A 115,113-nucleotide genomic window follows, 5' to 3' on the forward strand; every position below is an offset into this window, starting at 1 on the left:
TTAGACGAAACTCCGTCGTTTTCGAGGCTTGGCAATAATGCATTATAAAGAAGCTCAAGGAAAGCATTTCAGTTAGACAAACATAGGTAATGCGGCTTTGCTTAGTTGGTACGAAAAAAATCGCTCGATCTACTGTCGCTGTCCTGGTGATGTCAAGTAGTTTTCGGTACAAACACGACACTGTTTATTGAACGGCCTCGTCTAACGCGAGAAAAGCCCGTGGCCCGTTTAAACGTGATAAATCACTAATGACATTTCATTTTATAGAGCAACGCCGTGTAAGTTTTGTAATATTGTTTTAAACGTTAATATAACACCTTTTTTTTAATTTTCGCTGCTAAAATATACAGTAACGTGCCATTAATGGGTCGGCTACATCGCTATAACACTTGTTTATGATGCAAAATGCCACCAGAGAAGGCGAGGCTCCCACAGGGCGCAGAGACATCACCCATTTTCTGTTTGTCTAGCTATAATACAATAAGTTCCCTTTTGGTTTGCATGAAGCTGTTTCGATCTCTGCTAGACAAATCTCAACAAATAAATATGTAAAGATTTCTTAACTGTCGTTAATCAACTTATATATGCAAAGATTTTCCAACTCTAGTTAACCAACTTATATAAATATTCCCAAACAGTAGTTAACCCAACAAATAAAACTAATTCGGGTTTCTAAAGTTATTAACATTATAATTTTATAAATTTCTGGTAGTAATAAAACTATTCCTAACGGTTTTAGAGAATCTGCAATGTATCGATCGTATTTTCGAACAAACCATCAAATTTAATCATGCGTATTTTTAAAAACATAAGAAAATTTAAAGCGTTATTTCTCATATAAAGCGATTTCGGAACAGGAACAAAGCAACCCAGAAAAGTCTAACCATATCTTAACAACAACAAACCGCATTGATTATATTAGATATAGTAAGAAGTAAGTGTTTTTGTGAGGGTTTTTTCCCTTTATTGGTTATTTTAAAATATCGACATCCAGTGACAAACATTAGGCGTTGCATACTGCCGCTAGATCAAACTCAATAAACTCTCGTGACTGATGAATAAGCCTAGAAGGGTTGCGTGGCAGCAGCGATAGTTTAAAAATGCATAGATCACGTTAGTGAAACATCTTTTGTCTTTGGATGCTTCCGTTGGTTTACGCGAACTTTACCCAGCGCAAATACTAATGTTGTTTATGGCAGTCAATGGGCCACAACTTCCAATATAATAACAAGCTGTATAGCCTTTTGTTTACACTCTGTGGGCATTTGTCATTGCTGCGTTCACAGCGCCACACAGATAAGTAAACGTTTTGTTTGTGAAAGTACAGTCACATCAGCTCTTTGAAAAGCAAGCCCCGAATTAGTATGTAACAATTTATAGCAACTCTTTAATTTATGTTGTTGACACAGGTAACGTGTTAAAATGCCTCTCTTATTAAAATTAACGTGTTAAAATGACCCTCTAGTTAAATTCCCTTATTGTTTTACGAGTACCTATAAATACATTGCGACTGCATTAAAGAAGTGAAGCTGTTATTTTAGGGTTTAAAGCGGCTTATAATTTCCTTGAATAATTTGTATGCCCTGAGGCAAAAATTAACAAAGGGTTGCAAAAAGAGACTCCACATTCAATTTCTGAATCTATTTCTTCCAGTAAGTTTCCAAAAATCTATTTTGCAGTAAGTGAAGTGTACTGATGTAAATTTATTCCGTGAAAAAGTTGCATTGGAAACTAAATAAAAATAGTTTCTAGTCTTGTGATAGTTTAGTTGCTTGATCATGGGGTATTTTAATCTTTTTTATTGTTAACTGTTAAGCGAACATTGTTTATTGGGGCGAATCTAAAATATAAACAAGTTTTGCTAATGGCGGGAACCAATTTAGTTGTAGCTATTAAAAGGCGATATGTTACGATCATGTTATTTGCAACCACCGGTATATTCGTCTTTTCAAGACTTGCTGTCGATGATATCACACTAAACAACACTAAAAGGTAATATCTTATAAGCTTTGTAAATGTTTGTTCTAAAAATATACTTATATGCTGCCATATTACTTCCAGTATTGTTTTACCATCTTAAGCCTATAACTAGCCTAATTTGTTGTTTGATTTTCTTCGTCTTATTTTAATTTAATAGTTACCAATTTATTTTTTTGCTTTTGGCATACGAAAAATTGATGTATTCCAAATCCTGTAAAATAAGTTTAAATATTTGCTTGGAGACTTGTTACACAACCAAAATGGAAAGCCGCGAATAAAAATAGAATTATTTTGACTTTCGTAATTTTTTATTTATTTATAAAAAGTTCATTAATAGTAAATTAAATTATAGCCTGTTAAGTGCCTGGATATTTTACATTCATAGCAACATTGTTGATTTTACAATCTTTGCACAGTGTCGCAAAGGGGTAGACTCGTTTCAAGTCGCTAGGATTCTTAATCTCCTATATACTTACGTTAAATCCTGAATTTTTTAAACTAAATCGTTATACGTAACTTTATTATAGGTTGTCTTATAATAATATATAAATAAAACAAAAACATAAAGTTTTAAACCAAACTTACCAATGTATAATGTACAGCTTCTTCATTTTGTAACGGCAATTTGTTAACCATAAAATTTCTACAATAAAAATAACTATACCTTACATGGGTGCACAACATGTCACAGTTAACGCAATAAATTTAGAAATAAACGACAACAAACGGTGTTAACCCTATGCAAGTCTGGGAAAGTTTAACAGGAATAAATATTATGACAAACGGGACGTTTAACTGCTTTATATCCAGGCATAATTTTGCTTCCAGATATCGTGTCTGCCACCGAGCGAAATGGCATCGCAAAATCCAACTATCTGTTGTAAATGGACTTTGGTTGGCCGACCGCCAGACAGACTACAACGACGTAACGCTTGTTACACAAACTGACATTTACAAGTTAAGAAATATTGCAGCAATTGCTAACTCGTGGCAGGGACCAATCAATGTTGCGGTGTACCTGAATCACGTAAGTCCCAATAAACCTTTGTTTCAAACAAAGTGTTTTACCGCTGAAGTTTTTACTAAACATTGACTTAATTTATCGATTAAGACAATGGCAAACTCAGCGGCTTGGGGAACTTTATTTTTAACAGAATGTCGCACTATCCTTAAATCTATAATATTTTTCTATAGCAACATGCCTTTGCAATCATGGAAAAATGAGTTTTAAAATATGAGTTGGGCTATTTCAACAATTTTATATATAGTTTGGTTAATTAATTTTCAAAGAAATTGCTACCGGTACAGTACTTTTCTTACAAACAATACAATTTCATAAGGTATTTTGCAAATACAATCTAAACACATAATGATTTGTAGGAAAATTTTGCCAGTGAATTGCTGCAGCTCGTTAAAGATTTTCGGACCTGTTTTAAACCGGTCAAACAACACGTAGCGTGGAGTTTTGCCTTTCCATCGACTGGGTTCAACGAAAACGAAGTCTGCTTCACACTTAGTGATTCAACTGCTCCAGCGGACTGTGAACATGTTGCGGAAACCCTTCATCTTGCACAAAAAAAGACAATAGAGCGGAATAACCATAAAGCGTTCCCTATAAACTTTATGAGGAACGTTGCGCGAAACAACACAACCACCGCCTACCATTTTACAGTCGACGTTGACTTAATGGTTTCGAAACATTTGCGTCAAAGTTTTCTCGCGTTTGCACACCGAAATCGTCTCCTTGAAACGCTCGCAAAAGTGGACAGAGCCCCTCTGGCCAGGACAGTGTTCGCGATTCCAGTCTTTGAACATCAACGACCACAAACAGCTCACCCACAGGTTAATATTGCAAAAACGACAGCAGTTACACTAGATAAAAGGGCTAAGAAGCAGCAAACTAACAAGCTGACATCCTTCCTCAATTCTAAAAATCAATCTCTAGTCCAAATCCAACACTTTTATAATCAGTCGTTAGTTGAACGCATGACGTTCGGAATGAAAACAATATTGCTCGCAAGCTATGGTGAAAAGGACCACACCGAAGAATCAGTTGTTCAAAATCTTCCTTTGACCGCAACTGCTCTTTTCCACGAGTATTTCGTGTCCTGCAACGCTCGTGTTTTCCATGCCTGGTGCGATACTTGCTACCACTTCACGGACTACATGAGGTTTGGGAATGATAGTTAAGGCAGCTCTATATAAGGAATACCCCCACGTCGTTTGTTTTGTTTAGTTAAAATGTTATATTTATAAGCCTTAGGAAAATAGCATATTACCTATTTTCAGTTGTAATTTTCAATAGATATGAATAAACATATTATGAAAAAAGGATAGTGTTCGATAGCGGAGATATTATATTGTTTTATTATTTTTTGATTAGATGGTTCGACTCATCATCAAAATTGCATCGTTTAAACAGGAGCAATGAACTGGAAATATCCCATTACGTCGCATGGAAATTTCCGTTTGAACCTTATGTAATATCCCCAAGCAATGTACCGCTTTACAACCAAGAGTTTCGTGGCTACGGATTCAACAAAGTTAGTCAGGTATTTTGCTCAAAGACAAATTTGTAATGCCAAATCAACACCATTGATTTACAATTGAAATAAGCAGACTGGTATGAAACTATTAAAATCGGAATAACAGGAGTCCAAACCTAAAATAAAAACCTTTTTTTTGTTTACTCTTTATAACATTATCTTGTTTTGCTTGTAATTTCTGCAGTCATTCGAAACGGCAATGGCTGGGTTCCGGTTTGCTGTCATGGCCAACGCTTTTCTGGTACACGCCGGTTGGAAGTCGCCTACAAGAGGTTTGCAAAAGGAGGAACAGAAAGCAAATCAATTGCGTTGGCAAAAGTTCAAGTGGAAGTTACAAAAGAAATATGGAAGAAAAGAGCCTTGAAAGATATCTGGTGCGCTTAACCAATTTCCTTGGGAATAGGTGTGGATTTGCAAAACCAGTTAAATCGAACTTAGTCAGTCGTTGTATAACGCCTTGTCCAAGCACAGTTTTGTGAATATTCCTGAAACGCCAAAACAGTTAGAAGGATTTCGTATATAACGGCTCAAAATCTATATAACATTATTAATGGACAACGGAAACACATGACCTGAAGAGCAGAAACAGCTATAAAACCATAGTATTAAAACCAACGACATAATAAAGCCAAATACGACGTAATATCCACGACATAATAATAACTCAATTGTCTGAATAAGACATAAACCTGTCCAAATAATTTCAAAATTTATCGGAATGCCTAATAGGGTAAAATAACTCCTAAAACTGTAGGAAAAGGGTGTGGAGCAATCGGGGGTCATTGATCTGGCATCGGCCGTTGTGGTGTCGATATTTGGGCGCCCTAGTTTAAATGGCGTGCTTGAGGGCGCAGCTGTTTTGGCACCAGATTTTTTGTGCTGTTTGGGGTTATTGGTGGGTAATGGCTGGGGTTAAAAAATCGGTTGGGGTTGAAATTATTAGGGGAGTTGGTGATATACATGGGGGTGGGATTTGGGGCTAACTAAATTCTTTTATAGGTCTGATTCTGGTCATTTGGTGTTATTTCGACGGGTTTAGGTTTTAGGCCGCTTTTTTGTATTACAACTATTAGATATAGGAGTCTTATTAACTCCTATTCCGAACTGAGTTTTATTCCGACGTTGTTGTTGTTCTTATTTTGGTCTTATGGCTGGAGTCCGGTACAACATCATAGCGTTTTATTTTTTTGTTGAAACTTGGCTTGAATTATTCTTATTTTTTTGTGTAAATTTTAATAAAAGTTATAAACGTCATTTACTGGGCATGCTTTGATCTCACAGTGTAAAATAAGTTTGATAAATTGGTCTCATGTGCTGCCGAACAAAAGGCACGAGATCAAGTTGCTAAATATGTTGATGTCTCACTTGGTAATAGCTTTACAAAACCGAAGAAAAACACAATTTTTAGTTAGCTTCAAATTTTATTCAGTCACACTGTTGCGATTAGGTAACAGTTTATTCATTTTATGTATTGATTAATCCAAGTGATATAGTGGCTGACACGAGTGTAAACCCCCGGGTAATTCGGGAGAGCACATCCGTTGCCCCAAGATACGATTCCATGCACTTCATCGCCACACTGAAGAGGTCCACCAGAATCCCCCTGCAACAAGTTTGTTTGCCAATGTATCACCTAGTAATCTATAGTTGATGGCTATTTTTCCTAACAGCGGAGGTTACGAAAATCCAAGCTGAAAACCTCTAATTATTATCCACCTGAATAAATGCACGTATAAGTTTGCTGAGATTTGATTAAAAAAAATATCTATGTCATATTTAAAACAAGGCCGGACGAAGTCATAGCGCGTTCGGTAGGCGACAGAATGCAAGGCAAGGTGAGCCTCAGAACCACAAGAAATCGCGCAGCGTATGATGCGAAATCGGTCTATTCTAAATCTAACACTCTTGTTTACCTAATTAAACCTAATTACCACAAACAACCTGTATGGCACGCAAAAAAAACTCGTTGATTTGATCACTCATTATTATTTTCGGGGACATTACAAGGTAAAAATCCTGCCTTTTGCCAGAATTAGAATTTGCCACGGTTATTTTGTTGAATGCAAGTATATTTAGACCTTGTGTAGTGTTTTGCCTGATAAATCAAAATTTATTTAACTGTACAATTGAAATTTGAATCTTCATCGATGTATTAGCAAGAGCTATTGCAATTAAAAAAACTATTGCAATCTAGGGTTTAGCTTAACCCTTAATAGTTATTCTGACATTTAAGTTGAGTGTTTTCTGTTCTTGTTCCCTAATATTTTTGCTATTTTTATTCCTCTGTTTGTCGTATTTTACGTAGGTGTGGTTTTGTGAATATTACAAAAAACTTAACATCTTAAACTATTGTTCGACGCAACCATGGTTATGTAATTGATAACAAACGGTCTTACCTGACAAGCATCTTGTCCACCAGTCCCAATATATCCCAAGCATACCATACTGTCTTTAATCGCGGAAATATAGGCCTTCTTACATTGTTCGTTAGTAATAACGGGCACGGTAGCCCCCTGGAGAGTTGCTGGGTAATTTGTACCTGTTTTACGAATTTTAGAGTTGAAAATGTAAAAAATTGACATATTTTTGTGGTAATTAGGCAAGATTTAAATAACACAAAACGTTTTTTCTATATTCCTGTACTTAAAACTTAAAACCCTGTACTCTATGTCCTGCTTTTGCTAAATTTTACCTTTGAGGCACAGTAACATGATAAAATTTAAATAATCAAACACGCAGATAATTTGCAGGATGATATCAATGAGTAAAAATATAGTTTTAAAGAACAAATTTCACGACGCCGTTTACCAAATAAATTGACAATGGAGCTTCTACATCTCAGCAAAAAAGCGTAACAGATGTTAATTTTAAAACTTTTGCTTCATTGACAATTTTTTAGTTATATTTTTATATTTGTGGCTTTGATAAATTTACAAACTAGAATGCACTTACCAACCGATTGCGTGTTGCCCCATCCGTATACCTGGCAAAGCGAACCGGCAGATGGACTTATATTGCTCACGTCTTGCATTGGAAGTTTGGCATATCTGACATATTCACTCTCGTAGATGGCTGACTGCGAAAACAAATCAGCACAGTATTTATGTCTAATTTATACCAAAACATAAACTCTAAACGTCTTTTGTGAAATAGGGTAGCGGTATACAGTTTAGGGCAGAGGTTCCCAACATGGGCGGTACCGCCCCCTTGTGGGCGTTGGTGAGTTACAAGGGGGCGTTTTGGGTCTTTTTCTCATTTGGGGGGGGGGGGGGCGCTGAAAGCACATAAGGGGGCGTTACATAAAACTACTTTTCGCAAAATTTTATAAAAAGTTCATATAAAAATAGTAATAAACAGCACTGTGGTAACATTTAAGCTGAAATGGCAACTTCGTATTGCTAACTTGTGGTAGTTTTTCGCCAATTGTTAACTTCTGGGCTAACAATTGGCTTTCTGATGTAACGTTATTGGTTGTTGTTGCGTTTTAAAGTTTTATACGCGGCAAAATGTTGCATATTTAAAACAGGGGTCGCCAACCTACGGCCCACGCCGGATTTGGCCCTCCGCCTCTTAGCAACTAGACACGAGTCCATTTCAAATACTTTTAACTATTTTAACTACGTACGTGCAAAAAAATTTCGCGTTTCGCGCGAATCATCTTTCTTCGTCCGGTTTGTTTACGTTTTAAGGTCTTTTGACCTATATCAGCGCTTATTTAGCGTTGTGCCGTGGAAGGCTGCTAAGTAAGTCGAGGACAAACGGAAAACGTATTAAAAAATATTGGACATATATTTTTTAACATTTTTCAATTTTTTTCTACAATGTAATAAAAATTAATCCCGCTCGCTTCCCTCGCCATGTGCGCCCGGACTTAACAAACACTGAACTAGATTAACTATTAAGATTATCGCGTTTTCTCAAAGTAGTTTTATTACACTTTTAATTAGCCGTAAGGATGACAACGTGTGGACTCGAATTTTAAAACAAACAAACGTTTTTATTTCGCGCTTCACGCGAACACTTTGTTACTGCCTCCTTAAATGTAATTAAACACGGTTTTAACTGAAAAAAAATCCAATGCCCGCCTGATTCACAGTTGTGACATTTTGATAACACAGTTCTTATAGTTCAAATTGTGTGCGGCCCGCAGAGACCTTTCTCAATTTGGTAGGTCCCCGCGACTAGAAAAGGTTGCCGACGCCTGATGTAAAATCTCGGTGCAGAAAGTTAAATTTTTCCTAGTAATGATCATAGCCTTCTGAAATAATGTACGTATATAACGAATTAATCTTTATGTTGAATGACAAAAATGGATTTCATTATGAAACCGTGTTGATATGTTGATTCGTCAGATATTTTAATAGCAAAGTAGTTTGAACAAGTGTGTTTAAACCTTAACGCAATTATTCTTGTATGTAAATTATATGTTCTGTTACCCACATGCTTTAGTTGTTTAATAGGCACCTACGTCATTAATTTAGCTCAATTTGTACACATGTTCATGTAAATTCCTATAATGAATGTATGTTAGACAACCTAAAATATCATTGAAACAAAAGTGCAGACAATATGATGTTACGATTAATATAATACTTTGCTGTAAAGCAAGATGAGGGGGAGATATGAAATAATACGGAGCCTAAGGGGGCACTAGTGTAGAAAAGGTTGGGAAACACTGGTTTAGGGCAAATTCAATACAAAAAAGTTATTCTTCATTAAGTAGTTTAACACCTGTTATTCATTTCTCTCACATGAAATGTTTCCCAATCTATTTGAAAAATCAGTAAACGATATGCTGATCAGTCGCTTAGAAAACTAACGATCCCCCGTTTTACATTCATAAATAATACCCTAGCCTGAGGTGAGCATGCACAGTACCAAATTCGATATCAATAAGACCATAAATTGCAAATTGTAAAGGTGTAATAGCACATGGTGGAATATTTTTAAACCACGTATAGTCGTACATTTTCACTATTGATCGACATATTCGGTGATTCTGCAACGGCTTCCGGTTTACAAAGGATACGTAAGCCGTAATCGTTAGTCAGAAAGCAGCTTCAGGAGGTCTAGAGTTGTTGAGCACATATGTGTGTGTATCTTTCATTGAATGATAATATGGTACTGTAGATCAGCTCAATGTAAAAGTTGCTTGCACTAACAGAATGTAGCAAGCTTTGACGTATGGTTATTTCTCGACTCACTCCTCTCTAAGCCTATGTATATCTCAGTTGGTAAAGCGGCGGAGGTGATTTCGAGCCCCACGTTAGGCTTTTTCTAGCTTACTTTGCTTGCATCATAAAGACAGATCGGTAAGTCTCCGATGGCTTTCGGTGTACCGTGTTTTGGGTAGATGAGGTATATGACATGGATTGCTGTAAATCCACACTGTTTTAGTTACGATATATGTGTGAAATACAAACTGTAATATCGGGCCACGACCCGGGAATCTAGGAGATCGGTAAATTTGACCGGAAACGAAATCGGGACTCGGAAATCGTACTCGACTCTATTTTGACGTCCACAGCCGGGCTCGGGAGTTGGACTCTTTTATTAACCGGTTTCACAGCCCTTTTTCACGGTAAAGCGCAGGGGTCTATGGCCCGCCGATGTAATTCATCCGGCCCGCCGCCTCTTTGACAAACTTAGACAAGTCCATTTAACATGCTTTTTGAATATTTTTACTACGTAATTGCGAAAATTTTTTCCGCTTCGCGCGAATGTTCATTCTACCCATCCGTCCGTTGCGTTTAGTTTTGATGCTGCCGTTTCAACGAGATCAGCGCTTCTTTGCCGTTGCGCCGTGGAAGGCTGCCAAGTGCGTCGCGAAAAAACGGAAAACGTATTCAAAAATATTAGACCAGTATTTTTTAACATGTTTTTTTATTTTCGGCAATAATAAAAACTTGCAAGAAATTTAAAAAAAACGCGCTCGCTTCGATCGCCAGGTGCGCCTTGACTTAAAACGATTAACAAACTCAGAGCTATAGATTAACTTTAAATGTCATCGCGTTCCCTCAAAGTAGTTCTGTAAATGTAATTAAACACGGTGCACCCATTTTCTCCTACATTGAAATAATCTTCCCGTTTGTGGATGCCACCAGTTTTAATCCTAATTTCACAATTAAAAAAATCCTAATTTCAACAATTAAAATACAATACACGGGTGTAAATAAAATTTATAATATGACACTTAATTTTGCACTTATGGTACGTGAGTTATTGCAAAAAAAATTAAAAATATTTTTCGTTTTTATGACGTATGCTGTTTTATGTTCTTGTTATGGATACTAATTACACTTTTACAAAGCTGCCTAAACCATTTTTTACCAATGATAATCTTTATTCCGCTGTCAAACCAACCTAGTTTTACTTACGGCCAACTCGATCAGCATGATGTCATTTTCCAAAGTATTGCTGTTGTATTGTGGGTGGACCGCAGTTCTTTTGCCTTCGACAGTTTGTTCTTTCCCTTCGTCAGTGTAGATGTAGGTGTCTCCCGCAGTAATTTTCAAGTTGCTGGCGCTGCGAAGATCGGCAAGATTTAAACAGATGTTGAGAACTAAACCCTTACCAAACGGCATGCAAGTTATAGTTGCTTACATAGAATCGCAGTGGGCAGCTGACATGACGTAGTTCGAGCTGATTAGTGTTCCGCCGCACATCACGGGAGGCACCGACCCTCTTGATGTTGACAATATACTTAACGGAGTTATCTATGACTGGAGTTCCTCCCACAACCTTTTCGGAGGCGGCCGCTGTGTCAAATAAACCAAACTAGATTAACATTACCTTTGTCTTCGCCGAAAGGCTAACACGTGATTGTATATTTTTGTAAAATACCTGCCAAATAAAGTGAACGAACATTTCAAATATGATCTTTGTCAATTTTGCAAGTTAAAGTTGTGAAATGAACGATATATTTTTCAAAGATACAATGTGGATTTATTCGGCCTCTGAAGAAAATTGTTTAGACCAGGGCTCCGTAATCCGTACTATAGCCAGCAGAACCAAACGTATATGTAAGATCGGCCAGACAGATTTTGTCATGACCAAAATAATGTTTTGTATATATCAGTCACAAACCAAATAATGTATTTAATGTTGATTGGTATTCAAAGTTTGATTAAATCGTGCTCTCCATATATCTAACTTGCCAGCTGTTAGCCTACTCCATCAAAAACGTTGCGAACCGCGTGACCTTTATTGACAAGTTAGATCCTGTGCGCTGCCGATTCAAACACGAGAGCCATGGTGGAACGTATTATGTGATGTTTTTAAATAACAAATGTGTCACATAAATGTATCGTATTCTGTGTGCCTCATCACACCAATGCACCTAAAGAGATTCCAAAAAGTGTCGAAACTTTTTCTAATTTGGAAATATAAATCTGTATTTTTCACTGAAAACGCACAACAATACATAAAGCAGAAAAATCTATAAAACCATAGCATTAAGACCAACGACATAACAAAGTCAAATGCGCAGTAATATCCAGTACAGAATAAGAACGAAATCTGCCGGAATACGCCCTAAATTCATCGAAACAAGGCCTAAATAGCCCAAATAACGCCTGAAACTGTAGGTAGAGGGTGTGACGATCGGGGGCCATGTGTCTGGCATCGGCCGTTGTGGTGTCGACGTTTGGATGCCCTAGTTTGACAGGCGCCGCTGTTTTGGTTACGGATTTTTGAACCTGTTTGGGGTTATTGGTGGGTAATGGATGGGGTTAGAAAATGGGTTAAGGATGAAATTATAAGGGGAGTTCGTGAAGTACTTAGGGGTGGGGTTTGAGGTTAGGTAGAGTTGTTTAGGCATTATTCTGAACATTTAGGTCTTATTCCGACTTGTTTACGACTTAATTCCGATTTAGACGGTACTACGACTATAATGTATTAGTTGTATTTTAGTCTTATTCTGAACAGTGTTGATTGCGACCTGAATGTTGTTCTTATCTTGGTTCTATGGCTGGAGTCCATTCAGATTCAGAGGCATCCAACCAAGCATGTGAGCATTGAATGCGTGCTATCACTCGGAAGACTGATAAAATACAATGGTATTGTCGTGTCGTTTATTAAGGGTCGTTTGTCAAGACTAGTTATTATTGTTTTGTAGAAAGTGTGCCACGAACATTTTCGGCTTCCTTGGTGCACACACGCTGAAAAAGTTAAAAAGGACTGTTCATGCGGTAGGATGTGTTTTTATTTTTTTCCGTATAATCCGATTTTGTGGACACAGAACATTTCGAGTGTAGCTTAGAATTAGATCTGATCCCGTTTCTATACGTGAGATTTATCCTTATTTTTAAGGTCTACATCGTAGACAATTGTGGTTCTTATATCTAAGAAATGTGTCTTATGTTTAGTCTAAGTAACAGTTGTAAGTTTAAACAGATTTAGTATCATCAGTTTCGTGGAATTGCTTGCTGCAAAAATATTTTTTTCCAGCCTTTCTTTTCTTTGCTTTTGAAGCAATGGTAATCCCGCTAGTAATAAATTTATTATTAACGCTTTAACATATTGTTTTATGTGCTTAAGAAAGAGGTTATTTCGACTAATATATAACTATAAGCACTGCAAAATCTGTTTCGTATACTTACCAGCATAATGTACCAAGACGGCGAGTATGAACAACTTCATCTTTGTTAAAACCTTAATTCCGTTGTTAAAAATGTAAACCTGTCGTCCTTACGGCCCTAAGCAATAAACCTATATTTTTTTCGTGTTAGGCACTTGTTGGCCGTTTCCTGGCCGCTTGCTAGCCACTTGTGGTAAACAGATGTCAGTTTTCCCTACATCGACGTTTTTCTCACGATAAAAAAATGGTAACACAAAATGTGTTGACCCATCCGACACGAAATGTAAGACACAAATGTAATGCAAATTTTTCATATTTTCATTTCATAATTTCTAAACTTTGTGCCGAAGTCTCAATAAGTCAGCCAAAATATTGCGATTTTTGAGTCAGCCAACATTTCTGTTATACACTATACACACAGATATTAGCTTTTTGTAAATTAAAACGATATTTTAGCAAAGTTGAACAATAGTGATACCTAATGTTCATTTTTATTTCCTTTTGTTAAATTTGAATGTAAATGTTAAGCCACTTAAGCAGGGGTGTTCAAAGGATTTCTGCCATGATCCACCACAGCCAAACCTATAACAACATGATGATCCACCAAATACGAATAGTAAAAATATTGGACACGCTTTAATTTTTATGTTGCTTTATTTATGTAAATGTACCCTACAACATATTGATAACTTTGTAAAACTCAAAAGTGAAGTGTGCTACAGCACCAAGATTTTTTCGGTGTGAAATATGATGAGTTGGTTAAGACCAGGGGTCGGCAACCTTTTTCTAGTCGCGGGCCAACACCAAACTCAGAAAGGTCTTTGTGGGCCGCACAAAATGTTAACTCAGAGTTGTGTTATTAAAATATTAGAACAACTTTTAATTAGGCGGACCTCGGATCTTTTTTTTTAATTTAAAAGGATAATTACATTTAAGGAAGCAGTAAAGTGTTGGCGCAAAGCGAGAGAAAAGGCGTTGTTTGGTTTAAAATTCGATCCCAAACTTCGTCATCCACACTACTGATGAAGAGTGTAATAAAACTTCTTCGAAGAAACGCGGTAACTTCAATAGTTAATCTTTGTTTAGTGTTTGTTAACCTTGAAGTCAGGGCGCACGTATCGAGCAAAGCTATAGCGCGAATCTTTTTTTAGGAATACCGGCATTTCTTTTAAATTTCGTGCAAGTTTTTATTACATTGCCGAAAATATAAAATGTCAAAAAATATATGTCCAATATTTTTTAATGCGTTTTCTATAATGATAACGAAGCGCTGATCTGATTCAAAAGACCGCATCAAAACGTAAACAAGCCAGACGTAGAAAGATGATTCGCGCGAAGCGGGGAAATTTTTTAAACTTACGTAGTTAAAATAGTCAAAAAGTATTTGAAATGGATTTGTATCTAGTTTGTCAAAGAGGCGGCGGACCGAATGAATTACATTAGCGGGGCGCATCCGGCCGGAGGGCTGTAGGTTGCCGACCCATGTTTTAAACTTTAGGTCTTACAATAGCATTGAATTGGGGCTTTCTGTCGCTGACTGATATCCTCAAACGCTCACATAGATTAGCATTTGGGAGTCTCGTGCTATGCTTGTTTTTTTTACAAAATTCATCAACACTGGCAATTGGTATTCACATGAAAACACTGTGGAAAGTTCATTTTTTCAAGACTACATTAGAAGATCCGCACAAAACGCTGAAAAGATCCGGAACGGATCGCGATCCGCCATTTGAACATGACCGCACTAAAGCTTACAAATGGACCGTTAGTTCGGCGCATTTATATCCATTAACAATTGTCCTGTACTGTAATAGTATGTTTGTATTAGGGTTTCCTGCTGTAACGTTTTTTAAACTTAAAATTAAACAAAGGCTTTTTGAGGAAAGTAGCCTATTATTTTGATTATTGAACAAACGTTAAAAAATAAAATATTTAAAGAGGGAAAAAAAGTAAGATTATTTAAGACAGAAAGTTTTTTTGTTAATTTTACGCCTAATATTTTTAATTTTTCGCTTTAAATCGGAACATCAACTTAGATTTTATGCACTGCGAAACATGTCAATGGTAAAGAACAAATGTGACACATTGCCATGCCATTGTTCATGATCATAAATAAATAATTGGATAAGGTGTGTACGGAGTATACCGATTGTTTACTATACCAGTTAAAACCACATGTAGATCGATAGGTTGGTCGCGTTAATTGCCTGGAAGTTGAGTTTTTTCGGAAAGTAGTGATAACTTCCTTTATGCAACCCAGAGCATCACATATAGGGTTTAGAAGAAATCTGTATTTCTAGAAGTTAATAAATTTCACCTAATAAAAAATAAAATATATCTAACTAAACGTTAAACTTTTTAAATATTCGGTTTAAACAATCAAAGTTTTGACCGATTTTTATTTATCTCTATAATAAATTGAAACTTTATCTATATAATAATTTGAACTCCACGCAAAACAAAACGACACTAAAAAGCAGATAAAAATGCGCTAACTGACGTTTAAAATAAAAAGCGAAGAGCGTCGACGCACTAACAATTGAGTTACATTCTCTGATAAAGGCATCCTGGACTAAAAGTCGGATAAAACAAATAAGTACCGGAAAAACTCCTTTCCAGTATATACTATTGCTGGTAGCAAAAGCATGAGTATTCTTGTTTCTAATGCTACACACCGGTTGCTGTGGAAAAAAAGTTTTGGTGCTTTTTTCATTTTAGTGTTTTATTGCTTTTGCTTTCACTTGAGTTTACTGACGATATCATGAGATTTTGCCAAAAAGTTTGTGAACAACGATATTTCTATTTAACGAGTATTATGGTTTGGGTATTTTTTATTTTTAAATTACTGAGAAAACCCGTGTACGGTATTCCAAACTTACAAGCTGATGTCGAATTCAAAACGTGAATATATTTCAACAAAACCACGAATTTTCCAGGTAATGTCCTGTCGGTTAGGTCTCCGCAGAAAATTGTGTCATTTGCACAGGCGTGTGTGTAAAACGCGAATGACGCTGTGGACAGATACAACAACTTCCTTTATAAACCACAACACGCGTGTCGTACGCCGCCAACCCTCCCGTTATATCACGACCCAATTTTACGTTTTCACTTCCACGGAATTGTAAACAACGTCGGTGTGTAGCCAGACAGAATGGCCTGTGTGGCGATTATAGAAAGATAAGACCAGGAGAGACGCTGGTTTTTCGTTTATACTTGCGACTCATTTTCTACCAAAGTAAGTGATGCTTTTTAGACAGTAGGATTGAGATCCTTTAAACAAAGAAATAACAACTTATACATTGTCCCGTTTTTTCGAATTAGTGATTTTGTAATAATTAGTGGTTTTGTAAAGTTCAATAGGTTGTACGCGAAAATTTACCTTTTTGTTAAAGTACAGCATTAGAGCACAATAACCACACTTTACCTTACAAAGTTTTCTAATAATCAAGATCAGCTTCCAATATGCCGAAAAGCAAAATATGTTTGTTGCGACTAGGATATTTTTCCTATTCCGCACATTTAACGAGTATTTAACTAACATTTTTAAGGCGAACTTTTACGGTATTAAACATGATGAACCGATGCATAGCGTTGCTTAAAATCTATAAAAAGTTTGCAAATAACATTTTTTGAGAAAATTGTTACGTTACTAAATAGTAGCAATGGGTATAAAACAGTGTTAACGAAAAACGGGATTGTTATACTGAAACGAATTCTAGGCAGAGAAAGTAAATTTTACTGATTGTTTTGAAGGGTAGCAAGATATCAGATAAGTTACGATTATTAAGTCCTATAACCATTTGTATAAGACAAATTTTTTTACAAGAAAATAACATCGGTTTGAGCATTTATTTTTCGCGTTGTGAATTATAGCTGTTTTCATGGCTAATATACCTTTTGTAAAGCTAAAATTGCGATATATATACCTCTTAAAATTACAGCCCAAACTAGATACAGAACATAATAATTAGAGCGAATATTTTTTTACCCAAAAAATTTGAAATTTTGACCTGAAAAATTAAAATTTTGACAAATTTTTACCTAAATATAATTTATTATGACAAAATTTTGACCTTTTAGAAATACATTGATTTAAATGAGCTAGGCGACATTAATCACGCGTTTTTTATACCGTATATTGATCTAATAAAGATATAATACGGTTAAAATGACTTTGAACACAAATCAAAATTAATTTTTTTTTGATAAAATAGAACGATAAATTTCAAAACAACTGAACGACGAATTTCAAAAAGCTGACTATATATTTTTTTTAATTTTGTAAACGATTTATGTGCATTTTTATTTGATTTTGACTTTACAAATTTTTGACAAATTTTGACCTAACGTGGAAATTTTGACAAAATTTTGACTTTTTAATATTCGCCCTAATAATAATATATTAGGTATTAGCTAACATCATGGCTGATAAACGCTCGCTGTTCAGTTTGGCGTTGAATAACCGCGTCCCTTCAAAGCTTGTCGCATACGTCTAGATTTATTGTTTTTAATCTACATAGTAGTTTTATTTTAGAATGGTAAGTTTATAGAACGGCTAACGCATTCTTGTTTTATTTATTAAATCTGAAGAGGTTAACTGATATCTTCTGTCCAAACTTAGGTTTAAAACTTTATTTACACCAGTGGTTCTCAAGCTTTTTAGCATACGGACCTGTTAAATTTCAAAACAAATTTTGCGGAAAAATGTAGTTACGACAAAAGTATGCAACTTAAAAGCAAATAATGGAAATTTCAATTTAATGACCAATTTATCGCTGTCTGTTTAATATCATACGTGTCATACGTGGTTCTATTGAAGTTTTTTACATACAACTGGTCTTAAAGTTTAACGAGTTGTAGCCTACTTTTAAACAGATGGGCACAACACTTGCAGGGCAGCATTGTGACGTACGATATTCTACATTACGTCACAATCCTGCAAATTACGGAACTGGCGAAGTTTTAAATTGATGGGCAAGCCTTCAACATGTTGCATTTTGTAATTGAGATACAAAATTGTAATATATTTGGCGGACCGGCAGAAAAGTTGACGCGGACCGGCGGTTGAGAACCACTGGTTTACACCAAAATAGATGTTTATGCCCTGTTTGTCCTATTAGGTGTGCATATGATGTTATTTTGTGTTATTTTAGCGATATGTTCTGAATTTCGAGACCCACAGACCAAACGCCTTTCACAAAATTGCCTCCCGATGGTTTGTTTAATGGGATATTTTTTGTCCGAAATGAAATATTTTTGTCCGATACCGTATCTCATTTCTGATAAAACTTGTTATCCTACCCTAAGCAATGCTATAGTAACAAACATAACCTTATAAAATGATTACAAAAGTTGTGCTGTAGGATGAATTTAATTGTGCTGTGTTATGAATCGTATTTTGACACCCAACACCTAAAGCGGCTATCTAGTTTCAATTACATTCGGCAAAACTGCTGAAAACTTGTTCAGAAACAATCAAGTCTTGGCCGCAGGCGCATACAATGTGTCAAACATTCTTTTTGCTTACGCCTGTGACGATTGGCAAACGAAGGCGCAAGATTTACGCCACGTACATAATACAGTAAAGGAAGCGTAGGCGTTGCTATGTGTGGATAAGCCATTATAGAAAATCGCTCAGTACAGATTTTTGCTTTAGGCATAAATAAATCCGTTCGAACTAATCACGTTCTCAGGGCAATTTTTTTTTTTAATTTCTAAAATGTGAAAATGAAAAGAATATATTATCAGATTTAATTAAGGCAAAACGATTTCGTGATTTCAAGATTTGGATATTTTAGCTTGACTGGTTGGTTATAGTTTGTTTGTATATGACAATAAGTTGCAAACCATTTCACTGAAAAAATGCAGTCATGTTTATGGAGTTTCTGTTTGACCGTAGTCTGTATTGCATTACAGGAAATGTGGCTATAACTTACTACGAGTATTTTGACTTTATAAGATCTATAAAATTGCATTTTTGACGACCTATAGTTTGACCAGCGCCGTTAGGGCGTCGCTGTTGTGCCCTTGAATTGTTTTCCACTGTTAGGGGTTGGTAGGGGGTAATGGTAGGAGTTAGAAATTGGGTAAGGGTTAAAATTAGTAGTGGAGTTAGTGATGTACTTAGGGTGTGGTTTAGGATTAGGTAAAGGCCTGAATATGGCCATAATAACGGATTAAGCTTTATTCCGATTTAGACGTTATTACGACTAGTAAGTAGGGAATAAACAATAAGACCTAAAGCAGAAAAATTCATAAAACCACAGTATTAAAATCAACGACATTATAAGGCCAAATATGCCGTAATATCCACAATAGAATAAGAACATAATCGTCTAAATAAGACATAAACCTGTCGGAATAAGTTCGGAATTAGGCCTAATAGGCCAAAATAACGCCTAAAACTGTAGGGAGAGGGTATGGGACGATCGGGGGGCATAAGTCGGGCATCGGCCGTTATGGTTTTGACGTTTGGGCGCCCTAGCCTGAATGGAGCCGTTAGGGCGCCGCTGTTTTGGCATCAGATTTTTGGGCTGTTTGGGGTTATTGGTGGGTAATGGGTGGGGTTATAAAATGGGCCGGGGTTGATATTTTTGGGGGAGTTAGTGATGTACTTGGAGTGGGGTTTGGGGCTAGCTAAAATGTTGTATATGCCTGATTCTGGCCATTTAGGTGTTATTCCGACGGATTTAGGCCTTAATCTGTTTTTTTTTTGTATTACGACTATTAGGTATTAGTGCTATTTTGGCCTTATTTCGAATTGTGTTTTGCATCAAGTCCTAATAAATTGTGTTACTGATTTATTAACACTGTTTGGTGATTTTCCAATCGTCGATTTACGTAAATTGCGAAGGGTCAATAGTCTGACATATGATTTTTATTTTTCGGTTAACCGGTTAGACAAATATCCAGATATCCGTTATCCGGCTACTAAAATATACTAATATGCGAACCAACCCTAGGAACGACCCATTCGAATGATTCAGAAAAATGTTGAGTCTGCTGGTTGAGCTCGCGCTCTGTTTGTCTATTAGCTGGCGGCGTCAAAGCTTTGGACGTCAGCTGTATACATAGCGCAAACTTGAATAACGTTAATCGAAGACCCTTGCGCCAGCAGTTAAGTCAGTTGATATTTAAGTTTATCAGTAATGACTATAGTTGTGCTAGGACCAGAAAACGTGGTAATATTTCTATGCGTTTTTGTATGGAAATATAGGTATATAGTATTACTAGAAACGTCCTTTGAATTGTAATTAGTTTTGCCTATATTGTTTAAAACCTAAAATTGAAACTAGTGATTGAACTTGATAATGCATGACATTTAGAGGCATATTTTGACAATTTTGCTTCAAACACTCATCCAAATTTCGCAAAGAGTTTATGTGATCCAAATAAAGGCATCCGCTTTCAGGCCAAAAAAATAAGTCTAAGTCAGATAAGGCAACAAAAATATAACAGTTCCAGATTATTGACCATTTCGTTTGATATGTGTATATGTTTATTTTATTCTCTTTTGGCAATGTTATCACTGTTAGCCTAACGTTAACAGCATTTATTCAAAACTAAAGACTCGACTAAAAAGTAGTAAAATTGTTTTTTACCTGAACGACGTAACACAAATTTACCACGAATTAAAGAATGTGGCTAATTTAAATAATTATTTAGTGAGGGCACAAAATAGAAAGAATACGGAAAAATTATGCGGTTTTTGGCTTTTTTATTTTACCAAATTATTTGCTTTTATTAACAGCTGGTAACTCTTTATTGTTGATTAATATTGATCACGAGATTTTAACATATTAAGTCTGATTAATTAGGCATTACGTTTTAAAACATCGGACTTCCGTCAATTCATTTGAAAGACGTCACAGGTCACAGCAGTGTGTGTTTATTGATGTATCGGCTTTAAGGTACATTGTTTTACGGCTTATTTTCAACCTTATTTATTACACCCCGTCCTATTTGTCTGACGACAACCCCATAAACCAACCCCTGAAACATTAACATTCCTAAAACATTTAGGTCTTATTTAATTAGGCATCGGTTTCTAAATGATTTATTTAGGCATCGGTTTCTGTTGAGTCACGTACCTAACACTCAAATTAGTGACTATAATTTATAAAGGCATTGTTCTAACTACCTGCTGTGCGTCATAGAAATTTTTGTCAGAGCTAAAAAAATCCGTTGCAAAATATGTAGCATAAATCCCATGGACAATCGTGGAATAAACTCTACTTTGATCGTTTCAGGTCAGAAACAAACAAGGCTATATTTAGAAAGCGAAATAATGGCAAGTAAAATTGTAGGAAGATAGATTACAGTGGCAGCTATAAAAAACGTGTATTTCGCAAATGTATTGTATTACCGAGTAGGGATATAGGAATTTTTAATTGCTAAATACTTATTGTGCAACCAACTTACTGCCATCGACTTGGAATGGAGTTGGGTGCGTTGTTTGCTGATTATCAAACTGCCGTGCTTGTTGGAGCCTTGGGGATTTTAGTGGCCTTCATCCTTTACAACCGTCGAAGACCGAAAAATTTTCCACCTGGACCGAATGGATTTCCATTGGTTGGAGTGGCTCCCTTTCTCGGAAAAAGACCTGACAAAAAGATAAACGTGAGATAATTAACTTACAATGAAATACAGATAAAAACTTATAAGAGATTAGCATTAGCAAAGAGTTTGTCAAAAATATTTCCGCATTTTTGTTACGATTGTGACTGGCCTATAGCTGAAAATATTTCATGTTACTATTTTTATCAGTTGTAAGACAGCGTTAAAATGATATGCCCATGCCGAAGTTAAGAACGGTATTGTGAACCACTTTATTCTCCACATTAGGACATTTTCACAGAAATATACTTTTAGGAATACGCCCGGAAATATGGCGACGTTATGGGGGTTGACTTCGGAACTCATCACGTGCTGGTTCTCAGCTCGTACGAAGTTTTGAGCGAAGCTTTTGGCAGGCAAGGCGACTCTTATTCTGCACGGCCTTGGGCCTACTTACATGACGTAATTTGGGGAAAACACGGTAAGAGTGATTAACCCTTTACACTATTTTTCATTATGACATTATGAAGCAAGTGACGTAACGAAGTAGGTCTATAGCTAAATTATATATATTATTGTTGTTAATATTTTGTTGGACTCGCATTACAGAGATTGGCCATCCAGTCTATCTGATTACGGGCGAGACAAAGATTCAAACTTACATTTTTTATATTGAAAAGCCAACGCCTTTAAAACGAGTCTATACTATAGTTAACTTAGGGTTTAACCAAAGGCGTAGCCAGAGTAAATTGTCCACGGCGGCAAACTATAAAAGTAGCGCCCCTTCCTCATGTTTAATCACATTTTCCACTACACTAACATAATATAGGCCTACTTTACTTTATACGACAAAAACAATTACAATTTTAATAGAACTTGCTATTTAAAGAAGAAGCAGCCTCATTTTGGCGCCCTGTACCTTGGCGCCCGGGGACATATGTACCCCAACCCCTTAGCTACGCCTCTGGGTTTAACTGTGTAGGGTGTTGGTGCTGCCGGGTAAGGCAATACGGAATTTAGCTTGAACTGAATGTGTGATGTTACGCGAGGTTCTACACTTTTATTCTATACTTATGTCGATATCGCAGCGATCGCAATGAACGATGTCAACGACGATTGGAAAGAGCAGAAAAAGTTCGTGATGCAATCCCTTCGCAAGTACGGTGTTGGCAAAGCAACTCTTGAAGGCCCGATCTTAGTGAGTTGACCGACCTTATATTAAATCATACAAAGAAATGTAACTGATTCAAAGTGATATACCAAACAAAAAACTCTTCATTTTTAGTGATCTGCTTTTTAATGGTACAGAAAATAAACAGTACTAAATATGAAAATAAAAGTTAATCTATATAGTAACATCCTCACGTTTTTCAGTAACAATGAAATCCTTTATATATAGGTCCGTTGTACTTGTATTTTTGTCGTATTCATTTAAATTTTATTTTAACGCTTTTCAAGGTTTTACTGTAATTTAACGAAAATAGATTTTAATGATTTGCAGTTTCTTATGTAGCCTATATTAAATAACCATACATTTAAAAATTTGTGTCGTATACTTTATTTTTTGCGGTACAATGTCACACACTTTGTGTTGCAGGATGAAGCTCGTTTTCTCTGTGAAGCTTTACGAAGTTGTGAGGGTGATTACAAACAAAGCTCGGTAATTACAGTTGGTTTTATTATTTTCGTGGTGCAATTTTTTCTAATCTTTCCCAGGGGTGTGTAACACTGATTTTTAGGGGGGGTGGAAAATTCGACTAAAAATGTTGTCGCATGTCACTTTAATTTGATAATAATACAAATTTCGTTGCATATGTTTACCATTTATAAGTAGCGCAAAATCAGTTGCTGTATACTAAAAGCATCGAAACAATTGCAAAAGGCATGTGCTAAAAACCCTTACCAGTGCTGATCAAACATGCAAACTATAAATAAAGTGCGGTAGGATGTCAGTATTTTTTAAGTATAGGGTGAGCTCAAGTAAGTAATAACGTATTACTTACCGGATTGATTTTCCTATAGATTAGGATTAAATGCGGGAAACGGGTGGGGTTAGAAATTGGGTTAGGGTTAAAATGATTGGAAGAATTAGTGATAAAGTTAGGGTTGGGTTTGGGTTTCGGCAAAATGTGGTATAGGCCTTATTCTGGACATTTAGGTATTATTGCGACGCGTTTATAAGACTAATTTAAGATGTTGACTATTAAGTATTTGTTTATTTCGGACGTTAATGTTATTCTAATTTTAGATATGCACTACTATCTTAATAAATTCTTCGGCTCGTGTAAACCGTATATTCCTCTTAATGAAGATATTATACAGTTAAAATGTTGTTGGATGTAATTCAAAAACTCTGATAAAATAATGTGGCTATTAGCTATTAGCCACATTCTCCCCATTGGATCCGCCCTTGACAAGTAGTTGTGTAATTTGCATTGCGATGCAATCAATGCACTACACAAGTGATTAGGAACTTAACTACAGACAAAACTCTTGTAGCAAACTGTCAGTTAACTTAATTTTGTGTTTTTTTTTTACTGTAAACCTTTTTTGTAACGTTTTGTAACACATTTATGTGATACCTGCTTTGACTAGTCAGTAGGGATGTTTAAAGTAGAATATTGAAAAAGTAGAATATTGATGCCAATCTTTTTATTCTGCCTAATACGCCACTTTTGAAATCTAAAGTTTTTCCAGTCAATAAACTGACTTTTTCGCACAACTGCAAATTTACGCACGAGTTCGCTTGACAACAACAGGTGTTTTCAAGACTAATTATTTTCTGACTAAAAAATTTCTTGCCCGCCCTATATATTTGACGTTATTATATTTTCCAAAGGATTACATTATTGACGCTGTTGCGAACGTGCTTTGCAAAATCACCTTCGGTTCAAGGTTTAGTTACGATGACGACAAAAGTTTCATGCAATACGCTCACAACCTCACAAAAAGATTTTCTGAAACCAGTTTTTCGCTGCAGGTATCGTTGCTAAATTCCTATATGCAATATTATAGTAACATCGATTGCTTTTAGTTGAAATGTTAAATTAACATTAAAGACGTGTTTCTTCAGTATATAGCGGCCGCATTTGTTACTATTATGTCTTTAAAATTTGTAAAATAACTTAAGTTCATGTAAAGTCTTTTTGAATAATTAAAAAGTGAAGTCCCAGTCCAGGTCATCAGTTGCACAAGCCAAGTCTCAATCTATGTAAGAGCAAGTAAACATCAAGGCACGTCCTATTTTTTTTTTTTTTTGTAAACATCAAGGCACGTCCTAACACATAGCAAGCAAATTGTTTTATGTGTAACAAATTTATTTAATGGCTTATAAAAAAATACTTGAAGAAAGTTCTGCATTTCAACTCAAGCCAATTGTCCAAAAGGCTTAAGTCAAGTGAACTCATTTTGCCCGAATGACTTAAGTCAAATCAAGTCCTTTGAAACAATTGACAAGTATTAAGTCATTGCAATACTGCTCGCCTGTAATTGACTTTCGCTTATAGGACTAAGTTTAGTTTTAAACCACTTAACACAAAAAGCTCCAATTTATATGCCATTCCAAAACAAAAGGCATGTAGGCCAGAAAGTACTAATTAGTTTCCCGTCGATACGTTTGATATAATCGTTTAAATTGTTGAACATACAATAAATATATTATGTAGACTATTTAGGGGTATGCTTGAAAAACATTTATATTATTTTGGTGTTAAATTTTATTAAAGTAAGTTTAATCATAAAAATAAGGTAATAACTGTCGTGAAATTTAAAGAAAAAAAAAAATTCATGATTTTTGTATATTCCAGGCATGCATTCTTCTTCCATGGTGTTATCTTGTTCCACCATTTCGACCTCAGCTTTTAAAGATGAAAAATCTTTTTGGTTTGGTATGAATTATTAAATATCGTATTACGATTATTGTGGTAATTGGCAATCTAGTAGTTAGTTTATCAATCAATAAATTAAATTATTTTGAATGTAGGCTTAAAAAATAAGATGTCGCATGCGACGTTTTACACATTTACATTCCATTACGTCCAATCGAGTGTACGCTACTTCGAATCTTGAACCATTTGTTTTGTTTCAGTTGCACGAGACTATTCACGGATTTATTCAAACCCATATTAAGGAGCTAGACCCCAGCAATCCACGCGACTTCGTTGATGAATATCTTATTGAAGTAACCAAAAGAAATGCGGAACAAAATGTAGGAGCATTTTCAGGTAATTACATTCTTGTAACAGTTTTGAAAAACTATTATGTTACCTTGCTATTTAGCCTATACCCCTGGAAGTAGCTTTTAATACACAGTGTTGTGAACAATGTTTTTCAAAATAACCAAATTCCCGGTCTTTCGTTTACTAATTTAAGTCCAAGTCAAGTCATTTGTAAAATAACTTAAGTCCAAGTCAAGTCTTTTTTAATAAATCACAAGTCAAGTCCCAGTCAAGTCATAATTATACCAAGTCAATCTCAAGTCGAGTCCTTGTCATAAAAAGAAAACGTTAAACTACTAAAGTTGGTAAATTAGCTTGATTAAGAGCAAGAAAACAACTAAAATATAACAAAAAACGCAACATATAAATTGTTTTCTGTAGAATAATGAAGACATTTATAAAACAAAATTATATAAAAAAAATGCTCATTTTAACCCAAGCCAGTTGTCCGAAAGACGTAAGTCAAGTCAAGTCTTTTTTTCCAAATGACTTAAGTCAAGTCAAGTCATTTGAAAACAGTGACTTAAGTAAAGTCATTGACTCAAGTCATTACAACACTGTCAATACATAGTATGGGACTTTTGCTTTTAATTTTATGTCACATTTTGTTGTAAATATAGCAATTTATTATTTTTATTTTAAGGCAAATGACTTGACTTGATTTGCTTTGACATTGACTTTACTGAGACATAACTTAAATTAAGTGATTGTGAAAATAACTGTACATATTTACCAGCCAAAACATGCAAATATGTCGTGAGAGATCTGTTCGTTGGCGGGATGGAAACAATCAGCAGCAGTATATCCTGGTGCTTGTTACTGCTCGCTAATCGTCCTGCTGTACAAAAGAGGGTAATGCTGGTCAAATAACTAATTAATGCTTTACTTCTTAGCTTTGTTAAGCAAAACTTTCTCGGGAAAGGAAGGTGTAGATTATTTTCTACACACTACCGCCATTTTCTGCTCTTCTGTATAAGCAAAATCAAGATGTTTTCGATACGTATATTCTATTTAGAAAGAAGACTTACGTTACATATCCTAGACGTTACATTTACAGTATTTATATAAATAACATTTGTATATTTTTTTATCTCCAGTTAACTTCATAATCAAAATGCAATCTTTAATATTGCTCATATTTCTTAGAAATATATTAGTTTTACCGTTTCCAAGGACAACGATTAGCTTTCTGTTCAACACGCAATTTCTGATATTGCTTATATTCATCTAAATTCTAAAATGTTGTTTGATGGTATGACAGTAGTATAGTTGCGTACAAATGGACTTGACAACGCACTCAGTAATTATGCAGTAAACTAAATCTCATAATTTAATTCAGGTTTTTGCAGAGATTGAGGAAGTAATAGGAAAAGATGGTATTCCAACGATGCGACATAAAGCCGAAATGCATTACTTATCAGCAGTGATGCTGGAAGCTCACCGATACAGAACTCCGCTTGCCTTTGGCCTGGCTCGAATGACCACCAAAGATACACGGCTGTGCGGCTACGATATCCCAAAGGTCTGTTTGCCTTTTTTAGAAAAAAAACCCCTAAAAAATCTCCCAAAATCTTTAGCAGGGAACATATATACTAAGACTAATAAAGCAACGCCATCCAAATCGATGTTATCTATAATATCATAGTATTAAGACCAACCACATAATAAAGCCAATACGCAGTAATATATCTACTACGCAATAAACCTTAAAATCGTCGGAAAAAGGCAGCACCTAAATAACCTAACCAAACCACTAAAGCCGTAGGTAGAGGGTGTGGGACGATCGGGGACGTCGGTTTGGTTGCCAAACTTGAACGGCCCCGTTGCATTTGCCTCTGTTTGTCGGAACCGTAATGTTGGCCTCTGTTTGAGGTCAGGGGTAAGGTTAGTGATGAAATTAGGGATGGAAAAGGTTCGTCCTACCTTATTGTAACTCAGGGGTGGGAAATTATTTTTGACGGCGAGCCGCATGAGAAACAGAAAATGTCTTAGCGGGCCGTTTTTTTAAGGGGATCTCAAACACACACATTACAAAGTGTAATTTATTTTAAAAGAATCTTTAAAATATCCTTGTTTTAGCAAGCTGGTAAGAGTAGGAATAGGTTTACATGACCTACAAGAGTAACTAATTTAATAAAGATTCCAAAATCAAAAAAAAAATGTTAAGGATTATTTTTACCCCAAAAGTTTCATGGAAAATAAGCCGCGGGCTGGACTGTTTTGCTTGGCGGGCCGGATAAGGCCCGTGGGCCGTAGTTTGCCTAGGTCTGTTCTAGCTGTATCGGTGTTCTACCTAGCGTGGTTCCATTTAGCGGAAATCTAACTAGCGTGGTTACATTTAGCGGAAATCTAACTAGCGTGGTTCCATTTAGCGGAAATCTACCTATAGCGCGGTTCCATTCTGCTATGGTAGTTATTGAAATTGAATAATCGGTGATATCAGAAGTTGTCTGTTAATGAGTAATTCTGACGGATTAAGGTGTTATTCCAAATTATACCCGAATTTGACTAATAGGTATTATTCTTATTTAGATCTTATACCTTACTGTATTTCATTCTCGCCTTAATGTTGTTTTAATTTCGGTCTTATTGCTTAAATCCCTGCAGCAGGTATACATGATGAAAATCACTGTATAAATTGCTTCTAAGTAGCTTTGTCAATTTATGTATTTGTATAAATATGCTATTTATATTAAACATGTACAATTGCATATAGCCTACTTAAAACAATTAACCGTCGGGATTGTCGTATACGGCTGGAAATAAGGTTTAGTTACACCTGAAATGTCTTTTCGGTTTATCTCGTTTAAATTTACGCCATAATTTTATATATTCAAGCCATTTCTCGCCTTACTAAATTTATTCACAATTGTTTGTGTGTGGCAATGTTAATTGATGTTAATATATAGACGGTCTCCCGCCATAAGACTAAGATTAGAATAACATCAACGTCGGAATAAAACACAGTTCGGAATAAGACCAAAATACGACTAATACCTAATAGTCGCAGTACCGTCTAAATCGGAATACGTTCTAAGCAAGTCGGAATAAGACCTTGTTCAGAATCAGGCCTAAACAACACTTCACCTAACCCCAAACCCCACGTCTAAGTGCATCGTTAACTCCCCTAATAATTTCAACACTAACCCATTTTATAACCCCACTCATAACGGCGCCGGGCAAACTAGGGCGTCCAAAAGTCGACACCAAAACGGTCGACGCCAGACCCATGGCCACCGAATATCCCATACTCTCTACCTACACATTCAGGATTAATTTTGGCCATTCAGGCCTTGTTCCGATGAATTTAGAACGTATTCCGGAAGATTTAGGTTTTATATTCAGTCGATTTCTATCTTATTCTGTAGTGAATAATATTGCGTATTTGGCTTTATAATATCGTTGGTCCTAATATTGTGGTTTTATAGATTTTTCTGCTTTTTTTTAAGTAATATTGTATGTCATATAAACGACCTCTATTTGCGTCCCAGGGAACAACGGTTCTTGCAAATATCTACAGTGTTCACAACGACACCAGACTTTGGAAAGACCCACTTGAATTTAACGTCGACCGACATCTGGATGAAAATGGAAAGTTCATTAAGAGCAATCACATTATTCCATTCGGCGTGGGTAAGGATTCCTGTTGTAGTATTAAGTAAATTCGTTTTTTGTAGATAATAATTAGCCTACGTGTCTATCGCACTTGCAGTATGGTTTTATTCTTCTAATGAACAACCAATAATTTGGTTCATATTCTTACTTGAAAGATTGCCCTAGAGTAAACTTTACTGCGATTAAAAACTGTTTTCGATGATTACTATCAAGTGACATCGCTGATTTTTGCTGAATAATGCATTTGCTAGGTCAACGGCTTTGTATCGGAAAACAACTTGGAGAAATGGAATTCTTTATGTTTCTTGTTTGCATTTTGCAAAATTTTGAAGTAATGCCAGCAGTGCCCGGGGAATATCAGTATGAAGATCTACTAGAAAGTGGAATCATAGCGACCCCTCCACAAAGCAGCAATCTGAAGCTGGTTGAGAGAAAGTAAACAAGTTTAAAAACAAGTGTATCGTTTCGCTTAACTCCAGTAAAAAGTAAAGCGTATAATGCAAGAACTGATTTCGCTCAAAAATAAACGTTTGACTTTTATTGCATTAATCGTCTAAATATTTTTTTCAACACCTGCTCGACACACCGCAAACTGCAAAATGAATATTTAAAGTAAAGACAGCAAGATCTTATTTTTTACTCTATACATGTATTTCTATTATCATGTTCTAAATTTTTCTATTAGTATATTATAACATTCGCAATAATATTTAGTATATCTATGTATGTTCTCAAATGTATTTAGCTTTGTTTTATGCTACAAATTTTGCGGTATTTGTTATATTATTATTCGGGTGTTTTTAAAAAAAAAAAAAGAATTAAGTTATGTTGGCGCCTGTCCATCGGTAAACTATTTATAAGAATGCAACGCCACACTTTGTTTCGATTCTTCCCAAATTATTATAATGTTTTGAACGAAATGACCCGAAGGACAAAGTGACTTCACATTATTTCAATACAACTTCAGTTCGCGTAGTGCAAATCGTTTTTCCGCTTCGTGAACGATTAAAAAGACAACGCAGCCTTTGTAAATTGTCGCCGTAAGTCCGGTTCGGTTTCACCTACTGTAAATGCGAAAATATTTTTTCACCTAATGAACTATATAAAAAAAACGATTCACACATACTCGTGCAGAGCGTATCTGATGTCTGCTGGTGAAAAAATTGTTTTTTAAAAGCACGTGTTGCGCTTCAAACTCATGTTTCACATGCCTGAATTGTATGTTATTACGAAAATTTGTTCGCTGTTTTTCAAGTTAAAATGAATATCGTTATTCCAGTGCAGCACATGAGGCACAAGTTATATTTTTCTGAATGGAATTTGTAGCGAAATTATCAGATGATAAGTAGGCAGCATTAGGTCATTAGGTGTATTTACATAATGTGCAGACAATCCGTGGACGCGACACACGCTATCAAAAAGCTTTAGAAAGCTTGATCCAATTTTGAAACTTTTATATGTCGGGCGTGTAATGGTATAACATCAAACATCTTTTTATTAATAGTCGTAATACCCACACGATTACCTGCTATTTGCTTCTAGGACAATATAAATCGCCCTTAGTCGTGCAGCATTTTCTAAACGCATTTACTGAAGTTATTACAGTATGTAACAGGTCTATCTTTTAAGTAAAGATGTTTGCCATCGAAATTTCAAATGCGGGTCAAACCAAGTCAAAGGCTGAACAAGGTCGCCTACGCAACTGCCCTATGTGACCTATGTGCCATGTGGTTATTTGCAATAGATTGTGCTTCTATTACATCCAAATATACGATTCTAAAGGAATTTAACCGAACTGGTCGTGTTTCGGTGCAACTTGTTTTGTTATGTGCCAGTGTCAGTCTTTATGTGGCCTATAACCATATGGTATAACTATGAATGAAAGTTTGCCATAAATCATTGCTTGAATAGATTACAGTTAGATTAGTTCAACCTGGTGCAGCTGGAGGGTTGTATCGGTCCAGCGGAAATCTACCTTACGTGGTTCAATTCAGCATATGGTAGTTATAGAAATTGCATGATGACGAAGTGGTCTAATCTCTGCGGCAATTCAGTTTTGCACTACACAGAGTAAAGCTACATATCAGCCAAAACCAGAGATAAAATCATGGGTTTGGCTGATGTAGCTTTACTTTTCAAAGGTGCATCAGTAGATTCCCGTGAATTGGGCAAAAGAGTTTGTCTAAAAAGTGTGTTGTTTTGCTTTGATCGCTGTACTAAATTTAAACAAAATATTTAGTTGAGCATAAGCTGGTAAAGGTAATATTTGTATGTAACCATGTTAAATAATACTGGTGTTGAAAACGTGTCACAACTAGGGCGATTATTTTTTTAAAAACAGCAAACACTGTTCGAAACATTTGCCCAAATCAGAGATAAACAACTATAATGCAAAAAACGAAGTTTTAGATGAGCCTAATGCGATAAACTATTATGCAAGCTCGCGTATACCGTATACTGCTCTAATGAAAACACAATACAGTTAAAATGTCAGTAAATATAAATCAAAACTGAATTTTCTTGCTAATATTTTAACTGAACAATAGTTTACAAAGCTGACTAGAGTTTTTTCAATTTTGTGAACGATTTATGTGCGTTTTTAATCGATTTTGACTTGAAATAATTTTGACAAATATTGACTTTTTTGACATGTCAAAAAATAATCGCCCTTTTCATAACCATTATTTTGTACCAGTAGCGATTCCGATTTTCTATTGTCGACTACAGCAAATTTATGTCAGATCTAAAGAAATCAGAAAAGGCAACGTACTAAAAATTGTTAGATAATTTCTGGAATGTCGCAACCAATTTACGTCTAATGTGACGTCAGAAAACAAATAACCTTAATAAGTCTGTTTCCTGAATAAATTCTAAGAGGTTTAAAGTTTATTTATATGATTTTGGCAAAATTGCCACCCTTACACAATTAAAAATTGCCACCCTTATACAATTAAAAAAAATTTAAAGCATACGGTGCATTAATCGTGTTAAAGATTAAATAGGCAAATTTCTTACGGTGCATTAATTGTATTAAAGTTTAAATAGGGAAATTTCTTACGGTGCATTAATTGTATTAAAGTTTAAATAGGCAAATTTCTTACGGTGCATTAAGCGTGTTAAAGTTTAAATAGATTCTTACTATAAATGCCATACTTTATCACATAGCAAAGATGCTGTAGTATCGGCAAAAGCGAAAAAATAATGTACTTTCTATATTTAATTGGCAGAACTTTAAGTTTTTAAAATGTATATGATTACAAACATACATACATACAGAAAACGTTTCAAAAATACTTACTTATCTTATTACTGTTTTCTATATTTCGCTTACCTAGTATAAATTGGCAAAAAATGGGTATTTTCAACAATGTCCTCTGTAGTCAAATTGTAAATACGTTTTCGCAAACATAACAATAGTTTTCTTTCATATTTATGAAACTGTTGCATTTTGATTTCTTTTACAGTCAAATATTTGCATTGGTGTTTCTCGTATTATTTTGCGCATTTTTTCTCTATACAAGTGGTATAAAAAACAAACTTTCGAATACTCCGCGGGCAGACACAATATAGTGGGCCAAAAGTAGGCTTACAGTTAAAAAAAGTAGGGTTTGGGTCTAAAAGTAAATTTATTGTTTTGGGGTTCTTTTCATACACCTTGTTCTTTACAACACCCCCAAAAAAGAAATCCATTGGTGTCAGGTCAGGTGAGCGTGATGGCCATTCAATGCTTCCTCTTCTTCCAAGCCAACGCTGTGGAATAACTGTAAGCCTACTTTTGGCCCACCCTTGTGTTGTATCACACGTTTTCCCTACTCGATTGTAATACAGTGCGAATGTTATAAAAAAAAGGCTTGTAAATTGTTAATCAAAAACGAATTATTCTTCCGTGGTACAATTTACGATTTGAAAGTGTTTTTTTTTTATGCAGTTATAATCGAACATGGTAACACAACAGTTTTGTCCGGTAAACCTTTCGAGGTACAATGCGTGTAGCAGCAAGGGAAATTGTTCTTTTGAGTCAACAGACATTTAAATTGCGAATAAAGCGCTCGCGTTATAGGCAGAACGATTCAGACAAAGTTGATATATTTTTATCACAAAAGCTTTCCGTGCATTTGGTGACTATCATGCGTTCCTACTGAGAGCGTAGCTGTTTAAATCGAGGAGAGTGTAAATCTATTGTGCGGGACTGGAATAAGTTTGAGTCACTTACCGCGCTCAGTCAGGCAAACACAATTTAGCCGGAATTGCTTTATTGCAATGTGTGTCGGCATTTTTGGAATTAGAATAGCGCACAAAGGCGTTCGAGGAATTACAGACCTAATGAGTCCTAAGAAATATTCAAGTGTCTTGACTTCTGATAAAATATCAAAAGTAGTTTAAACAAGAGAAAAGCAGTGAAAAATCCGCCAAAAAAGCAAAAAAAATGTAGCCTAGTCGTAACAACTTTTAACCCCATCTGAAAAAGTTTTAAACCATCCAATGAACCATACATACAACCTCTTTTTGCCGCTGGGTGTGGGTTAGGAGAAGTTTTACTTACAGGCCTGAGGCTTTGTTAGTCATAAAAATGTATATACTGTTTGTCAAAGTCAAATTGGAGTAGTGATGTTTATTTTGAATTCGGTATAGTTCGTTTTAGGTTTTGTTTCAATTTGTGTGAAATTTCGGTGTAAATGGAAGCGAATGCGTTTGTTTTTCAGGTATGCGTAGGCACAAATATGGGAGCAGCGCATAAATGCACCTGCACTGGCTTATGTTGACGCACAGAGCATAAAAAATGCCCTATAGTGACACTGCTGTCTGACAGGATATGCTGCATGACAGAGCTGAACAATGTTAGTGGGATAGCTGATAGTTTGAGGTAAACATCCGCCAAAATACCTCGATGAGTCGTTTTAAGCACACGGAAAATATCCAGTCGGATAGATTAACAGTTTTACCAGTCTAACAAAAAGTTCGAGGGAAAATATAGTGTTTCATAACACTCCTAAAGGAACTAAGAAAGGACATGTGAGTGAAATATTACAACATAACCAGGTAATGTTTTGTTTTCCATGACACAGATTTACTGCAATTGATTTTAAATGGAGTTAAGTGTGTTATTATCTGAACACCTGACTGCCGTGCTTTTGGGCGCGGTGGGAATGATGGTGGCCTTCGTATTTTTCAATCATCGCCGACCAAAGAATTTTCCTCCCGGACCAAACGGATTTCCTTTAATTGGAATTGCGCCGTTTCTCGGGACGAGACCCGACAAAAAAATAACCGTGAGTGTATTCGATTTTTATAACTTTGTAGCTATATACGGCAGTGTAATGCGTATTTAAGATACGACGAATACATTCGATCTGCATAGGAGTTGTACTGATTTTAAACAAAGAGTAATTTGTAACTTGGGTTATAAAGACAGGCTAAGCAAAAATACGGGACGTGGTGGATTTGTTTAACTTTAAATTTTACTTAAGACAATGCTGTTTCGCAGGAGTATGCACAAAAGTATGGTGACGTTATGGGTGTCGACATGGGAACGCATTACGTGTTGGTTCTGAGCTCGGTTGAAGTTATGAACGAAGCTCTCGCCAAGCAGGGAGATGTTTACTCCGCGAGGCCTTGGACATACCTACATGACGTGATCTGGTGCAAAAACGGTGAGTGTATTTGAAAAGCCGAACCCTTGAGCATTTTCACCTGTGGTACAGTATTGTAGTTTTACTAAATTTGGAGTAAACTATCGTTTTTCACTAAACTAAAATCCTGATTTCCATCGCTAACGTGTCGTCTTTCTATCGTCCAAGGTATCTTTTTTTTCATAAAAAACTATACGCTTTCGTTTTTACCATTAGTGCCTATGCTCCTTAACGGACTGCCTGGCACTATCGCAACTGAACCCCAAAATCTCCCCTATATATATATATAATACGTTAACGTGTTTATTGTTTCCAGAAACTCAATATATAAGTAGTAATTAGTTTTTCAAATATATTAAACCGACAAATTCGGAAGGTAATTAAAGATCAAATAACAAAGAAAGTTATACATAAAACGCACAAATGCGACGGAAAAAGACCCACCAGAGACCCACCGTAGAAAACTTTTGTAAAACACATTTTTTCAAACCCCATCAGGCAGAATTAAAACGGCAAGTCGTTCAAAGCTGTTAAATGAAATTAAATTCACCAAACTAAATTCTGTATAGGTCGCTCGGAAAGTTTCTGCCGCTCATATATGGCTATTCGTAAAACCACCTGAACAGAATAACTCAGTCATCCAACCATTATTATTATGAGTTAACGAGTAATATTAGGAGATGTAAGCATTTTATAGTATAATGCCCCAATTTATGATGGCCTGTCTAATGTGAAACTGGAATTTGTTTTTACCGCTAGCGTTTAAAACAAACTAACATTTTTTCAAAAATATATATTTTTATAAAAGGTATTTTTTTACCTTTCGTAAATTTTAAACTGAAAAAACGCATTAATAGCCAGAAGTAAATCGTGAATGCTTTGCACAATCGGAATGCCAAGTACTAACACCCACTGGAGTTGTGAGATTTAATCTTTAGGAATAATGTTGCAGGATTATCAATGACTGACTACAGCGAGGCTTGGAAGGAACAGCGCAAGTTCGTCCTCCAATCTCTTCGCAAGTTCGGATTTGGCAAAACTGTGCTGGAAGGACCAATTGCTGTGAGTTCCGCTGAAATTATTACTGATGAAGGGCAGCAGTTTAAACTTTGCCAAGTCTTCGCATTGTTTACCGCTTGTTAAAAAATTACAATCATTTTAATTTTAACAGGACGAAACAAGACATTTGTCGGAAGCACTTCGGCAGTTAGGAGGAGATTATGCATCAGGAAAGGTTACATAATTACCAAGTTTTAGAAATATTGCAATCTATATAGTATGTCAGTCACATCATACTTCCGAAAAACAAAAGCATGTCGCTATATATACCCCATTAAGGTTTTCGGGTCCCCTATACCTACATAAAATTAACTCAAGATAATTGTATTTGGTTACATATGTTTAAGAATTACATCATGGACGCTGTGGCCAACGTCATGTGTAAGTTAACTTTGGGAACAAGGTTCAACTACGACGATGATCAGAATTTTATGCGTTATGCTCACAATGTGACCAAAAAGTTTCAGGAAGCGAGTTTTCCCATACAGGTAAGACCCATTCGTGTTTGCAGCGACTTTTTTTTAGAGATATTCGACCGTCCCCGCAGTTAATACTTTAACCTATATAACCTATATTCAGGTTTACCCAAATGAAACACTAGGCCAAACGTAATTATCTAGTACCCAACTTGTGCGTAACAAATGGGAAAAGATTTAATCTCTTTTTAGTTACATGAATTTTTCTTGTCGCGAAATACATGCGAATATTCAAACCTTTTTTGAAATACTGATAAAATCATAACACTAAGAACGTAAAAAAGGAAAACAATAAAATACCGTTGTCAACAAATATTACAGGCCTGCACATTACTGCCGTGGTGTTACCTCATACCCCCTTTCAGAGGACCACTCAGGAGAATGAAACTGCTGTTCAAAGACGTAAGATTAAATGGCTTAAGGGCTGCTATTTAATTTAGTAGTATTTTTGTAGAAAGGTCGTAATTTATATAACATATCGGGTATCGCGTGTGTCGAAGTAAAACATAAAATATCAGACATTCTTAGTTTACTGTAGGCTTATGTGTTTTGTAGTAGAATTTGAGAAAAATTTAATTTCTTTTACCTCAAGTTCTTACAAGAGCTACCTCAAGTCTTATATTTAAAACCGTCGTACAAAAAGGTTGGAGAAATATTAATTGAATAAAAAGAAGTCTTAACGCTTTTTACAGTTGCACAACACTATACACGACTACATAGAAGACCACAAGAAGACCCTTGACCCAGACGATCCGCGTGATTTTCTCGACGACTACCTCGTAGAAATATCAAAGAAAACCGGCCCAAGCAAGGGATACTTTAATGGTATTGAAAGAAATTACAATTTTTTAAATCCAAATTAGAAAAAGTAACACCGAGCGAAAAGCATACTTTGCTATCGCTCAGGGATTCTTAAACAGAGCTCCATGGACCCCTTGGGTGTCAGTGAACTAGTTTTCGGGGGTCCATGAAAGCCCAATTGAAATATTAGTGTATACTACCATTTAGAAAGTACTAAATTTATCGAAGAAAACAGTTTAATTAAAAATAAAACGGTTTTGCACTTAATGCATTAGTACTCCATTTCACTTTCATATTTTTGGACCGAAATTAGCTGATTTGTACTGTGGCGTAAATTTATGACGTCATTTTGAATTGTTTTTGCCTGCCATGGTCCACGCGAGGCAAGAAAAAAAGTTAGGGGTCATGGGTGAAAAAAGTTTAAGAACCCCTGATATAGCTACAAGTATACGCTTTGACGTGATTGATTCTGTCATTATCTGGTTTAGGAAGGTTGGGAGATTTAGAAAACACGCACGTTTTACTTGGTATTATGAGTAGGCTAAGAGGTTTAGCAGGAATTAATTGGTGTCTTCCTGTCGTCCTACGTTGGTGGACGACCGTGCTTGCTTCAACTTCCTAGGTGTTACGTGTTTTTTTACCTTCTATGTATTAGTATGTGGTTGTACCACTTTTAAATTTTGCACTTCTAGTTTTTTTACTGGTTGCCTTATAGCCTACATTTTTTTAAAATATTTATATCCCACCTTACCATAATATGCATACAGTGTTCGGGGTAGGGTATTTTAGTTATGCAATATCCATTCTTTCTTTAACGCCTATAAACTAATCCCAAAGAAATCAATTTAGCACAGATAAATTAGTGTTTTGTTAGTTTCGCCTAATATTTCTATGTGTAATTTTATAAACTTTCCATGTTGACTGCTGGGATTGTTGTGTCATGACATTCGGTTGTATATTGTTATGCATTTGAGTTGGTTTCTAACGAAATACAAATTTTGTAATAAAATGAATTTATATGTTGTACCGGTAATCCAAATATTTCTGCAAACTCCTGTTTCCCAATAATGACGTCTCAATTCCGTCTCGTTGTACACTATAGTTACTTTTATAACAAGTTCGAGATGACAACTGCCACTAGTTGGAAAATTGTAACTTTAAAAATGATGTTATAATTGGGGCATATTAATTATTCAAGAACTTTCCAGTAATAGGAAAAGTAACTAAACATTTAATTTTATTACACGTTTTAGTAATTGCTTTACACCGGTGTTCTTATTTTAGAAACAATGCTGAAGTTCATTTTGAGAGACTTATTTCTTGGGGGAACTGAAACCATTTTCAGCAACCTTAGTTGGTCGATGCTTATATTGGCCAACCGCCCTGATGTCCAAAAAAAGGTAACAAATAAGATAGTGGTGGTAGACCGATCTGTTTTTAAACATCACATGATTTTTATTGGGGTTCAGGTTATCATTTTTTATCGGATGGTGTGAGGCATTATTAGGCTAGTATTAATAAACGAAATTATTTAAGTTAGCATTTTAATTATGATTCATGCCCTTGTTGTGTGATGGTGTTACATTTCTATGATCGCGTCCCGGTATAACAGATGCTATCCACTGCTCGGTATAATAGACCGCTAAACGAAGATTTTAATCTGACTATAGAAGTCATCCAAATTTGTCGGATCGGCTGTGGCGAAATACATAATTTTACAGACGCCTTTGCATTTAGATCCACGACGAAATTGACGAGATTTTCGAAGACGGCGCCCTACCGACCATTCAGCAAAAGGAGGAGATGCATTACACCATGGCTTTCATGCAGGAGATGTTTCGCTACAGGACACTACTCCCCTTTGGGGTGGCTCGAATGACAACCAGAGACACGAAACTTGCGGGTTATGATATACCTAAGGTGGCTATAAAATGAGAGCTTTATAAACAGTTTTCGAAAATCACTTTTACACAAAATGTTAAACCGTCGATTACTGTTTGGTGATTTCCATATAACGCCCAAAGCTGTTATATAGACCATATTTTCGTTTAAAAATTGTGTGAACTAGGTTAGCTATTTGCAGGCTTTCCCCTATTTTACAGAATGCACTAGGATGTATGGTACAAATGCTAACAACCTCAAAGGTGAAGAACCTATAGGCAACAAAAATGAAGTTGTCGACCATATTTCCTTAGCACGAACAACAAATTTCCTGTACTGCGAGAAATTTTTCGTGGACAGCACAATTATTCATAAACCTCACGTGATTTATATCATAACCTGTAAGCAAGCTTCCCGGTTGCTTTAAGAGGAAATGACACATCTTCAGCGTTCGTGCTCCATGTAACACTTCCTAAAAACAGGGGCTACACAGAAGCTGTAGTTGAGGGATGTCGAACTTTTCAGTCTGGTAAATTTATTCAAACTTTGCCACCATTAAGAACTTTTTTGTTTAGATTTTCCAATTGTATGAAGTGCCGCATCGAATACAAATAAATATGCTAGCAGACTGTTTTGAGCAGCAACTGACGAGTTTTAACGCAATACTCAAAAACCATTTAAAGAGCAAAGACAAAATGCCTAACTGAAGAGTATAGTAAAACTACATTAATAAGTATTAAAGATAACTACATCGTTTAAGTAACGTGTGATCAACTGTTGTGGTACTGCTCATAAATGCTGCAAAACAAGTTATTAGAAGTACAATATTTGTGATTTTTTTTTTAGGGGGGGGGGGGGTATGACATTTTTCAAAACGCTCTGCAGTGGCCTCTAAAATAAGCTTTTGTTGTATATTCGCTTTCTCCTTTATACTAGGCCTACCATATATCCTCTTTTAGGAGGATTTGTCCTTTTTTCTCAAGAAAAGTGAATGGTATGGTCCTAAGAGGACGCTCAAAAATGCCCAAATGTTTTCTTTTGTTGCATTGCTAGTTACAGTTGCTTATACTGTCAACAAGACTTTTAAGCGAGACGTTGTATTTATTTCCAAAACAGTACTGTAGCCATGGAACATGTCGAATTGCTGGTTTAAAAAAGTTTTTTCAACAAATTAAAAATTAATCTCGTTAAAAAATGATCATTCCAAAGGTTAAGGGAGCCGCAAAGTAATCATGGGCTGAATCTAAAAAATAAATTTGACTTGTTGTTTTTGTGTCTGTTTTTTGTAACTAAAAGATCATCAAACTCAAACGTAACAATTCTACTTTCGTTTTTGGGTGCTGAAAAAAAAAACACTTTTTGGGTGCTGAAAATATGGTTGCCCTACTTTATACCATACGTACAACATTATATGTACCATACATTTACAAGATCTATTTTTATGGTAAAGAAAAAATGTAAGTATGGACTAACTAACAATAAATTAATTAAAAATCAAGTTTATCTGTTTAAAGATGATTGTGGACTCAGATTTTTCTTATGCCGTAAAATTTTGAAACCTCAATAACCTTCTAAAGGAAACAATAGCAAAAAAATCACACATTTACAAATGTCTTGTGTTCTTTATGCAGGGCACAACTGTTCTTCCAAACATTTACGGAGTTCACAATGATCCCAATGTTTGGAAAGACCCGCTGGAATTTAAGGTTGAGCGGCACCTCGATCAAACCGGAAAGTTTGTCAAGAGTCATCATGTTATCCCGTTTGGCGTTGGTAAGCAACTATAACATCAATAATATAATTTTTGTACAGACTTCGCCTGGTGAGTATACTTCAGGACAAAAACCGCAAGTAGAGGTCTATAAATGACCTGACCTTTAGCGCGTTTGAACTTCTAGTTAATTTTATCTTGAAATGGACAACATAAAATTTTGAATTACCGTAACAACCACAATAAACTGAAAAGTTTAGTAAACTTTTAGACATCTAAGAAGTAACATTCATAAATTCCACTATTGCGTATTCCATGAAAAATAAAAAAGCCATGGCCTAGCTGCAGTAATCGCGATTAACCTGTAGTAGAATAAATTTAAAGATTTGTACAATTTTCACGGCTAGTTTTGAGTTTGAAGGTGGGTGCAATAAGGTGCAGTCATGTCGTTTGTTCTTGAATAAAAACGTGAAATCAAACCTCTGTTTGATCAACGCTACCTATATATTTATGACAAGCACGTAAATTAAAATATTATTAACAAATATACAGTGGTGGGATTCAATTTTTTTGTCAGCCGGTTCTATCACAAAAGTCACATTTTTCAATCGGTTCTGTTACAAAATATCATACTTTCCGGGAAATAATTAAAATAGTTGCAAGAACAGGATGCAACCCCAGTTTCCAGCGAATGTTGCGAACTGCGAACCGCCGGAATCTCATTACTGCTAAAAGCCAGTAGGCCTACTGAAAAGCAGCAGTCGTCTACTCATGACTATAACTATTTAACTTTTTAGAATTATCACAATGGATGACTGTTACGTAAAAACTTGACCATTGCACATTTTAAAGAAAAAAACACGTGAGAAATCGGTGTACGAGATAAGATAAGGGGCGGGAAATTATTTTTAACCGCGGGGAGAAACTTAAAATGCTGTGGCCGGCCAGGTCAAAAATAAGATTTAAAATCTACGTAATATGACGTCATACTCTGACGGGATAAAACAAATAAGCTAACGAACTTGTTATTACGTTTGTAGTTGTGCTAAAATTTGTAATTTAAGTCTAATTTGAAGAAGATGTCGCGCGAAGCGCGAAATAATTGTGACTATATGTTTGTTTAAGCATGCCAACTTTAATTTAGATTTATAGGTGGACGAGACGCATTAAGCACAGATAAAAAATAAAGACTACAAATCTTGTTGATTTGGCATTTATCGAGTTGTGGGGCGCATTGACCCAAAAGTTAAGATTAACATACGTAAACATTTCTCACAAAAAACTTACAATGTTTTTTTTTCTTTTCGAGGCTTTACTAAATTATGTAAATCGGTATGTTTCAGAGTTCAGAAAACGGCTGGTATTTAGTTCATAATTTAAAGACGGTATACATTCGACCAAAGCGAAAAACATATATAAATATTAGGATAAGTTAGTTAAACTTTCGTTGAGGAGAGCACCATAATGCGGAGGACGCTTTTTGTCTGTAAAGATGTCAGAAAATCGCATGGCACTTACGAGAAAGACAGAGGAGATTCGCGCGAAGCGCTAAAATAATTTCCATTTGGGTATTTTAAACGGGCTAAAAATAGAGTTTTGCGTAAAAGAGTCTGGAAAGAGTGTTTAAGGTACCGTACAACCAAACGTGTGAAACTCGCCCTTGTTTTTGCTTATATGCATTTTAAAAATCTAATAAGCCGCGGGCCGGATTAAATCGCTTGGCGGGCCGGATGTTGCCCAGGTCTGGATAAGATGCAAAAATCCATTGACAGTAACCAGCTGAGATGCTGCATAACCGGTTCGTTGATCCTATAAAATTTCGTGGGACGGTTCAATAGAACCGGTGCGAACCGGCTGAATCCCACCACTGCAAATATGTCAATATGGATTTCTAAGTACTTTTATTACAAATAAGAAAAAATAAGTTATTGTTTGAAAAGACGTACGTTTATTGTTTATAAAATTAAAAAAAATTTAGAAATAAAGTGTCATCTGGTATATTGTCCTCCAAAAAATTAGGAAATTCGACTAAAAGTCACCGTATACAAAGGTCCAATGCAGGGGTGAAAACAAAATCACTCTTTCGAAAACAATAAATATTATTTTCCTGAACGCATAAAATTGACGCCCAAAAATTTCGTCATAATGGGACTTCGTAGAACATGCAAAAAATCCAGGTTTATTGTTCGATGTCGTGCACAAATATGCAACTAAAATAGACAAACAAACATAGAATTGGGACATGGCCTGTTGAAGCAGGCATACTTTTACCGGTACGGTAGGGCTATATTTCTGTTACAGGACGCCGTTCTTGACTTTCCAGGCTTCTTTTCACAACTTGTCCTATAAAATTTGTCGCAACAAACTTAGCAAAAAAACTCAATTTACGTATAATTGAGCTTTTTATCGTGCGTACAAGTTGATATTAGCAAGTAAACAGACTTTAAAAGTCACACAGTAAAATTAAATTATTGTCAACGCAAAGTATTTGAAGTGCATTTTTATAGAGGTCGCTAACAATGCACAAAATACCTGATTATTTTAAAAATCGTAGAAGTTGACTGCCTGTTTTATTCGTGAATAATCAACCACATGTTACGAGCGTGTAATCAGCTTTGAATTGGAGTTATTTTCAGGCTACCGCTTCTGCATTGGCAAACAACTCGCCGAAATTGAGTTCTTCCTCGTTTTGATGGCGATCCTGCAAAATTTCGACGTGGAGTCTGGTTCGGGCAAGTGGCAATTTGAGGACCTTATCGAGTGTGGATTCGTGTCCACGCCTCCGCCTTCTACAAGCCTTAAGCTTAAGGAGCGAGTCAATTAGGCGCTTGAAGGCGCGCAGTTACATTACGAAAGCAAGTTGTGTTTGGCTTTCCATTCAACTTTTAAATGACTTTTATAGAAAAGTTGGTTGCTGTCTGCGACACGTTCAGAAATTGTATTTTTTATTCAAGTTGCCTACGCCCTATACACGATTCGAAAATGTGTTGTTATCAAAAATTAAACGTTTCAAAACTTGTCCAATTTAAAAATCGAAATTATGTAAAATTTCGGTAAAAGTGTGTTTGGTTTTATAGCGTAACTATACATGGCATTAACGCCTTTGCGGTTTAAATGTTGTGAATTCCAAATAGGATATGCATTTAAAATGTTTTGTTTCTGTAAGTATTCCTTATTTAACAATATAGACTGAAAATAAAGCACTTATAACTTTTCGTGTATTACGTAGTTTGGCTAATATTAAAGTTAAGGCATGGGTCGGCAATCTTTTTTGCACTACGGACAGGTTTAAAACTGAAAATTTATCGCAGACCGGCCTTAAAATACAAGAAATTTCAGTAAAGAACATTACTACCACTTTTTTCAATGACTTATTAAAATGCATACGTTAATTTAGAAAACTTTCCTGCCCGAGCATCAAAATAATCAATCATTTTATTATGGGACATTGTTTATAAATTGTTTCCATGATTTTATTCTATTGCACTTTAAGGTAAGCACGCTTGAACATCAAAGAAATAAGATATTTTAGCCAATTTTTCGATATATTGTACATACGAGGTGTTAAATTTGACAATAAAAATGCATTTTTGGATGTTGTTAACTTTCTATTGTATGTAACTCATATGGCCACACAGCACACTATTGTTTCGAACCTCACGTCAGCTTGATACTAAATGTGATTTTTTATCATACAAAATCAACCATGGACTATATCTTTAGATTTAAACCAAACTTTAAACTTAATTGTTTTTGACTTTTTTCGATTTTTTACGTACAGTTTAGTTTAGGTTCAAATAAAAAAATAATTTAGAAACCCTGCTACGGACCGGTAACGAACTCCTCGCGGACCGGCACCGGTTCGCGGATTCATTGTTTCTTGAAATTAACCACTGAAGGCATAATCAAAAGATTCATTATTGTTGAAATTAATCTCCTATATAACTGTATCGCTACATCACTATGAAGCAAATATGCGGATTTTGTCTAGGCTACTTTTCAGGTTAAATATGTGCTAATTTAGGCTTGCCATAACGTCCCGGTTTAGCCGGGACAGTCCCGGTTTTAAGGACTTGTCCCGGTGTCCCGGCCGGTTAACCAATTTGTCCATGATTTTTCAATTTGAGATAAACAAAAAAAATTAAAGACATTTAGCAATTCTTTCTCAAAACTAAGTAATACTTTTTACTTTTACTTTTTGGTTGGTCAGGCTGTCAAGCAAATTTTTTAACATAAATTAATTATTTTTCTGGTGGGTATTAAGAAATACATTTCTGGAGGTGAGGTTGCTGGGGCTAGTTTCTTTTTTGTGTGTGGTGAGTAAAAAAATTAAATGAATATTATCCGGCGGGTGCTATGGGAGATATCTTTTTGACGAAGATGATCGAGCGCCGTCGCAAACCGTTCACCGTTAAGCATTTTTTTTCAATTTCAAGGATTTTTTTCACGTATGACGCAGTTTGGTGCCGGTATTATTTGCTGGAATATTACGCAAGTCTAAATTATTGCTGTTACAACCTAAAGTTTAACTTTAGTTAGTAATTCTGGATAGATAAATGTCGCGGGTTACAGCATTACAAATCAAAATAAAGTCATAACATACTGATTGCCTTAATAGAAATAAGTTTTCATGTTTTCAACTTAAGACTTATATGTTTAAAAACTTTTTGATGTCTTATACCGCACAAAATTTAGGTAATATAGTTCGCAAAATTTTGCATTTAATGCGGCGGTTTTAATAGTAACCAATTTTCAGTTTCAAACGAGATTTTACTTACGTTGACGCAGTATGGTACCAGGATTATGTATTTTCTGAATATGTCGCAATGCGAACCATGGCTGCTATACAACTTAAGGTTTTACGTTAGTGAGTGGTTCCCTATTGATATATGTGACTGGTTGTCGTTACGTAAAAGATGTTTGACGTAATTATAGCCGTTGGGTATTTAGTCGTTTGATTTCAAATAAGTACACATTATTTGCAATTTTGTTTCAACCAAATGTAAAAGTTTATCTTGTGAAGACGAATATTTGGACGCTTCACAGTCACGCAGATAAATGCGATAATTTGTAACACGCCATCCTTTTAAATGCTGCTCACAGGCTCCACACAGGCTAAAGAATGTGACTCCATTTGTGAGGAATCATTTAGTTCACCCATTTCAGGAACAATAAGCAAAAAAAATAGTCAATGGACGACTAACATATATGCTGTATAACAATAAACGATTAGAGAAATTAAATTGTTTTTTTTTGAGGAAAATAAAAATGTTTACCACTTTACGCACTATTTAGCATTCAAGCCAAATAGTGCGTAAAGTGGTAAACATTTTAATTTTTAGTACGGTAACACGGTAAATTATCTTTTTAAATCTTCGGCAATGACACGCGGCTCAAGCAAATAATGCAAAGTACAACATAATATGTAATAGTTTTAAGAGGCCAGCTTGATGGAATCTTACGTTTTGCTTCACCTGCTTGGGAATGATTTGGTCCGGGAAATACGAATTTGTTATGGACACAGCGCCTTTGCTGACATGTACGGCCTAATATTGTTGCTGCTTTCACGAGGGCCACATCCTACTTTAATTGTGGAAAAGCGTTTACCCGACTCATTTTTTCACAATACAGAAAATTACTTTCGGTTACAATTTAAATTACTTAGACAAACTATCCTTAAAAATAGGGCCCTGAAAATACCCTCGACAAAATATAAAACAACCGCAACCCTGTTAAGTTAATTATTAGCATTAAATTATTTTGTATTAGGTCTACATTAAGTGCAGTTTTCAATATGCGTTTTTGCAGTTTTCAATATACGTCGCGGATTTACGTTTCTAAAAATGGCAAGCCTATGCTTATTACAATTATATTGCAAAGTCATACTATATATGATTCGCTAGGAGCGCGAAAAATCATTTTTAAAATAAAATCATTTTTAGAGATATCCTAAGTTGATACTGCCCTAGCTTATTGGGGAAGGCGGGTCAAAACGGATCCCTGGAGGGACCAAACGGACTCCACCAATAAAAGATAATTAAATTGCTTATTGTGTGAAAATGGCGGATCAAGGATTTTTGTTTAATAGGCGTATGCGAATTGTCAGAGATATTTTTACAAGTTGCCTAACAACGTGACGTCATAATACAAGTAACATGGTGCTTCTAAGAATATAAATAAAAAAATATTTTACAAAGGTAGGACAAAACCAGAAACCTCAAGGGCTTTGCGCAAGTACATTGCATCAATATATAAATGGAGGTATAAATGGTTATGAATAGGTCGTACATAAACTGCCTTATATTTATTTTATTATGCCAGACCAACTCATAAATATTAAAACAATTATCAATCCACCTTTTCTACACCAGATCTAGATCTTAAAGTTTGTGATTTTTGCCTTCCTGCAAAACTGATCTAAACATATAATAATGATTGAGTAGGCTAACACTAATAATATAGGACTACCTTGTGGGGGACCCTTTTGCCCCAACACTATATGCATCGCATAAAAAACGGATTTATTTTAAATCTCTTAACCTAAAAAGTCCAACTGTCTCGGTTTAATAAACATTCCACATTGTACTTATCACAAACAAATAAACTTGATTTTGTTCGTTACAATACCGTTTTTCACAATCGATGTTGACCGTCTATTCTGCTGCAATGTGGTATACTTGATTTAAATGCTACGTAATTATTTTTTGGAGATCAAAAGACTTATTACTTTATTCATCTTTTCGTATAATTTTGGAACTTAAGATTGCAACGATTAACTTATAATCCAAGGGTTAATTGGTAAAACGTTGTCACAGTGCCAACGTCCAAAAGTGTAATTGTAGGCTATTTTATCTAAAATCGAGTCTATTACTTAGTAGCACCTGTTTTTAAAATACCTTGAATTATCCAGTATTTACATTTATTTGCTGAAGTATAACACGGTTTGCGAAAATATATTCCAAAATCATTAAATTCTATTGTGGTGTAACACAAATGTTTACTGGATTCCCATTAGAAAAGGAAAAGCACTTGTATTACATACTGTAAAGAATTTGTCCTATACCAATGCTAGTTAATTACCATAGGACACAGAACTACGAGTAACAAAGATAAACAGGGCATGTAAATTTGCCAAGACAAATTTTATAATAAAAAACATTACAACGCTAAGCATATCCTGAGCATTGCAAAACTAGAATAAAGTGTAGCGTATTTTGCATGTAAGCACGGTTTCAAACAAAATAAGTACAACCAGAAACATTGCAGTTAACACAAACATATAAAGAATATAGAATGAAAAGGGTGCTTCAGTAGAAAATTAAAGGCAAACTAGCTTTATTAGGCTATGTAGTATTTTCTAGAAGTTTTTTTGATAGAAATAATATTTTTTTTTCACAAATGCCACTAACGAACATATAGTAAGATAACATTTATAAAATTAAATTGCTTTTTGGGGTTAAAGAACTACATCGAGGATTTCTCTTAAATGGTTTATGAAAAACATGGTCAAATTCCAGTTGGTTAACATGTTTTAGTGGCTGCTATCTAGACAGTAATAGCGATCAAAAATGGGGGGTAGCATTTCGTTCTGTTTATACTTGGTATGATGCAGTACAAGAGGTCTTGAATTAAAGCAAAATTACGATACAAAGTTTTAAAACTAGCGCAGGATTTACGATTTTTACGGAGGTTAATCGACGTAGTGGAGTACTTTATTCCAGGCCAATTGCGTACAGTCATGAAAATTGAAATAAATAGTGTTATGTTATACATAAATGCCCTTTTGAATTGTTGTATAGCCAGATCACAGTCAACAAAGTATATTTATTTTTCCGCTACCAAGGGGTATTATAATTTAAACACACTTAAATAACAAAAAAGTGTGTTTAGGGGGTGGCTATGTTTTTCTGTAGTACTAAAAAGTGCAGACACAGTTATATAAAGTATACACACCTATATATATATGTACATGTCATCACCACAATATATTTATTTTTTCAGCAGTGGTAAATAATTTAAACCAAATATTAATGAAAAAATACAGTAAAAGCGAAGAATGACAAACTTATCACAAATGTACCATCCTGATTAGAAAAACATAACAGCATATATAGTATACCATTGTATACAAATTCAACTCTCGTAGTTGCATGCTTACAACATGAAAACAACTTTACCTGGTGTGTTTCTGTAATTACTGGTTTCCTAGAACAAATCTTAAGAGATCCAAAATTGTTCCAACAAATTTTCAACATTCAAATTTATTTTTGGCAGTACTTGCTTTCAAATTGGTAAATACTTATATGGGGGGTGACCTACAAATATATATGTACAATATGGACCATGTTCAACAAAATATGGGTGGTAGAAATAATATATATAATCTGGGTAAAAATTGGCGAAAAATGTCAAAAAAATATGTACAAACATCGCTTGGTTTGGAAGACATTGCGATTTTGCTGTTTTGAACAAACGAAAGAAAAATAAAACACTTTCAAAACAGGCTTTTTGTTACTAAATAGTCAACTTTTTACACAATACACAAGCAAATATTCATAAAGTCATTACATATCGTTGTATATTAGGCTCCAAAAAAATATATGTTTTTTTAACACTAAGGCAACATAATTACAAAAGTACAACCGGAGACATTTGTTTTATGACTGAAACAAATTTAAGTAAACAATAATATATGTTGAAAATATATTATCACCGAGAAACATGCTGTGTAATTTATAATTTTTTAAATAAAATATACTCAAATTGATATATTAATATAACAAAAAAGTAATTACAACTTTACACAAAACCTTGTGCAACATTATATTACAACATAGTTGATCGGAATGTGTAACACAACCAACGACTTGATATTTATATTGCATAATTTGTTCATGGTTGGAAGACAATATTATTAATTATTAATAATGTTTAATATTTGTACAACAGATAAACAATGACAATTGACTAAAGCATATTTTTGTTGGCAAAAATTCAAAAGTGTTTTCATAATACACAGATTGCACTTGCCGCTAAAAGATCTGATGTGTTTGTGCTTTAGGTTTGCTTCCACTATAAATTTAACTTTATTAGCATTTTGAATTGGATCCAAGAAGGATGTATAGCTAACATTACAACAAAATGTTCATTATCTACCCAAGTTACTTTGGTGGATTGGTAACACAGGATTGGGCCTTTGGTGGACAGTTGACATATTCTTTTAGCGAAGGGTTCGTCAAATCAGCAGAGTTGATGCATGCGCAACGGGATTCTTTGGCACCAGGGGAATGATAAAGGCGTGGTACCCCAACCCAATCTCTTTCAATTCCACCACTAGAAAAAAAACAGCAAATCTGCATTATTATGTAAATATTTTATGTTTTTGTTAAAAAAGTGTAGATTTATGTCAAGACAAGTGTGCAAAAAAATAATAACAGTGCAGTACTATAGAGCAGTTCTGTGCAAAACACAATATAAGACACATTGCATGAATTGTTGGTATGGTATATATTCTGGAACAACAGATAAATATATATTACTAAGCAGTACTCAATGCTTAGACACAATAAAGTGAAACACGTTGTTTTGTATTTCGCTTAGTTTATATTTTTTTTGTCAGTAGATGTTTAAATTTGAGAAGTTTTTTTAGAAGCAAACCATTGGTTTAGCTCATTGGTGGGCAACTTTGTCTAGCCGCAGGCCAAAACCAAACTAAAAAAGGTTTTCGCTGGCCGTTATATGTTAACTGTGTAGACTTTACGCATCTTATTATAACCGCAACGTCAGTTAATCAAGGATAAAACTAGGGTGTTTTGCAGTTTACACTCAATGGAGGAACAAGACTAAAGCAAAGCGCAAAAAAATATTTGCTTTTTCGTGGTTGAATCAGACAAAAAAATAAGAAGAATGGCCTAGTGCCCAGTTTGTAAAATAGGTGGCGGCTCGCAGGCCGGATGATTTGAGTTGTAAGTTGCCCACCCCTGGTTTACCTATTTGTAATGCAAGTTGCAACCTATATATGTTTTCTTAATACTAGCGGTTCACAGATGACTGTTTGTTGTAAATCATGTATATGTTATTAGTACATAACATTATTTTGTCTCAAAATTGATGTGGCTCTAAAATTAGCCTAACAGTTGCAAAAAATACTTACATGTATTTTTTAACAATAAGGATTAACACCTTTTATAAAAAAGCACAAAACTGTGAAATGAACTGGCAGCCCCGGGTGTATAAAAGTATAAAAGTTGTAAAATAAGATACTGCTAAAAGTACTTTGCTGATTTGCTTAATTTATATAAAGTGTTTTAAGTATATTTTTCTGAAAACATTTTTTATTCGTCTTAAAGAAATAACACAATGATAACTACATTAATTTTGCATAATATTTTTTGAAACTCTGTGGGAAATCATAATTTTAGCAATTAAAAAAAATGACAAAAACAAAAACTTACCTTCGGTTTGAACACCAAACTCTTGAACCTTTTGCAGCTGAATGCTCAGAATTGCAAGGAGGAAACATCTTTTTTTCATCATCCATCTTTTTCTTGCCATCTTTAGCAAGCTCAATTGTTTTATGAGCTTCATGAAGAGCTGCAGTTGGAGTGCCATTTTCATCATAGAAGTTTCCGATTACAGTACCTAAATGTGTTAAAATTTAAAAATGTGTTTTAGGGCTTTAGGCATATAGAGTAGCTTTATCTAAAAGTGATAGCCAGAGTCTTTTGGCACTGCAGGGAGGAAGGTAAAAAAAGCTTACAAAATGTCCTGTCAAAGCCAAGTAAAATTGTAATAATAATAAGGTTTAATGAAAAAAATTCAAAATGGAAATGGAAATAAAGTAAGGCTGCCAATGCAGAAACAGACTTATTCTTGATCACACAACCTTGCCAGTAAAAAATGCTGCATGTCCATATTTTTAGATGACTATATTTCTTGTTATTTGCCTTAATAAATATTTTAATACTAGCTGACTACTCACTGATTAGTCTCTTATTTATTGTCAAAACATGGCAAAGTTAATAGAAACACAACGATTAATATAAAACTACAGAAAAAAACAAAGAATTTGGCCAAAAATTGCTTATCACCAGAAGGATGGTAAGAATCTGGCAACCTGATGTATAGTCTGACTATAGTTTCTGCTTTTATATGTATGGATAAGTTTAAAAATTGGTTTTACTTATTTGCTATCGGTTATAATTATATGCACGTAAGTTTATAAACATAAACTGTTATATTTTGTTTTGCTGTTCATCAGAGGTGGGACATTTAGGGGGTTTAGCAACTTCATTCTTTGCCTCTATGATATACAAGCTTTTTATGGCAAAAAAAAAAAAAAAATTTAACATAGCACAATAAACTAGGATTTAAGTGAAATGAAATGTTATGGCATGTCAAACAAAACTTTATCATAAAAGGCAATTGATAAGCTTGCCAAATTGCATCAGGTTGTTGTACTATACATAAGATGTAGTGTTATACCAAACAAATATGTTAAGTTATAATTTGATGCATGATTTTCACAGCAGTAATAGTACTTGTAGGACATAAAGTAGGCAAAGTTTTACCTAGGTTATGTTTATATATATACTAAAGTAACTTTTATATGTACAATACAGAAATTGTTTTTTAAACTAATATGTACTATGCTGGTATACAAAATACTGACCAACATATTTGTATGTGGTTTCATAAAATCCAGCCCATTCTTCAAAGCCGAGAAATGTGCTTGGGTCCAAACCATCAAGTTTGTCAGTCAAACCTTCATCAGTGAATTCCCCAGTGACAAAACCTCTTGTTCCATCTCTACCTACAAAATACACATGTTTACTTAAAATAAATACTAGCTAAACTTAACAAAAAACAATATTTTTGTGACCCTGTGCGTCCTGCTTATGCAAAAAGAATCACATGTGCATGATAATCTTTTATATATATCATGAGAATGCAAGATAAGCTGGCTTAAGTTGCATTACTTAAAAACTTGCATTTCAATCAGTGATTTTACCCAATATGAAAGGCTATTTGTATTTATATGTCGCTCAATCAGTACAATATCTAAATCTCAGTAAAATCTCTTATTTCCTTCCAACATTCCTAATTTAAACACACCTATTATTAAACTTTTTTACTTTTTTACCTGCAAAAAAAGAATAACCTCCACCAGGGCCATAGTGGTCTTTGCCAGCACTCACATCATACACTTTGCCGAAGAATGCAATGTAGAGGCCTTTGCTACCTTCGCCGCCCCGATAATGTTCCCATAGGTCAGCTTTGGTGAACACTTTACCAGTCTTCTGAATTGACTCTTTAGTATCTGAAGAATCACCTGGTAGTTTATCTGAAATAAATCAGCATGCAATATAAACCAGAAAGACAAGACTACAGTGATGTCCAAATTGGGTCCTTAGTAATGTTTGCAATTCAAGCATAAATTTTTTTTAAACACATAGTAATGAAAATTATGTGTATATGTATTTCAAAATGAGTTGTCAAAGTTCAAATTGCACGGAAAGGCATATTTATGTTAGAATTGATATAATAATATTACTTGACTCACCTGAACCTAAACGTTAACCCTCACCAAAATATTGTTAGCAACATAAACCCCCGGACGATAATGTGGTAGAATTTTAGACAAGCGCCAATGATTTATGATTACAATTTAAAGAAATAATAATATTCTGCATTTAAATTTAAAATACATGTTGTAAATATTAATTCAAGGTGCTTTGCTTAATTTAAAAGGTAATTTAACCGGTCAAAAGTGTTTTACACCAACATAGCTTAAGCATTAAGTATTAACTTTTGTTCTAAAAAGTATCAAACTATAAGTTCCTCAACTTACCTTTCTCAGTTGTAGACTGTCTGTGCATCCATTGCATTACTTGTTTTGGAAGGTACTTTTCTACCGTTTGTAGAGATTTATGAGGAATTAGAAGGTGAATTTGCGGTCCATAATAATAACCGATGCCGATTGAAATTAACAACACAATTACGGAAACCTTTAAACACGACATGGTAGTTGGCAGTGACACTCCTGGGTTAAATTCGGGCCACAGCTCAACAATTGACTTAAATCTCTACAGGGCGACGTCTGGCGGAAATAAAAGGGTCAACGCAATTGATGGAACGTACTAAAGTTAAAATAAATATACCGCACTGACAACTAGTCAAGCCTATTCAAACCACAACTTTTTGTCTCTTTAAATGTCATTACAACTTTGATTTGGGGACTATTATATAGGCTTACCATACGTCCCATTTTTGCCGGAAAATTCCCGATTTTTGTTGTCAACCAACATGTCCCGGTTTTATAGTCTGCCAACATTTTCGTTGTAAATTACATGGATATATGTTTGTATACAGACTTCTTGAAGAAAGTATCCTGAGGCGATTATGTTTATTCACAAATACTTCAATGTTGTTTTGGTTTCCATAAAATACATTATATTAGTTTTATATTGGTGTCTTGATACTTTAGTTGTCCGTACTCTATGATGACGTCACAAAGTTACGCCAAAATGTGACGTGTAGGTAACATCTCAACGTAAATTAATAAAAAGTAACCTGAAGAAAACCACTCAGTTTGTTAATTTTGTTAAAGTTTTAGGTAGATTTTGTTACTTTTAATACAAAAGATACATTACGAAGATGTTACTGATTCTCGTAAAGCGAAAAATCGCCTTAAAATGTTCAAGTTGCCAAAACTTTTTTTTATTTTAGATAGTGCGATGAGACGCACGACCGTTTTGGATTTAAACTATTTGATCAATAAGGGCTAGCGGCTAGGACACTTTGCGTAGTTAACATAGGCAAATGCAGTTCGGGAGGCTATGGCCACGTGTTGCCACCCCAAACCCATTTTTGCAAACAATCGCAATACATTTAGACCGATTTTTACTTAGACATTTCAAGTATTTGACTGCCAACAACAGCACAACAGGCATTTTTAATTACATGGTGTACAACGTCACGTTATGACACATATCTGTGACGTCATAAATCAGTAATTAAAAACCACAGTCCACAGTTCGTGTTTTGATAAAGTTTTTAGTTGGAGGGGTGTTACCTACTTTCAATACAAATTAAAGCTGTATTACAGAAATGCTATCGATTCGCAAAACATAATTTGCAGGGTTTTTTAAAGCCCTTTTTTGCACTATGTGTGCAATGTGGATTTTTAGTCTGAAAACAATTCCGATCACTTTGGCAAGAACCCCTGGTTTAAAGTTTCGTGTGTCCTTCCGCCGACGCATATACCATTCCCTTCGCGCCGAAGATCTTTGGGGTGAATTACTTATCCAAAATCCCGCCAGTGACGTCAATTGGCGCGACGTATCGTCTAGCGCAGTGGTTCACTTTTTTTCTTTCGTGACCCATTTTAGTTTCACAAAATTCTGGGCCCAATAAATTTTTATGAAAGAACAAACTATAAAAAAGGTGTAGAACAAAAAATAGAAAAAAAGGTACTTGCTTCTGAACAATAAATTTACATTAATTTTCATTCCCTCTCAATCCTCCCCAATCCATAATTCCTGTAAAATAATGGCCCACTTGTTGAGAACCGCTGAGCTAGCGATTTAAGTCATGAAATGCAGTCGGGCATGTGGCGACTTGCGGCGTCTTATGAACCAAGTTGCAAAATAACATGCACCCAGACAAACAGTGTCCCGTCAGCAGCAACAACCCTCGAAATCTTAGGAATAGCTTTTTCAAACCCCGTATGTTGCTTAAAACCGTCATGGCAGGCGTGCAAACCTTACGACCCGCGGGCTACGTGCGGCTTCAGCAGTTTTTTTAATAAGGTTGACGATCAGGGGCGAGGAGAGGACCACCACTAGGCCATGCCCAACACAAACCAATTGTTTTGCCTGGTTTATCTGTACGACTCTATGTAGGACACGTAAAAAACAGTAGGCCTATCGTAGGCTATAACCAGATTAGGGCGCCGTGCCTAACATGGCATTCGTTTTTTCCTTCCTAATTTTTTTCACTTTGCGTGATTATTTAACGTTTTTTAACGATTATTTAACGTTTTAAAAGCATAACACCAAGAGTTAAAGTAATTCAAATCACGTCACCAGACCATGCCTAAACCGACCTATAATTATTTGCCAAAAATGTGACGTCATCCCTGAAAAAATGATGACCACGCTAAAACATAATTTCTCGGTCATTTGATCCTGATGCACATATGTTGTTTGTCGGTATAAAAAGTTTTACATACCGTACAAATTAACATTTTCTGAAGTTACCCTCTTGACTAAAAAAACAGGAAGTACTGGAAACTTCATGAACCGGATTTGGGCTAAATTTTTTAGAACCGTAACCGAACCTGAACCAATTTTTGTAAGATTTTAAGGAGCCCAACCGGAATTAATCCGAATATTTTGAAAGGACCTGAAACTTAACCGAACCTGTCAAGAAAAGCGGTTCACTCCAGCATTAGGTACGTCACAACTTGCATTTTGCGAAGTTATGCCATGCTTGAAATGTTATAAAAAAATGAATAATGATTAAATAAAACGTCGATTTTTATTTTTCACATATTTTAATAATCAGCTGCTTGTTTTTAATACGTCACGTAACTTTAATTTAATAGAGCTGCAATTCAATATTATTCTTTACATTTATTGACCCACATTTTTAGATTTAAGGCAACCAATATTGTATCCCAACGGAAACTTTATAAACCAGTTTTGAAAATAAATTTAGTCGAACCAGAGCTGAACCGGAACTTTTAAATTGTTCGAAACCGAACCGGATTCCAAAAAAATTCTTGAAGCCGAACCGAACCTGAACCGTAAAATTCAAACGGTTCGACTCCCTGCTAAAAAACGGTACCATATTCTTTGTCCAAAATTTGTTTTGTTTCAAAATAATTGAGTCAGGGATTATTTAATTTAAAAGAATATGCGTCTTTCGGCTGGTGCTAATTTCTGCGAGATTTTTCACATCTTGGTTAGTTTCCATTTATGTAAATAGCCTGTGAAAACATTAACCGTATTTTCGAAAGTTATTTTATAGTGTCAAGTAGGCACATGGGAAAGGCTAACATAACGGAAATTTTTGTACACAGCAATACACCTAACATAACCTATAAAACATTATATTCAAGTATTTTGAGATGTTGGTAAAGGCAGTTTACATGAAAATGCAACACTTTGTTGGGAGTTAAACCAAATGGTGTTATCCATTAACAGCATTAATTATTTTTTTTATTTTAGTTTTTATCAATCATCAAGTGAATAAGGTAAGCGAGAAAAGCTGTTGTAGATAACGTTAGCGACTACAAAATAAACCACAAAGCTAAAGCTTAATTCCATTAATGCTAAGAGTAGTAAACTTATTAATGGTCGCAGCGTAGCAATTGGTACAGAATTTTACAGAAAACTCGGAAAAGGTAAAAAAAAAACATTGTTGTTAGATAACACCGATTTAAGAGGAGCTACCTAACAACAAAAAACTAAACTGACTTTTACAATGTTAATAAATAAAAACTATTTGTGCTTGTAATCCTAGTATTCACAACGTTGTAACGGCACCATTAAACAACACAAGTATGATTGAATAATTCCATAACAACAAATGATGAGCAGAGAATGGAAAGGAGCAGATAATGTAAACACGGCAGCTGCAAAAAAAACGCTGCACACAAACAAAGTTAACAAGATATATACAAAATGTGAAGAATTTTCGTTTTGCAAAAAAAACTGGCATCATTTACAAAATTGCACACAAACCCGAACGCATATGGACATTAAAAGGGACAATATAGTTTGGTTTTCCATACAGATGGTGGGACTTTTCATGTGGCTAATAAAGCAAAACGTATGTTCTACATTTGAAACAGTTCAGGAGTTTGTAAGAATGTGTGTATGGGTGTGCGTATGTATGTATGTATGTATGTGTGCAAAGACACATAAGAACAACAAAACTGTGTTTTCTAAGTTTATGCCTTTAATAAAGTGTACCTGTACGGTAAAGGAAAATTACAAAACATTGTATGTAAGCCTGGCAGGTAACTAATGGAAAATTTTTGACTTCATAAGTCATTCTTCCTTGTCTTTGCCTTTTTTAAAAGTCGGAACTGGAACAGCAGGTAGCCTTGATGTGACAGCTGTTACTCCCCCAGAAACAACAGACACACCTCCAGAGACAGCACCATAGCTTTTGTTTGCAACTGCCTTTGTGGCATTTACACCAACCTCGGCGGTCTACACAAACAAATGAAAAAAAATGGATTTCTCTAAACTTTTAAACTCAGCAAATATCTTTAATTCAGTCAAGAGGATTTTATTCTTTATTCCTGTTTGATTTTTGTTATTCACAAAAAATAAAAATACATATAATTTAAATGGCTATATAAATACTTCATTTGCAAAAAAAGTGCATGTCCATGATCTGACATTAAATCATGGTGAACAATCATAATGCTACAAATTCCATTCGGAAATTTATTTACCTATGATTATTTATATATGTAATTGCACGAATAGCTATAGCTTTACAACCAATACTATTGTTGACACGATAGTTCTATTGGTTTATGATGATTAATATCTGACCGAACAAAACCCATAAAATAAACGCCAACAGTCGATTTTTTACAAAATGAAAAAATAAAAAAATGTGTAACATTTTTGTCACAGTCACAACTATAAAAAAATCAAAACACAAAACATAATACCACATACAGTCTGCATTATTTACATATAGGAGTGTAATATAAAGCATACCTTGGCTACAACAGTGTAGGAAGTATTTGCTACAAGCTTGACAGCGCCAACACCCAAACCAACAGTTCCACCAACGGCGCCTTTTGTTATGTTGACCATTCCACTTCCCATGCGCCAAAACAACCCCCCGCTTGGAGGTGGTGAAACTTTTAAATTAAAAAATGTTATTAATAACAACATTTGCTAAAGTTACCTCAAAAAGTGCAAAATAGAAAATTACAACTTTTCCATAAAAAATCATACAGATATATGATAAAAAAATGCTAGATTACCATTTTCATTGTTATAGTAATCTTCAGAAGAAATTGACTCCATCTGTTTTTTGTCTTCAGACATATCCTACAAGGAAAATAAGAAAAAAATTCGTATTAGAAAAAAATTTAAATAACATATTTTGTAGCGATAATTTCTTTCATATTAAAAATGAATTACAATTAAATCACAAATTTAATTTAGTTAAACATTTATTTGCCAAACTATGTTTAAAACAACACACAAGACTTGTAAAATTAGCATGTATACCTTCATTGTGTGGTGCGGCACCTCCTCACACAAAAACTACAAAAATGTTAATTTACTTCAGAAGGTTTTTTAAACCCGAAACAGCTGTGAGACCAATGAAAAAGACAAAATCTTGTTAAGAACTCTTTCTATTATTATTTCCTTTCATTAAAATAATAAGTGACAGTAAGTTTTTGTGAAATTACATTATTTTAATTTGAAGGTTTAAGTGAACTTTAATATATGTTAACTATTTTCAGGACCATATAGACCAGAGGTTCTTAAACTTTTTGAGACATGCCCCCCTTTTATAATTTAACAAAACTCGTGCCCCACCTTGTTTCAAAATCAAAAAACATAAAGAAGAACTGCAATTTATTTCCAGATAAGTTGCATTAATGGGAAGGATGTAACTGTTTTTTGGATAACAAATGTTTAATTTGAGGATTAGTAGCAGGAAAATATCACTTCGCCTTAATGTTAAGTCATAATTCTTGTTTGTCAATTTGTCCCCCTCCCCCCAGTATAAAAACCACTGATATAGACATTTTAGTAAATCATGACAAACCATGTTTTACATAATTTTTTACTGCTATTTCAGAATCAGCAATTACTTTATGGATATTACAAATATGATATTAGGGCTATAAATGATTATCACAGGATATCTATAGAAATAAATGTTTGCTCAGGGTAACCTTCACTATTACTCCTTAAATAAACACTTTCATTTCCTAAAATAACTGATTTTAGTTAAAAAAGAGTCATGGGCCCTGGTCTAGAATCCTACCGCAACAAACATTATTTAGGCAAGTGCTGGTTAGCATCTGAGTTTGGGTAGGTTTAGCATTAATATTTAATACTACTTGACCGACCCTCACCCAAAACACTAACCAACCTAACCCACGTATTGTGCGTTGCTTTATTAGTTGTTAGCGCCAGCCACAAAATGTACCAAACTAGAATTTTCAATCAGTAAGGTTTGTCTTTAAACTTGCGTTCATGTAACTACATAATTGTTTTGAAAACTGCTTTAACTTTTTATTGGAACTTTTTCATCCTACGTTGGGCAGCTTTGCATTTAACTAACAAAATTATACAGTTTAAAAAAATATGTTATTCTTGGGTAACACTAATTTACGGAATGATAAATGGTCGGAACGCTCACAGTATTATTATTAAATATAATAACACTTGACCCACCTTCACCCAAACGCTAAGCCCCACTCTAACTAAAATATTGTGCGTTGGTTTAATAATTGTTTTAACGGGGTAACATTTAAATTAGTGAGGGTTCCGACCATTCATCATTCCGTAAATTAGTATTACCGTTATTCTTCAATTGCTTTACGGCTTACACGTCTACAAAAGTTGCTATTTTAGAACCGATATATAATGTTACAAGGTGATGTTGACTGGGCCAGTGGTTTTATACCAATTTGTGGTGTCACGTAAATTTCGCGTCGACCTAAACAAATGCTTAAACTGAGAGCTAGTTTGACGGTTAGGTTTTGCTGTTTTGTTGTTGACTAGTTTGCAAGCGCGAAATCGACAATCAGCTGTGTTGTTAAAATCGTAGTAACCCACGTCACAATCAATAGACCGTGGTAATACGTGACCACTTTAAAACTAAAAAGGGATGGCGATAAGCCGAGAAGACAATTAACGCAAATTTTTAACTAAAAAATTATTTAAAAACAGAAATTATAAAAATATTTTATCTTTACAAATTTCATTGTAAGATCGTGTGTATTAGTTGATTCAATGTAACATCAGAGTCCATTAAAATTCACCAAATTTTATCAGGATAGTCCAAAACCCTTTAAAAAAATATTGTGTCTGAAATTCAAACGGAAATAGCTGTCAGTAAAATGAATGTATGCCAGTAATATTTTAGTTGAACTGCATTAAAAAATATGACGGAATGGTCAGGTGAAAAAAGGCACATGGGCCGATAAAATTAGGACACTTTTTTACCAGTACGACGTAGCTGCACAAATTATTCTACCGGATCGACATACCGTCGGCAATTTGTTTAACAGAACGCCGTTGCGGACAATTCCGCCTTCTTTTAACCACTGAACAAACCACAATACTATACTGCCAAAAAGTGCAGTGTGCGGCTCTAACTACTAGAATTATTACATCCAGGGCCGGATTAGGGGTAGGCCTATTTACCAGGGAAGGGCCTAATTTTGCAAACCAAGCTACAAGAAGTAATAAAAATACATAGGCCTACATGAAAAGTTGAAATTATTTACTGCAAAATAACACAAACATAATAAAAAAACATGTAGTAAATGTAATTAGGTGTCATGGACTCATAGTGTAGGGGAGTTGTGGGACCAGTGGGTCACTTTTGACGTTTTTGCATCTGCAGGTTTTATTTTCATCGTAAAATAGGACTTAGAGGTCGTAACGTGAAGTTTAATCTACCCTTCAACATACCACAGCATTTAACTCAAAATGTAAGAAGAGAAAAGTTGAATAAATGCACCTACTTTGTAATTATTTAACAAATCGGTCATTTTAAACTAAACTAACTTAGTTAGTCATTGCAAAGCTTGTTTTTGGACTCAAACAGACAAATTTATAAATAAAGACACAGTTGGGTTTTGCAAACTACGACTTATATAGCTAGAGAGTTATGTCCGTGGCCCCCCAATGACGTCTCCGTGCCCCCCAAGGGACCGAGGGCTGCAGTTGAGAATCCCTGTTCTTGATTCTAGAACAAAATACAAATTCTATTAGATGACATAATTTTACTTTGTTGCCTCAAAAATCGTTTTATTGTTTCAAATCTTTAATATCTATTTTAAATGGAAAGAGGAAAAAAAGATCCCGAGTCACTGGTCCCTATGATTCACTGGCCCCACATCTCCCCTATTACAATGTAGCCTATATTTAAAATAACATTTTCCTTGCCTTACCGCGATAGCATACACTCTAAAAAAAATCGTAATTTTTACTTAAAAATCGCCGTATTTATTTACGGTTCCCAACCGTAAGCACAATTTACGTTAATATTACCCGTTAATCGAGCATGTTTTTCTCGATCCCGACAGGCAGCCAATCACAAGCCTCGAAATCATTTTTTTCTTTTCTCTTAACGATTTGTGCGACTTAGAGAGTGTCAGCTGCGACACGACAGTTTTTACATTTGCTTAGGAAAGGCATTTGCGTCTAATTTAACAGCGCTTTTATCGTATGAAAATAAAGTTAACATTTATTTCCACTAATTTGATTATGATTGCCATTCAACATAAGGTAGGTGTGGCTGTGACATTAGTAAGCCGCTGACAAACAGACATTCATGACATGGTGGTTTGTGTTGACAGCAAGGTATTGGGTTAAGTAATTAGAACTGAAAGAGTACAATGTAAGTGTTTAAGTTCAAATTACAATAGGATATTTACTATAATACTAAGATGTTAATGCTATTTGTTTTTTCAATATGCAGTCTTATATAAAAATGTCAGATATTGGTAGTTTTGAATGTTAATTGGAAATTTGTAAAGCAAAATTTGGTTCAATGAAACAAGTTATTCAACACTTAAAGCAGCATCTTCGAAAAGGATATAAAATTCGCTGTCCTATGCAAAACTGTACCAAGCAATATACAGACCTTTCTTCATTTTCTTCACACTTCTCGATGCCATCAAAACACCAATATACTGGACGCTTTTACAAATGAGGTGAGGACTAAAATAATTATGTATGATTGTTGTCGTGCAAGATTTAACAACAGAAAATATATGGCAGACAGAATGCTGAAAAACTACCAATCTCAAAATTGTGTTATTGACATTACCCACAGTAGAACTTGATTCATTGGTTGTACAGTGTGTGGCCAACCAAGTAATTCTGTCCATCCACACACAATTATTTTCATAAAATGTTAATTGTGTGCAACAAACTTTGCCGAAAAACACCAACCAAAATGGGTTACAGTTTGATACATAATATGATAAGAGAAACATTTACGGTAAAGTGATGTAAAAATACGTTAGGGTTCGTAAAAACTGCTGCCAGTGTTTTTTACTGTAAAATGTTTTAACAGTGTACGTATAGGCTGGTTCACACTAAATCTGTTTTACTTCTAGCGTTAGCGTCTGGCGCAAAGCGCTAGCGTCGTCCAGTTCACACTAGAGGGTTGCCAGCGTTACGGCAAACCGAAAGCGTCAAAGTTGAACTGTTTCAACTTCCGCAACCGAAATTTTGAAAACGTTTTACGTTAACGCCAGACGCGTCTGTAGTGCGAACCAACCTCATGAATGATGTCATCGACATTCTATACTCAACATCACTATATCTATGCTTGAAAAGGACTCCAGCCAAAAAACCGAAATAAGAACAACATCAACGTAAATAAAACACACTTCTGATTAGGACCAAAATAGGACCAATACCTAATAGTCGCAGTACCGTCTAAAATTTGAAGTCCAAAACCCGTCAGAATAAGACCTAAATGACCAAAATCGGACCTAAACAACACTTTACCTAACCTCAAAACTCCCCTAAGTACATCACTAACTCCCGTAATAATTTTAACCCCTACCCATTTTCTAACCCCACCAATTACCAACTACTGTAGCGGTACTGGAACTGTGTCACTATCAGCCTTATAAAAATTTAACTCTAAAAAATTGAGGGCCATCTTTTTCCAGGGCCTAAGGCTATAGCCTTATTAGCCTATTGGTTAATCCGTCCCTGATCACATCTAATACTATTTAAACTTAACTATAGTTTTTTTGTATGTTTGGACCATTCGACATACTGCGTGCAATTCATGCGACAGACATGCAGTACTGTGCAGGTACCTGACCCCAACAAAAGCAAAAAAGTCTTACACAACATGACATATGACGTGCGACATCCTGACAGACGTATGTATACTGTTAGACGATCTATACAGCCATTCAACCAGCTTCTTCAGAAAATGCTATAAATACACTTTGTTTGAGACAGCTTAAGTTAAACTATAAGTATAGGGCCGTTGGTTTGATTTACAAAACGCTTTATTACCAACGAAAAATCCTGGCCACAATATAGAGAAACCCTGTAAAAGCATTCCGATAAAGTAATTTTTGTGAAAAACAAGTTATAGACTTAGGCTACAGCCCATTCAAAAGGGCAGTTTTGTACATAATTCTCATCAACCCCACTCAGAAATTATTCCCAGAACCGAAAAAAAAACTAAGTTTGGAAAAAAATGCGCAGTGGCAAATTGATAATGTCCTGGAATAGATAAAGCCGTGATTAGGTCTAGGATATTTATAGGATTTTTAGGTTAAGTATATAATTCCAGAATTTCTGCTCAGATCTGTATTTGGTTTCGTGCTTAACCAGTTTCTAAAATTAGATAGCATTTTTAGAAAAGTTTTTGTATCTAAGTATTTCTAAATTCCAAAAGGGTCATTTCTGTTATTTTTTACACACCAATAAACGATAAATTGTACATAAAAAGGCAAGCAGCATGACAAAATAGAAATACATCACAGATTTCGGCGCCCGCTATTCGGCGGTAGAAAGCGATGATTACAAATTATAACTTTTTAAAATATGTCCAATAGCTCAAAAGGCAGAACTGTGAACTAATTAAGTCACATTTGCATAAGTAGCCTACGGACGCATCCGCCAGCGTTGCAATGACTTAATTCATTGACTTTAAATTGACTTCAGTGCACTTACGTTACTTTTTATAAATTATTTGACTTATGTGACAAACGATTTAGCTTGGGCTTAAGTCATTAAGTCAATTGACTTGGGTTATAAATGAGTGTTTTCATTTAACATTATTATATGAAATTGGCCTATGTATTTCGAGTTTTGCATTTGAAATAATTAGATTGCTGTTGTTTTATTTTTGTACAAGTTGTTTTATTTTTGTATTTCTACTTGACTTATTGCTCATAATATAATAAGACGGGTTGACTAATTTTTATAGTTTTTCGTTATATTGTGATATTAGTAATTTGACCTGCAGATAAATCGCTCTAATAATGACTTGACTTGTTATTTTTTTCAATAAACTTTGCTTGGATTCAAGTTATTTTACAAATGACGGCCTAAAAGAGACTTAATGCATTTCAAAACGACTTGTTTACAAACTGGCATCCGTTATCGAACATGAATCATTTTAAAGTGGCACAGTCAAAACTTTGCGGTTGGAGATGTTGTGGTATCGATTGTCTTTTTCGCAAAGCAGGATCCAAGCTCACCAACTGCTGCACATATCCTATTGGAATTTCGAGGAGTCAGTCTAAACCAGGGATGTCCAACCTGCGGCCCGCCTGATGTTTACATGCGGCCCACCACTTATTCTCAATTTCAGTAGCCTTTATTTAAAACAATTGTTTATACCATTATTAAAATGTGCAAAACGCGCAGTATTTGATGTAGACCTAATTTAAGATGTTTTCTGAGACTATAATCGAGTCTAATGTCACATTTCAACATCTATCGAACACTTGAGCACGCATCATTGTTAAGCAACATGTGTGTTTTTTTTTAATGTGTGTGTTTTGCGGACCGTTTTAAGGAAATAAATGGTGTCGTACCATGGCATGATACGGCATGTTAACTCAATTTTTCGCGTTTCGTACAATTAGAACTTCCCTTTCCCGGGGTTAATTCTTGCGTATTCGCACAAGTTCTATCTGGAATAGCGGGTGTTTATAAGTAAAGATGTTTTAGGACATCACGATATGACGTAACTTATGACGTCACCCCTTTAATTTAATGGGATTTGCGGCCCATCGAAATGTTTAAAGTGGCAATGCGGCCCATTTTGCTAAAAGGTTGGACATCCCTGGTCTAAACTGTGCGATATGGTTACCAGTACTCGCTAAGTAAGACATCAGGCGGGCAAACCGGGGTTCTGCTTTGTGTGAAATTACTTGTGGTTACCATTTTTCCAGGGAATGATGTTAAATAATCCTATCATCCTACCTTTCAACGTCTAATGCGGTAATTTATTAAAACCTGTGCTTCGATCTCAACCTTTTTTAGCGGCGGCTCAAATATTAAGCGTATGGTATAAGAGTGAACCTTTGGCGACCCCATTCTCTTTACTACCTTTTCCAAGCAATTAAACAAAATGCCACAATAAGACAATAACATTACCAAACTCAAATTTATTTAATTTGAAACATGTACGACAACCACCGAATGGCTTTTTGGCTAAAATTTCGGTAAGAACTTGTTCAATTGCATGTTTTTCGTTAACAGGTAAATATATGGTTATAAGCACAAACAAGAGAAAAGACTATCGTTTTCTTTTTGCGTTGGAAGCTGGAGAATTAGGCACCGAAAGGTATTTCGAAGTGTTACGATAAAATGTTTCGTCTGTTTCAGTTATTTGTAAAATCTTTTAGTTGTAAGTCGTACAACCGAATTAGTTTGTCATAGTTGAGTTGAGACTAACCATTGTTTATCTCAGCGTTTCTCAACCGGTGCGCCGCGGCGCACTGGTGCGCCATGGAAGGCTGCTTGGTGCGCCGCGAGCGAAAAGAAAAAATGTCGAAATCATTCCAAAATTAATCGGAATAAGACTTAACGGGCAAAAATACGTTTTTATTCTCAAAGGCTGGAAGTCCCTTTAAAGATATGCAACTATAAAACCCATATAATATAAAAATGCAAACAATTTAAGAGAAATATCGGTACACCTCAAAAATTTCGCGTTTCCTTCGCTCGCAAGGTGCGCCGCCACGTGTTCATACGTTTCTAGGTGCGCCCCTAAGTAAAAAAGGTTAAGAAACACTGGTTTATCTGCTTATAACCAAGTAGATCCGCTCACAACCTTTTTTCAATTATATATATTTTTAATCAAACCACGCTTCTTCGTCTTATGATATCAACTAATTTTAGTTTGGAAAGGGATCTGTTTTTAAGAGACAAACGATGTGCGCTTCTAACTCACAATATCAAACATCTTTTATCATCATCTGAGGAAATTCTACGACAATTATAATCCGTTTTAAATGCCATTGATTTTTAGTGAATTTCATGTAGGTTAAAAAACACAAACCAACTTCGAGTGTGTCGGTCGAACACAGGAATCCTTTGGTTGTTATTATTCGTTACTTCAATTTCAAAGCACCTATTGTAAACAAGCGGTTTTACCCTTAAAGCCCAACCCTAAATCACAAATACGCCCAATTATCGCTACATTATCTAAAACAGATCATTTTGTGTGTAACTATGTAAATTTGCGTTGCTTGAAAATTCGGCGATTTTCTGTATGATGAAATTTTTTTGGAAACTTCAGTGGAAGAGTATTTTACTCGTCCGTTGATTTATCAAGTTGTTATTTTCCTGCTTATTAAGCTGCAAAGTAATTAAAAGAATATGAAAAGACCACCGAACCGTGTATCTGGCAGCATAGTTGTTGCATATGTATTTTAAGATTGCTTCTGGCCGTGCAAGTGGACTTTTGGGTCTATAAAAACGACCAAACAAATTTCCGAAGTAATCTAAAAATGCTTAATACGATGCTTGTTTGCTATCCAAAGCTTAACGACAAAACGATTTCAGGCAATTACACGTTTCACATGCCTTAACTATAGACTGGTTTGTTTCCAAACACTCAAAGCCCGTTACTCTTGTGACAAAGAAAATCACAGCGTTACGCGAAAATTGGGAAATGATTGAGACGTTGAGCCTACTTTGTGACGTAATAATCCTCCTCTGGTGCGCTAAAGCGACCGTAATCCGAGACTTAAGCACAGGTCATAAAAGGTCAGGCAGCACGCCCAGTGAGCGTCTCTCATACCAACGTCGATAATAATAGGGAAATAATTACGGACTGAAAGGTGTTAATTTGCCTGCTGCGGTTCTGGCCAGTGTGGGAAGCTCAAAATATAGGCCTATTACTTTTATGGGTCTGGTAGTTCATTTATGAAAATAATTGGCTATGTTGAATAAAACATGTTTGAAACTAAACAACACACACACTTCAATAATAAATCAAATAATGAAAGCATTATTTAGGCTACTTATCCTATCTGACTTTGTGTCACTTTTTTTTCGAAATATGTAATTTAAAAAAAATAAATTAAAAAAAAAATATATATGTAACTTAAAATAATGCCTTTGTACTGGTCCTACTGGATACATATTTAATTAACCAGTCACATTTTACATAAACAGGTCTTCCAAATTATCAATATGAAAATGTGCAGACTGCTTTTCAGACACAAACTTTGGCCCGCTGTGAAACGCCGTTTGCTCAAGTAAATCTTTAATGAAAATTTAAAGACGTTATAAAAACCCTCTTGGGAATGCCCACATAGACGGCACAGCAACCGGTTGTAATGTAGCCCACTTTATAAGCCACTTCGCTCCAGCACAAGAAGATAAGTAGCAGGATAAAAGGTTGTAACCAAGCTCTTCTGATTTAACGTATTTTGTAACGCTTTTATGTCTACTTAAACTTGAAAAATATTCCTTTGCAATTTGCTCACACTCTTTACATAAGCATTTTCTCCTTTCTTCAGTTATCGCCTTGGTAAGTAAAATATGTACTGTATTCATCGTTTGTTGTGTGAGACGTAAATTGAATAAAGCATTGGCACTTAAAATACGCACAATTTAAAGTGGATATCTACTTTGCCAGCCTCAAGGTGAAATCGAGTGTACGGTCATACCGCAGATCGGTATGTTTTTGTTTTTCACTTGCCATCGAGTTATAAAATTAAACGGTTTAATCTATATATTTGCTTAATTGCATTCCAATTTGTTGTATTGTATGATATAAATATAAAAACCGATTCCAATATTGACCTAACAAACTGATGATTAAATCAATCTTTTATAACCCGGGCTTACCTTTTTTGGTAATTGGCCAGATTGCATTACACACACCAAATTGACAGAAACTCTACTATCGTACCAATTCGCCCCGCTTCCTCAAACAAACTAAATCCTTCATGTTATTTTAATTATATATATAAAATAAACAAGCTGTACCTATGTAAAAACTTGGTTTGTCTTATTTTGGAAAAGCACAAGACACTGGTAAAATGATTTTAAGAACTTGTTTTTGTATACGTATTCGAGTCAAAATATACTGCAAAATATATGCATACATAAAACTTTGGCATTGACGTATTACTTTTAAAGACAGCGTTTGTTATTTTAATAACTATTAAATACTTGAAAGGCTATAGTAAAGAAATATCAACACAGGTGACCAACAAACGCAAGCAAACATTTGTGTGTTTTATTTAGATTTAAAAAATATAGCTCTTTATGTTTTTTTTTTTTAAACTAAATTGCGATTCTACTATTATAAGTATAGCAATGCATGGGGGAGTTTTTTTTAAAAACATGCACTACTGTGCCTGTATTCATCTGAACGGATAGAACGTGGATTAACACAATTCCACAGCAAAACACTGGTGTGTGGACAAAGACTCCTGAACACCGATTAATGCAAAGCGTTTTTGTTGAACCACAACTGTACGTGTGTGAGATCTAGCGACGAAAATGCGATAACTGCGACGCCATTCGGATTATCTGGGGTTGGAAGATTGGGCGGAAGAGGCAAAAGCAATATACGTTTAATTAGAGCGCCAATCTCAACCTGGGATCGGGCGAAAGTTGCCGCAGCACAGTGATAAGTGTATACGCTCCGGGCGTTGGTTTGATGCGGCTTTCAGCCGTTTCTCTTCGACTGCGCCCGCGATGCCATCAAATACGCGTCGCGCTCGTTGCGCATCAAAAAGAAAACAGCCTAGATCAGCCACACGCGTGACGTCATAATCCACAATGATTGATGCGCCTGCGATAAGATGTTTCGTAGATGCTTGGTACCGCGTCGCTGTCCTTTGGGGCGCCCGGGCCCGATAAGGCGATCCGTCAAAACAAGATTAGGGTCAGGTTGATGGCTCGCAATCCGAGCAGCTCATTATGACGGCGTAGGGCGGGGGAGCCTTGCCGGGCTCTTTCGTCGTTATGACGTCGCCGTATTTCGGCGGCGCTTCCGTTATCGTGCTGCAGATCGTGTGGATTGTCAGATCCTGGCGGCGGAGGCTGGCGGACACAGCGCCCGGGGCCGACTCGAGGTCGTCAATGTCGCGATGGCGTTGCCCACTGATAGCCACGACACTTTGCGGGTAACAGCAGGAATTCGCCGCGCAGCAGCAGACCTGGCCCAGGGATAGGGACACAAAGGCCACCCCCAGGCCCAGCAGGGCATTGGCCGCTATGTAGGCGTAGTCGGAGTTGTCGCTTTGGATTGCGAACTTTTCAATGTGCACGATAGATCCCATCACCAGCATGACGGTGCCCAGCAGCACCAGAACACAGGCGGACTTTACGCGGTGGCATCCGGCGACGGTTGATCTCACAAGGGAGCAGCGGGCCGGGAATTTTGCGCAACACACCGGGTCCCCGTTTTCTTCTGCCATGGCAGCCACCGCAGCCATTTCGCTACTACTTTTCGCATTGACGTTAGACATTTCTACGATCTACAAATGTCCGATTTTTTGTATGCGTGAGAATCAATTGGGCGTCGTGGTAGAACTTTAACCAGCGTCTCTTACATCAATTCAGTAAAGGTATATAACATTAGAATCTGTCTAAGAAGAAAAAAAAAACAGAGCTGGGTTACATTTCTGTATGGTTGTAGATACTTGGCCGCACGCCCAGTAAACCTGCGACACGGTGCAAGTTTGTTTACACCAAAACAAGAAAATCAGGTTGTGACGTCGGCCTGGCTGCCGTCGCGCTGCGATAAAATATGTTATGCCAAATATGCGAGGCTCGTGCTCTCGGCGAAACGACAAGCAACATTAAAGTGCTGCCGTTAATGTCTTTGTTGTCACGAAGATTCACCGACTTGACTGCCTGGTAGTTGATTTATGATTTTATACAGTTTGTAATTAGCGAAAATTTAGCAAACAAAGTCCTGTTGTAATTAACTTTTGCAAACAAAACATTTCAATAAGCTATTTTTCTGCTTAACGTTAGCATTGCTAAATCCTTCTGCTGTTTCTTAACCCAGTTACACTTATCTGCCAAGCTGAACGTTTTCCAAATAAATTACATTTATCCGATAAATTTGATAATTTAAATTCGATTGTATGGCAGAGATATATACTCGTAACATTATTCGCATTTCACATTTTCGACAGGCTAAAATCACACGAAATTTATCCAGCACGCTAAGCCTTGACTAAAACTGTTAATACTAGTGCTTTTTTATCAATCTTTTTTCATTTACTTGCAAATACTTTCAAATCGGTTTTTGCCTAAATGACGCTACCAAGGTCGTCTGGATTTTATTGCTTCGCCTCTTACAAAACGGCCAAGAGGATTCGTCTGCGCCATTTATTTCGTGACATTCGTCGCCCCAGGCAAGAAGAGCATTTTGGTGAAGTAGAACGCATAGAGGTTTAACCTGAAAAAGGGTGGCTTGTTGAAAAGCACGCTTCCCTTGTGTCTCATTCCGGCTTTCTAAACTCTAAATTTCTAGGGTTTGGGGAATTTCAGTATATTGTGAGTTGAGTCATTTCCAATTTAATCGAGTAAAGGCATAATTTAAAAGCCATTGCTTACGAAATCTACTAAAAGTGACTGTTCTAAAAATAGTTATATTATATCTAACGTATATACATATTCTGTTTCTACCAGGCATGGTATACTAAAAATAGGTTCTTCTGATATATATTTGTTTATCCAAGGTTTCGGCTATTTATTCAGAAAGCCTTTATCAAGGAATGACACACAAATATATAACATCAGAATAACTTATTTTTAGCTAACGTATATACCCAGTAGTGCGGTCTTGGTCTATTCATGTCTTTTCCGTTAAAGGATTTGCTAACAGCAAATAAAAAACCTCTTGTTAACATACACAAGAAACAATAATTTGTTCATCTTTATTAATAAACAGTTAGATTGCGAAAAGGAATTGCAACGATAATTCCTTTGCCTGAAAAGTCTGGCATACATAAGTTTCGCTGCGTCAGACAACAAAACCACATACCGATTGCGTCTAACTCAATTTAATTAAATATTTCGGGTTGCGGGGTATGATAAGCGATATCACGACGTGTTAGCGAGCAACAGGATTATCGAGAATGGCATTGCCTAAGGATCGTATCCGCCAAGCAAGTGGCTGCCATTTTAATTGGCCAAATCAACAAAAAGTGGAAGGTTCTAAAGAAACGTTAGACTCTGCGCAATCTAAAATGGCCTACGCGTTTGATTGTAACAAACTTGCAATATTGGTTTACTAACGATTGTATTTTGAATCCTCACAGTTGTGTAAAAAAGTCATGTTATGTGAATCAATTCCAAGTAACCTTCTTAGCAAAAATCCACGTTTAGTAGTTTTGTACAAAAAACAAATGGAGTCTCATTACAAGTTATCTTTAAATCAAGTTAAGTCAAAATCATTACATTTGCATAAAAAAATAAAATGTTATACTGCTGGAATAATGAGCTTTTATCGAAGCAGCATTCATAAAAAATCAGTTCTTCATCATTCAAGTCAAACCTAAGCTATTTGCTTAAAAATTTTGATTCGGTGGTTTGTGTTCATTCTGAAAGTTAATTCAATTCAAGAAAAGTTTTTTTAAGCAAGGTCTTGCATGCATATATGCTAAATATTTGACTTAAAGTATTACAACACAGTAGGCTACTAAAACACATTACTTACGCTAACGGTTAATAAATAATTCTTATGTTAGACTTAAAATGTAAATCTGGAAACAACAAGTTTGCGATTGTCGTTTTGCTATTTCTGTCAGTTCCTCTGGAGTTTAGCTTAGACAATATTGCACTATGAAGGTGTTTTAAACGCAAATAGTCGCATTTTGTGCCGCTCAATGGAACACAAGCTGTTTTTATGCTTGGTATTTCATTACAAATATTATTCCAGAAAATGTGTAGCATAATTGGACAGGTTTAAAAATCTAATGGAATATGTTTCGATCATGCGTATTTGGTACGTAAAAAAATAAAACTTAACTACAGAATAATTAGGCCTACATACCAACTATACTTTACCCGCACATCACTTATATTTACGTAAGTAGTTGTACACTAGGACTACACTTTGTTTTAACTATTTAAAAATACTAGTACATGTATTTTTCGTTTTATTACATGCTTCTATAATGATTTCTGTTAAATTTGGACAAATCTGCATTTGTTTTCATAAAGAAATTCCGGTTTTGCAAAGTAAAGATCAAGCGGTCTGATTTTAAGATTATCAGCTTTTACAAAATATGTTGTTTTCCAGCAAACTTTATTTCAAGTATTTTTATTTAACAGAAGCTTTTTAAATACCAAAACGCTCAAGCATAGTTCGACCAATAACGTTTCGTTGATCCTGAAATCTCAATTACACGCCTATTGCCTTAATCCTGTAACTTTGCTTACCGAAAACATCACAAATATATGCAGGTGATTTTGGCAGACAAGCCGGGGCCAACAAACAAATTGTGTGTGGCGGAATCCGACTGCCTGTCATTTGCAAAGTGAAGTGATTTTGCTGGATAAATGACGTTAGTTTGATCGATTTACGCATAACCGACGCCCGTTTGACTGCAGACTGTGGTTACAGTAAACGAAGCCGATTGACACTTTAATAACAGACCGAGACGTCTACAAGAATCGTTTAGCTGTCAATCACAGGAGTGTAGGAAGAAAAACTAATTATTGAGCACACCTTAATGCCGCTCAGGCGCTGTGAAACACTTGTGATATTTGGCTAAATATCTCAATATAGGCCTACCGTAGATTGTAATTTGTCGCAAGGCTGAATACACTGGCTGTTATCAACTAGGTTAATGTTAGATGGTAATCAACATAGTCTATTAAATGAGAACTGCGCGCGCCCAAATTACCAAAAGGGAAATGAAATGTAGGCCTAATTTTAACAAAAACGTATTATTTTCCACCATGATGTGATATATGAATACTGTATGACATTTTTTTACCTTAACGCTGACAAAATAAAAAGTATAGTATATCTTTACTTTACAGTATAGCATAGGCTTTATCAGCCGATAAACGGTAACTTTCCAAACCTGCGATTCGCTTTAAGATTTGCAATTAGGTCAACCAAATCAACGTGGATCTATTTTATGATAAAAACGACCTTTTTTTGAAAAAGGCGTATTTAACCTAGAAAATTAGCTTATCATATAAAAATTCTCTGTGTGATGTGCTGAGCTTTTTGACATCACAATTACTTATAAAAAATACCAATATGTGTCTTACTAACTGACAATTTTAGGTTGATCTCACACCCACAGCAAACAAAATTGACACACAATTGAGCCAATGAGATAGTGACGGACTAAACGCCTAACAGATATCTTCCTAATTAGTCTTCTGGGTAAATTCGTCGTTTATTTTGGAATCCTCCTTTGTTATTGAGCTATTTAACCACAAATATAGTTCCATATTGTGCAGTAATATGGGTTGTTTTTTATCTTCTTGAAATATTACTTGTCGTAAGAATACAAAAACCATTTATCTATTAGGGAGGGTGCTCGAAGCTAAAGAGGATGGCAACCACTATACTGAACGCTAATTCCTCTATATCATCTATTCTAGACACTTTTGTAGTAATCAAAGCAGTTTTTTTCATATGTTTAAATAAATATAATTCGGAGAAAAAGTCGCCTCATAATTCGAAATGAATGATGTGTATCATCTGTTTATCAAATACCACACTCACACATTGTATTGCATTTTAGATACAGTTGACAGCAACCAAGATTTCAATTTATCAAATCAGCAGAATAAATAAGCATTTGACGCGCGTTGTTCCCCTACATATTATTATCTTTAAAAAACAGAACAAGTTTTAACTGAGTACGGAAGAATAATAACATACTGAAATAAACACTGAAAGTGTTAACAAAAAGGTATTTCGTGAACTGCCCAAAACAATGGAAGATGCACACACATAGGCTATGTATATTAACAACTGTGATATAGCCCTTCTGAAGCTGCTTTTTGACCAACGATTACGGCTTACGTATGACCGAGGTCGTAAGTTCGAACCTCACTGCTGGCTAGTTGTTTTTCTAGCCTGCCCTGCTAGTATCATTGATCGACAGATTCGGTGAGTCTGCGATAGCTTTCGGTGTACTTCCAAAAACAATAACCATGTTTTGAGGATGTATAAAAGCAATAAATTTTAAGGAGAACGAATAGTACGAAAATAATCGAAATAACCCAATACCATCAAAAAATTACAAATTACAGTAATTATATTGCACCACCTGACAAACAGTCACTTGAGTAGGATAGTGAATATAAAGGGTCGTAATTCTTTTTTAGGCAGATTTCAAGTAAACGACACTCTCGGCAAATTTCGATGAGGCATTACGTTATCACTTGTTACGATGAATAGCTAACACAAGAAAATCAAATTATCATTAAGCAAATTACAAAGATGAAATATCATTTCAATCAGTCTTCATGCAACTCCAAAGAAGCAGAGCTAGTTTCGACTGGCTTCAGTGCGTGCTTTACTGCGTCACCGATACTGACGTACGCTATGCTGATGATGTAATCATGACCGTCGGCAAGGAAAGCGTCCAAAAAACGTTCGGAGCAGCATGCCAGGTAAACGTGCACGTTCTCACGCTTAAAGTCGTTAATTATCTGAATATCACAACATAAAAACAATTTACAGGTTACAATTTTTTCCCTATTTACTATTTTTTGTATTTTACTCTTACGGGAGTTTACGAACGTCTACCATACTCTCGTTTTAAGAGTTAAAATCACGGTCGTTTCTATCGTTAACAAAATAAGCCTCTGAAAAACTCTCATACTAAGCACTTTTTACGTCAAGTCTACCGAATGTTTTGGCGAAACTGGATAACGGCATATTTTTCGAGGTGTTTGACGTTACCACTGATGGCATCTCTATAGATTTATTCGCCTTTCAAGTATACCAGTAATTTTTGTTACTCGCCTTGTTCGTTTCCGCTACACCAACAGAGTCGACATAAAGCACACTAGAACAATCAATGACGATACTTTCACGTTGACAGCAACTAACGACCAGGTTGTCCAATGCAGCTGTTCCATTTGACAGGGAAACTGCAATGAAAACACCACTGGGTGAGAATTAAGTCAAGAAAAAATACATTTAAAAAACTTCAAAAACACTTAAAAAAACGTTACATTTCACACAAAAACTGAAGGCAATAATACACCAACTGTTTACCTGTGTGATTGGAGGTGCAAATGCCGTTTCCCATGGCTGAATCCAAGTTTATCTATACAAATGCGGTTAATAAAGTACATTTTTAAATAACGTGCAGGCATTATTAAGCAATCACTTTTCTTGAGTAGAAATATATTTCCGTTTATATTAGGACGTTATCTAAAAATTCACAACAAAGCATGTTGGAAGTTGACAAGGATAAAAAACCATAAAAATTTGCAAAAATAAATGATCTGAACTTAATTAGAGGTTCTTCCTATATTTAGTGCTGGTAACGTATACAATGTACAATTATACGTATTAGAATCGCTACTAAAGAATTGTTAAAAGGTGAAAACGTAAACTTCGTTGGTCAAGAGGCCTGATCCTGGAGTATATAACATGTGAGAGCCAGTTTCATAGCAACATTATATAATGTATAGATTCCAGGGTTAAAAGTAGAATCATTTTCTTATCGTAAAGATGAAAAATATTCGAAACGTACGGAATATTCAGACATGGCGTCACAAAGTTACGTCACACCTGGGCGCCTAAAAAGTAACCTAAGGAAACCTGATGTTATCGATCGATCCAGTGTACAAATATGGAACTGAATTCTTAGTTTAAAAACATTTAGGGAGATGCGGGTAGGCCTAACATAAAAGGTCTGGTAAAACAAAGACCCGATTTTACCACTGCTAAATTCGAGTTTAAGCTGCGCAACGGGTAAAAAAATCAGGCTTAATACGTTACCATTTCAGTGGAATTCGGTCGCTTCTTTTCTTCTGTCCCGTTTTGTCCTCGCCAGAGTTTGTGTAGTTGAGAGAAGATGCTTGAAGCGTTAAGGAAGTTGATTGGAGCGCGACAGCTGACCACCAGAACGCGCTCGTCGATGTACGCCACCTGCTGACGAAAAGGACTCCATTAAAACCGGGTTTTTGTGACGTATATTCGGATTTTTGTGACGTAGGCAATGACAACTAACGCGGTTGGGTATGTTCGAAACCCAGTATTTCTAGCGAAAATTATGGCCGTTCGATCTGATTGCGAATGATGAAATTTATATGATCAAACTGATAACTTGAAACATACAAACGTACCCGTTTTTTAGGGTTTAAGTAAAATCTGCTTTCGCGTTAAAGATTAGTTTCATTTGATTATTATTAAATTTGAGAAAGCTATACCTACTAACGAACCGGTTTTTAGGTATTAAGCTAAAATCTGCTTTTGCGTCAAAGCTTAGTTTCAGTTGATTGTTACTAAATTTAAGAAAGCTACTTTACAGAACGGACATCGTAGAGTTGAATAGCAAAGCAATGCTTAAATGCACATCATTTTTATATCGCATCAAGGACCATATCCGACCGACACCAGGGGTATGTTCTGTACTTACGATGGTTGCAATGGTGGCATTGCTTTATCAAATATTACTAGGCGCGGTAGATTTTACAGGACAAGGAAATGTAGCTTGGGGTTTCGGTTAGGCGATAACTTTTAATGCGAACGAGAAACAACACAACTATTTTGTTTGACTTTAGTAGCAATAAACATAATAAGTACTGTTATGCGCATCGCATTTTTGCCATCCATTGTCTGGTCAAATATGAAAATGTATATGGCGACTCTTAAAATATAGGGAGAAACAATAGTCGTGTTATTGAAAATTACACAAAGAAAATGGTTTATAATTCAAGGCCTCATTGTTGATCAATTATAGATTTTAGATAAGGCTCCACCTTCGATAAGCGGAAAAAGTTCGGTAAACAAGATTCTAATCAAAGGCGGTCATCAAAAATGATAAAGAAACTGTCTTGCGACATTTAAGGCATCTTCAGTTTTAATCGTTTACTCATTTAAATACTGTTTACATCAGTGCTTTTCCATTTGTCGACCACGAAGCTCTCTCTGGTGGGCCGTGCAGTTTAACCGACTTATTTTATTTGATTGGGACGTAATATTTATTTTATTTCGATTAAGAAGTAATAATCTGTTTAACTTATTATTTAATTTTATTTTAAGTGATTTTATATTAATCAATTTTCCGGCATTCCTGCATCTCAGAAGCCCTATTGGTGCTAAATATTCACTGTTTTTGAATTAAAAGTTGATTGCATGATTTCCATGTGTTAATTGTTTTGCCACCATATCCTATTATAATTATGGGACCTTAACAAAAATTTATATTCGACGTAAAAAGGTCGTAAGATTGGGCCGGTTCGTATAACAATGTTGAGAAGCATTTCGTTACAACACAAGTCCGCAACAACAAACGACTATATTGTCCACCTTTTCGTAGTAACTCCTTTCCTTGTAGACTCCATCCTTTCCCACCTTCTTTAACTCAACCACCTTCACCAACCAAATTCTCACAACGGCCAGTGCAAAGTTGGCGACAATACCGATCAGCAAGCCGTAGGACTGCGTGAACATTTGAACTCAAAGTTTAAAACAGAGCATCAGACTAATGTCAAAGAAATACATATTTCGCCTAAAACGACATCGTCAGTTACTGGTAGTACAGTAAAATACATAAACATAGCAAACTTAAGAATTAAAAAATTAATAAAATTTGCAGAGCACTGATCGACAAGCGGAAACCTGCTGCCAATGGTTTCGGGTGGAATTTACATATACCCTTTTATATACTGAGCAAACAGTTAACGTTTTACTTTGGATAAGCATACATTAGTTAGTTATACTGCACAATATTGTAAGAATAAAAAAACTTAAAACAAATTGTACTTAAAATAAATTAAAATTTACTTTGAAATAAAGAAACTCGAAAACAGAGAGATATCCACTTCTACTTTGAGATATATAAAAATGATTTGTTTTTTCTAAATATAAAAATATTAAAAACTGTAGTATACACATAGTACAACTTTTCTGATTGTACAACGTCTTGTTTTTGGCATTCATTTGTCGTAAAGCATAACAAATTTATGTTTTAAGTTATTATGTTATTTATAACACTGCTTTGTATTGTATACTGTCGCAATTTTACACGAAAAATGACCAGGGGCGAAGAGATTAAAAAATTAAGAACGCCCTAACTTTATCCTTCTTACGATTTCGAAGCAAAGTGTGGCGAAACACGTGATTAGCCAGGAGATGGCATCTAGCTTTTGGGCTTTCCACAAGGTTTTAACGTCTTTGATCTTGGTGAGCAAGTCCAGCACGGCAACGCACACAATCGCGCTGAGACAAGCCTACAAAGGAGGAAAAATTACAAGATTGAGCAAGAAAAAGTACTACGGCATATATTTTAGAGATCGACCGATATCACTTTTTCGTACCGATACGGATACCCAATTTTTACGTTTCTGCCAACCTAACCCGACAACGATACCGATTTTTTTTACCTGTAATATAGTCAAAAGTTGTCTTAATTGATGGTAAATCAAAACAAAATTCCACCTTTATAAAAATAATAAATTTTGAACATATATCGGTAGAAGCAAAATATCGGCCAATATTATCGGTAAACCGATATGTCGGTCTATCTCGAATAATTTTGCTCAATAAACAATTCGATTTGTTGAAATAATCACACCAGTACAATGTCATAGTTAAGCTGATAAACGTCAACAAAAAAATAATTCACTCACAATTTTTGTGCATTTCTAACGTTGAATCGTTCGTTTTGTCATTTTTTGTTTAACTTTAGAATGTTAGAAAAAACGATTCAATATTCAATTCAAGGTATGTTTGTGTTACCGCTTAAGAGGAAATTGGAACGAGTTCAACATTTGCGGGAATTAAATCTTCACCAAATGTAAATTTCGTCAATGTTAACACCCAGCTTTCAATCAACGTTTAACTGTAATTTGCTTAAGGAAAAATAACGCAGCACAACAGGTATGGTATTAAGCATTACAAAATTGTTTACTTTCAATAGAAGAGTAAACCGTTTTAAATCCTGAAAACATACAAAAGCACCTGCCTTTGGGGTATTGGCCAACAGAGATCCCGTGAAAAGGGTAACAACGATAACCAAAGAAGCCACCCATCCAACCAACTGGGTCTTTCCACCGCTTTCAAACTGCCAAGAAAAATTGGGGTAGGTTATAAAAATTACGTCTTTGTTTTAAAGCTACATTTGAAATTAAACAGTTCATGTTGGAAAAATGTCAAATTAATTAACCCGGGCCGCCTTTTGGTGACCCATGAACTAGACAATTTTTTCCGAGATTTTGTTAGGTGCGATGCCATTATTAGTTGTAAGGAACATAAGTGAGCCTAACTTTCGTGTAAAACAGGTAAACCAAAGTGGTATAGTCGACATCAGATCTAAATTATCTACACCCAAACCCCACCATAAACTTTGTCACCAACAGTTTTAAACCCAACTCAAATTCTAACCCTACACATTACTTATCCTAACCCCAACAGGGCGCCCAAAACGGACGATGTCACACCGCCCATACGTTGCATACCCCCTCTTTGTGTTTTCTACATGTTATTTAAGTCATTTATATCTTATTCTGACGAGTTTAGCAGTTCCTCCTGCACGTTTCGGCCTTATTCCGATGAGGGTCGTATCCAAGCTATAACTGCGTATTTAGTATGTCGTTGGTCGCAATACTGGGTATTATATATAATTTTCCTCTATAGATATTGTTGCTTCGTATAGGTAATATGTCTCTCCAACCTTTTTTGATAAGCACTACATACATGATTGCCCCCAGGTTGTTTCGAACTATGGTCCTATGTTGGAACTACAGTGGACTCAATCAGTGCTCTAGGCCGGTGGGCCGCGTACTTTTCGGAAAACGTATTAAATTTGGTTTGGGAAAATACAAGCTAAATGTTGGAACAAACAATTATTTTATTTTATGAGATTAATGTAAAATCCTTTTACTCGCAATTTCCTGCATACTACAATTATTGTTGTTATGTAATACCAGTTACGGGTTAGTGTTAAATTTATATTGTTTTTTATTAATTGTTTCTACGCAACACCTCATGGGCATAAAAACAAAACAATGTACTATATATTTTCCTTTTTGACAGTTTTGGTAAAGTGAACACTGAACAGTATAACCTTATTGCGACAAACACTAAAATCTTAAAAATGTTAGCCAGCACCTCTCTGAAATAACCACTATAGGTTTAATTTTACCTAATTCGTTGAGAAATAGTACTTTTGCATGTACACTGTAGTTAGCATTGCTCATTGGATGGGCAGAAATAAACTTAAAATTAAATTAATTGAATTTATTATTGTATAGTGTATTATAATCTACAAGCATAATATGGCTTTCCTCAGCAAAATTACGCTGGGAAACAATTTCTATTTATAAACAAACATAATACAATGATGTAATTGTAAATATACGTGGGCTGTTTTTCTTTTCGTTTATAAATAAAAATTTACAGCATACAGGTATAATATCTTATTTTCAGCTAATCCCCTTAAAAATGTAGGTTTGCGGTTGTTCAAGCATTAACTACCACCTTGTCCAATTCTTACAAAACAACAATTAGGAATTTACCTGGACACTGGTCCTCGACATTGAACCAAACGATGGAAGACACTTAAAAAACGATCCAATGATGTTGGCAAGACCCACGGCTGAAATTTCCTAAAAAAATCGTTGCAACATAAGTTTTCATGCTTCAGATTTGCTGCCTTATTATGATAAAGAAATGGCATCCCTTAACACCAAGATAATTTCACCACGAATTTCTACAACGCAACAAAGTATATAACTCGCGTTTTTTTCGAGAGCAAGGTTCGGAGAAAAAAACATCACCCTTTAAACCAACGTATCACCCATCAAACTAACATATTTTTAAATCAAATGAGACTCCTTTGGTCACATTAAGTCGATGCCATTTTTACGAAAACGGGCGGGGTGGCGTTTCATCGATCAGCAAATGCACTACAAAACCCATACTCACCTGTGATGTGTCGACTGGGTAATTTCCCTTTTCGGAAAAGTGCAGTGTGAGCGAAAGAACGAGGCTCATGCCGACCACAGAAACCGAGGCACTTTCTATCAGCACGGCGCCGGCGCGAGAAAAATCGGGCGGAGTAACAGTTGGGAAACTGCAAAAGTTTAAAGTTTTGTTGTTGTGCTTGTCCGACACGTTTTATTGTAATTCGACTCTTTACGTACGTATAGTTGCACTCTAAATTGGGTAAAAAAAAATTCACACCAACAGATTTTTATTGGATAACATAATTGGAATCTTGTTTCGTTGGTCTGATTTTTTTTGTTTGAAAAGTAACAGTTTTTAGGCAGAAAAAATCGCAAAAATTTAACGCGTCATTTAGAAATGAAACGAAAAGCAAATGGCAATGTCTAATTGATTCTTGACACGTGACTTGTAAGTTTACCTATGACATCTAAACCTGGTATAACATAAGGTTTAAAGTTTAAGCAAGTACAGGTACACATATTCGTCCAAAGAAATATATATTTTGCTTTGGCGGCATCAAGTTTTCCATAAATTTATCACCTTGTTGAATTATTTTAGAAAAGATCTTGATTATAGGCAATCCTATTTAAAGACAATAAGTTTAGTTACAACCGGGTGTTAACCTGTTTTTTGATAAATTCATGTTTTAAGTTAGAAGTCACTGGGTTGGATCGCAAATCATGGCTGAAAATTCTATATTAATTTGTTGTCGGATCGGTACCGACTTGACATCGGGTATCGGCTACGATCCGATATTATCGGACATCCCTAGTACGCTACCAACCAACAAGATAGTTATGCTGCTTATATTCACCCTTGTGGAAGGTTACCAATGACATCAACAATATTGTGAAGGTCCGTGTATCCAGAGATCAGAGTGGCCACAACAAGCTAGCAACACAAAACTACTGATTAGCTATGATTTTGCTAATTAGCGATTTAGGATCGCACTAAGGAAAAGTAACGCTATACCCCACAATACCCAGCTATATATAGTAGCGGTTTTGCAATGACTATGACTTGACTTACGTGCACTTAAGTCACTTTTAATTTTTTAATGTTTTTTGTTTTTTTAAATGACCTGACTTGATCTTAAGTCTTTTGGACAAATGACGTTGGGATGATTAATAAAGAATATTTCATTATAATATTAAGTTATTTATCTTAAGTTTTGCAATATATTTTGCTTGCAATATGTTGGGTTTTTGGTATTTTTAGTAGAGGGTATTGTTCATAATCGGACTTATTTATCACTTTTAATTAGGGATGCTCAAAGTAGAATATCGAATCCTTGAATTCGAATCCAGATGGGATTCGAATCCAATTCTGCCGTTTATTTCGGGTAATTGGAACCGATATAATTTAATGTTTTACCGCCGATTGTTGCGCCTAATTGTACAAACGCGTGTGGTAAGTTGGCCTGTCGCCGCGGCGACCAATTTATAGTGCTTGCTTTAAATGTAACCTGGTAGTGCAGTGTCAGCGTTTTTTCGGGTGACCAATTACCGCGTCTCGCGATAACGTTCGTCTAATAATTAAGTGTCAATCAAGCGTTATTGGGCGAGCGGCTAACGTGTAATGTCTGGTGTGGAGTTCGCAAATTCCCTAAATGCGTTAAGTTGCAAAAAAACGTGCTGGCCGTCCACAAAATGCGCTATGGGGTTACTTAAGGTCAACTTTAGGCCAATATTCAGCGAAGTTATGCAGTTATGCACAACGTAATTGTCAAGAATTCGTTATGTCAATAATAACTTTGTATTCTTTGCAGTACATCATTTGACTGCATAGCAGATCATGTTAGTCAAAAGAAGCACTAAGACTCAACAATGCTTTCAAAAACAGGACCGAATTGCTTAAGACTTCTGTGTGCAGTGTTGCATTTTCTAAGTATTGGCAAAAATATAAGTTTTGGACACAACCTGGACAGTTGACATATTACAGTTTACAGAACGGCTTCAGATGACAGTTGTTAAGAATGCTAAACATATGGGAGATTTTTTTTATAATGTACACGTGTTAGCAAATTGTTTGGGCGATTTATTGCTGTGATTGTGGGCCCTGTAGAGTAGATTAAAATTAATCCCTTCCCCAAACAAAATCGAGGATAAATAATTTAATAAAAATATACTAGGATTCGCTATTCTGGATTCGTTATTCTAGATTCGAAACCTATTATTCTAGAATACCTTGGGATTCTACTTTGAATATCCCTACTTTTAATAGGTAAACGTTTAATTTTTATGAAAAGGACCCGACTTGAATTCTACTTGACTTTGACTGTGACTTGACTTGTCATTTAGTCAAAATGTTTTGACTTGGACTCAAGTTCTTTCAAAAATGACTTGCTTACAACACCGACTACTCTAGTGTAGCAGTTCAATCTCAGTAGCACTACAACGATTATTTAACTTAGGCGATTTAAAGGTTTTAGAGTAGTTCCTTCATATTTATGTAGTTCGCTAGTGGTAAATGTCATGCGAGACTTTATATCGATTGCAAAACATGGCGCCATTGCGTCTGCGGTGGGTGGTACCATGTCGTTTATCATCCATTAACATACATCTATACAAAACATAATAATCCTTTTTTGCAAAGTTAGATACCATATTTTCTCATAATCATGTTTGCTGTGAGACGCTTTTAGCATTTTTAGGCTTTAACCATATCAGCGAAAAATTTGCGTACAAGAAAACGTAATTCGCGAATTAGTTGTATTTCACGTTTTGCAATAAACAGTAAATAGTATAGCAATCCACCATGCTTCATCCGATAATGCCAGCCGTTGCTATTCGTTTTCGAAGAAGGATGCTGTCATAAATCACTTTTTAAAACATTTGAATGTTTGTGTCGTATTATACTAAGCGTGCTTCGTGTAGTTTCGTTTCTGTGGCAAATTACACACAATTGCAAAATGCGTCTATGCATTAAACGATGTTCCAAACTTATTTCTATTAAAAATCAAGTTTGGGTATATATCATTCAAGTCATGAATGGGTTAGCTCTCAGTGCATATGATGGTTTTTTTTGCTAGATGGTAAAATGATATAATATAATACACTGATCAATCAATTTATTACAGATAATATTACATCACAGATAATATTATTTAAAATTAAAGTAAAAAACAACGATTTGAGGCTGTGTAACAAAATTAACGAGAATGAGTTTTTAATTTTAACACTTTTGAAAAAACATCGGGTACATTGTAAGGGGTAAATAAAGGTTGACTCTCAACTCTAAGTTGAATTTACTGGCACGCAGCCGTAAAACAGACGCATAAGGTAGAGTTAGTCGTAAATTGGTAATCGGCAATAACCTCCAGGGCGTTAATCGGGCGATGAACTTCCAACCATTATTTTTCAAATAATAGAAAGCCACAAAGCACACGAAACGTCACATATACACATGGACAAAATGACAACAGGTTTTACAGAAACATTCGAACTCACCCCTTAAGTAACTAAAGTAACCTAATAAAAGAGAAAGCATATGCGATGCTAGTTCCTTCCTTGAATAAGGCGGGTTTATTCAGAAAAGATAATTAATCAACCACTATATAATTATAGCGTTTAAGCAGAAAAACACTTGCATTAAAAAAGGCAATGCCAAATTACCAGCCTGTGAATGATGGCGCCCTGACAGTCGATAAAAATAACTTTTCGCTGCACGTTTAATACTATTCATGACAGAACATGAAGCAGTTGATAACCCGATGTTGCGCTCAATAAATACTATATTTCAATCATTTATCGATTAAATAAAAAATAAATTAAGATATAAAAGATAATTTCAAACAAACCTAAATGATTTCATCAGGTAATGGAATGTTAATTGGCATTTGTTTTGAGTATCTTTTGGTTAAAAAACTAAAGAATATAAACCAAATAAACTATTGATTAAATAAACAATAAACTAAGATATAAAAGATAAATTTTTGACAAACCAACATGATTTCACCAGGTAGTGGAATGTTCATTGGCATCTTTGTTTTGTATTTTTTGTTAATAAAACTGAAGAAAATCAACCAAGTCAACGAGAAGAAGGATGTCAAAGAAGTAAAAAGTAACTTGGTTTGTTCTTTGGCAGTGAGATTGGCCAACTTTATCCCAATTTGGTATATATTCTAAAAAGTTTATCAGCAAAAAAATGGAACCATTTATATGTTTATGTATTAAACAAATGATTATAAAATAATAGATAGGACAGAATGACACAATAAAAAAAGTATGGTAAAGCTTTAACTCAGAAAGTCAAGCACAACCTGTTTGAATTACAAATGACAAATATATTTTTGGTTTAAAAACGTACCTTAAAATTTCCAAATGTTCCAGAAATTCTAGGTGAAAAGATACCAAGCATGTTTTTCACTTGCGACACATACAAAATACAAACTGCAGCAAATATAAAGCCGTTTTGAACAGGTTTCGAGAGAAGTTTTGCAAGGAAACCAAGACGAAACAAGGAAAATGAAAACTGCAACATAAAATAATCAGTGTATAAGGGGGTTACTGAAAAGCAAAACTTTTTATAATGTATTTTTTTTAATACCTATAATTTATAGACACACTAATCACAAGTAACTAAAGGCCAAAAACCTTCATAAATTTCAATTGTAAAAAGTGCCCAGACCATGTGATTTTCCCATTAACATCAAATAAATCAACAAATTTATTGCAAATAATATGAATCAAATATTTGTTTAGTGGTATCTGAAATAGCTTTTTAAAATACAGGAGGTATAAAGCAATACAAGAGGCTGTATAAACTATAAACATAAAGAAGGGAGCAATTCAAGCATTTTTAAGTTTGGGCTAACAGAAACAAAAGTCTAAATCTATAAGACAATAAAATCTGCTTTTAACACCCAAAATTATTAATAAAGCCATATTATATATATATTTATATATATATATATATATAAGTTCGAGGTCCTTTTACTATTTTCATTTTTTTAGAAGGTAGCTGTTAAGCTAAAGTTTTCTGCAAAAGCATTAAATCCAATAGGTTTAGAGGTTCAATAGCCTATAATTAAAAAAATTCAATAAAAGCGCAACTTAAAAATGTTCTGTGTAATGCTCAGAAGCCTAAATAGATTTTCTAACCAAAAAAATGCCATTTAAGAGGGCAATCATGCTTGCATATGCTATTCTTTCATCATGGACATTCTTCCATAACAAATTTGATGCGGTTGCGTTTGCATAAGAATCGTTTGGACTTGGAGCCAATTCCTCCATTAAAGGTCCATAAATCATATCTGCAGTAGCGGTAACACCTACAATAGAATATTAGTAGTAAGTTTAATTTGTATGCACTGGCATAAATTCATATTAGGATTGAGATCACGGTCCTGGTATGGCAAGATGTCGTGAGGTCATTTGGTTGACAGATTCGGTGAGGATGGCTTTCGGTGTAAGATTAAAAAAGGCTATATTTATCAAAAATATTTATACAACAACAAAGATACAAGGTTGTATTGACTTTTTTTAGACAAATATGCAGTTTGTTTTCAATAGTAATAATAATAAAAAAATTCGTATTGCTTTTTATACTTTTGATTCTATTAATACAAATAAAATTATACATATAAAGTAAATCAAACCAAATTCGTCAACGATAGGTAAATTATGTTGGCTTCTTTATCTTTGTATTTAATAAAAACCTGTAGATACTGGTGTTTTTATCATTTATATCAGTGGTCATATATAAAAATGAGCTGGCGAGATGGTGAATTACAGTGACAGACTAGGTCTTGTCAGCTAACCATAGGTTGCCAACCCCTGATTTATATATAGTTAAGACTAAAATATCTTACCAAATGATAAATGTCTAGAAGAAGCAAACAAAGTGTAAAACAAAGGAGGAAACAAACATGAGTAAAGGCCATAGACAGGATGTTGTCCAGTTAACTGTGCATATGCAAGTCCTAAAAAACAACATTTACAAAACCATTTAATCCAACAATTAAAGTTATATTGTGTTGGGACAGCAACAATCGCATAAGATGGCTGTTGTTTCCCATCAGGTCTATATTGTTTATGAATAGACATTAGACAAATAATGGTGGTTTGGAGAGGGAAACCAGTTGCAGACGAAATAGATTATTAGCGAGCCCCTTATTACATCCTATTAAGTGATCACAAATCAATTAAAAATTTTCAAGTTAGTTTTCTAATAAAACATCCACATGGAAATAGAAGCAAATATACAAATATGGCAAACATTAAACAAATCAAAGTTGATTTGACAATTTTATTATACATACATAAAGTTATTTATATTTAGAACGTAACATCTTAATAACTAAAGGTTGTATCAGTGGTAAATAAAATAAAGACACATCTTAGAACTTACCTTGAGATACTTTCATTATGCCTTGTGTTAGGCCGGAAAAAAAATCGGCAAGAAACATGTTTTGTGGTTTGTAGGAAGGTAGCCATGCTAATATTGGGAATGCTTTTAATAGTAAACTCTTTAAACGTATTTTTTTGATTTTATGGACTTGATTACAAACCGATAGAGTTGATGGTAGTTTATACTCATATTCATCTCTGAAGGATTTTTCATTCATAATGACAAGCAATTAATTAAATTATAAAAAAGTGTTTTTGAACAAACATGTCTAGTGTAAGTTAAAAAGTAAGCAAATTTGATAATTATAACAAATCCCATTATTTTAAAATGTCGAGATCTCGTGCATACAGCATCAAATTTTAAAATGTCGAGATCTCGTGCATACAGCATCAAATTTTAAAATGTCGAGATCTCGGGCAATTTTTTGTGCAGGTGTGGATCATATTTTTCACATCTGAGGATGGAAATAGTAGCACAAGTGTGACAAATTAACCTTTATCCAAATTAAAGTAGTAGAATCTTACCATACACACTACAGTTTGTGAGTAGAATATCTAAGAAAGAGGCTTTTTAACCAAACACAAAATTAGTTAAAATCAACATCTAATCACTAACACGTGCAAGCATAAAACAGCGATCCGGTCAAATGGCCTATAAGCCAGTGGTTCTTTTTTCTACTACGTCCCTCTTTTTTGGTAACTGCCCTGTGCCTTGTGTTTTTTATTAAGCCGGTTTTAACAAACATGTAGCGGGGGCATTGACTCCACAGTTGTAAGGCTGCACAGAAACCACACAAAATGAGCAAAAATTAAACTTTCAAAAGGCTGTAATGAAACCAAGTGTACTGGCTAACCTGCAAATAACCCTACAACTTTGTGCAAAAAGTCGATGTTTTTTTCCTGGGGCTACTCACTTGTGATATATGAATCACAGGTTCGCGCATAGGGCAAAACATTTTCGTAGTTTTGTTGTTACAGTTGGCAAAACACAGTTTGTTAAGAGGATGGTATGGTGTGCAACCCCTGGGCAGAAACTTATAACATGGCAGCAACAAAGATCGCTAAATTATGAACTGTTATCCAGTTACTTATCTACACATGGTTAAATTCTATGGGAAGCATAGGATAGCATGAAGGAAGAATTAAGAACAAACACAAAATAGAAGCAATAAAATCTTTAAAAAAGGTCAAATATTGGAGTAGAGCTTGTGCCCCCCTAAAAATTGGTTGCTACTTAAACAAAAAAATACCAAAAAATGGAGTATAGTGTCGGCACAAAGCCGCCAACTATACTAGAATCAGACAAGTTAAAATTTAATGACATTTTAGTGGCCATCGTTTCTGCTAAAATATCATTAGACATCCTTAGTTTAACGTAGCCTAACTTACAATTTTATCATGTGTATTATATAGAACACGCACAGTTTATTTAAGCCTGTGAGTATTCTACGCTTTATAAATGTAGACTTCTTCCAAATTAATAGTTTTGTCCAAGACGCAATTTGTGAGGCTCTTTTCATTTGGTACATAGAAAGTAACGCAAAAAACGGTCTACAAATACCGCATACCGCAAAGCATTTATTTGGGTTAGGGTGCGGGTTAGCGTTAGGATGGCATAGGTCAAGCATTATTATTAATAAAAAAATGTATAATACTTGACCCATCCACACCCAAACGCTAACTGACACTCTAACCCAAATAATTTGCTTTGCGGTATGCGGTATTTTACTTGTAGACCGTTTTTTTGCGTTACTTTCTATGTACCGTACCAAATAAAAAGAGCCTCACAAATTGCGTCTTGGACAAAACTATTAATTTGGAAGAAGTCTACATTTATAAAGCGGAGAATACTCACGGGCTTAAATAAACTGTGCGCTTATCTTATTAAACTTTGAAAAGAGATGTTTCGTACTGCACAATCGCCAAATTACAAAGATGTTATCGTTTCGCGTAAAATAGTTTTAAAGAGTCAAACAAAATTGTCTCCTAGGGGAAATTCCCTATTATGCTTTCATATACAGTATTTACAAAAAAAGATGTTGTGTAGGCCTATATTTATTAAATCCATGTTGCAAACAGTAACACAACTTTTTTGCGTGTTCTTTCGAATGTTTAAAGGTTGGCCAACAGGCAATAAAAAATATATCAGAGTGTTGTAACAAAATGTTTTGTCTCCTTCAGTTAATTGTGAGATACTTGGCTGTTTGTCGTAGAACCGAATTAGTTTATTGTATTCTGCGACTAGACTACCGATTGTTTATCTACTCTACAGATATAACCAGGTACATCCGTTCGCATGAACCTTTCTCAAATTATCCATTTTCAATCAAACTACGCTTATTAGGGAACACACAAACAGGACCTAAATCAGAAAAATCTATAAAATCATAGTAATAAAACCAACGGCTTTATACTGCCAAAAACGACAGAATAAAAACTTAATCGTCTGAATAAGGTATAAACCTGTCGGAATAGTCCTCAATTCACCAAAATTAGGCTCAAAGGGCCAAAACAACGCCTGAAACTCTAGGGAGCGGGTATAGCCTATGGGACGATTGGGGGCCATTGGTGTGGTATCAGCCGTTTTGTTGTCGACGTTTGGGCGTCCTAGGTTGAATGGGGGCCCCTGGAATTTCAAAATGCGATTATTAGTATTATTTATAAGTGTAATATGTTAAAAATATTATACATTATCCATTGCCCCCAGTGGCGTATCCAGGGTGCGGGAGTTGTTACACCCTTTTTGTAAGTGATATTATCGTTTTTTGTTCGTTTTTGTCATGGTTTAACAAACTGTTCGAAGCGGCGTGCTTTTTAAGTAATTGGGTCACGCGTCTTAATCTAATGCGTGGGTGTCTAACTCAAACATGCCGGCGTGTCAATTTTTATCCTATAACTTCTTCCCGTGCCAAAGCGCTTGTTGGACACCCCTGATCTAATACAAAACCAAATTCGAGTGCAAAACGCCGTTTTTCGTCTTTTGTTTGGTCGACCGTAAACGCTTTTTTTTCTCTTTTGTTATTTGTTTAGGTTGACTGATTAGCAAGTGTGTATTCAACAATTGACAAAAGTCAACCTCCTTTCTTTTTTTCTCGCTAAAAAACGTCGAGTTATACGCAGTATGTTCCTCGCTGTTTGGTCTCTGATGCGCTAATTTTCTATGTTGGTGTAACATCGACATTTGTTTGACTGAAGCAGATTTTTAAAACGAGGTATAATCGTGACTGTCGTGCGCGTTTCAAAGTCTCCATTTTTAAGTAATGATGATTAACGCAAAATTATGCTCTTGGAAACAACTTATCTCCCCTCAACTGCAGCTTGTAATTTAGCTGACTTGGCACACATCTCGGCGCAGATGTTGCGCTAATCGTGGCCTAATAAGTAAAATTTGCGTATTTATCCTAATTTTTGCACATAAAAATGTTTTTAGTCAAAGGTATTGTTCTAGTCGAACGAGTTTATCCAATTTTAATAGCTTAACGTGTAATTTTCATGACAAGGACTTGACTTGGAATTGACTTGCCTTCATTAAGACTTAACTTGTTTACAACACTGGTAAGTATTGATTACAGCCAAGGTTAAAACGCAGTCATTTTTTGGTTGAGCAGCCATTTTCTATCTAAATTATATTGGAGGTAATAAAACGATTACATATATAGGCCTATATTGGTATTATTCCCTGACACGTGGATTCAAAATTTAAGTTAGGAAAACAGGCAGTGAAAGATTTTCATTTTTATTTTTTTCGCAAAAAGTTTGAGAACCGTCGTAGCCTACAGTGCTACCTAAATTCTATTGATATTTTTTAACCTATGGATGCCAGTGAACTGATCAATTTTCCGACCCAAAGTACTAACTTATCCACAAGTGGAAGTGAAACCGAAAAGGAAGGTGTAACGACCCGGAACGGCATTCCGGTAAGCAAATTGCCGGTTTGCCATATGGATAACGAATTGTTGTTGTTTTTTTCAGACCATCCTTCCATCTCCTTGGTTGTATTTACACTACGAATTTAGTTCCATATTGGTGCTCTTACATGGAACGTTAACCTCAGGTTTATAAGGTTTTTTGTTTTGGACGTCCCGTTACAGCGATTCACGTGGTCTGGTAAGAATTGTTTTATGTTTCGCTAAGAAACTTATTCTGCTTTCAGCCTTCGAAGTTTATTCTAATACTTTGTAAAAGTCGGCAACCCCTGGCACGCGTGCCAAATGATTTTTCAGGGCCCGCCAAATAATTTAACGCGACCGTTATATCGCCTTAAGAAAGCGCAACCATTACATCACTACCGCATCATTAACATTATTATTATATCACTGACACTAGCGCTAACTATAGTTGCACACATTTTCAGTTCGTGTCACAAATTAGTGTCTTTACTGTTGTATGTAACATTTTGTTTGTAAGCGTTAAACTTGTTGTTTACGACTAACCGTTCGTATTACATCACAATGCCCCCAAAGTGGCGTGACGTTTATCGCGTTAAAGCAGGGCATTCTTCATCAGTGGTTCTCAACCGCCGGTGCGCGTCAAATTTCCTGCCAGTCCGCAATATATGTTTCAATCTTATATCTCAATTGCAAGATGCAAGATGTTGAAGGCTGCTTGTCCATCAAATTTAAAACTTCAGTTCCGTAATTTGCAGCATTGTGACGTAACATGGAGTTAATGGACTACTTTGGACTTTATCGTAGGCCACAATCCTGCAAGTGTTGTGCCCAACTGTTTAAAATTAGGCTACAAATCGTTTAAGTCTCAAACTTTGAAGTCCAGTTGAACTTAAAAAAAACTTCAATAGAACCAAGTATGATATCAAAAAGACAGCAGCAAATTGCTCATTACATTGAAGTTTCCGTTATTTGCTTTTAAGTTGCATACTTTGTCGTAATTCCGTTTTGGGTTGATTTTAATTTTTGAAGGTCAACCAGTCCGCAAAATTTGATTTAAAGTTTTACCGGTCTGCATGCTAAAAAGGTTGAGAACCACTGTTCTACAATAAAATTTAGCACGTGTGTTTTTGTGCGACTGAGAAACCAACTAAAAGCGAAACTAATATAGTTAACAATTCTAGGTGTCGGCTAAAAACCATCGAAGTATATTCCAAAAAAAGTAGACAAATTAGATGTTAGATTACAGTAGGGCTGCGTAGTCGGACTCGGGACTCGAGGCGGACGTGTGCGCATGCGCAGTACCAAATGACAGCAAAAAATGTAAATTGCTAAGGTGGAATAGCATATTTTCCATGAGCCCTATAAGTGGATTGCGGAATATCCATCTTGTTTAAGTTACGTGAATTGGTGAAATACAGGCTGTAGAGTCAGGGCCGAACTCGGGACTCGATGAAATCGCATATTCGGCCGGAATCGGACTCGGGTTGTTTTTCACCAACTCCGCAGCCCTGATTGCCAGTGCTCCAGTGCGAAACTAAACATAGAAAATTGTTTGGCACGCGAGTTGTTGATATTTTGACATTATTCATAAACTGGCACACTGAGTACGAAAGGTTGCCGTCTCCAGTTGTAAAGTAAATATTTTTAAACGTTAAGTTAAAGGAATAAAGCATTTGAAGCATTAAAAACATTTTAATTCAAGCTGTATTTTGATGTATTTATATGATTTTCGCAAAACAAAAAATACTTCTGCCGACCAGTATTTCTACTAATTCATGTTTGCCATTTCCACATAAAAAGAAGAGTAATAAAAGAAAGATTACTAAGCATACAACAAAACAAGCTAAATATTATTTTAGGGTGCTACATGTTGTGCCTCATAAAAGTGTATATATGGCACATTTGAATGTTTAATTCAACAGCTTTCCAGTGCCACTTCACAATGATAAACTGGAATTTGTAATTAAACATAGGGTGCGCTTTCGTCTTGTTTTGCATTGATAGGAGATGAAAAGAAGAACTAAATAAGAGTAAAAGTTACATTAAAAAGTAAAAATCACTTAGCGCCCTAAACAAAACTTAAAAGGCTATAAAATCATGCATGTAAAAATCAGAGTGCAAATTATGCGATATGAATGCACTCCGAAATATCTGAAAAGTGGCATTTACAATACGTCAAAATATTGCGCCACGCTTCCATCAGGTCAGAAACACAGCCCTCAACAAATTTTGAATGCCTCCACTCGATGTCGCGCCGGACACCGTGAATTTGAAGATGGACTTCATCGATCAGTCGATAGCGGGCAACTTTCTTCGTCAGTGCTAAGCTATAGTTCGCAATGGCGGCGCCGGACCGTTGAGTATAAAGCAGCCGAGGCAAGACACGCGTGTTTATTGCCATCTGTGGCGAGGCCGCTATCCCACGTGAAAGAAGGAAGGAATTATAATCGTCTCGGTGCCGCACTTTCGATTGCGAGATGTCGCAACAAAGTCTTTCAGTATTGAAGCCCGGGCCGCTCGGTAACTTAAAGGTGTTTCTTTTAACTGTTGGCCCTTTAAAAAAAATTGCCTTTATGCGTGGAATAAAAAAATTAGAAAAACTTTTTTCAGAATGTATAAGACTTAAAAAACATTTCTGTTGCATTTTATTTCCTGTTTTTTAGTATAATTTAGCACATGTTGTTCGTACGAGTTTAGCAATTGTAGATTTTTGAATAAAGAAAAATAACGAAATCTGTTTATATGCGACCTGACCGTTCTGTTGGCTTTAAGGCTCGAAATGCAGAATCGCGAGTGCCGAATTTTGTCAGGCTATCACCGATCAGCCGGCTTCTAAATAAACAAAGCTGGCCGGACAGCACGTGTGCGCGGATTAAGATAGCCAGGATTAACTGATTTCCAATAGGCATTTAGCTGAATAAACAAACCAATATTCGCTTGGGCATTGGACTAGCTCTTATTTACAGATCGCGTAATACGCGAAATATTAGTCTCAGTTGTTTTCGCCAGATAGAAAGCTCACCGATACCGATTTTTTTCCGGCAAAGCAATGAGGGCGAAATAAATTTAGACTTATAACATTTATGATATTAGACAGGTAAACTGACGAGAATTTCTCTGTATGCTGCACGGTAAAGAAAAAGCATTCCTATGAAAATACGATTTCACCGTAATATAGTAAAATATAAGCAACATAGAAATATTTAAAAGGCTTATTATGATAAAGAAAGCTCGTCAATAAAATTAAAAAAAATAAAATATTTTATATATTGAACCATATATGTTTTCATGTTAGATTAACATAGGCCGAGAAGGAAATTTAAGTTTAAAGTATAAAAAAATTGAAAAGTCAATCAACACATGTTGTTGTTAAAAGAACAAGTTAAAACTATAAACTCCTAAAGTTTTTGCCAGTGAATCAGATTTTCAAAATGGCCGTGTTTGATTGCAACTTTTGCGGCGACGCCATTTTGGATCAGCATATTTTCCAGGTGAGATATTAAGAACAAAAATCTTCTTAAAGGAATTTTCGTTCTTTTTATTAGATGCCGTAAAATGAATCACATGTATCGTAAAAACTACTATTCTTCGTCAAAACATATTGCAAAAACATCTTGTGTTAACTAATTTAAAATGCAGTCAAACATTTGTTTGCAGGTAGACGATAAAGTGTGGCACGAAAACTGCATTAAGTGTGCATCGTGCAAATGCCAACTCACAGAAAAATGTTTCGCCAAAAATGGAGTTCTTTATTGTCGAAAAGACTTTGCAAGGTATTTGTCGTTGATCCCCATGAAAATTATTTTTAAATAAATCTTTTGGCGTATAATTGGATTCTGTAGACTAGTTAATTAATTTAAGCTATACATTTTACCATATAAGAAAACAGCTGTTCACGTTGCTTTAACTTAACAGATAAAAAGATATGGCGATAAATACAATGACCTAGCTCTGGGTTACCAACGTTTTACTTTTGTTTATAATAGTTAACACTGTATAAAAATTTGGCCTTCGTCCGAAATTAACTTTATTTTGTCATTTGCTCGTGAGTATCCGGTTTTAACTGGAGAACGACAAATAGTAGGGAGTTTAAATCACATAAATCAGAGAAAAACGAAAGGAAAATGGCACAGCGTATAATTAAGGCTGCAGAATGGTTAGAAATGTGTCCAGCACGCCAAAAACCTGCATTGGCAAAGGATTTGTGCAACCTGACTGTAAATTTGCTAGCAGAATCTTCGGCAGCAAATGTGCCGGCTGCGGATCGGCCATTTTCGACAGCGATCTCGTCCAAAAGCTGAGGTCGAACGGCGAGGTGAAGTTGCTTTATCACGCAGACTGCCTTTGTTGCTCACAATGCAGGTGCAAGTTCCAGCCAGGTTCCGAGGTCTACTTTTCCTCTGTCAACAAAGCCTTGTGCTTCCAGGATTTTTCTTCAGCAGCCGATTCACGGCTCACAGAAGGTTAACTTGCGCGCGATGCGCATTTCTTTAACTGTTTAACTGTTTTCCCGCTTTGTCGATGATGGTCTTGCGCGGCGTTAATATCTTGGTCTTTAATTTTAAATTGCACTATCGTTAACTGTTAATTAATTAATATATATTTTATCAAAGGTTGGTTTATACTTTAAAAAATGATGTTACTTAGAAGCAGTTTTGTTTTAAACACGGCGGCGGAGTTTATTAAATTTTCGTAAATGCCGTTCGCATTGCTAGTTTCTAAATGTCAAAATGTCAACACTAACGCATCTATACAGTGGACAACGCTGTCAAACTAAGCAGAAGTTGATTTGAACGGCGTATACTTTCTGTTCCAGACTGTATCGAATCGCCTGAAAGCGAGCCTTGCGCGCGAACGCCAACCCCGAAGGAAAACTGCCCCCAGAACAGCCAAACTGAACAACAGCAGGCGAATATCAACGCATTCGCCGATGACCTGACGACCTGTGAATCGTGGACAGGGGACCTGGTTGACGCCCCTATCCACGGCGATTCTGTGGATAGTAGCGTGTCTAGCGGGGACTCGATAGCGCTATGCGTCCCGGTAACTAAACGCCGCGGGCCCAGGACTACAATCAAGGCCAAGCAGTTGGACTCGCTCAAGGCTGCTTTTGCTGCCACTCCGAAGCCCACCAGGCACATACGCGAGCAACTAGCACAGGACACAGGACTCAGCATGCGGGTCATACAGGTGAGCAGGTGTGGTGGGTTAAGTCATAAAGTGTGGTCCTCCAAATGTCCGATGCGCCACACCAATGTGCGACTCAGTATAGATTCTAGAGCAGGGATTCTTAAACTGGCGTCCATGGACCCCTTTGGGGCCCGTGAACTAGTTTTACGGGGTCCATGAAGACCTAATTGAAATATTAGTGTATACTTAAGAAGTTATCTATTTTAACAAGAAAACAGTTTAATTAAAAAAAATAAGAAGCTAAATCAACAAATTATGAAGTCTATTTGTATTGTTACGTCAATTTAGGACGTAATTTATGATTGTTTTGCCTACCGTAGTGCAAGCGAAGCCAAAAATAATTAGAGGTCCGCGGTAAAAAAAAAGTCAAGAACCCCTGTTCTAAAGTGTTCCGCGAGTATTTTGTAATCATGAAAAATATTTTCGTGCGAAATTTCTCCAGCGGTTTTCCAAATTTTGGACTTGCAACTTTTTGGTATTTAAATGAAACACTTGCGGTCTCTTAAAACTACTTAGCGGTCACCTAAACCAAACCTTAAAAAAAACTCTGGTCCACACTGATCGTGCTCTGTTTTTGCCCTTTGTCTTGCCGTGTTGTAAGAATGAATGTCACGTAGGATAGAAGTCTAGAAAAAGTAGGTGTCTATATTTTTCTTTGTAATAGTGGACAAGATGAAAAAGCTGTAGAACCACTAGTTCAAGGTTTAACCGAACACAAATATTCAATTTGAAAAAACAAAAATCATGTTGTCTAACATTTTTTGACAACAATGAAGCAAAATTGTTGGCATATGGTATTTTCAGGGCTGTCGACTAAAAATACTATTTCCCGAAGCACGTTATGTTTTCATTCGCAATGATTTATTTAGAAGTATTTATAGAGTAAAAACAACAAAAAATAAAAAGTGCAGGCCGTGTAATGTCGTGCAAGGTCGTTCACAGCGCAACTGTTTTAATTTTAAACGCTAAATTATTTTTTATTACAGGTGTGGTTTCAAAATCGCAGAAGCAAGGAGCGACGTATAAAGCAGATGAACGTGCTTGGAGGACGACGTCACATCTTCGAGCGTAATCTTCCAAGGCACATGCAGCTTAACCATGGTCCACAGAACCAACAGCACCCGGCCAACATGCAATGCTTTTTTCCAGGTAATTCTAACAAATTTCATCCGAGTTCCGCAACAATTGAATAATAAGTGAAAGTTTTCGGCTTCGATGCGATCTGTGTAAAGGCTTTACGATGGTAGTCTGTGGTCTCTATGTTATTGTTTTTTGAAGGTAATTTAACCTTGTAGATCGAAATGTCTTTGGAAATATAACATAGGTCACAAATAATTTGTTTTGTCGCTTGCAACATAATAGAAGGCAAATTAGAGTCAAATTTAACCGGCGCTCTATTAGTTGCGGATACAAATTTTAGGGCATCTCATACAGATAGCCTTATATTTTACATTTTTATCTTGAAGTCAGTTGCCAACCTTGGGCAAACTTTTCTTGTCGGGCAATATTTTCTTTTGTTTTAGTGTTTTTCGACACTTGAACAGACGATTTTAAAGTTTTATCGGCGTCTTTTTTGTTGTTTTTTGTCTAAAAATATATATAATGGGTTCGAACGAAATAACACAATATTTCATGGAAATAAAAATCCTATTGTCGTACAATTTATGGTAGCACAAAAATTAAGCAACTTGCCACGGCAATATCATAAATTCGCCTTTATTCATTAACGCGGATTAATAAATATACATGGGCGCCCCATATAATGTCACACATTTATTTTTGGAAAAGTTTTTATTTAAAAAGTAATGATTTAAGACATTTTCGAAAGATGCACTATTCGGCCCTGAACTAAATTTAAAGCAACATCGCTGCCCAGCTGGTATTGCCCCCAAAAATTCTTCCTTCGATTTTTTTGTATCATTTTGATTGGCATTGTTTTTTTTGTGTGGTCAGGCACAAATGCAACTTGTGACAATTTAAATGTGCCCCGGTTTGGAGATTTTATAAAATAATTATTTAAACCAATTTTTACAACTTTTTGAATTTATTTTTTCGGGCAAAAATGCTTAATTGAAAGTTTTATTTTTCAGAAAGCAAAAGTATTTGTAAAAAATTATATAAAATGTTTTTTTCAAAAATTATATAAAATGGACAATTTATTTAAAACTGATGAACACCAGTAAACATTTTTTTTAAGTCGTGCTTCTCAACTGGGGTTCCATGGTGACCTTAAAAGGTGTCCAAAAGACATATATCGTCAAAACTTTCGTTGCGACTCAAAACATACTGTGGTACAAAAAATGAAAGTGCTAAATATTTGTTTTGAGGATATGCTTTTTACTCGTATTTACTGGGTTCCTAAACTGGTTATCTAAATTGGCATGGTGATCAACGGACAAAAACAAGTTAGCGAAGCCCTGCGTTAAAACATCGCGATGTAGTTGTTAGATTCTTCTCTTTACTGCCGTCCGCCACATTGCTTTGCACTCGCCTTGGGATTTCGGTGTGAAGACCGAGCCGTCGCCATACGAAGCGGAAAATGGCAATTAAGCAGCCAGCTGATTGCGTCTGTATAGGCACACCAGCGCGCGCGCACCACGCTGATTGAACTTTAATTAGGATTGTTTTTTCGAGGTAATTAAAAGAAGCGAGACCTTCTATAAAGAAGTCACAAGGGAGCAGTCTCTCGATAGGTGCGCTATACACTGAGTGGCAAGAATGATAAATGATTTGGCAGATTTTGTTAGCATAAAAACTGAGTTAATTAACGATGATTGTTCGAGAGTGACACAATATCCAAATCGGACAACTAAACGAAATAATAGTAAGACAAGTGAAATGCTTTTAATTACAAACAAACTCTACAAAATATATAACGGTATTACGTTAAATCGGCGATAACGTCGTCTTGAAGCGGCATTATGTTTTTTTAGCGACTCTTTATTCTTTTTACTAGCTTTGCGACTTTTTTACGATTCTATATAAAAACATGCCGTTGCAACAAACATACGTATTATACGCAATGATTAGGCGATTATTACATATGCTATACTTCTGCAGGTAGCAGAGATAACTTAATGACGACGGCAAACCGATAGGCGAACTCAACGCAAAATAATTCTTTATTTTATTTTATATTACTTAATTCTAGGGTTTGGAGTTCTTCGATCTATTTATGTAGGTGAAACCTTTTTTTTTTAAGTCAAAATGTTCTAATTCATAGAACCGTTTAACGTATAATGCAACATATTACGTGGAAATGTTCTAAATTATGTGACTTGGAAATTGTTGTATTGGTACGACCTCTTATTGGTAGAACTATGCTATCTTTTCCTGTTTTTTAAGTAACAGTTATACTGCGGAACACAATACACGTTTTTTTTTAGTAACTTCAATAAAAATATAAAAGCCATAATATTTGATAAAAGCGCCATTTCGCAACCTTTATCTTCACTTGATTTTTATACTGATGATGGTATGAGTTATTGCTGAAACGTCTGTAAATTGCGAAATGTCGCTTTTATCAAATATTCTGGCTTTTATATTTTTATTGAAGTTATACTGCAATATTTTTATTATCTAACCACGATAAACGCAATTCGTTTGAGTTAGACCAGTGGTTCTCAGCCATTTTTCTTTCGTGGCCCATTTAGGTTGCAAAAACATTCTGCGGCCCAACAGTTTTATGAAAGAAAAAAAAATGTAAAATAGATTAAAAACAAAACACAGTAGAACATATTTCAAAACAGATTATTTATTGAACCGTGCATTAATGAGATCTTGCGACTGAACAATAAATTTACATTCCTTTTTAATTCCTCCCCGAGCCATTATTCCTGTAAAATTAAACATAGCAACACAAATGAAACTAAATCTAGGTTTTTTAAATTTGTCTGTGGCCACCTCAAATGTTCTTATGGCCCACCAGTGAGCCATGGCCCACTGGTTGAGAACCGCTGAGTTAGACAAACACTTTAAACTTTTAAACTTAACCTGTTTAAGCTTAACCTGTCTGCGTTTTAATTTCTCGTCTAGTAAAATATAAGCCGCTCACACGAAATGTAAGCACATACTAAATTTAGTTCAATCCAGACATAAAGGCATAAAACGAAAATTTATATAGGGTAGTGTAAAAGATTTGATTTGGGGTCTACAAAGGAAACGTTTTGGTTCGCAATTATAGCGCTTGCAATTTTTCACGTCAAATTAAAAATAAAAAATTACGCAAATTGAAGACCACTATTCTGGATACGTTAACGAAGGACCGTATAACATCATCCCACAATCCCATATACGAAAATAACTCCCTTTTGTGAGGTATCTATGAAGCCAATAGTCGGCCCGGTGTTCTGATTGACGGCACCCCAAGGGAAAAAAGCTTGATCGAGATTCCACCGCCCTTTCCAATCAAACACGTCACCAGCAATCACGTCATAGCGCTTGGCAGTTCGCTGAAGTGCTTTGTCTTGCATCTGGCGAGCAATAATAATCAATGCGTGCTCGGGCAAAAATCGGATGGATTTACATATCCTGGTGGGAAAGGCGAGGCGCCAAACGCAAAAATCTTAGACCGCTGCGGAAGCTTAAATTCCCTCGTGGATGCAGCACTTGCGCGATCAAGAATTTTTAATCGTTGTCTTACCGCAAGAGTGCCACTTGGTTTTCTATTAAGAATCGATATAAAAGTGCCTAGAAAATGACAAAGTTTTGTTTCTTACTGGTGGTGATTGCGTCGATTATTTTCGTGAATTGGCCAAAATGAGTAAACATTTTGTCAAAATTTACGAGTTGTGTCAAAATTTATCAAAACCATTTCAAGCCAAAATCGTTGCAAAGTGCAGAAAATTCGTTTACAAAATTAACGAAAAGGGAAATGAGATTTAAAAAAATGTCGTTTAGTTTCAAATTTGATTAAAATTTAGTTTTAAACTTCACCAAACAACTCGTATTTTTGTACGTTTAGGTATTATATCTTCATTTGAGCAATATACGGTATACGCGAGCCGGCAGAAAGAAACCACGCAGGCGTCGTTTATGGCGTTAGGTTCAGCCCTAACTCCATTTTGGCCTTATATAGTTGTGTAGCCCTGATTAAGACAAATGTATTGAACATTAGCTGTGTTTTTTGTGGTGGTGAATTGTCATTATTTTATTTCTAATTTTGATAGCATGCTAGGACTGCTAGGTCTTTGTGTTTGCAATTCTTTTTTACCTTAAATGTCACTAAACTGTTTACTTAACAATTTTCTAAAATTACCAAGGTATTTTTGATGTGCGAAAAATATCAAATATAGACATTTTATAGAGATGCATTAGGCCTAACCCCCAAAAACATACCTGATTCGTGTTACCGCAGGCGTCACAGTAAAACATTAAAAACAAGTGACGTACGACGTAATTATACTACTGCAGTAATTTATACAACAATGCGTTGAATAATTCAATGTAGGCCTATTACTAATCGGTCAAAATTTTATCAAATTTTTAGGCAAAAAATAACCGCCCTTGTAATTTGCACAATAAATTCGAGTACACTAATTTAATCGTCAGAGTTAGCACTTTAATATTGCGTATATACTAGTCTCTACATGTTTTTACTGCTGAATTGAGTTAAACATTGAGAAAAAATTGTTGCGTTTATTGTCAGTTATTTTTTTAAATTTACTCCTATAAGTAAAAATTAAATTCTAAATTTAGAAAACTCAATCTACCAACCTAACTACAACCATGGGGTTATTTCCGAGACTGGGGGCCTTCACGACCCTTACCCAGACCTCAACGTGGATCAAGTGTCAGCCTGGAACAACCAATCGCCCACAAACCCATCGGCAGGGGGCCTAGTGCTTTCCCAATGCGGACAATTGGGTTCGTATCCGGTCGGCGAAGGAGAAAATGTTTATTATGGACCTGGGGAAACATCAATGGTGGAGCCCCTATGCCGGAAAAACGCTGACCCGTTGGTCAAATCTGAAATGCAATTCTGGAATCACAATTAAATAACCTGGACGCGTGCTGAAACTTAAAGTATGTTCCGTATTTGCATGAAAGCGAACTGACAATCGGTGAGTACTTAAGGACTGTAAATCGTTTCAATGTTGCTAGGAACTGTCAATGATGGGAGTAAACTCAATTGATTGGTGCTGTTTTGCCACAAGTTTTCGTGAGCTTCACGAAAGCTGGTCAAAAGTAACCTTTTAATAAAACTATGTTAAAAACCTTTATCACAATAGCAAGTAAATATAAAAAGCAAACAACTTTCCACATATTTATTAAACATTCCGTTGTTTGTAGAATTATCACACCATATAGTGAAAGCTGGCTATACGGTTATTTTTCGTTGAACAGATGGTGTTGGTATACCCACACAATTTGTCTCGCATACGATTAGGGGTACGCTAACCCCAGTTTCAAAACCCCTATATTCAACGTTCCATCGTAACGAATATCGTCAACTCGTGATTTTGTGCTATAACTGTGTTGATATAGGCCTGTGAAGGCATACAAGTTTTGCAGCTTTCCGCCAACTGTTCTTCAACTTATGTACTATTTTGTGCAATGCTGTTATATCTTTTACAGTCGCTTTTCTGATCAAATAAAAGTTTTTCCATTATTGTACCATATTTTCTATGGTTGAGAATTAGAGGAAAACATTGTTCATCATCCAACGTTGCAAAAAGATATTTTATCAAACCTAACGTATTCTCGAGATTTAAGGTTTGTAATCCAGAAACCAAAAAGCGCGAAATCGTACAAAGAATTGGCAAAACAGTCTATTTCGGTGCCAGGAAATTTTATACGATGCCATGACCAGGCGCGAAACATCGAATGCGTTCTTGGTGCCTGCGCTCAAACAACCTTTCCCGTCCGCAAAAATTCTGGCGCATATCTCGACGATCCAAACTTCGGCCTCACGAGCCGGCGTCCTGTGATGATGAGAGCCGAGCATCAAAACTCTGACACTTATTGGGCCGTCTTGGCGCTCGCCTGCCCACTGCCAGCAAACGGAGGCAGACAGACAAAGGACTTTTCGGCCTCCCCTCTTCCCAACTGGCGCCGAAGTCGTTTTATGAATGTCTGCGGGACGGTAGTAAAAGCCATCATTGGCAGGGACAGCGTTCCGTGCACTCCTTCCGGCGATGCGAAATTCGCTGGCCAGGAGTGTGGCTTAGATTTTATCTTGGTTTCAAAGAAACAAAAATTATAGTAATTTTGCACTACAACAAATAAACTTCCATTTTTCTGTAAAAGGCCTTATTTAAGAATAGTGTAAAATTCATGCGCATTTTAAAATTAGATTGCATTGTGCAAAAAAAATTAGACTGCAAAGTTTTGTATAACTTTTCCGATATAGGTAGAAAACGACATGGAGTTTATGAACTTATTTATATACTTATTTATTTAGGATTTTCCTATTTCGCAACATTATGCCAAAGGCAACTTAAGGAATTTTTTTTAAATCATGAGATTACCGTCTTGTTACTTGCGACAAGACCTTAAAAGCTTAGTGGAAAATTAGAGATCATTGTGTACAGCATTCAGTAGTTCAAAAACTTCTAAACTGAGCCCTATAGAGTACGGTATTCAATGTATAAATATGGGGAGTGCCAACAAAGGCTTTAAGGGTCTACGTACGTTACACTATTCAACTTTCTTGAATGTGATTTTAATGGCTCCACACTGCCCACATGTGGTGCGTTTGCTGTTATGTTTTCCTATGCTTAAAAAAAATTGAATTTAGGTAACTGAACAATATTTTTCGAGTTTGGGGTCTACTAAGTTTGCTGGACCCTTGAATTTAAATCTATTACTTTTTCGACCAATAAAAACTAGTCAGAATAATCTAAATACTTTTTATAAAAGTTATCCCGTTTTTTCATATAGGCCTATTTCTTATACCTATCTATGGGACTACAGGTTATATAAAGCCTTAATGCTAAAGAGCCAATAACGAAAAAAATTAGTAGGCTTATGGCCAATGCGCTATACCTTTCTGTGGTAATTGTGTTGTGTCCCTCCTTAATGCTAATTGTTCATTTTTTCTTGTTTAGTTGTGCCTCTGTTGGGTGACAGGTAAAATTCACTTAAATATAGTTAATAAAAGCCTATAAGCAAATGAAAAAGCCTGAAACTTTGTCGAATCGGCTGCGCGAATGGTTTCCCAAAATTGCCAAACGTAAGACTTAAATTCCTGAGCTTGTGTTTCGCGGCTCTTTGTCCATCCAAAAACAAGAAAAGAAAAAAAAAAATACTATTTGAAAAAATTACTATAAAGAATAAACGTTACGACCAGCAAAACCATATATCGGCCGTATGATTTAAAAATATTTGGACTAAAAGGAGAAAGGTCGCCTATTGGCCTATGGTCAATATTGATAACCTACCATTAATAATATTCCAAACAAATTTTGTTAAATTGCAAACTATAGCAATTTTGTAAAAATTAATAAACCAAATATTTATCAACGTTAAAGATGAACACGGAATGGTTCATGTCGCGTTGTAGACTACATTTTTTTTAGAAATAGTAGTAGGCTATATGATGAGGATTAGGAAAAATGGACGATATTACAGTTACGAGAAATTAAAAAAAAAGCTTCGCTACCAAGTTATGACGCAATTTATAATGTCATCCCTGTATTTTTTACCACCTCCCCCCCTATGTGGACACAAAAAGGCAATCAATACCTACTGTAAGTAAGACTACTGTTAGACCAAAGAGACTTTATTAAGCCTTAGTTAGACCAACGTCGCTACCGTTAAGTAGAGATAGAGTGTTGCTACACGTTTTTTAGATAAAAAAGTTCTGCTAAATAAAAAGTCTAGGGCTCTAGTCAGTTTGTTTAGTTGATTGGTAGATACTTAAATTAAACGCCCATTGTGAGGTTCCAAATCCAAGAATTATTGGAACGCTTCCTATTGGCTGAAATTTCATGACGTCATACATTGTGTTGAGCGCAGCTGTAGCAAAGTCCATAGAAATTATACAAGTTGTGCAACTCAGATTCATGCGCGCTCAAATGTTTCCCAAATTGCCTCAATTTATAATGGGCTCTTATGGGAGCAAAATAGAAAATCGTCGTTTTTAACTTTTTTCGGCAATTTTGTAAATTGTGGCGACCCAATATACAAACGTATATATATGTATAATGCACCGAATTAAGTTAAAATATGTTAGATTTGTGTGTTATATCGCATTAATTTGGTTAGATTAGCGTTCGAACGAAAAGGTAGCAACTATACAGGTTTATACATTTTGTTAGGTAAGAAGCTATTTACCCGGATTACTAGGTAGGTAAATCGATATATAATTACAAATTAGTGTATGCTTGCTCGACCGTGCCAGGCAAATAGCCAATAGGTACTTTTTGTTTATTTACCCGGCTGAGAAATTACTTAAATTTTTTTTTTAAATCATAAAAATAATGCAATCATCTAAAAATTAAAATAGCCAATTTTTTTTGTAGTTTTCCTATAAAGAGATATCTAAATATCTGAATATGTTCAAAATGAAACCTAGCATATTGTCTCACAGGTGATTTACCCCTATTTTTAACAGAATAATTAAAATCCTCCTGTTCCTGGGCTCCCTTCTATAAGAATTGCAAGATATCTTCACTGCATCCAATGGATTTTTTAAAGAAAATTATAATTCAACAAAAAAATGTTCAACTTTGTTTTTTAAGCTACACTGTAAATGTGAAAAATAAACTTCCTTGATTTTAGTTTGAATATTAGTGTTTGTTTACATTCTTAAAAATGAGCCATTTTTAATAAAATTATATGTTTGTACACCGAAAAGCCATTGCAGACTCACCGAATCTGTCGATCAATGATGCAAGCAGAGCAGACTAGAAAAACAACTAGCCTGCAGTGAGGTTCGAACTCACGACCTCCGGTCAAGCCGGGACCGTCGCTCTACCAACTGAGCTATGCAGGCTCAGTAGGGAACGAGTCGAGAAACAACCATACGCCAATGGTTGCTCAATCTGTTAGTACAAGCAGCTTCATAACGAAGGGGATCGCCAGTATCATATCATAATACAATGAAACATATGTACACACATATGTGTTCTTACAACTGAGATCTAGCCCTTCTGAAGCTGCTTTTTGACCAACGATAACGGCTTACGTATTATTAGTACACCGAAAAGCCATTGCAGACTCACCGAATCTGTCGATCAATGATGCAAGCAGAGCAGACTAGAAAAACAACTAGCCTGCAGTGAGGTTCCAACTCACGACCTCCGGTCAAGCCGGGACCGTCGCTCTACCAACTGAGCTATGCAGGCTCAGAAGGGAACGAGTCGAGAAACAACCATACGCCAATGCTTGCTCAATCTGTTAGTACAAGCAGCTTCATAACGAAGGGGATCGCCAGTATCATATCATAATACAATGAAACATATGTACACACATATATGTGTGCTTACAACTGAGATCTAGCCCTTCTGAAGCTGCTTTTTGACCAACGATAACGGCTTACGCTTTTCGGTGTACTAATAATACGTAAGCCGTTATCGTTTGGTCAAAAAGCTGACTCATTCTTATACTGTTGCGTTTGTTTTTATTCAGATATACTGACGATGCCTTAGTTGGCGAAATATATATATATCTTTTTAAGATCTGGTTAATGTGTCTGACCTGAATTGCTAGCTTTGCTAGATTATTTTGCTGCAACACAAACATACTGAAAAAGGGAAAACCAAATGACTAGGCCTACAGAAGTGGTGTGGGATAAAGTCAGTTGCAATAGACTTTGACTAGGAACAGAAGACACTGTGTGATTAACCTTCAGACCTATGTCGTCCATAAATTCAGTTTTCAAAATTGTTTCATTTTTAGACAAATTTTATATAAAAAATATTGCTTAGCTATCAACCTAATATCAAGTTGTAAATCCATTGATTTTACAATCCCGCTGTAAAAAGATGGGAAATAAAAGTTTGCTTTTAACATACACAAAGCTCTTATCTATTACCAAATTAACAAACCAATAATTAAGAGTCTATTCCAATGGACAACAGTTCTTTTTTACCGCATTATGTCTCCTTAATGCAGGCATTAAAGTGGGAAAGTTACTTTAAAATTGAAATGCTTGTTCAACCAATAGTAACAATCAAACATTTTCTTTATTTTCATTGCACTTTACATTAGTTACTGATATTTTTGTTTGCATAGTTAACAAAAGTATCGTGGACGACAAAGTATGATCCTGACATGACACGCTAATATCGACTATATTTCGGCCATTTTTACGCAAATTTTATTTATTCTGATCTAAAATGTTTAGTTTGACTAGTAGTAATTATTGCCATTCCTCCAAATGTTTTTTATTCGGCAAAATCGTTAATAAATTGCGATTTTCTGCTTTTTTGCCATATGCGTCTATTGTAATTTGGGAAACAAGATGGCGTCCATGTCGCTATAACTAAGAGCGAGTTAGCTGCGCAACTTGTGATTTCTATAGAGACTTTGTTGATAACAATGACGTCGGTGACACAAACACAATTGCAGTGAAAAAGCGGAACTTGCTTTTTCGGTCGTGTTTAACTATGTCAATGTGCATATAGTTTTTAAATAGCTGCGTATTTTTGTTAAGTGTTAAAATAAATGTGGTAGACTGTAGACCAGCGCCCGAATTTCCAGTGTTGATATTTTGAAATGACTCGAGTGACAAGTCCCAGTCCAGTCATTAGTGAAAAACTTGAGTCCAAGTCAAGTATTTAAAAAAAAATAGCAAGTCAACTCCAAGTTGCAGTCCAAGTCATCAATTGCCCAAGTCAAGTTATTATTCGAGTACTCCACGGCTAAGAAGTCTCCAAGGCTAACCATCCATCTCCATATGGTTCATGTCATGTCATTGTCACCACTATATAATATAAGAATAAAACGATAGACTATAAACAATGGTATACACCTGTCCGATTTAAGGTTCCCCTTTTTCCCGGATTTTTTCACTCCTGGGAAACGGGATTGAAAAATAAAAATTCCCGGGATTCCAACGAAAAAATTATACCTAAAATTTACGTCATTATGTCGTTTAAAATTATTTTATATTAGCTCCAAACATTTAATTAAGCTCGTTTATCTTCTGTGGTCTTGCTTCTTCAATTTTACAAGACCTTCTCGTATTAAAGTCAGCACCCTTATTTTTTTAAATGCGCATTTTGTTTTTAAAATGCGCATTTTGTTTTTAGTAGAATAAATTTGATTAAGTTTTTCCGCTGGTAAGCGCGAATAAAGCAACTCAGGCAATGACTTTAACAAGGTTGGTAATATTTTTTTCTTTATATCAGTCAAAAACGACAATATTTTTAAGTTTTGCTATGTTGCAGAATAACCGGGATTAAAAAAATATTCCCAGTATTCGGGATTGTTAATTAGCGGGAAATCCCGGGAATTTCATGTCGAAACATTCCCGGAGAGGAAAAAAAAAACATCATGCAGCAATCTAATCCATTTAGTGCAACCTAAGTCGTTCGACTCAATGACTTAAGTCAAAGTCAAGTCATTTGTCTAAAAGACTCAAGTAGAGTCATTTGAAAACAGTAACTTAAGTGCACTTAATTTAAAGTCATTACAAGACTGCGAATTTCTCGTCACATTATCACAACGACATAAAACACATGTTTTTGATGTACTTTCACATAAAAATCACCTACCCACCAAGGCAAGTCTATATTATGTGAATAAGTAAGTTAGTGATAAATATTTGCGTCGTGTAAGGACTTGCACAAATACACAAACTGTCAAACGCAAAACAAAACTGCATTCTCAACGTAGGCCGCAAAGCAAGTGGACCAAAAGGCAGCAGTGCCGCTGAACTGAGTTATAGAAAACCGTACAAGTAATAATTTATTGAAAAGTTATGTTTTTCACAGGTAATAGCTGGTAAATTTGAAAATAGAACTGCTAAACTTTTCCTTGCAAAATGAGCAAGAAAGGTAAGCTAAAAAAATTAAAGTTTTATTATAATTTAGGACCTAACATTATTTTTACACCGCTCTAGTTTTTGATTGGACAACAGTTAACATGAAGTGACCATTTGACCTATTTTACAACGTTTAATTATGTGTCATCATTTATAAGAATCTTACATTGTCAGGTTTTATGGTTAAACTTAGCATAGTAGTTACCATATGTCAGCCTTTTGTTACTTGAATCTCACCTCAATTGGGTTTAAATGTTCATTGGTACACTCTCAAAAGTATACCTAAGCATGGATAGACACATGGGCTAACATCCAATGCACGTGAAACTGAAATGTATTATGATGAAATGGATTGTTTTAAATTAAAAATTGAACACACACAATTTTTATGTTATGAACAATGTCTTTAAGGTTGGTCTCTTTGTATAACCACTTGTGGTTTAAAGATGTTCCTTCCCTTAATCCGGTGACATTATTTTCTTTCCTATTTTGCTTGTGCATTGCATTGATCGTGGATGGGATGAAACAATAAAACTTAAACTTTTGTACTTCGATATTGCAGTTGCATTTAAAAGTGCTACGATTCCTAAAATTAGGTTTCCCAAAATAAATCATGTACCCTTATACCTTAGCACCCCACCATTTAATCCATTAGGTAACTTAACCATAGTATTTTCCGACTGTGATATTGGATCCAACACTAAATGTGAGGCACTAGTACAGGGCTTCTTAAACTTTTTTTACTGTGGACCCCAAATTTATTTATTTTGCTTCGCGTGGACCACGTTAGGCAAGAAATTTCAGTTATGACATCATAAGTTCACAATCACATTACAAATAAACTTCACAAATTTGGTGATTTCAGTCCAAAAAATGTGAAAGTAAAATGCAGTCTTAATTCATTTAGTGCAATACCGTTTTATTTTTAAGAAACTATTTTCTTTGTAAAAGCGATTACGTAACTATACACTAAGATTTCAATTAGGCCTTAATGGACCCCCTAAAACTTGTTCAAGGACCCCAGTTTAAAAACCCCTGTACTAAGATAACCAAAATTTGCAAATAGTTATAACCTTCTTAATTTCTACTATAAATTTTGTCCTTTATGTTTTGTGTATTTCTATACTCCACTTGTTATATACAGACAAATTCAAAAACATTTGAGATACTAATCTTTTTTTTATCTTTCTTTCAGCCTATGTCAACATACCAGGATATGGCCATGTTTTCGTTAACTCCGATATATACAGACACTCCTTTACACCGGATGGGAAAAAACGTACAACTGTGACAAAAAATGGAGTGACTTCAGACATCAGTGGATTTATGCGTAATTTTCCTTGCTTTATACAACACTAGCCCTGGTTAATTGGGACTGGTTAACTTTGTCATAAGATGTCAGTATAGCTAGTACCGGGGTTTCAAAAAGCAGAAAAACTAACAAAATTAATAAATTCAGAAAATCAAAAAAAAAAAAAAAGTTTATAACATGAAACCGCAACATAATTATTTGTATATTGTCAACCATCTGTATCTAGGACAATCTTGAAAACCTTTTGCTTCACTCTCTTATTAATTCGGTTTACTAGATTTTATTAAGCTGTTAAACATATTTGTTCCAAACTTTTGGGTAAGAAGTGAGCACACACTTTTCTATTTGTTTATCTTTGTTTTTTTATATTTTTTTCTTTATGTTTAGTTATTTCTTGGTTGTTGGTTGTTGGTTGTCTCTGTTAAATTTATAGTTTATATATAGAATCCAATTTTGGCATTTTTATAAATTTCAATATTATTTGACTTGTCACTTTTGTTAGCTACCAAAAATGTCCACAACCAATTTAACATTACTGGTGGAACACTGGAACAGGTATCAATTGGATCCTCAGGCCCAACACATTTTAATCAAAATACTGAAAGTAAGTCACTTATTCTATCTATAATGTTTATTTATTTTCTACACCTGAAATATTTACTGCTGCTTATTCCTGGCATTGGTTTTATTAAACACCATATCAAAATAACATTTATTCTCTGATGTATGTTTAATAAAGTTGTTGAGAGATACAACCCCTGCACCCAAAAAATATAAAATTGTTTTGATGAGCTGTAAGTTCATGTACATTACAAAGATTATGTGAATAGGTCATCGAAACGTTGGCAAATTTAATAAAAACTATATGTCATACGATCGATTTTATATTTGACGCGTTTCTGTTTTTAACACGTTCACGGCTATATGCGAATCACCAGTGGGTTATGCATAAAATTTAGCTACTGCGTTGTGACCCACCGATGGGTCGTACACAAAAAATTACTGTTTTTTTTCACGCGCTGTTAATTACGCCTAAAATAGTTTTGAGGGTTTATAATCTGCTACTCATAAAGTTAAACTTTAAAACTTAACATATTCGGCTTTCTTCTTTAAAATTTATGTTTATTAATGTTAGTTGGATTTGTTGGTTCAAAATTATGAGCGGGTCCCATTTTTTTAGCGATAAAATAGTGTGACGTTAAGTTATTTGTAGCTCTCTACACCTACCTAGCGACAGTATTATCTAGCAATATATCTCCCTTTTGAAATGTCTGTCAATATGCTTTCGATGTAAACCAAATCGTTAGTAAACCATAAAAATAATACTAGAATCCCTTGTTTGTTTTTCAGGGTGAATAATATTACCAAAATTAACCTGGTAAATAACCCTATTTATAATGACCCAATTATTGAACCACCCATGAAAATAAGGCCCTGAAAAAACCCCCCTGAAAAAATATATGACAATCGCAGCCCTATAAAATGATGCAGGATTCATTTTGCAACAATTGAAACAGAAATTACTCAAAATATACTACCTACGACAGTGGTTCTCAAAGTATGGGTCGCGACCCAAACATAGGTCATGCAGGATAAAAAAATGGGTCGCTCTATGGCGATTCAATCCTGCGCAAACCAACTTGTTTCATTTCATTTTACAAATATTTTCAATTCAGTCATAAATGAATTATTGCATCATAAGCTTTTCACCTGGCTTCAAATCTGTAACTTGGATTATTGGCATCATAAGTGGTTTTATGAACGTTTTGATGGCAGCCAGCTACAGTATATCTATAGCCAACTACAGTAGCTGTAAGCTTTTAGTCACCAAACAAACCACGCTGATATTATAAAAGAAAAAGTCAGTTTCACCAATGACACTAAAATAAATCAATCATTTGTTTGTAATCAATCATTGTTTCATAGAACTGTGTACTACATCTGGTTGTTTGTGTTTTTCTATTTCATGCATATCAGAAAAAGCTCATTTTTGGATGTTTGAGGCTTGGGTCGTGAGATAGTCATAAAACTCAGATTTGGGTTGCGTTAAAAAAAGTTTGAGAACCACTGACCTACGATTTGTCACACAAGCAAATAGTTAAGCTTTACTCTATAAGCTGCTTAAAATTATGTGAACACTGGTGGGTCAAATTGCACTGACTACAATATAGTTTGTGTTTAATGCGATTTGACCCACTGGTGTACAAACGATTAAACTGTCTGAAAGAACTCCTTAAAGCGAAGAAAACATTTAAACGAAATTTGGCGGGAAAGTTCTGGCGGCAGCTAGCGGTACAGAAATTAAAGGTAATCGCAACACAACAAAACAACTAAAATTCGGGATCGCAGTGAACGTGTTAAACAATACACATATTATCGAAAGTATGTAGGCTTCATGTGAAAAAAATTATATCTAACCATTATTTTTGGCAACTTAAATAAACGTCTTTTTAAGTGGTTTCAAGGTGAAAACAAACAGTAAAAATTGCTAATACCGTGCGAGAAGACCCACAAAACATGTCAGCAAGTTGATTCTCATTTTGTTTTTCAAAAATGCAAATGTTCTTTATAGCTTATGAGGCGGGTGCAATGAAACAAAACTTTGGTATTCACGGTGGCACTTTTGTTGGAAGCAACATTGGAGGAACTGGTACACACAACAATACCAACAGTACGGTATCTGGTAAGCGAATAATACTAATAAAATCAAATACTTTAAATGATACATTTGAGTTATTTTGGTTAGATTAATTTAATTATACTACAATTCAACACTATTTTTTGGCAGAAAGTTTAATTGTCTAAATCAGGGCAAAATATTTAATTTCTGTTGTCAATTAAACAAAATAGTGAAGATTCACTTCTGCATAATCATAGAAGTTAAGTAATATGCCAAAACAGACCTTTATTCAATGTTTTATTTTTGACTATATTTTCCCTTTGAAATAAAATGTATATTTGGTCTGCTTTAGCTGATTAGGGTAGTTATTAATACAACAATGTAAAGCGTAAAGGTTCAAAATATTCCTCTTTAA

At 35.3% G+C, this 115,113-nt stretch overlaps 8 protein-coding genes and 1 non-coding gene across 11 annotated transcripts in view; 3 read left to right on the forward strand and 6 right to left on the reverse strand.

Moving 5' to 3' along the window:
• Positions 1 to 5,985: 5,985 nt before the first annotated feature.
• LOC146140721 (trypsin-like) lies at positions 5,986 to 13,166 on the reverse strand. The gene is made up of 6 exons (XM_083392681.1): positions 13,127 to 13,166; positions 11,101 to 11,284; positions 10,904 to 11,051; positions 7,479 to 7,602; positions 6,923 to 7,065; positions 5,986 to 6,129 (listed from the first exon to the last, which is right to left on the reverse strand). Exons 1-6 carry the CDS (start codon positions 13,164 to 13,166, stop codon positions 5,986 to 5,988), a joined length of 783 nt encoding a protein of 260 aa, XP_083248807.1.
• An 8,028-nt stretch (positions 13,167 to 21,194) lies between these two features.
• On the forward strand, positions 21,195 to 30,730 carry LOC146140722 (cytochrome P450 2U1-like). The gene is made up of 11 exons (XM_083392027.1): positions 21,195 to 21,723; positions 21,976 to 22,141; positions 22,749 to 22,858; positions 23,258 to 23,320; positions 24,500 to 24,640; positions 25,467 to 25,547; positions 25,748 to 25,883; positions 26,614 to 26,729; positions 27,217 to 27,399; positions 29,369 to 29,510; positions 29,744 to 30,730. The coding sequence occupies exons 1-11, from the start codon at positions 21,541 to 21,543 to the stop codon at positions 29,929 to 29,931; spliced, it is 1,509 nt and encodes a 502-aa protein (XP_083248153.1). The 5' UTR covers positions 21,195 to 21,540; the 3' UTR covers positions 29,932 to 30,730.
• Positions 30,731 to 34,564: 3,834 nt separating this feature from the next.
• LOC146140723 (cytochrome P450 2J2-like) lies at positions 34,565 to 44,586 on the forward strand. The gene is made up of 11 exons (XM_083391968.1): positions 34,565 to 34,762; positions 34,978 to 35,143; positions 36,075 to 36,184; positions 36,294 to 36,356; positions 36,529 to 36,669; positions 36,979 to 37,059; positions 37,350 to 37,482; positions 38,743 to 38,858; positions 39,196 to 39,378; positions 40,971 to 41,112; positions 43,687 to 44,586. The coding sequence occupies exons 1-11, from the start codon at positions 34,580 to 34,582 to the stop codon at positions 43,872 to 43,874; spliced, it is 1,506 nt and encodes a 501-aa protein (XP_083248094.1). The 5' UTR covers positions 34,565 to 34,579; the 3' UTR covers positions 43,875 to 44,586.
• Positions 44,587 to 47,964: 3,378 nt separating this feature from the next.
• LOC146140724 (neuferricin-like) lies at positions 47,965 to 54,121 on the reverse strand. 3 transcript variants are annotated; one of them, XM_083391307.1, is made up of 6 exons: positions 53,901 to 54,121; positions 53,193 to 53,393; positions 52,722 to 52,862; positions 51,505 to 51,691; positions 50,207 to 50,383; positions 47,965 to 49,365 (listed from the first exon to the last, which is right to left on the reverse strand). In XM_083391307.1, the coding sequence occupies exons 1-5, from the start codon at positions 54,070 to 54,072 to the stop codon at positions 50,212 to 50,214; spliced, it is 873 nt and encodes a 290-aa protein (XP_083247433.1). In that variant the 5' UTR covers positions 54,073 to 54,121; the 3' UTR covers positions 47,965 to 49,365; positions 50,207 to 50,211. The 3 variants fall into 3 exon arrangements, with proteins under 3 accessions (XP_083247433.1, XP_083247434.1, XP_083247432.1); XM_083391308.1 differs by having other exon boundaries at positions 47,965 to 50,383; positions 53,193 to 53,369; XM_083391306.1 differs by having other exon boundaries at positions 47,965 to 50,383.
• A 2,877-nt stretch (positions 54,122 to 56,998) lies between these two features.
• LOC146140725 (uncharacterized) lies at positions 56,999 to 59,438 on the reverse strand. Its single transcript, XM_083392013.1, has 4 exons — positions 59,317 to 59,438; positions 59,067 to 59,133; positions 58,795 to 58,940; positions 56,999 to 58,272 (listed from the first exon to the last, which is right to left on the reverse strand). The coding sequence occupies exons 1-4, from the start codon at positions 59,320 to 59,322 to the stop codon at positions 58,108 to 58,110; spliced, it is 384 nt and encodes a 127-aa protein (XP_083248139.1). The 5' UTR covers positions 59,323 to 59,438; the 3' UTR covers positions 56,999 to 58,107.
• A 9,883-nt stretch (positions 59,439 to 69,321) lies between these two features.
• On the reverse strand, positions 69,322 to 70,875 carry LOC146140726 (uncharacterized). Its single transcript, XM_083392124.1, has one exon. The coding sequence runs from the start codon at positions 70,758 to 70,760 to the stop codon at positions 70,176 to 70,178; it is 585 nt and encodes a 194-aa protein (XP_083248250.1). The 5' UTR covers positions 70,761 to 70,875; the 3' UTR covers positions 69,322 to 70,175.
• A 4,322-nt stretch (positions 70,876 to 75,197) lies between these two features.
• On the reverse strand, positions 75,198 to 89,035 carry LOC146140727 (solute carrier family 26 member 6-like). Its single transcript, XM_083392682.1, has 15 exons — positions 88,757 to 89,035; positions 88,218 to 88,328; positions 87,508 to 87,677; positions 86,714 to 86,878; positions 86,349 to 86,528; positions 83,220 to 83,296; positions 82,385 to 82,532; positions 81,976 to 82,065; positions 80,424 to 80,522; positions 79,549 to 79,689; positions 78,767 to 78,898; positions 77,234 to 77,383; positions 76,502 to 76,553; positions 76,247 to 76,374; positions 75,198 to 75,930 (listed from the first exon to the last, which is right to left on the reverse strand). The coding sequence occupies exons 1-15, from the start codon at positions 88,971 to 88,973 to the stop codon at positions 75,736 to 75,738; spliced, it is 2,055 nt and encodes a 684-aa protein (XP_083248808.1). The 5' UTR covers positions 88,974 to 89,035; the 3' UTR covers positions 75,198 to 75,735.
• Positions 89,036 to 107,697: 18,662 nt separating this feature from the next.
• Positions 107,698 to 107,772, reverse strand: Trnaa-ggc (transfer RNA alanine (anticodon GGC)). The gene has a single exon. It is a non-coding gene; the product is annotated as a tRNA-Ala (tRNA).
• Positions 107,773 to 110,696: 2,924 nt separating this feature from the next.
• The window catches only part of LOC146140729 (uncharacterized), a 9,114-nt gene continuing 4,697 nt past the window's right edge, over positions 110,697 to 115,113 (forward strand). Inside the window, exons 1-4 of the mRNA XM_083391939.1 lie at positions 110,697 to 110,779; positions 111,962 to 112,096; positions 112,581 to 112,682; positions 114,651 to 114,761. Coding sequence (XP_083248065.1) covers positions 110,767 to 110,779; positions 111,962 to 112,096; positions 112,581 to 112,682; positions 114,651 to 114,761 — 361 coding nt within the window. The 5' untranslated portion in view covers positions 110,697 to 110,766. The remainder of the gene's footprint in view (positions 110,780 to 111,961; positions 112,097 to 112,580; positions 112,683 to 114,650; positions 114,762 to 115,113) is intronic.

Source organism: Ascidiella aspersa, chromosome 6 (genome assembly GCF_963924565.1).
Source record: "Ascidiella aspersa chromosome 6, kaAscAspe10.2, whole genome shotgun sequence".
Taxonomy (NCBI): domain Eukaryota; kingdom Metazoa; phylum Chordata; class Ascidiacea; order Phlebobranchia; family Ascidiidae; genus Ascidiella; species Ascidiella aspersa.

Excerpts from the sequence above, each read along its gene's own strand:
- LOC146140727 (XM_083392682.1), bottom strand. The coding sequence starts at position 88,973 with ATGAATGAAAAATCCTTCAGAGATGAATATGAGTATAAACTACCATCA. Across the intron at positions 83,297-86,348 it reads TACCTGGTGAAATCATGTTG|CTTGTTGTGGCCACTCTGAT; the intron begins GTTTGTCAAAAA and ends TTGTGTTGCTAG. Across the intron at positions 78,899-79,548 it reads CCACACTTTGCTTCGAAATC|TCCTACGGCTTGCTGATCGG; the intron begins GTAAGAAGGATA and ends ATGTTCACGCAG.
- LOC146140725 (XM_083392013.1), bottom strand. Across the intron at positions 58,941-59,066 it reads TTACTATAACAATGAAAATG|TTTCACCACCTCCAAGCGGG; the intron begins GTAATCTAGCAT and ends TTAATTTAAAAG. Across the intron at positions 58,273-58,794 it reads CCTACACTGTTGTAGCCAAG|ACCGCCGAGGTTGGTGTAAA; the intron begins GTATGCTTTATA and ends TTGTTTGTGTAG.
- LOC146140721 (XM_083392681.1), bottom strand. The coding sequence starts at position 13,166 with ATGAAGTTGTTCATACTCGCCGTCTTGGTACATTATGCTG. Across the intron at positions 11,052-11,100 it reads TATAACTTGCATGCCGTTTG|CGCCAGCAACTTGAAAATTA; the intron begins GTAAGGGTTTAG and ends CGATCTTCGCAG. Across the intron at positions 6,130-6,922 it reads GTGGACAAGATGCTTGTCAG|GGGGATTCTGGTGGACCTCT; the intron begins GTAAGACCGTTT and ends AACTTGTTGCAG.
- LOC146140722 (XM_083392027.1), top strand. The coding sequence starts at position 21,541 with ATGGAGTTGGGTGCGTTGTTTGCTGATTATCAAACTGCCGTGCTTGTT. Across the intron at positions 22,142-22,748 it reads CGTAATTTGGGGAAAACACG|CGATCGCAATGAACGATGTC; the intron begins GTAAGAGTGATT and ends TCGATATCGCAG. Across the intron at positions 24,641-25,466 it reads AAACCAGTTTTTCGCTGCAG|GCATGCATTCTTCTTCCATG; the intron begins GTATCGTTGCTA and ends TGTATATTCCAG.
- LOC146140726 (XM_083392124.1), bottom strand. The coding sequence starts at position 70,760 with ATGTCTAACGTCAATGCGAAAAGTAGTAGCGAAATGGCTGCGGTGGCT.
- LOC146140723 (XM_083391968.1), top strand. The coding sequence starts at position 34,580 with ATGGAGTTAAGTGTGTTATTATCTGAACACCTGACTGCCGTGCTTTTG. Across the intron at positions 36,357-36,528 it reads GAGATTATGCATCAGGAAAG|AATTACATCATGGACGCTGT; the intron begins GTTACATAATTA and ends CATATGTTTAAG. Across the intron at positions 37,483-38,742 it reads AAGCAAGGGATACTTTAATG|AAACAATGCTGAAGTTCATT; the intron begins GTATTGAAAGAA and ends TTCTTATTTTAG.
- LOC146140724 (XM_083391307.1), bottom strand. The coding sequence starts at position 54,072 with ATGTCGTGTTTAAAGGTTTCCGTAATTGTGTTGTTAATTTCAATCGGC. Across the intron at positions 53,394-53,900 it reads ACAGTCTACAACTGAGAAAG|ATAAACTACCAGGTGATTCT; the intron begins GTAAGTTGAGGA and ends GATTTATTTCAG. Across the intron at positions 50,384-51,504 it reads GTTTGGTGTTCAAACCGAAG|TGGTGGAATTGAAAGAGATT; the intron begins GTAAGTTTTTGT and ends TTTTTTTTCTAG.